Source organism: Aulonocara sp. 'chitande type north' Nkhata Bay, linkage group LG14 (genome assembly GCF_057382095.1).
Source record: "Aulonocara sp. 'chitande type north' Nkhata Bay isolate Kocher_YH1m ecotype deep benthic linkage group LG14, A_spYH_male_GT1.1, whole genome shotgun sequence".
NCBI lineage: Eukaryota > Metazoa > Chordata > Actinopteri > Cichliformes > Cichlidae > Aulonocara > Aulonocara sp. 'chitande type north' Nkhata Bay.
In genome coordinates this window covers 33956462-34100640 of record NC_141357.1, presented here as the reverse complement: position 1 = coordinate 34100640, position 144179 = coordinate 33956462, and the positions used below count along the sequence as shown (strand labels likewise).

At 41.0% G+C, this 144179-nt stretch overlaps 6 protein-coding genes across 9 annotated transcripts; 4 read left to right on the top strand and 2 right to left on the bottom strand.

The window, feature by feature from the left end:
* Positions 1–25447: 25447 nt before the first annotated feature.
* Positions 25448–60955, top strand: cdon (cell adhesion associated, oncogene regulated). 2 transcript variants are annotated; one of them, XM_086262205.1, is made up of 19 exons: positions 25448–25995; positions 38930–39068; positions 39648–39926; positions 40443–40589; positions 41301–41444; positions 41542–41829; positions 41911–42180; positions 44968–45242; positions 45575–45749; positions 47019–47135; positions 47735–47938; positions 48561–48742; positions 49984–50089; positions 52381–52503; positions 52773–52964; positions 54439–54749; positions 54867–54946; positions 55893–56155; positions 57016–60955. In XM_086262205.1, the coding sequence occupies exons 2-19, from the start codon at positions 38996–38998 to the stop codon at positions 57168–57170; spliced, it is 3384 nt and encodes a 1127-aa protein (XP_086118331.1). In that variant the 5' UTR covers positions 25448–25995; positions 38930–38995; the 3' UTR covers positions 57171–60955. The 2 variants fall into 2 exon arrangements, with proteins under 2 accessions (XP_086118331.1, XP_086118332.1); XM_086262206.1 differs by having other exon boundaries at positions 25450–25995; positions 54454–54749; positions 57016–60954.
* LOC147315028 (uncharacterized) lies at positions 60308–62212 on the bottom strand. The gene is made up of 2 exons (XM_086262207.1): positions 62053–62212; positions 60308–61688 (listed from the first exon to the last, which is right to left on the bottom strand). The coding sequence occupies exons 1-2, from the start codon at positions 62135–62137 to the stop codon at positions 61327–61329; spliced, it is 447 nt and encodes a 148-aa protein (XP_086118333.1). The 5' UTR covers positions 62138–62212; the 3' UTR covers positions 60308–61326.
* Positions 62213–77193: 14981 nt separating this feature from the next.
* On the top strand, positions 77194–105221 carry bcl9l (bcl9 like). Of its 2 annotated transcripts, none has more exons than XM_086262202.1 (9): positions 77194–77308; positions 93628–93701; positions 93806–94219; positions 99490–99612; positions 100016–100190; positions 100273–100357; positions 100890–103272; positions 103392–103646; positions 103926–105221. In XM_086262202.1, the coding sequence occupies exons 3-9, from the start codon at positions 93892–93894 to the stop codon at positions 105086–105088; spliced, it is 4512 nt and encodes a 1503-aa protein (XP_086118328.1). In that variant the 5' UTR covers positions 77194–77308; positions 93628–93701; positions 93806–93891; the 3' UTR covers positions 105089–105221. The 2 variants fall into 2 exon arrangements, with proteins under 2 accessions (XP_086118328.1, XP_086118327.1); XM_086262201.1 differs by lacking the exon at positions 77194–77308 and adding an exon at positions 78281–78628.
* Positions 105222–105674: 453 nt separating this feature from the next.
* Positions 105675–109027, bottom strand: cxcr5 (chemokine (C-X-C motif) receptor 5). 2 transcript variants are annotated; one of them, XM_086262203.1, is made up of 3 exons: positions 108879–109027; positions 108272–108449; positions 105675–106983 (listed from the first exon to the last, which is right to left on the bottom strand). In XM_086262203.1, exons 2-3 carry the CDS (start codon positions 108302–108304, stop codon positions 105874–105876), a joined length of 1143 nt encoding a protein of 380 aa, XP_086118329.1. In that variant the 5' UTR covers positions 108305–108449; positions 108879–109027; the 3' UTR covers positions 105675–105873. The 2 variants fall into 2 exon arrangements, with proteins under 2 accessions (XP_086118329.1, XP_086118330.1); XM_086262204.1 differs by lacking the exon at positions 108879–109027 and having other exon boundaries at positions 108272–108550.
* Positions 109028–117621: 8594 nt separating this feature from the next.
* On the top strand, positions 117622–129570 carry ddx6 (DEAD (Asp-Glu-Ala-Asp) box helicase 6). The gene is made up of 14 exons (XM_086262200.1): positions 117622–117775; positions 118486–119052; positions 119158–119221; positions 119424–119528; positions 120501–120630; positions 121551–121697; positions 122817–122911; positions 123033–123155; positions 123261–123389; positions 123497–123613; positions 124034–124097; positions 124345–124446; positions 124581–124760; positions 126449–129570. The coding sequence occupies exons 2-13, from the start codon at positions 118859–118861 to the stop codon at positions 124754–124756; spliced, it is 1446 nt and encodes a 481-aa protein (XP_086118326.1). The 5' UTR covers positions 117622–117775; positions 118486–118858; the 3' UTR covers positions 124757–124760; positions 126449–129570.
* Positions 129571–129704: 134 nt separating this feature from the next.
* On the top strand, positions 129705–137030 carry treh (trehalase (brush-border membrane glycoprotein)). The gene is made up of 15 exons (XM_086262199.1): positions 129705–129906; positions 130691–130791; positions 130878–131025; positions 131103–131190; positions 131420–131520; positions 131685–131777; positions 131963–132079; positions 132325–132447; positions 132552–132601; positions 133028–133228; positions 133319–133536; positions 134048–134159; positions 135639–135751; positions 135844–135897; positions 136227–137030. The coding sequence occupies exons 1-15, from the start codon at positions 129824–129826 to the stop codon at positions 136311–136313; spliced, it is 1689 nt and encodes a 562-aa protein (XP_086118325.1). The 5' UTR covers positions 129705–129823; the 3' UTR covers positions 136314–137030.
* The last annotated feature ends 7149 nt before the right edge of the window (positions 137031–144179 follow it).

The window sequence follows — 144179 nt, the reverse complement described above, 5'->3', positions numbered from 1 at the left end:
TTTATCAGTTTATCGGCTGTTAAACTCTGATTACTTTTGATGTCGTCAGCTTTGTTTATGGTGATATTGTCTCTATTAGGCTACGTATGATGACGTAAATAAAATGAAATATACAAAACAAGACAAGATGACATCACCATACATGAATTTAATACTGAAAATCTGCACTAATGCAAAGTAAAGGCAAAGCATGCTGACTGATAATCTAGTAAAAACGAGTAGACACAAAAAACTTGACATAATATAACAATGAGTTTCATGTTGCCATAAAGAGGAACCAAAGCTCTCTTCCTTGTCCTTTAACTGCGTGTTAACCCATCTGTTACGTTTATAAACTTTACAGTCCTGACCAGGAGTGTTTTACAAGCTCTTTTCCCTCTGGAACAACCGGTCAGTCTCGTGGTCTCGTGGTCTAGATCTAATGAGGCAGACATTATTGTTGGCTGGGAGACTCGAGCGTCAGTCTAAACCTTTGTGCCAAGATGCCATTCGGAATCCTCTGCTGCTGCTTTCCATTCGACTGCCAGTCTGGCTGCTGAACACCCCTGTGACGCCCACCTGTCCATCACTGTTTGTTTTCCTGTCTTCTGGGCTGTCCACTCTTGGGCTAAACCACACAACCATCTGCCCTCTCCCTGGCTCCCGTCCTCTGAGACACGGATCATGAAAATGTTATTCCAGTGTAACCTCAGTAGAGCTACTGGAACCCCGATGCTCTGGCACACTCCTGTATTGTCTCAGAGAAGTGTGGAGAGAAAGTATGAAGGGAACTTTACTGTAACAGAGCTTGCCTCCCCAGGATCCTGAAGCCTTCAGGGCGAGCAGGACGTCAGGTCAAAGGCCACCAATTCATCTGTTACAGAAACGCTGAGAACACATGGTCAGACACCAACACCTCCTGTTTCTTTGTCCATGTGTACTTGTTTTACTCCTTACTACAGTAGCACAGTCTTTCTATTTCTTCACCCGCATGTTTGATTTCTATTCCTCTTTTTTATCTAAGTATTTATAGACTGCATAAAATCCTCAGTTAATATCAGTCTTGTTTGCCTTTATAAATGCAAATGCAAATTTTTTTTGCTTATTACCACATTGTCAATGTAGAAGTTCCTGTGCTTTTTCATATTTATGATAACCAGCATGCTCTTAATTCAAGCAGGCCATGAAATCAAGCACAGCCACAATCAGATCAATCAGATCAGTTGATCTCAATGCCCACATCAGCTGATGGCTCAGCTGATACACATCCATGCGTTCAGTTGGAAAGTCTCTGCTGTTTAAGTTGTTTTAGCTCATATATAGATTCTGCACAAGTGATTGGAATTTTCAGTGTACATGTATCACTGGATGAAAAATGATGATCCAGCAGTATTCCTACAAATTTATAAACCTGTCATGTATCCATAACATTTATGGAGAAAATATGGGGAGATCTGATCTGTCGCAGATATTTATATGGGTCTTATCTGAATATGAATATCATGAAATATTTTGTAGAATGCAAGACAGATATATTCCAAAGATTTCAGATCTGGCAGAATGTCATCAAAGATTTTTCCAGGAAACTGGGTATATAGCGAAAGAAAATTTGATTACATTATTCTGACTTATCTCTAAAACTGACCGAAATACTCTTCTGAAATTATCAAGAGTCAGGCATCGATCCTTCCTTGAAGTGATTTCTTGTTTCACAGAAATGCTAACTTAACTCAGTTTATACCTGTAAACTCAATTCAACCCTTAAATCTTACCCGAAAAGGGAATAAATCTATATAATCCCCAAAAGATCAATTTTTATGCAATTTTTAATCATATAGGAGCAAATGGAATATCCACGACTCAGTGCATGTATTTCTTTGGACATTTTATTAGCCACTAAATATTGAAATACAACTAACCATTCTTATGCTGAAGAAAATATTTGAAAAATATTAATTATTTGTGGCAAGTTGTCTAAAAAATAAAAGTAATCAGTAAATATAATCGGTAAAATCTTTCTCTCTCTCAGGTGTAGCTGTGGGCTGGTTCCTGCTAGTTCACCTTCGGGCAGAGCTTCCCCACACTGGGTGTCCTTCCACATGTGTTCTGAATCATCTTGTCAAGCTTCTGGTATTCAAAGGCTGGATGGTGTTGTAGAAATCCGCCAGACTGTTAACGCCTGTATGGTGATAATCAGGCCCCTCCTTGATAACCTTTAGTTCTAGTGTTTTGCCTTCACTAACCCCGTTTCTCTGCTTGCCTCCTAGTTGCCCATTCTAAGCCTGCTCTTGTTTATTTGCACTCCTAAAGAGGACTTCAGCTCTCACCGCCAGCCAGCTACTCACCTGCCTGCCCACCACCAGTCACCTTGGATAACAGCCTTCCCATTTGTAACACTTCCCGTGGTTCAGTTGTGGGAACTGACAAGTAAGACTGTTCAGTCACATAACTCTAATCGCAAAATGAGTCTGAATTTACCTCGACTACTTCTGTCTTTGTCTCTTCTCTTTAACAGTGATACTGGTTGCGTTCTTGTTGCTAAATCTTTCCCCGAAGCTCCAAAGCTCTCTGTTCAATAAACACTGTAAAATTGCTGTTAGTGTGCTGAGTCTGTCTTAATCCATACTTGATGACGACAAGGTGCATCCAGTGTGTTTTCAGGGTCAGCAGTGAGCTGTTGGATTAAGCGCCTTGAGGCAACCGTTGTTGTGATTCAGCACTACATAAATAAAACTGAATTGACCTGAACTGAGTCACATTTTAACCTTAATCACTGTTATTTTTCTAAATCTTAAAAAAATGATTTTTGGTACTTTAACCTAAACAAACAGCTACTGAAAGTGAAAGAAAACATGTAAAAAATTAAACTAACCAGTGAGAGAAAAAAGTACACATTACCAGTCTTGTGAAAAACCACAACCACTCCATCTGCCTACTTACACATGCTTTAAGACAAACATCAGATGATTATTGCAATCCTTAATTACTGCTTTGTTGTTTATTACTGGTAAATATGTGAAGGTTAATGAACTATTTATTAGTGAAGATGATCAAGTATTACAAGAGGACCAAGTCTTTCTAATAACGCTAATCGGACAAAATAACTTTAAGACTCTCAGAGTGATTCGACTCTATAACAACAGCACTCACAGTAAAATTCAGTTCACTTCTATGAAGAACTTTTTGAACCATAAACCTCTCCATCACATCCCTTTCAAACTACCCATTTTTGCAGTGTCTGTGCTCTTCTCTCTTCTCTTGTCTTTGTTTGAAAACAGCTTTCAATTTCCTGGGTAGCTGCCTTCAAAGGGAACGGGAGGGGGTGAGAGGCCGAGCGGGATACCAGAGGCACAGTGACAGCTGGGAGGCAGGAGACTCTGAGACGAGATCAGAGGGTTTGAGTTTCTGACCGCCACAGACACGCTGTCATTCTTTGAGCTCCTGCCCCTGCTGCTTTCAGACACACACACGCATGTGACACATGCACAAGCAACCACAGGCGAAAAAGTTACCAAAACACTCGCATTTAAACACATGCAAATGCAGAAATAGTACGTTGAGAATTGTAAAAAAAACAAACAAACAAGGTGCATACCTATGCACTCCATAGCAAATATGCAGCATCAAAAAATGTGAGCAAAGACAGTTGTTTGTTGAAAGCTCACACATAGCAAACTTTCCCAGGAGCACCTGCCCTGACTCGACACCCTTCATCCCGCAGCCAGAGATCTTCTCAGGCTGCGGCACAAGTTGCAACATCAAGCTTTTATTCCCAGGTGATGATGTAAGCGCTGAGGGAAGAGCGAAAATAATCGTATTCAATTTGCATAATGTGTTGACTTTGGAACCGATACCTTTCTGCTGGAAGGAACACAGAACCTTTTCATTGGCAGCACTCTCACTCAGCACATTTTAGTGATTAATGCACTCAAACAGACTTGAAACATCTGTCCCACTTTCTCATCTAACTGTCTTTAGCTCCTGCATTTGGCTTGCCCGCTCGATATGGGTTTCAGCACGTCTGCTGTGTCGTGGCTTGGTTGGTTTTTCTTCAAAGCCGGCCAGGTAATGGCTTTTGTGATGCTGCCACCATCTCACAGCTATAAAGAGCTTTTGAAGGTTGTGGCGCCGCATTACAACAGTATCTCCACTGTATAATCAGACCTTTAAAGTGGCCCGGGGAGCTCACTGAGAAGAGAAACAAATTACATCCTGATAGCAGTGGGTAAAGTGATGCCAGCCTGTTTTGTTGCTGCCTGACATGTGGCCTGGCAACCCCGACCAACCCCTAGAGTAAAGTGACATCAGCAACCACAAAGCACCCATTTGCACACGAGCAGGGAGCGGGAATAAACAGAGGATCTGTTTGAAGAGGTTCACTGATGCTTTCCTAAGTCTCACCTCAAAAACCAGAGTGTTGACTGCTCTCATATTCCCAGTGCATCTCGCACTCAGAAGGAAAAATATGCATGCGTAGTGGAGGCGAGCCTGACACTGAGTATGAAAGGAAGAGTGGAAGAAAATGAGACAGTAGGGACTTGAGCTAGAAAGGGAGAAGACGAAAGAGAGGTGGGTGAGAGAGGGAGAGGCAGAGTGAGGGAGAAAGAGAAGGGGGGAATGGTCTTTGTTAATCCTTCCACATCTGGCTTCTATTAGGATGTGGGGGCCGCTAAAATAATGTTTTTCACCCTACAAGCCTTTCTGTGCTATAAATTACCCACCAGCCACTGTGCCTTCCTGACTGAAACTCCTTCAGTGGGCCAGTTTGCGTTTCTCAGGCAGTCCGCTCGACTCCTCCCCCTCCTCCTTCTTGCTGTAGTCTTCTCTGCTTTCTCCATTTCAAAACTCCCTCTTAACACTCCCGCAGTAAAATCAGGCCTTTCTTCCTGTCAGCCTTCCACACTTCCACACTGTCCTGGTCTTTATATCATTGTTGATGTCAGGTATTTAGATATTTCTATCCAGCAGGGCAGTGTTTTGCTCTCTCTGTGACCTTGTGAGCTATCCCAACCCAGTCCTTTAATTGTGCTGAAAAACCACATGGTTCTTTCTCCTTTTCTTGCGTATGACAGGTTGGAGCACTGCATATAGATTACAGCGTCCAAAGGTGTAAATTGTGAACCATTTTAGTTTAAAGATTCCTAGCCAGAGACATTTCACGTTTTGTCTAAGCTAGGTGATTACATTTTTTTCTCAAATGCATGTTTGTTCAGCATGTTGATGGTTCGGTCTTCCAACATAAATCTAGGAATCAGCACCGTATTCTGATTCTTTCTGTAGCTTATGAGGTCTGTAAGTAAGCTTTATTTGAGGAAACAGAGTACTGTGTATAACCACTTGGCTTATGGTGATATTTTTAAGTGTTATTTATGGTTAGAGATGCTCTTAAGGCAATGGAAACCAACCTCCCCAAACATCTGACCACACCTGCATATTAACTTTTCAAAACTGACAGTGCGATATTCAAAACCACTCCAAGCCCCCCCCCCCCTTTTTTTTTCTTAACTATTTCTGTCACTTTAAATGTTTGAAATCCAGTAAACACCAATAATATCTTCCTGGAAAGACCAGACCTGAAAACAAATGTGCTTATGCCCGTTTTTAAGACAGTGTCACATATATGGAAGCGAACCCATGTTTGTATTTCTGCATCCAGAAAACCTGCCACAAAGAAGAGAGCGTAAATATTGAATTTTAATGTGGGATTTGCCTTTGGTAGCATTTTATCAATCTTGGGGACGTCACTGTGATTTAAGAACTAAATTTGAGGATGTAATGTCCCTGAATTGTAGGAATTCGTGATTTCTTTTTCTTTGCCATGGTTTGCATTGTCAACTAAATGTCATAATGCACAGTCTTGAGTTCACTGACCGAGATAATCCTATCTCAGCTTTTTCAGCACGACTGACAAATCAAAGGCACATAACAGCCAGAATAGCTTATAGCTGATACCGTGAAATGTTCTCTGAATTCTCCCTTGCAAGTACTGAGAGTCACTAATCACTTTATTAGGCACTTAATTTGTAATTGTTCATGGCATGGATTCAACAAAGTGCTGGAGACATTCGCCAGAGATTTTAGCTCTAACAAGTATTAATATGATGCCAACACTTGGTTGATTTGTAGGCTGCAAATACATAATGTAAATCTCAAGGTGCTCTATTGGTTTAGATCTGGTCACTGTGCAAGCCATTTGAGTATAAGATTTGAGATTTCGATGTCATGTTTTTAGCAACAAGTCTGAGCTGATCTGAGCTTTGTGACACTGTATTGTCCTACCTGAAGCAGCCATTAGAAGATGGGTACTCTGTGCTCATAAAGGGGGACATGGTCAGCTTTGATCCTCCGCCAGACCGTGGCATTTAAACAATGCTAAGGGTACTAATGGGCTCAAAGTGTGCCAAGAGGATATCACCACCAACATAGACCGTTGATATAAAAATGGGATGAATCCATGCTTTCATGTTGTCCACACCAAAACATTACAATCTGAATGTTGCAACAGAGCTTGAGACTTATCAGACAAGATTTGTCCAATCTTCTTGCGTGCACTTTTGGTGAGCTTTTGGAAATTGCACCCTCAATTTCCTGTTGTTAGCTGACAGGAGAAGCAGCCGATACAGTCTTCTTCTGCTGTCACCCATCTGTTTTAAAGTTCAGTGTTTTGTGTGTTCGGAGATGCTCTTATTGTAGGTATAGTTGACCTTCTAACAGCTTGAAACAGTCTGAGAATTCTCTTCAGACCTATGGGATCATCAAGGTATTTTCATCCAGTGAATTGATGCCTTTCAAATCCACTTAAATCACCTTTCTTCCCCATTCTGATGCTTGGTTTGAACAAGTTTTCAAACTCGACTTCTTTGTTTCTCTTGGTCAGTATTATGAATCTACAGCACCCTTCAGTCTCTCAGCGATGAGACAGCCAGTTCTGATCTGTTAGGAGCGAAGCGCATCACTACCAGGGGTTAACCAGAGTTCAATGTGCAGAAGCGCATAAAATTAGCAGCGGGCCTGCACGTACGGAGTCGGAGACATGAGGTCTAAGGGCTGGGGAGAGGGCCAAGGCAGGGCCGTGTGGAGGAGGGAGAAAGGTTGCTGGAAGAGGTGAAGGGCGGCGGGTCAGTGCCTCTTCACCAGTAACACCAATTAGATAAATAAGAACTGACAGCAGAGAATAAAGGGGAGAGGACTGACTAATGTGCAAATTCAAAAAGCACAAGTGAACTGAGCGAACCTGATTTTTATAGCCATTAGACACCTGTTTCAGGAGGGCAGCTGGCTGAGGCTTCATCAGGTGGACCCCTATACCCAGGCACATCTGCTCTGAAACCAGAACCCAGCAGGCTCTGGCGGCCTTCCTCTTAATGAGCCCGATCACTGTTGAGATGCTTTTAGAGATCAAACCGAGTAAAGTAAACCACAGCCATTGTGCACTGCTGGTTACTGTTTGCTTTATGTACTTGATTGATAAAAGATCCTGTTATCTATCTGGTTTTTGGTTCACTGAAGAGTCATCACAAAAGAGCAACAATCCCCGCCTCACTCTCTAAAATCGCTGCTTCACATGTATTCTGTGAGCATCAGGAAGAGCCATTCAGGAACAGAGAAATGGAGGTATTGTATATCTGTTCAGCATGATTTATATGTTTCAATTCAGCAACTTTTGGCAGAAACAGCTCAACTTCTTACTGTTTGAAGTCATTCTGAGAAGCAGCAGCATCAAATGGAATATATGGCCAGATTTCAGCACAAGGTAATTCTAGCTGGTCACGGGCTATCACCGAGATGGAGTGAATGTCATCCCTGTGCGGGCATCCACTGTACCAACAGGCTCTTTGTTACATACACACATGCCCTCTGTCTCTTCATTCTCTCTCTCTCTGTTACAGTATCACATAATTACCTCGTGCACTTCTGCCAATTCCTCAGATGTTCAAAGGGAGTCACGTCTTTAGTCTGCTTAGATGGGCTGGCCAGAGGATAGACTGTCTGGATCCAGGCCGTCTGGTTCAGTCTTTGTGTCTGTTTTCACAAATAAAATGTAACACTGGCCTTAAAACCAGCTCAGGATCTTAAGGACTGTGATTTATTATGTGACTTGCATATCTGTTTATCTCATTTTGGAAAACTGCAGTTGCTTTGCCTATCGGCTTGCTTGACGCCTGCGTATCCTCAGGCTGTCAGAGTTTATCTCAGCTCAGAGCCAGAATGTCTAGATAAGAGATGAGCAATGAGATAGATAGTTTGAAAAGATGAGGGCAACAAACTCCAGCATGTCAATACCTCAATTTGTCCTATGAAAGCGAAGAAAAGAAAGGACTCGCACAAATGCACTGTATGTCACTCATGCTTAGGATACTTCAACTAACGTCATTTTTCTGTCATGACCCAGTGAAGTATTTGTGTGGACATGGGGTGTGTGAGAGAGTATGAACAGGGAAGGCTTTTCCTCCATGCAGGAGTCTAAAATATCAAAGCCAGAAGGCCGTGGGGAGGATGAAGAGGGTGGATACAGCAGGAGGGTTTTGAGGTGGCGGGGGTTGTCTTTTGTTCTGACCCCTCCACCAGGATCCCTTGAAAAGATCACCGAACAGGCCGATTTGTCTCGGCTCTGAGCTCTCCCCTCTGATTGGTTATGGTGGGCAAGCAGATGTTGGAGCTGCGGCAGGGGGTTTGGATGATTCCAGCTCCTCACTCTCACACCGCAGGACAGTCATACAGCACCAGCAGCTCTCAAACGCAACCTGCTGAAGCAGGGGCCCACAGGCTCACTACACACCACTCGCTTGGGTGACTCTCAAAGACAGACACACACCTACCACTGTTCACTTCTTCTTCCATGCATCAAAGATGAACATTAATGCTTCACCCTGAACTATGTTTGCTTCTGAAATTTATTATGGGCGTTAACTGACCGTGTATGAATCCACTTCAAGGTGCTCTGAAAAACTAAATATGTTGTCATGGGGTCATAGCTTAACTGCTCTTTGAGAGTAGATTACAACTGCATGTGGAGCTTCTGAAGTCTCTTAGTTAATTTTCAGAACTGTTAAGGAACCATCACACTCTGAAATTTAACAATCCGCACTAAAGCTATACAGCTAGATTGAACTGGATGCATCTTACTGTTCCTACAGAATTGCAGGCTACAACACGAAGCAGCAGTTACTGCACTATCTGTTTCATGCTAAAAGCTCCTCCATGTGGTCATAATAACAGCTGAAAGGCACATCACACAAATCAGCTTCTGCTGCTACAGCTGAAGTAAACTTTGAGTTTTTGTTACATTATTAAACATTTAGTTTTGCATTTATAGTCACATAGAATCCAAAATTTTTATTTTCAAGTACATCCTTCCCAGGAGTGGATGTCCTATCAAATTCTCCCCAAGATCAGACTGTGCAGTGCTCTGAGAAATTACAAATTACTCAAGGTCTGATTCTCATACTCTACAGGGCTCAGTTAGCATGTTAAGTATTAAAGTTCATGATAACATTCTTCCTCTTCTTCTTCTTTCATCTGCTCCTTTTAGGGGTTGCCACAGCAGATCCTGTCCATACCCTATCCATAACATCCTCTCCTCTCCCATCATCCCTCTATGTGTTCTTTTTTTATTACATCCATGAATAATCTTTGTGGTTTTCCTATTTTCCTCCCGCCTGGCAGCTCCACAGTCAACATCCTTTGTCTAATGTATCGACTATCCGTCCTCTGCAGATGTCTAAACAATCTCAGACAGTGACGATATAAAAAAGACTGGACAAGTCTTGAGAAAGCCTCTTCTCTCTAAAAAGAACATGGCAGCACAACGTGTTTGCAGAGACGAGCAATGAGCAAATCACAAGACTTCTGGAACAATGACCTTTGGAGAGATGAGACCAAAGCGTAGATATTTTTTCGTTAATGCACAGCAGCAAATTTTTGGTTAGGTTACCTAACAGCTAAAGATTTGCAGAAACAGGGTCATGCCGTAGGACAGTGATGCCAAGCAGAAGTTAATTTAACTCTATGATAATGATTCATCAGATGCTGCTGAAATCAGTAGCACTTATTAGCAATGTTAGCACCAGCAGTCTTCTTTCACTGGATGTTAATGTCCACATAGATGTTATGCATCGGTCCACTGGCATGATTACATGCCAGTTTACTCTGATACACCTTTGATTCAGCTGTTGACCAGTTAGTGGGTTGTCATCTGCCTGATTTTCCACCCCCTTATTTTAAACTTACCTTTACACAGAAAGAAGGGTTTTGCCATCTGCATCATGGCGGGTGGCTGAACTTGTTTTTTTAAGCTGAGGGTGGAGTCTAAAATATACCAACACCACTACGACTGGATAGGCATACCATTTGTGAATCATGCAGTGATTGAGCTTTGAAGTCCTGTTATATGTTCCACGATCTACTTGCTGCTTCTTCACTGTTTGGCCAATGAAGTGGGCTGGGCCTTGAATATTCATTATAAATCTCAATGTTAAAGATACATGAAGCTTTGTGAGCTGCCACAATTATAGAAGCTAATTGGTTGCCATATAAATTGTTCATTCTGCTTTAAAACTCTTGAAGTTTTTGTCTATTTCAAAATGTAGTTTTAGCACTAATCATATGACCTCCTATGAGCAAGCGCTTTGACAACAGTGAGAAGGAAAAAAACCCTTTTAACAGGAAGAAAGAGAGGGGGATTATTTTTTAATGGTAATTCATGTTTTAATAATCATTATCAGCTGTGTTCACATACTACTTGATTTTCTTTTCTTCTTCTTTTTTCCCCTCGCTAATAGAGCTAACTGCTAAAGATTAAACGAAAAGGATGCCTTAAGGCTAAAACTCTGACCGAGCCTGGCTTTGAGTGAACTAATTAGAGTGATTAGTGTAGAGATTACTTGTCTGTGTGTCATTTAAGCGATCCTGTTTCCCATCCTAGCAGTTCTGCAGCTCTTTATCCCTATCTTTGGCTTTTCTGCTACAGCAGATAAGAGTCCAGCATGTACATAGTGGTGATGCAGAGTCAAACTCAGCGTAAGGCTGAGCAGGCAATATCTTCTGCAATTTGGAGGGGGGGGGATAGTAATTGGTCTGCTTTGCATCAACAGACTGATGCTTGCTGAAGGCTTTGGGTCCCCTACAAACCCTTCATGGCAGAGTTAAAGAAGCAGATATGCTATCTGGAAAAATCAGCAGGCTGCTCGCTTTATACAGTTCCCATACTTGTCCCTCTTCTGCTTGGCTAAAGATGCAGAATAATTGCCCACTTACTTTGTCTTTTGCTTTCCCCTTTCTCTTCCTGACAATTTTTTTTCACACAAAAACACACAAACAAAGAATCATCATGAGGTAAAAACAAAGATGAAAATACTGGCAAATCAAAAAAGGGATAAGTGACCTGGAACTAGTTTAGAATAAAAAATAAACATCTGTAGGTTAAGTCAGGCTAAGTCTCTGCATGATATCTTTTATTTCTAATTTTTATTTTATAATAAAAGTATATATAGATTTAGTTTCTGGCTTTATGCTGTTTAAATGTGCAGTTAGAAGGTTAGCTGGGGTTCATAAAAGTCTGCATCTAAATGTGCGCCTAGTTTATACATCCAACAAATCAGAACATTTGGAAAGCCGGGGTGTTTGGTGATAATCATCCAAGATTTATGGGTCCATGGACTGTGTTGCTTTTTCTTACGTAGAAACAAAGCAGATGGAAGGCTATCACAATGGTTTTTATTGACAATATGGCCCAGCAAATGGAAAACCTTTCAGCCCAAGCCTTGACAGCTGGCATTGTATTCAGTATGAAGAGCAGAAGTGAAGTTTGGCAGAACATCTTTCACAGCTACAGGAGGAGTTTTATAACTATAATATATATACAAAAACATCTTCAAGGCCTCTGGTGCTTTTTGCTGATGTGTTTAAAGCTGATTTAAGATTCATCCATTGTTATTTTTCTCTACATGGCATATTTGCTGCTCAAATGTCTGTGTGTTTCCTCCATGTTGCTTTGCATGTTTTTGATTTTCCTGCAGCTTCAAATGATGCAGCTAATTCTCAGTGATCTAAAACAGGAAGGCGAACTCAGGAAGGAATTTCTGATTGATTGGAATAATGAACAGTTCAGTTTGTCAGAGTTAAAGCCAGAAGGTCAAAGGGCAATGCTTCCCGAAGAACAGACAGGAGTTGTCTTATCCGCTGAAAATCAGCCTGCTGTGGCTCTGATGTGTGTGCGAGTTTATTCTCTTTGAAGTGCACCGCTCCCGTAGGTGTAGCATGGCGTGACTCAAGAAGAAGAGGGTGAGGAGACCTATGAGGGGAGATGTTCTGGTTGTGGTTATCGGTGTGCTATGCTGGCATCCAGGCAGCACAGCATGTTGGAGAGATAACAAGCCTTTAGGGGGGAGAGTGGGGGGAGAAAGGGAGTCAGACCATCCAACTTTTAATACTATTTGACCAGGCCTCCATCCAGCTTGTGGACAATTGAAGTCTGAGCCAGTAATGCACATCTGTGCCTTGTTTTATTGCTGTTCCAATTTTGTCATGGTATGCGCAGAGGGCAACAAACAAAGCACAGTTTCACCTTGTTCCCATATCACTGACTGAAATTTTCCCCCTCCCTCCAGTCGCCTTCCTCCTCCCCCCATATGGAAACCCATTTGGACACACGTAGCCATGCATTGGGGTGAAAGTTACAGATCTTATATTGAAGCAGCATTCCACTGGAGCCCCCATGGGGTACATGACGGGGTTTTACTTAAAAGAAAAAAGGCAGGCAGGGGGAGACTTCAAGTCTGAAGAGGATATTAGAAAAATACATTGAAAAAAGTCCCCTCTGGCAATTTTTTTTTCACTTTCAGGAACAATTTGTACCTTTCCCTCAGAGGGAAAAGTGTGTTCACATGAGAGGGGGCGGGAAGAAGGGATGGATACTGTTTTTCTTTTTCTCTTTTTTTGAGTAGGTCTGAAATGCAGAAGATGTAATGAAAACCAACTGGCAGGCCGTCACTATCTATCTGTCCTGGTCAAGGAGTGCATTGACTTGGAGAGGAAAAACAGGCCCTCTCTAATCCAGTCAGGCCTGCACGTCTCTTTTTCTTCATTAGATTCCTTATTTTCCTTCTATTTTATTTTCAACATAGAAAACGGTGCTCATGTCTTTATTTTTGCAAAGCAAGAGAATGTCCTAGAAGAAGAAGAAGGCGACAGCTTCAGCTGAAATGAGCTAATTTGTAACTCGCTGAGGTTATACATTTTTATGTCAGCATCAACTAAACTTGATTCATTGTTTTTCCAAACATAAAGAGCAACACTATGATCATCTTCCCCTTTATTTTTCATCAACATGAGCACACATCATCCAGAAAGATGTCAGCTGTGCTTTGAAATATTAAATCTTGGCTATCTGGAAGGTAAACACATCAGACTACACTGGCTGACTCCTGAGTTATGTTGCATCCACCTGGCTGCACAGTGAAAGCCGTCTTTGGATTGATGCTGAATGGTGACCTGCAGCAGGGGGTTCAGTCTGCAAGGCGATACGAGAGCTCTTTCACAGGATGGTGCTTTCTAATCCACCCTGCACAAACCCAACCACCAAGCCCAATATTAGCTTTTCTGCAGCTGGCCAGTGCTGGTAATGAATATGAGCATGTTTGTCTGATTGTGTGTGTCTTGTTCCTGAGCTCCGGAAGGAATGTGGCTATGGATCACGTTCTGATGCAGTGCTGAGATTTTAAAAAATTATACTTTATACATATAAATATATTGGATATATTTATATATACAAAGTTGTGTTATCTGCTTTGTACCATGACTCATGAAAGTTGATTAGTTAAACATTTTTTTATTATTTTAAATAGGAAAAAGTCATAAATATGAGTCACTATAGTTTTGAGAGCCCAAGACTTTACACTTATTCTTTTGACGATTAATCCCAAACCTACAGGTATAAAGTTCATACTGATGTAATTTAGAAAACCACACCATTGAGAGAAGCTGGAAAATCCACAATTTTGGCACTTTTACTTTACTCTTACTTTATTAAAATGATGAATGATGACACTTTCTTAGTGAAGTTATCACTGACTCAAGTTGCAAAGTTGCAAAACTCTCCAAAGATATTAAGTGAGCTTCTTCCATGATTTTCAACGAGGACTCTTATTTTAAATGCAGTGATTACCTGATCAATGACTAGAGAGAATGAATTGTCATCTAAAAAAAGTCCTATCAAAACTACAAAAGCACTCATAAAGTGAGTGCCCCCCCAGGTATGCTATTTCACTTTTCTAAAAGAAGGCAATGACTTCCAACAGCCCCTTCCACCTTTACACCAACTTTCATGTGTTAGTTGGACTCTTGCTGATAAAAAGACGAGCTAAAATAGCGTTAAAACATTAACTTTCACTGACATTTAAAAGCATAGTGACACTATGTGATGCTAAAATCTGTTTGAGTCAAGCTGAATTGGATTAAACACTTCAGACAAGGCCCTTCTGTGGTGCCCATTTTAGCCGTGAAACATTTACGACTGCCAATCTGTAGTTAAATGTTTGTTAACACACCTTCCACTGTTTTCCTAATCATCAGTCATTAGTGACGTCTAACAGCCTCCCCTCATTAACTGTCCCAGGCTGACAGGTAGAGAGACCCTTTCATTCCCTCCATATTTATTATGGCCCATTTTAATGAGCACTTTGGACCATCACCTCCACGCTGTGATTCATAGCATTTCTAGCAGAGATCAGAGGGCCTGGCCTGTTTTGTGCCTGTGAAGCTGGCAGCCTTTCCTGAACACTGAGCCAGCTTGGACACTGAGGGGACACAGCTGGGCCCAACATGGCAAGAGGTGTGAACTCCCCGGGCTTAATGAGCTGATGGCTGGACGGGGGCCTCGGAGGTTGGCCCTTATATGCACAGAAGAGATAAACTCCATCAATATGTGATTCCACCATTCCTCACAATCAAAATGGCAATTCTGAATCAAGCTGGAAACTAATCTGTGTGCATTCACTACAGTGCAGTAGACATGCAGTGGATTTAGTTTACCCTCAAAATGAAAACTGGCCTGCCTTTGCCTCTTGTTGAAAGAGGTAAAAAAAAAAAAGAAAGGAAAAAAAGTCTTTAAAGGTTGATCCACCACAGCTAATATCCTCTGCAGCCAAAGAATTTCATTAAGAAAAAATCTAAAATCTCATTATCTCATAAATTTCCCTGACAGCCACATGCTGATAAACAGGCCATTCAGTGGCAAGCAAGTCCTTTATTAAAGCAAATATGTGTGTGCAAGCTCACCATGAGCAGTAAAGAAAATAAACACGACGAGGAGTTTGTGTAAGGCACCAAGTTTTAAAAACTATTAAATATAAAAAACAATTCCTTCAGATACAGTTCGAAAAGGGCAAAATTAGACGAAAAATAGTTGCTTAGGTGTGTTTTTTTCATTTAACCAGTCACACCTATTTACAAGTATGAGCTGCTAAGAGCATTAAGACATAGTTTCACATAGGTAAGATTTTTTTAACCCATTTTTAAATACACCGCAATACCCTTTAAAATGTAGTTAACATTGCTATATAATAAAACAAAAAAAAATTGGCATGAGCAAAACAAGAAATAACGAGGGTAATGTGGCTGAACACAACACCGAACAAAACAAAACATCCAGCATTCATCACTCTAAAAGACTACTCAATTCAATAATCCAAGAAGGTTAAAAAGAGAGCATCTGTGATGGTGTGGTGGTGCACTAGTGCACAAGAGTAACTTCATTAAAGCATCATTAAAGCCATATAACGCTTTCGAGCTACAAGGAGCATATTTTTCAGAGAAAAGTAACAGCCAGCAACTCCCCTGGCTGCACCATGGCATTTAAATTACTTACAAAAGCTCCTCATTGTTTTATCTACTTTTCACATATATTCATCATCATCATCATCATGAAATAAACAAAAGAAAAGAATCAAAGAATAACGTAAAAATGAGTCCTCTATGAGCTTGGTTGTAGCATTTATATAGTTTTTTTTTTTAAAACATTGTTAATCTTAGACATAGTCAAAGTCTTTTCATCTGAGACCTTACAAAACCTGACTTCAATCCACAGGAGAGTTTTGTTTTGTTTGTTTTTTTAAGTCAGAATACATTTCGTTTATTTTAGTTTATTTATTTATATAGCAACTTTTATTTACAACAGTGGTGTTAACTAAAGTGCTGTACAAACATACAAATTACACAATGAAATAACACACAATAAAATAGCAATATCAATTAACATCAATGCCAAATAGCAAATAACAAATAAGCAAATAACTCTCATGCAGTATTAAAAGCCAGTGAGTAGAGATGTGTTTTAAGATAAGATTTAAAAAGATTGAGGGTAGGAGCCTGTCTAATGTGGAGAGGCAAATAATTCCACAATTTCTGCACCACAACTGCAAACACACCTCTAAGAACCAGCCTCGACCTTGGTGCGGCCAAGAGCAAAAGATCACCGATCTAAGAGCTCTAGGGGGCATATAAGGCTGCAGTAGGCCTGACAGATACCCTGGGGCCTGTCCATTCAGCGCTTTATAGGTCACCAATAAAATTTTATAATTGATTCTAAAATGTACAGGGAGCCAATGAAGCGAGGCAAGCACCGTGGAGACATGTTCTCTTCATTCGATAATGTTAAATCAGAACAATAGTCAGCTGGGTGGAGGAGCTCAAGGCTGTTGATTTAACTACACGCAGTAACGTCAGCTGAAGCTTATTGTCACAGCCTTGCTGGAGAATATGATTCTCTGAGAGGTCAGGGTCATCTTGGCTGTGCTACTCTGTTGCCCTGACCCTGCAAGTATATCCAATCACAAGCACCTGGGATGAGTTAGTCATTATAAAACCATTTGAAAAAGTTGGTGTGATACTGCACCTGTAGCAGCAGTTGGTGGTCTGCTGAGTTCTTCTCCTCCTGATCCCAAACTGCCTAGCACTAATTGTGAAGTAAACTTGAGCTGCCTGACTGTTCCTAATCGTGTCCCTGAGAGCTTCAACCTGCCCTTTCTCTCTTTTAACCAATTTGTCCCGGATGCCTCATCTTGTCTTCTTTGTCATAATATTTGATCTGTTTAAACATCCGCATACACCTTTTCTTCGGGTGACTATGCGATTGCTTCTTGATTGCAATCACATAGCAAAGACCTAGAAAAAGAAGCACGCTCATGGTGCTGGAAGAAGGAGGTGCACGCAGTTTCACACCACCCCCCAATGGCATTATTCAGTGTGTCATTTACATCATCAGCCTGCAACTCAGCAGTGGCTTCAGTCCTTTAAGGCAAGGAGGCAAAATGAGGAAGGATGTCCAGCGGTCTCATGCTGCGCTCAGACATTAATCGTGGGAACACACACGCCATGAAGTATATGCCTCTTTAGAGAGAGGTTTTTAATACCTTTTAAAAGGCTGTAAACTGCCTTTCATTGCCCTGATCAAGAGACCACATGCACAGCTGCAAACTTGCTCGGCCATAACACAATGACTGTCACCATCTAGAGTGCAGACAAACCAAATGTGGTGGAGAAAATATAAATTCATTTAACTTTATGGTTGATGGACTTTTGTTCAGCATGCCTAACTCGAAGCTGGAGCCTTTTCAGACAGCTCTATCTGGCTCCCAGTTGTACTGTCTTTCCAGCGGTCCCCCGGGAACTGCAATTTATGGAGCAGGGAAGAGGGAAGAGAAGCCTGCAGCATGGAGCACATTGTTCACGGATCTAGCTTGTTTAACTGGCATGAGGGAGAGAGAAAGAAGGAGGTGGGCAAGCGTTGTAAAAAAATACAGATATCATTATGAAGACATCAGTGTCTTTACTCCACATCTGCCTGAGATTTCCCCACAGCCCATTCTGTTTTGTTTAAACGTCACAAAAACTCCTGTGTCGCTGATTAGATAGGGGTCATCACTGCAATGTGGTTGGAGAGACAGAACATGCATCTATACAGTTACATATATACACAAACACACTAAACAGATCTACAGTAAATCTGAAAACGGGCAGCTATGTACACATACTTTCTTTGTTTACGCTCGGTACGTTTTCCTGAGGCTCCACAGTGATTATCTGGTGATATTCTGCAGTGATTGTGCGCCTGGCCCCTGCTGTGGGCTGTGAAGCTCCACTTCTGCGAATGCAAACACATGGCAGATGGTATCTTCCTGGTTGGTGATGTTTGACCAGTGTGATGCACAAAATTTTTTTAATACTTCTCCTTAGATGAGGGCGCTGTTTTTATCAGAAGAGGCAAGCAAAGAAAAAAAAAACAAAACAATGAGGGCAGCGGACGCTCTATCACACCCTGGCATCCTGTTCTCAGCCTCCATTCTGTTTGTAAAACGCCAGGCTCTTTATCTCTGCTCATATCCTGAAAACAAACAAGCATGAAGGCATAGTAAAATATCCTCTAGAGAATACCACTCAAGGCTTCCAGTGATACCCAAGTGCTCTGTTTGTGGTTTATTTTAGCACCGGTGGGAATGCCGGTCCACTCCAAAGGCCACGATGAGGTAAGTTTAAATATCCAAATATTTTGGGCATGTGCTCCACTTAAAGTTGACAAATGTGCTCCACACTCAGGAATTCATGTTGACAGCTTGATGGATGGTTTCCTTCTTAACAATGCCACTTGGTAGATACTTGCATATTTGCACAGTGACATCTACAATATGCAGCTTACAGACAGGTGACAAGTTAAAGAGAAAAAAAAAGACCAACATGTTCCTTCAGAGCAGCTTAAATGTAGTTTGGCATTGATTCTTCAAGTCTTCAAGTAGTACACTGAAGGGATGAAGCAAAATTGTTCCAAAAGGTATTATTGTTTTAATGAGATGTAACAAAATCTCCCTTAGCAGGGCAAGTGGTTTGAAATGTGGAGGCTGCAAAGCACATCATAGCAAACAATTCACACATTTCATGCTTATCAGACAATTCAGTGACCACTCAGGTCATGTGGATAGGTCCATGAAAATATGAAAATTTGCTTTATTCATTATATGATATAGAAATATTCATTTCCACCTGTTTATGTATGTAGTATGTGGGACAAAGGTGCAGATTTCTTTTTATTTTTTTGATGATGATCAAGCCTCTAATGGAAAGCCTTGAACTACTAAACATTTATTTGGGGGCATTTAGCCTTTATTTTGGACAATAGAGTAGAGCAGACATGCAGGAAATGGCCTGTGGTAAAACTGAACTGAGGTCCTTGTAAAGCCTTTCTGCACACTGGCACCCAGTAATCCTTAAGAAGGCATGTTGTCAGTTATTAATCTTTAAGAACACACAAAGGAAACTTTCTGAACACTTGAATTCAAAATATCTTGTCAAATATTTTATGTAATATTAGATTTAAAATTAAGCAACTGCTATACTAGATAATTATCCTGGCCAGGTCACCTCCTTTCAAAAGGTGTCCTGGCAAGGATGGCAGTAATTTAACATCACACATTGTCAGGTGAACACATAAAACTATATTAAAAACAAGTCCAAGTCCATTCTTCTATGATAGTTTTATATTACACACACATAAACTTGTCCCTTTGTCTATGCTCCATATCAAGAAAATCATGAAAATAAGCCTAGTAGCATTTGCAGAGAGACAACAAGACAGAGGAACCAATAAAATACAAGGTTACCTGCACCAAGGTGGCAGGCCCTCTGCTGAGGTATTACTTAAGACAACAGTCTTGTAATCTAGGATTGTGAGTGACAGAAAAGCCTCACATTATATAACTGACAGGTATGTGGAACAAAATAAAAACTTGTATAAGAACAAAAAGACCTCATTGTCACTGTTGTCCTAAAGAACAAAAACAACATTTCTTTTTATCTAATTAACAATTTTTGTCTAAATTGTTTGATTCTTGGTTATTTCTCCAAAGAAATAACCTCAGATCATAACAGTTTATTGAACCCTTGCACCAGATGCACTCCTCACATAACAAAGCAATAGAGTTCTCATAGAAAAGTCAGCAAAGAAGTCACTTGGCAGAGAAAAAGCATGCTGAATGTGGAATTCAGGCTGAGAGTGTGTGCCTGATGGTTATATGACCAGGCGGGGTGTGAGTGAAAGAGAGTGTGGTGACCTGTAACAGCTCCATGACTCCAGTCTGGGGCTTTAAAATCCACACGCCAGGATCCCGGATTGAACCCACTGCAGACCCCACTACAGTAAAGACGAGGCAGCCCCAATGGGAAACTGATCGTTTATTTAACTGCTCTTATATGCAATAACTAGTGACAGGAAGTCCTTTAAACAGCAGCAGTTACTATTTATGTAGTCCCTTTTTGAAGTAAACACACTTGCTGCCCCTCCTCCTTGCTGTAGACACCCTGCCGTTGAGGAATGCACCCATTCACAAGCTGGTGGCCATCTTGGAAGCTTGCCTCTCACTTCCTGTTTCCATGGCTACACTAGAGCGCTATGGGAGATGATAAGCACTTGCAGGCTCAGGTCCTAATCCTCTTCATCTAGCTCATTTTCTACATCACTTCATGGCATTTGGAATGAGCTGGAAAAGCCAGTTACCCGCAACAAGCATTGCATTTTTACACGGACAGAAGCAAGAGAAGAAAATGCGGTTACCCTCTCTCTCTCTCTCTTTTTTTTTTGCTCTGATCTCAGCTTCTCTGATCTCAGTGCAGATCAAGATAACCAGTGACTACGTATGAGAGTTAAATGTGTCTGGATCTGGATCAGTCGTATTCTGATCCGCTCCTCCAGAACTGCATCATAAATCACAAGGTCACCATGAGCCTGTGGGACTGGAGGAAACTTTAACGTTAAACTGGGATGATATTTCACTTCAGCCTCTTCCTGCTGCACTATTCCCCAAATGCCCACTACCAAGTCAAGAATGCTTTATCATGACAACGGCACATCAGTGCTGATTTGAAAGCTGCGGATGAGACTGGAACATCCGTCTTTGGCTGACAGAGCTCAGTAGACGTGAGCGTAGGCATGGATGGAAGGAGGGATGCTTTAATGACTTTACATGGGTAGACACTGGATATCTTTTGCAGATGCTAATCATTTCACAGTGTGAGACGCTCATAAAACAATGTAAATAAATAAGTGCGAGTGGAACTATTTAGTCTCAAAAACTCTTTTTTTTCTACGGATAACCAAGAAACACTAGTGACAACTTTACAGACACACTGTTTGTAAAAATGTGTGGAAATCTGACCTTTTGTTTTTACATAAGAAAACTGACTGAACTTAGACACCAAGCGTATTTCATATACCTAATAGCAATTTTCAAAATGTGAGCTACGCCATGTAAATGTATTCTTTTTTTGTTGTTGTAATAATTAATGATGTAATCGCTACTATCAGCAATCACATTACACTAAGATATAAAAAACAGATTCTACAAAACTGATTGGACTGCACTTCACAGTGCAAATGGCCTAATGATCCAAAGCATACCGCAAAAGCAACTCCCGAACTTCTCGAGGCAAAAAGACCAAAAGACCAAGTCTGTCACTTGATGTCAACCCTATATCTTCTTTATTTGCTGAAGATAAAACTGAAGCAAAAAGACTCGCAAACATGCAGCAACCAAAGGAAACTGCAGCAAAGGCCCGGCAGAGCATCTCAGGGACGAAACACAGCATTTGGTGATGTTCATGGGTTCCAGACTTCAGGCAGTTATTAACTGCAAAGGGTTTACTTTGAAGCCTTAACAACAATTACTCAATTACTTTTGAGCCTCTGAAAATGGGGACTTTGTAAACACTTTGTAGACAGCTCATTCAAAATGTTCTGTTACTGTCATATCATATTTAAGTATAAAAATAACCTTTGTGTTTCTGCCATTTGTGTTTGGCAGTAGTCGTATTTATGTGGATGAATATATTTGATGGATTGTGGACAACTTAGACAAAACAGGGACAGCGTTACAACCTGGAGTCAGACATTTTTACGTCCCGTGTGCTTCTCACAGAGCCATGATATCAGACGGGAGAAAGCCGTAAAGGATGTGCAGGATCAGCGCAGTGTCAGGGGGGACTCTGGGTTTCTCTACTTGGTAAAGCCCAGAGAGATGTGTGAATAAGTGAGATGTTACAGACTGATGAAATTCCCAGAGAGCCCACGATGGATAATGTGATCCCACCACAGTGATGCAGAAAACAGATGGAGAGGGCTGCTTTCAAATTTCTCTTTCACCCTTGTCTTTTACACATCCACGAACACACACACACAACTGTAGCTCATACCCAAACCTTCTGAGAGACGCAGTGTACACATATATACGCTCATCGCACACACCTGTCAAAGACATGAGATATATGGCTCTCTGAGGGGAAATCCATTGAGTCTATCTTGTAAAATATTGTGATTTTTCTCACTCTCGTATATATTTCTTTACCCGGACAGTTTTCCCTGTCTCATAAAAAGTTTAAAATAAATGTCCTTATGCTCGCTGCTTAGGACAAACATTTCTGTCTTCTACTTAGAGCAACACAGGACTTTTCATAGGGTTGCACTCTAAATTCACAACATCTGTTTTAAAGTAAATTATGTAAATTGTGGTGTCAGATCTGAGGCCTAGCAATTAGGCTTTGGTATTTTGTCCCACTGACCAACCAATAAACCCTGACTGGCTCAAACAGGGGATGTTTCTTCTGTTATCTGAAAGTGCCTTTTAATAGCACTGGGCGACAGGCGTCCCTCAGGCCCCTGCTGATAGAGTCAACACAACACACTGCTGCTTTGCAGGTCATAAACACTCTGTTGACAGTGCTTGGAAGCTTATTATCCTCACAGCAAAGGACAACATGCTGAATGTACCAACTCCAAACAGTCCCAGCCTGGACTTTAGAGCTCAAAGCCTTTGTAAGACAGTCACGTGCCATTTCCCTACCTTTTCAACCTCGGTCAGGCTCGGGAAACTTGATTGCATAAAGTGTAAACTACAGTGGCTGTATGCTCATTAAAAAGTAATCGGAAATTGGCTAAATGTGTTGTAATCTATTGGTATTTGGAATAAACGCTGATGTGAGCCAGGAAACAAGCCGCATATCAGTTAAATGTGGGCCAGAGGTCAGAGCTGCTTTGTGTGCTTAATGTTTCTGCTGCTTCTGCGCTCAGTGAGCAGCTATCTGGAGCTGCTGTAGCTCAACAGCGTGGAGCTGGCAGCTCCGTACAGACAAGTGAGTGTATCCCCCAGGGGGCCAGAGACAGCCGAACCCTCAGTGCATGAGAAGTGTCTGTGCTGTCAGCTTTGGTTCCCAGCGTGGCCTCTCCTCCTTGGTTGCCCCACCCGCCCCCATCGAGGCCCTCCATGGCCCTTTGTGTGTGGACCGTGCTCCCTGTGGACTAGCCGCTCTCTGGCCTTTCACATGCGACTGTGTCCAATCACCCCGTTTCCCCCCCCTCAACATCAGGAGTCTCTGTCTCCATCTCCAACCAGTGGCTGACCCTGAGAGAGAGAGGCTGTCATTAGTGAGCTGAATACCTGCCTGAAGGAAAATTAATCATTTGTGGAAAAAAGATGAGGAAAAAAGAAAAGAAAAGCGGATAGCTCTAGCTAATAACATTGACTTCATAAAGGTTTATAAGGTTCAACAGATTATGGTTATTATTGGTTAATAAATTGTGTATAACTACTTCAAATCGCTATATAAGCAAATAAAGAAACAAGCTTTTGGCTGTAATAAACCCTAATGTGCTTTTGTGATAAACCCTTCTTCTGCCAATTGCATTTATTTAACGTTTAAAAGTGATCCAGCTAAAAAAGGTTCTGATGGTCTGAGGAGAGGAGTAGCAGTCTGTAGTCATCAGGATCTGGTTACGTTTAAGCCACTTTCATACATGTACTGCACCCCTGAAATCTTCTAGACATTGCCTGAAGGAGCTGCACATGAGATCACTTGGACCAGATATTACACAGACTTGTGAACGGAGCAGATAATTGTGCTGAGACTTTACAGCGAGCACATGTGTGCTGATGTGCATCATATCCTACATCCTGAATGCTCTATGTGGGCAAAACACCTTGCCTATCTACCAGCATTTCCAATAAGTGAGAATGTATCAGACACAGATAATGTCTTGTTGTATGCTACGTCTGTGAAAGGGCAGATTTAGGCAATTTCTGGAGAAATTTGTCATGATTTTAAAGGTAATTTGTGAAAATGACTTATGCTGGGCAAAAAAATTCCTTAACCAAAATTAGGACCTTGTAATGCCAAAATAAGCAATTTAAAGTCTGTTGGAATGTTTTTTAAATAAAGGTTAGGACTGTCCAACTCTTCTGAGCGAAAACAGAGGTGTGGCCTCTGTCCTTCATCAGACAGCTTCACCACCTCCTCCATGTTGTTTTCCCTCGCTCGCTGTGTCAGAGATTTGCTGGTTTGTTGGCTTTGGCCGTGGCCATCTAAAGCCCTGACTGGGTTGACCCAGCCTTGGGTGGACTGGCTCACACCTTCCATTAGAGTCAGCTGTCAGATGGTGAGCTGCACCTGCTGTCTAAAGCAGGGTGGGCCCGCCGTCGCTGCCTCCACCGCCCAGCCAACGCTGGAACACATAATTACTACCTCAAAGATGATTATGCTGTTTACTCATGCCCATACGCACAGCAGATGACTGTTTCACACTCACAGCTCGCTCTCCCCTGCCTCGCTGAGAAGGCGTCTCACCTAGTGATGAGGAAATTGTAGCAGCCAACCAACATTCAGACCATCCAACCAACAGGCCTGATGCCAAAGAATGACCCACAGCTATTAGCTGTTCAAACACCCTCCCTCCCTAATAACTTTGACTCAAGTCAATAGTTCCAGTGAGAGCTGGTTTAGTCTACAAGGAGCAGAGAAATCTGATGAAAGTAGTCCCTGAGACTGAAACACAAGATTAAGACAGACAGACAGAAATTAAATGAGCATTAAGCAGAAGCATGTTAAATATGTGTGGTTATAGCTTTACACTGTAGCTGTTCATTTTACTTTGACATACCAAACAAATACTTCTTACCTATAAATGTGTCTCCTCACCATCTAACACAGACGCAGACTCCTCTTTGTGCATAATTCAAACTGAATATTGGAGTTTCTGGAATTGTAAGTAGCATTACATGTGTAGTAGGTTTTCTTGTAGTAATTACCAAGCTGCAGGAGATCAGAGTTTATTGTGGACTATTGAATCCTCTCCCTGCTTTTCACTTTATTAAAAAAGGGCCCAACTTTTAGCCAACTTAGACCAGGCCAGTATTTCAAAATATCTGTGCTGTCATTTTGTAATTTTCGAGATTCATAAGTGACATAAAATCCATCAGTTTTTTTGAGAAGCATTGATTGTTTACAGTAAAAAGGTGATATCAGTGTGCATCATTAAGGTGGTATTAAATAGTGGGAGAATGTTGTGGTAACGTCCTGATAACGCTGTCCACGCGTGTGCGCAGACGAGGAAGGAGGAAGTTATTTTCTCGTTAGACTGTAAAACTTGTTAATGCACAGTCTATACAGGGCAACACCCCCCAAGCCCTCTGCTATTTCTCTCCCTCCCCTTTTCCAGGAGTCGTATTGAGCGTCGGGGCTGGGACATTCCTGGTTTGACGACCAGCTTCGCCGCTGCCATGATTTGCGGAGCAATTCGACACTGACTTCAAAGATGCGTGTGTGGAAGAGGCAGCGGTAGAGACGGAGACCGAGCACTGCAGAAAGTTACAATAAGACAGACATACAGAGGCAGAGAGAGAGCGCCAAGTCGGGACTTTTACTGAGAGAAACGGACTCCAGAGAAAACTCTCCACCACCGACGTAACGCGAGTTTCGACCAGGGGGGACTTGGCGCACCTTGGCCCCGACGCCTGCGCTGCTTTTACGGGTTTGAACTCTCTCTCTCCCCTTTTCAACCTCTCCGACTGCTTTCATGTTCCTCAAGCCGTCTCGCACTTTGAGCCCGTTTCTAATGGAGGGCCCGGTACGGATTTGCCAACAGAAGAATGCGTTTTGCTGCTAATTCACCGGACGTCTCGCAGCTTTTGCTCTCCTGCAACAGAGGTAAGACGGCACGGAGGGGAGGCAGAGAGGGGAGTCCCGGGCTGGCTGCCTGACCGGCTGGCTGGCTGGGAGAAGACCTGGGGTAGGATTCAATGTGGAAAGCTCGAGTTTTCAGGGAAAAACAAAAGAGATGCTAGGATAAAATAGGCAGAGAGCTCCACGGTGCCGATTTGATCCATGTTGTCTCGTTTTCTTAACTTTGAATTGTGGCGGAGAGACCAGCGGCGCGGAGTGGCACTGTGGCGAGCGGAGCGTGTGTACGTTTCCATGAATTAAGGGCCCGCACTATAAACCAAGTCTGCTATGACTTTAAATAATTATTGCCCATAATTGTACTGGCGGCACTGAGTATTGAGTCTGCATTGCTTTGCGTGAAGTATAAGAATATGATGTTATGGTCCTAAAAGAGCTTGAAATAATCTCTTTTAAATTCTAATGCTGAAATCAATTCATAAGACTCCTTTAAGCAATTCTTTTGCCTACAGCCATGGTTTGTATTTTGCTTGAACACGCACAGAAGCACTCAGATTAACGTTGCTATTCAGCAGTTCTCTTTATCCTTTATGTATCCTCTGATTTGAAGCAAAAGAAAATCCAAAATATTTGTTTGGTAAACAGTTCTGGCAGCTCCTTGAAGGCAGCTACGCTCGAGTTAACATCCCACAGTTGAAATCAGATGGCCTGCAGGCTCCATTTCTTCTTTGAAAGATGAAAGAACATTTTTAGAAAAAAGGCAAACATGTCACTCCTCTGACACATTGGATTCACCTTGGTAAAAGCTGAAAATGGACTGTCAACAAGTCATACTTTTATTATAGAGAAGATCCACAGAAAAACTGCTCGAGCTGCCACATTTACCACTGTGCAGAAACATGGTGGCTTGGACTAATATTTGAAGTAGTGTGTTTTTTTCCTACAAAAACAGAGAGCCTTTATTGTTTCAGATGAATCCCCAGAGGGTGTCATAAACGTTGGTTTGGTAAATCCATGTTACCATTGCTCAGACACTTGGCAAGTGCACAAATCACTGTGCAAAGCATGCAAAAGCGACTTTACCTGCCTGGCAGACAGAAGGTGTCATTATTTACTCAACCAGGGGCATGCTTTTGACAAAGAGTAAGAACATTAGAGACAAAGAGAAATCTTTGAGTATACTGAAGAAAAAATATGCAGGTGTGCAAATATATGGTCATGAAACAGCCTTCACGTTGCTCAATTCTCCTCGGTTTCATGTTCCTTCTCACTCTTCTAATCTTACAAATAAAAAAAACAAAACAAAAAAGTAGAAATAAAGACGGCGCTGCTTTGAGCTCAAGACTAGTTGTACAAGTGTGGGCATGAACTAATTTTATTCAGGCTATGCACTTCAGGAACTTAAAGATTTATGTTTTCACAGTCCTATGCTGATGTAACCCAGTTTTCTAAATCATTGTATTTATAAAACTTTCAGCTAAATGTGCATATGAAAATGTAGTATGCACCATAAATATTGTAAGTGATAATATGAGATTAAGACTGTTGCTCTGGGTGGAAACGTGGAAAGCGGCAGAGTAAAAGTGACGGTAACGTGGTGGCTGCTGATGCCAGATTCCTCAACTTCCTCTGTCTGCTGTTCATCCTTATCATCAGAGCTTCACAGCGACTATTGTTACATAGGGGTGACTCTCAGAAAGCTGAACACTTAAAAGTTATCAAGAACAAAGTCTTGAATCCCTCTCGAATGCATGACATCGAGTCAGTGGGACACACATGGCTGCACTCAGATAAAACACTTTCAAGTTCAAACAGTTGCTCACGCATTGTTACGTTGGTGGGGGACAAGAAGACACTTCCGATGGCTTTCAAATCCTTTCAGTGCTTCCCAATATTGGGTGAGCTTTTGACAAGGGCAGAGCGAGATTTGCTCTTTGTGTTCAGGGCGTTGATTTTGAAGGAGAAATCCTTCCTCAGGTTTGAGTCTGTTCCAAGAAATTTTTCTTTTTATAAATAAACAAAAAACTAAGGTGTAACTTTTTCTGCAGCCGCTTTCCCTCATTGTAACCTAATTGGCTCTATGATCCTTGCATTGCTTTCTACTCAGTCAGTCCTCTTGGACCGACTACTCCTTTATTCAGAAAGCTCAATTGCCAAACGTATCTTTGTTTTATGGCAGCAGAAATATGTGTTTACAGTCTTTATTTGCTCTGTTATTTTTTTTTTAAATACCGTCTATATGAGGCTCTCTTTTGTGTCCAAACTATATTGCTGTATGGTATAGTACAAGTTCCTGATTTTAAACTTTCCAGAATGACTTTAATGTATTTAGTACAATTGACTGTGTTTATCTATAGTAGCTTTGTATTGGGAATGTGACTGGATTGGAGGACAGAGCCTCAGACCCTTTTTGTGTGTGTGTGTGTGTGTGTTTGTTTTCCCTGCATGTATTTAGGGAAATTAATAAACCATTAGTGGCTCGGCGCTTATCAGACAGACCTGAACAAAGCACAACGATGCCATTAAGCGAGTTGGAATAATTTTTGAGCCATTAGGGTGCTCGTTAATGATAAACACATGTTGCTGTAGGAGAACTATGTTAAGTGGGCAATTTGGACATAAGCACGTGTAATGATACCAGCTCCGGCACTTATAATGGCTCTCTTGATTTTTCTGATGCAGTACTATATTCTCACAACCACTTGCACACCAGCAATGACAAATGACTGCTGAATGTGGTTTTGTTAATGATTAAACCAAAAAGTAAAGTCATATATACAGTGAAATCTTGCAGTTCCTGAGATTATAAAACATTTTTTAATACTCATATGATTAATTAATAAGTTGACTGACAATTAAAGTCATTAAAGAAAATGTAAAAAAAAAAATCTAATATCCTGAGATGCTTTTTTTTCCTCTTACTTCAGACTCTGGGAAAGTCCAGTGGCCCTTCTCATCATTTTCTCACCATTTTTAAAGTAATTCTGCTGTTAAAACTAATTGTGAATAAGCAGTTTAGTTGTAGATTTGTAGATGAAGGTTTGTCTGAGGTGAGTGTGGAGGAAGAGGGAGACTCGAGTATATTTTGGCCATCTCCCACATTCTCCCCTTTTCTAAGCCGAACAGATTTGAGGCCTGTCAGTAAACCTCAGTTCTGGCTCTAAAGTGAATGGAAGTGAGTTTAAAACCTAAATCACAATGTGGCTTGCTTGTTTATTTGGTTTCGCGCTCTGATCTGTCGTATTATTGCACCATTGGATTCAACCTTTGGCTGAGAAGAATGTTATGAGAGTCATAAAGCAGGAGAAAATTTAGTTTTTGGAGCGGTGACGTTAGTTTTCATCTCCTTCACAATATTTTGACTGCTGGAATTAAGACTCATTCATTTTCTAAATCTCTGATTACTAATCCATTTCAGCTTCTTAGTAATAATAATGTAGAATTTATGAAACTGTTTTATGGTTGACGTTAAAACGTACAAGTAACTATTCCCAAACCAAAACCTGGCTTGTTTTAAACTCTTGACATATAGCCCTCCTTTTACTCTCATTGCTCAGGGATTGAGTCATACTGCAGCATTTTTACCATTTTCTATTGCTGCCCTTTACTCTGAGAGCTTCAGCTCCCATTCGTCAAGGGTAGAGTCAGACCTCAGGCCCCATTAGATGGACAGAGGGGAGTTGTGGGCAGCATGCCAAAGAGCCCCCATGTTCAAGGAGCCATGGGGGGTGCTGATTGACAACACCCAGCAGCCATGGGCAGGGGGTCGCTGGGAAAGATGGGCAGGTCAGAGTAAGAGTTTGAGCTCTTGTGACTGCTGGGTTGGTGAGAGCGCCCTGCAGCTGCGGTGCTAACAAAAAAGGCTTTACTTTCCAACTTCAGTTTCCCTCTGTAAATATATTCTGTGGGCTGGCTGTGAGCGGAACTGGGTTGGAATTGAGGTAGCTGTAAGGTGTCGCTTGTGTTTATGTGAAGCAGACATAAGTAGCGCTTCTTATCTCCTATGAGCTCACACTGTCATTATTTTAACTATGCTACACACATTTCTCTCTGCGGGACCCCCACCTCCCCCACCCCTCCCTATTTCTTCTATTCCCCCGACTCTGACAGATGATCCAAACACAGCAGCACAGACTCGCCGTACTACGCAAACTTGTTTCTCCTGTAGGTTACAGATGAGCTGCGTGCTTCCTCTGGTACGACTCTTCCGAAATGTCAAAGGTGAGCTGACTGTAACTCAACGTATACACCAGCTCTCAACAGATCACCATATTGAGTTTCTAAAAATTCAGAACCTTGAAGGACCTGAAACTGGATAACGACTTTCAGGAGATTTGAGAAATAAAATGAGAAACATCAGGGCATAATTGTTAAGACAAACAAACAGTTTTTGGAGCAGCAGAAACAGATGTTCCAGCCAGCCACTGAAATGCAGCAGAATGAGGAGATAGGCAGGGTGAAGAGGTCTGCTTGTTCTCTGAAAAATGTTTGCATACTGTTAATGTAATGGAAATACAGGCCTTAGCTAAATATATATGTGTCCATGCTTTCAATATGATAAGGGAATGTAAGCCAATACCACACACGTAGCGCTTTAAAGCACAAACGCAGCGTCCAGGCGGCCGCGTAGATTCTGAGAATACCCCAAGGGCAGGTTGTGCGACACAGTGGGATGCACTTTTTACCACAGGAAAATATAGTTGGGTTAACTTTGATCCATAGCTTGGGGATGTGGGGGTTATATGGATAGAACAAAAGATGAAAATGGACTAGAATACTTTAATGATCTCGAGCCATGGTTTGAAGTACGTCGCTTTCTCTAGATGCCTTTATTTATGGGCTCATAATCATCTGAGGGAGTGCCTCTTGGCTTGTGCAGCTACAGTACATGTGTCTTTAGCATGATGCAGAGCACCACATGCACGACAGAGAACAAAATTTTCCCCGGGAAGGCCTAACGTGGCATTTGCGCGTGCAGATACCCGATGAAAGCCATCGTCCTGTGTTGTTAATCAGCCCCAGAGAAGATTTCAGGGAGTGAACTTATGAACTGGACTCCTCCTGCAGAGTATTTCAGAATATTTTTTTTCCCCTTTTCTTTCTGCATCCTCAGCGTCTTCCTGTTTGCAAGATTAATTTCTTTTCCCCTTCCTGTTAGCGACCCCACTAAATACGCCTGCATTAGTCCGTCACCTCGTCGCAGGCTCCAAGAGTTAGCCTTTTCTGCTTGAATCTGCGGAGCGACCGCAGCTTTCTATTTCAAATGTTGAACCAATAAGTCACATCTGACATGGGTTTTCTGCAAACCAGAATGTGTGTGCTGCTGAAAAGCCAGCACAAAGATCAGCAAGACTATATTAAGGCAAAACTAGCGGCTGGCACTCCCCTGCAGCTGACAAACAGGCTTCTTGTTTGAAGGGCTGTTTTCCTCCCAGATCAGAGTGTGAGGCAGTGTGGGTACTGCTGCTGCCTGCCTCTGGGCTTGTGGTTGTGGGTGCCATTTTGGGCCTTCCCTACTCTGAGATGTGAGCCTTTAGGGAACATTGGAACCCCCTATTTATAAAAGATATTCAAAGTGAGTGGAGGAATGTAAGTCAGAGGGATAAAACATAGGGTTGGTCCAGCCTTTTACATTGTTCGGAGAATATTTTAAGATGGGTGCAGACATTCTGCATCCTGCGGAGTATAGTTCTGCCTTGAGATGGATAGATAAAACTCTGTTTTGACTGACTTTAACAAAGTAAAGTAAATCACTGTCACCGTTTCGCGGCGCTTTCACACAGTAGCAAACACACGAACCCAGACAAGAAAAAACAGAGTTGCCGTAAGCCACAGTTTTTCTATTTCCGCTGTGTTTTGGTGTTGTCATTGAGGTTGCGTTTCTGTTGGCGCCGCTGCAGCACTACATCATCTCCCAAAAGCTTTTCTCACCTCCAGTGCTGCAGCAGTAAGCAGCGGGGACCCTAAACATTTCGGAGAGCTTTTTACAGTTTGACCAGGAGCCAGAAGTGGAAACTCGGATGATGTGAGTGTTGATGTATCGCCACCGAGTTTGTTTTGCGATCATTTGATGGCTGCGCAGCAAAAGAGGAGCGTTACAAGGAGAGACGGATAAACATTTAGACAAACTAAATAAAGCATTTACACACTCTGTTTGGGACTGTATATTTATCTTTGGGTCTTCGAGCTTGTACGTGTAAGGGGGGGTTGGGTTGGTTTGTTTGGGTTTTTGCAAGAGATTTGTGGAATCTGTGAAGAAGACTAATTATATTTTAACCTTTTTGCATGTCTTTGTTTTTGTTGTGCCGGTGGCTGGGGAGTTTTTAGCAGATGAGGCTTTCCTCACCCCGTCCACACACACACACACTCCTCTCCAGCATGAATATGTTGCCATTACTCTGTTATACTTACAAAGTGCATTTATCATTATGAAAAAATGAAAATGTCTGTGTGCACTTTCTTTCTCACGCCTCTCGAGTGACAAATGAAGAAGAGCTGCTGAGGCAGCCCAGTTCAGTTTTATTTCTGGCCGGTTTTAAATCCTGACTTTGTGAAACTGAGTTTCTTGTTAGTATCTATTTGGACACCTTGTCATTTTGTTTTCGTTGCACATGTTTGAAATTACATTATTTAATGTATGTTTCAGTCTGAAAGTGCTTTTGGTTGGCAGCCAGGGACCTATCAGGAGGAGACTGAACAGGAATTGTTTGTCTGCGTCTTTGCTGCTTGTTGCTGTAGAGACACGGGCAGTGATGGAATCCAGGAGAGCTGGGGAGGGACGGGAGACTGCGCTTAGTGGAGAAAGGGTGGGGGCAGCTGGATCGCTGTATGCCCATGGTTTATAGCCCACACAACAGCATTTAAAACACAGATAGCATCTTGACTCCCACAGCAGAGCTGGACATTTTCAAGTCTTTTGGCAAACTTGATCATTTTTCTCCTCCCCTGCATCAGCATGTTTTCCCATCATCTCTCTAATCAGGACTGATAGTGGGGAATGTAAATCTGTGGCCTCCTGCCCCCGGTGCCACGGCTGCACAAGCTCCCAGCTCCCCTCGCACTTGCCATGATGAATCAACGTCTTGGCACATGCTGGAGATCAGTGTTATAACGCACCCTGCGGGCAAGAAGGCCTTCTTCTGCATTCCTTCTTTCCATCAGAATTACCTTTTCGTCTGAGCAGACGTTCCCCTGTGGGCTGAAAGGCCTGTGAAATCAGTTGGAAGGGCCCAGAGAGCTTAGATAATGGGGTAGGGTTGTTAGTTACATGCGCTTTGCAAAAGGTCTCGAGGTGGCCTTGTATGGTGGCGATACCCAGGGATCTGTTTCCAATGTCCGAGGCTGCTATTGAGTTTCGCCCCTGTGGTTAATCCTGCTGTTCAGGACCTTGGGAAACAACCATACCTCCCTACTTTCCTGTCCCTCCCCCGCACAGATTCCCAGGAAAAACAAGACATTGCAGAACAATCGCCAATTAAGATGGGTCTTACATACTGTACCATTCAGTCTCTATCCCTTCTGTCTCAATCTTTTTACCCCCTCCCTCTTTCTATCCACTCTCAGCTCTCTGTTTGTTTCCTTGGCCAACAAGCCTGAGGGTAGAATTAGCACTGTCTCCCAGGTCCCGGCCCTGGCACTTTGGGAGGGTCGGACTCTGGTGAACGGAGGCGTTGTTGGGAGGAGGTGGGGGAACGGGGTGTGTGTCCTTGGTAAACAGGGCTTTGTGGGATGTGACTGTCTGATCCCCAGGGGCCTCTCCTTTCATTGCTCTTCTGTCCCGTACAACAGCACTGTAGTCAGGACCTTGGCGTCAAGATGCTCTGGGACCCGCTTGGCCTCGTCATCACCCTGCGCCTCCCGGACTGATGGTTGTCTGTCAGCTGCACACAGACATGAGAGAAACAAGTGTCTCAAAAGTAGCCTGTCCTTGAAGATGTCTGCTGTAGAAAACTCTGTTTAAATCTTTTATTGAGACACCTTCATTAACTTTCTCAGGCTCAGACAAGTGCAGTCGATTTGTCTCATGGATAGACTAAAACCTCCTTCTCATTGTAAAACAAAAAGGACCCTCCCTTTCTTTCCCTAATTCCCTCAGTTCATTCCAAATCATGTCTGTCTTTTTCTCCCTTACTTTAGCTCACCCCCTTCTGTCTAAGACAGTCCCACTTTTAATAAGATCTCAGTCTTCAATCAGACAGAGTAAGGCCATACCAGAGGCCCAGTGTTTCCACTCATTAGTTTTTCTCGGTGGCCCCGGGCTGCCTCGGTGGACTCACCCAGACCAATACAAGAAGCCCATAATGGTCCCTTAGAGTCTGTTCTATGAGTCGGGTCTTCCAAAGTTTCTGGGCTGAGCTGAATGTAGCTCGGCTGAATCATCAGTCAGTTTTGGCAGTTTTGGATGTCTTTATCTGTACGCTTCTATCTCCGAGCCAAATAAAGGAGGAGAAAGAAGTTTGGGCTTGGCCACTTTTCACCTCCTATTGAATGTTTCACCTTTTTAAATCCTACACATCTCCTTTTACTTCTCTTCCAGGGAGCCTTTCTTTTTATTTTTCTGTTATAGCTTTTTTACCCCATTGCCTCTCATCATTCAGAATTTATCTCCCATCTCTTGTGTGTATGTGTGTGTGTGTGTGTGTGTGTGTGTGTGTGTGTCTTTCTCTGTCTTTTTCTGTGTGTCTGTCATGCTCTCTCTTTGTGGAACTGAGGAATGTGTGTGCTGCAGATCCTCTGTCAGTGAGATGTGGGGCGAGTGCAGACAGGTTTGGGGTATAGCATGTGAATCCGCTTCGGCACACAGGTCAGATTAGACCATCATACCAGAAAAGACTTGCCCTTTCTCTTACACCCCACTGATCATTTACCCTTGACATCTTTATCTCTAAGCTTCAATTGGTTCTGGTCACCTGTAACAGTTTGCTCTTTCTTAAACTAAACCTTTTGATTTAATGAATTTGTGCTCTTCTACTATTCATTATTAGTCATTTATGATAAAAACATGATATAAAATTAGTGCATTAATGTTGGAGGGCTGCATCATGGTGTCTGTGTTTCTCTGTGAAGCAGAGAAGCCAGGCCCCTGTCTCAGTCAGCAGCACCAGTTGTGACCTGTTCTTCCTCTGCCCTCCAGGTCTTTGATGCTTCGCTGCATTGCTTTTGTCCCTGTTTACCCAATATGACAGGGATATGGGCCAGTCCCACATGGGGGCAGATGGGGCTTTAAGTAGTTCCTGCAGAGAGGGGGCCAAAAAAGAGGTGCAGGTGCTAATCGCCCTAGAACTCAAATCCCTTTCTTTTCCCTGAGGGCAGCCTGTCAGTGTGTTTATTTTCTCCTGTGTCATCACCAGGGATCCTGCTTGTCCTGTGAGGGGGTAGATGGTTTTATTCCTCTGTTTGAATGTCTCCCTTGATAGAAAAATAAAGGTGGTGCCTCTCAATCATATATCTGTACTGTGGAGTTGTCCGGAAGGGAGTATGACAGATGAAGTAAAAAAACAACACAGAAAACAGAGTTACAAAGTCTCAGGAGATTGATGTTTTTCTTGCAGTTGCACCGTTAAGCCAAGTGTCAGTCAAAGATTTGCCAAACACACATGGGTCAACCCCCCACACCCAAAAAAATAGGAACGTTTCCACTTGAACTCGCTGACACATCCACCTAATTTTTTATTTTAATAAACTCTTTTTCGGTGTATCATCTTTCAACGGTGCACAGTTGATTTTTATGCAGGATGTCACTTCGATTTATAGCTGCTCGATCCTGCCTTGAGAAGGGCCATGCATCCACACCGTGAGTGCAAAAACAGACAGTATCATAAGATCAGATTTTCGGGAAGGAGAGAAAGAAAACGGGAATACCACATATTTTCCTTTTAGGTGGTAAAATGTGGAGGAGTGAGATCAACACTCCACCATTAACACTGGAAAAGAAAAAAAGAGTCTCAGGCTGATCCGGCTCCAGTTGACAGGGACTTCCCCTTTGTAAAAGGACCACTCCAACTTTTGTCTGGGTGTCTGGAAATAGGAAATTGGACTTGCCTTTCCATGCAGCCAGTGTTGCCAGCATTAGGACTAGTCTCTGATGAAAGATAAGAGATATCCTCACAGTGTCTGTCTCCACTGAGGAGGCTTCATGGTGGCGGATGTCAGGGGAAAGCCAAAAAGATAAGAAACAGGAATGATGCCCTTGTGTTTCCTCGTTGTGCCAGATCAATAGGGCAGATAGGCAGCTGTGTGTGTGTTTACACAAGGGCATCCATTCAGAACTTTAGTGCCCAACTGGCCCTCCTGATGGGAGGACTGAACAGGTTAAAATAAGAGAGCGAAGGAAAGGTAGCCAGAGGGAAAAAAGCTCCGGTTTCTCACCGTACTGTGTGCCAGTGTGCCCATGCTTGGTTGTTCATTGTTTTAGCACTGTTGTTATTATTGTAATTATATATCATTATTCCGGCAGAGAGAGAAAGATAGTTTCCACTGATGACATGGGGGTAGTGTGCAGGGCCTGTTGCAACTTGTGGGCTGGAGAAACGCCAGCCTGCAAAGATGTAAGTTTGATCTGTGTGAAGTAGCATGGACACAGTTAATATGGAGCCTAAAATGCAAAGAATACACCATATGCATCATGGCATGTTCCTGAAACTCGGCAGTTGTAAACTAGCTTACAGGCTAGAGGGTTCACAAAGAATTCATTTTTAAATATTAATTCTTAAGCACTTTATTCTTGTTTTGCTTTAAATATTTAGTTGTGTGTGTGTCAGTGTGTGTAATTGAAACGGAGACAGCTGGAGGTAACCTCTGGGAGCTGTCCCAGAGCCACCAGACACCCGCTGGTTCATCCTCTCGCTCTTTTGCTACTCCTCCATAACCTTTGACCTCTGGGTGATCAGGGGCGTGAGCCTAGAGCTGGAAGAGTTTATTATTTCCTGCCTCTTCTATCCTTCTCCTCTCAGTATGCCCTCTGAGAGAATGAGAGAGAGCAAGATGAAGAGAGTGGGTATGAATACATCAAGTGAAGGCAGCAAAAGCCCCAGCATTCAGAATGACCTTAAAAAATGCACAGTGTTAACTAATTAGCAATGCATATACATAGCGTTGGCACAATAAATCATTTGACTTGCCATTTGTGGCTTTTATAAGAATTTATGAACCTTTCACCACCATAAAGCTAGAAAGCATCTTCTGATTATATCGAGCCCCACTAGATTGCATATAAAATATAGACAGAGGTGCAGGGGTGTCACCTATTGGTCTTAAATGCTGCATTTTGAAGCTTCAAAAGGACCACTTTACCTGCTTGGTTGTATAATACAACTTGTCGATGTCACAAACTTGATGGAGAGGTCCAGTTCAGTGGGTCGATTTAGTGGAAGTTTGGCCTGCCTGCTAGAGTACCTTGTGTTGTTCTGTCCATTAAAGTAGTCACTCTCTTGATGTCTTTAAATGAGCAAATTATATGTAAAAAAGCAAAACATTCACACCCCCTTGTGTAGTTGTCTCGAAAGGCCACACTATCCATGACAGTAACCAAATTCAGAGACTGCTGTTTTGACTGAACCCTTCATAGAAAATGTTTTCACCCCAGTTAATCATATTTATATACTATACACCAAATACAGTAGATGAAAATTTAAAGAAGGTCTGAGGAGGGCGTGAAGTGAGAGTGGGATGGACTCCAGCGCTATTTACTCGTGGGTTAGACCACACCTATCATCAGACTTGACCTTCACTTTCATCCCAACTACACTGCTCTTCATGGCAATAACTTTCAGAGTTGCTATTGGGTGTTTAACATGACAAGGTAAAATTGTATTAGTTAATCTTCTTACAAAGAAAGCTTCATTGGTTTTAGTTTGGTACAATAGGCCTGTCTCATTGTGGGAGGCTCTGAACCTTTACAGTATAAGCTTGAGACATTAATTACAGTTTGCACATTACTAATTGTGCTCCTAATACACACAGCATTACTGTAATTACATGTAAGCACTTCACATCCTTGTGTTTATTTTTTGGCAAAGTAATTAGCAGATTAATTGACGACAGAAATAAATATTCATTGTAGCCCCACGCCAACAGGTCTTTTTCAAGCCCTACTGCACCCTCGAGAGGAGGCTAACCAAATTGACCTGCTTGATTGTCGGGCGGACGAAACAATGTTTTAGTTAGAGAATGAGGGTTAGAAACCTGTTGAGCCTCGCCGCTCCCACCCAGGCATCATGCTTTTAATTTGACCCACCCTTCAGCCTCGGTTGGCCCTTCCGCTAATGTCTGCGAGCCACGAAGCACCAGTGTGAATATCACAGCTGGACAACCATTGTCCCGCCAGCCTCAGGCTCAAACCCTGGTTAGCAACCAGGAACCTGGGATCAAAGCTTGCCCGGATTACTCTTAGAAAAAGGAGGAGGCGTTGCATTCGGAGGGGGGTCTGGTTGAAAAGGATAGAGGAATGCTCCTAATTACGTGCCCTCCACTTCTTTTCTGTCTCTCTCTTTGGCTCTTCTCTTGTCTTACCGTGTGTGTCTGGCCTGCACTTCAGGCTACATTGAACCTATGAGGAAGCAACACAGTGTGACAAGAGAGTGATATTAAGAGTGAGGCGACGGTCTCTCCACAGATACTCCATTATCAGGAGATCTCAGCGGTCTTGTGGGAAGAGAAGGAAGCAGAGAGGCTGGACATTCCAGCCTCCACACAGACACTGAAGTGGGTGAGAAGAGGGGTCAGAAGAGAGGGTGGGAGGTGTAGATCAAGGAGTGTGTAAAGAGGATGTGTCGTGAAGATTAGAGGGATTGTCGTTCAGGATTCAACGGGAACTTAATTGATTTTTTTCCCCCACCTCTGGTTTCCTCTTCCTTGCTTTGCTGTTTGTTTACATGTCGTCTCTTGCGCTCGCGTACATGACGCCATGTTTCTCTGCAGAGCTGCGGCCTGATATGTTTTTCTACTCATCTGTGTGTTGCAGGTTTGCTGAACAGACGTGGACGTACTTACTGGACAACACGGCCTCTGGCAGGGGTCAAAGTGCACCATGGACAGTGGCCTAAGGGTCCTCCTGTCCACTGTGCTGTGTCTCAGCCAGTCTTTGCTGATCACCTGCTCATGTAAGTTGTTGTACAGCTCTATTTACTTTTATTAGCAAAGAATAATTTTTTTTAAATGGAAGAAGATCAGCTTCAAAGCTGACAAACACAGTGGATGCTGTCCACAAATGAGGACACACAGATAGTTAATAATAAAGGCAAATATTTTCAGTGTCAGGTGGATGATTTAGAGGCGTGTTCCTGATTCAGCTCCTGATTGGCCATAAATTAACTTGTGCAACTCAAAGTAAATATTTTGGACCTTTTAATTACACATTTTGGTCTTCCCTAGCAAAAAACAAATTAATACTGGAAATTATTGGTGTAAAAGCAGTTCTGTTGAAAAAAGGGAAATTGTTGACAGGCTGTTGGATTATACTCTTTCTAAATTATCGCAAGCATCTTTCTGCCTTTTACTTTAAGAAATGTATTGGCAAATACTGCACAGTAATTTGTCAGTCAGTCTCTATTGTGTAAGTTTATTAAAACAGCTTTAACAACAATGCGACAGTTATAATTTGATTTATAATTTGAGCAAGCCTGCCGTTTATTAATTCACATGTCTGAACCTGTTTTTCTCTGCTCTCGTCTTCTCATCAGCTCAATATCCATCTTTCCACTCTGAGCCCGCCTCCTTGGTTCAGAGTCAAGGCTCTGTTGTCCATCTGCAGTGCTCTGTAAGTCCTCCATCAGCGGTGGTCTCCTGGCGCTTCCGAGGCCTTCCCCTGGACCGGGACACTCTGCCTGGTGTGGAGCTTGGCAGTGGCTCCCTCACAATCTCCTCCCTTATGCCCAGTCATGCTGGTGTCTATCAGTGTGTGGCACGCTTAGACCACGGGCCCGCCATCGCCAGCCGCTACGCGCGTGTTGCCATAGCAGGTACGGATGCAGAGAATTAGAGTCCTGTGCATGCTCCCGCTCACTTCAAAGCGCAGTGATGAAGAAAGAGAGGAAATGGCCTTGAGAAAAGGAAGGCTATTTCGTGATTGCTGAACACTTAGAAAGAATGCCTATCCTCAGCTGCCTGCTGCTGAGTGGCGGAGGGGAAGGAAGCAGTAGGAGCTTTTACTCGGGCATCGTTCCAGATGCCTCTTGACCGGTATCCTTAATGAGCTTTGGGCTTTCCTGTGTGCAGCATGTTCCTGCTGGGATGCTTCTTGCTCTTGGACAGTATGCTAAGAGGCTGACCTTGCTTTGGAACTGTATCAGGCATGAGTCGAATCACTCACTGCAACAATAAACAAGCCAAGTGGTCCAACACAAACAGCTCAGCTCAAGTAGTGCTGATCATCTTTGTCACTGACTGTGCAGATGCTCAGAAGATATTAAATGTCTGATATTCTGGACTCAAGGAAAGTTGAACTAAGGCAATTGTGTTTATTTCTATCCATGCAGAAATATCAAAATACGAAGATGGCCAACGGCGGTCATTATCAGTGCAGGAAGGGAGCACTGCTCTTATAGAGTGTCCTCTACCACGTAGCATTCCTCCAGCTATTCCTAGACTGAGGATACAGGGGGGCTGGGTGGAAGCTTCAAAAGGTATGTTTGAAACTCAGATAAATGTGTAGTTTTTCTAACTGTATATGCTGTTCTCTGAAAAAGTCAAAAAGTGTTCAATTGTAAAAATACCACTTATGTCAGTTTTCTTTATTTATTCATGAGCTCTAAATAGACTGTAGAATATTTAAAAAGTGCAACACTGCACTACGCTAAATATTATTTATATATACTATCACTTATCAAAGGGAGATAAAGGTGGCTCTCATTTATGAGGCCTTTTGAGTATTTTTGAGCTTTATGAAAATTTTTCATTACATGTAAATTTTCCATGTGATTTTGTGATATAAGTGCAAGGCAGAGTTTTAGATTTAATGGAATCTGGTCAAATGAATTTTCCTTGATTGGTACATATTCCTTCTATAGTATTCTTGTTTTAATAAATAAACATTTGATTTTCTATATTTCATTTTTATTGCTTTGTTTTTATTGATTTTAAAAATAATTTGTTCCAGTGTAGAGACTCTGATAAGAAGTGAAGACTACTTTGAGGGAGTTAAGTAAAGTTTGGTGAAGCCATCTGTGAATATGATTTCCTCAAAACAGACACTTCCATTTGGTCATTCATTTTGAAAATTTATGAAGGAATCCATGCATTTGTCCCCTTTTGTTCATCTGCTTGTGGTGTGATGCATGCTGGCTGTATACTGTGGAGGCCTTCCTATTACTTTAATCCTTTCCTTCTCTTTTCAGATGACTATTTAATACTTCCATCTGGCAACCTCCAGATTATCTCTGTTTCAGCCCAGCACCAGGGCATGTATAAATGTGGTGCAGTGAACCCTGTTACCAAGGAGACCGTCATACAGTCTCATGGCACTAAGCTGTCCGTCAAATGTAAGTTAGATGATGTTAAATCAAGGAGAAGCGTTTATATGTCTGCTCTGTTATGTCAGACCAACGAACGTCTTTGTCTTTTTTTTGGTTTGTTTAGATTCAGACCCCTCCTCCTCAGTGCAGATCGTTTATCCCAAAACCCCAAAGACTGTTTCGATTGAGAAGTCGCAGCCGCTGACCTTGGAGTGTGTTGTGTCTGGTAGTCCTGCACCTGCAGCTAAGTGGTTTAAGAATGGCAAGGTCATACCGGGGCCTTCTCACCAACGACAGCACAACAATCTGGCCTTTGTTGGGGCGATGAGAAGCGATGAAGGCAGTTACACCTGCGCTGTTGAGACGGAGCAGGGGACTCTCGTCAGCGCTAACTATACTGTGAAGGTTCTCGGTAAGAAAAACACAATGAGAGAGGAGTGTGAGTGGTGACTGTTTGATGCAGATGTTTAACATTTCACGCTCACCTTCACAGAGCCTGTTTCCATCATCGAGGGACCGGGGAACCAGCTCGCCTCTCTCGGCTCCTCTGCTCGTTTTATCTGTGTAGCCCAAGGAAATCCATCTCCAAACATCACCTGGCTGTTCAACGCAGAGCCCATCACCCCTTCACATCGCTTTCAGATCTCTGGATCCTCACTTGTTGTTTCAGATGTGACACGACAGGATGAGGGAGTTTATCAGTGTCTGCTGGACAATGGCTTTAGCTCAGCGCAGTCCTTTGGAATGCTCACAACTCAAGGAGGTATGTATGATCAGTTATCTCTATCAAACAACAAAAGCTGTACCGGATTGCCTTGTTGATTCCTAGGTTGGGAACAACTAAAGGTTGTTTTCTTCTCTTAGGTTTAATTCATCCCAAAACCAAACATATTTATTTTTCATTCAGCCTTTAGTGACATTCGTGCCGCTAGATTGTTTCGGTGTCTGGTTTTGGAGATTTCTTCAGTAACTGGGTTATGATTTCACTGCTGATATTTTTTTCTTTTATCACTTTGCGCACCACAAGACAAGTGCCATCTGGTCCCATTATGTTCAAGAGAGTGCAGAGATCTGACAGCCAGTATATCCAAAACTTACTTAGACTTTTCCCTGCATTTGCATCACAAATGGAGGAGTCTTAGATTGAAGATGTTCCACACACCGAAAGTTAGAAGTTCCAAGAAATACACTGCATTGCAAATGTTACAAAAAATTTAGGGTATTGTTAGAAAGGGTTAAGGCATCTTACCAGATGGGATCTCTGTGGGGCCTGTGCATACAGTATCTGCAGGGAGCCCTCGCTTTGTGAGTGTGAATGTACGTGTTTCTCTAAGGACTGGCAGGGGAGGCTTGGCCAAGGCCGCCCTCCTCCTGAGCCTTGAACTGAGCTTGAGCGTGAGAGTGAGCTTTGTGCGCACCGTCGGGGATAAGCCCCCGGACGCTGGAATGTAAGGAGTAGCCGTGGAGGGTTATGACGAGGACCAGACCACCCAGCTGTCAACATCATACACAACTGCCTTTTATTTATTAATACATCACAACCATCCCCCTCCTCCTCCTCCTCCTCCTGCAGTCTCCCCCAAGCTTTCCTTCTACTCCAAGGCCCCATTCCTGAGCTCTCCTTGCTATCTTCAGAATGATTAATGCGGCTACATGCAGAACATAGGGAGTACAAGTCACCATCAGGTGGGTTCACTGCAAAACGTTTGCTTCCCTCCACAAACTGCAGGAATGAATATTTTTTGCTGCAGACCACTTTTATACACAAAACAAGCTGATAATTCAGTTTGTTATCAGGTACCAGGCACCGGAGCTTATCAAATGCTATTACATTCAAATTAAACAGTATTATTGATTTATGTAGCCTGTGATAGTAATTCATCAAAGAAAGAAATTTGGTTTGACAGCACCCTGTATTTACCTGCTGATGTGCGTTATTCTATCATGCTGTGGTCTGGATTTCTTTGACCTTTTATGAATTAACATGCAAACTAATCACAAAGTTATCCACTAAAGTCATTATTTGTTGGTTATCAGTGACAGAAGATCATTAAGTGCAAGACTTGGCCTTTTTACTGCCTGAAACTTGTGAAACAAGAGGAGTCAAAACACTTTACTCTTTACTGGATCCGTCTTCACAGGAAGGAGGTATCCACAGGTCCTCCAGCAGGCTCTTTCCAGGCTCCTGTCTCTGTCCTTAATCCTTCATGATTTACCACCACATTCACTCCCAGGTGCTCTCCTCTAATGCCATGACCTTTTTCTGGGAAGAACCTGGCAATGTATCTTTTTCTTGGTTTACTAGCACTTGTAATGTACCACTCCTTCCCATCAGAATAGTGAGGTCGCTGTGTCCTTAATCGCCTCCTCCTCTCTCATTGTGTCAGAGTAGGAGCCCTGGCTGTGGTTGAGCTATGAGTCAGAGCTGTGGAGAGGTGAGAGTGTTGCAGGGCTGAACGAACAGGAACGTGTGGAGGGCTGGATGTAGCGCTGAGGTCTGATTCTCTCCGGTATTTTAATGGTTGGTGTGTGGAATGTGTGGCAGCTGGCCACAGTCCCAGGATCAGGTCTAGTGTTACCAGCTCTAGGCCTGTTTGTTTTACAAAGTGAACCGGTCCCACATACACCAAAAACAGCCTGAAACTGGACCCAGGACCCTGCAGTGTGTGTGTGTGCCTCTGCGGTGTTTACCTCCTTACTCACTTGTTTTGTTTTTTAATATTCAGCTGTGACTCTGTTTGACCTCTGAGATGTGGCTCAAAGTTGAGCAGTCCCAGGTTTTGTGGCTTCTAAATGTCTGTGAAAAAAACCCAACAGTTCACCTGAACTTTGCCAAGCTAATGTCAGCCATAATAAGACTCCCAGCTCGCATGATTTGCCCAGGTGGACCACTCTGGCTCTGACAAGGATTTAATAAAAAAAGCAAAGTGTGATTTGATGTAGCACTGTACACATATTTGTTCCAAATGTAAAACTTTCCAGCAAGTTGCCCTTTGTGCACAGGCGGGGCCACTGTGTTAGTCAGCTTTTCTTGGTGCTTTCTCCTCCTCCATGCTGTACAAAACTGAACAAAGATCCACAATTGTATTGGAAAAAGTGAACATACACAACACAAAAATGAGATCAACAAATATAGTACTGTTAACGGTTATTTATGGCATTTGTTTGCCTAATGCCATGAAAAGCATGACTTTCCAAAATCTTATTTTCTGCCAAAAGTATGAGCAAAGATAGGCGTTTCCATCTACAGTCATTTGTATTTAATGGTATGACTCAGGAAAGTTGCACTAAGACCCCCTACACAGAACAAAGCAGGCATCACTGACGGTAGACTTGACGTTGATTAAGTCTGCACTGAAAAGATGAGTCACCTGTGGAGGTGGGTTGAAAAGCAGCTTGCAGATTGCATGTGTAAAAGGGTATCAGCTGAGACTTGAGCTGATGTGGCCTGGTGATCATAAGTTAACAAAGTCTGTTGTGAATCTGACTGATCTTTGATGCGACTGTATCACATCTCACTTTAATCATCTCTGATCTTCCTCACTGACAGATTCACAGTCGGGTTCCACTGTTGGTGCGCTGCCTGAAGCTTCACCGTCACTCCACCCGATACAGGGCGACGAGGGCCACGAGCGTCTCCTCACAGAAAACGAAGGAGATCCGATTAACCTCCCGGCTGATAGGAGCGGCAACCGTCCTACCCCAGAGGCACCCATCATCATCAGCCCACCTCAGACTCACAAGCCTGATGTGTATGATCTGGAGTGGAAGGCGGGGCGCGATGGAGGCAATCCCATCAACGCCTATTTTGTTAAATACCGTAAGGTAGGGAAAAATCTTTTTCTTTAGTTTTTCTGAAATATTTTGCTCATATTTTACCCTGAAAATATGAATATGAATAAAAGGCTGTTCACTTTCCTTCTAAAATATTTGCTTCAGAAATCGTCTCACTCTGACTATAAAACTGCTAGTTAAACTTTGTTGGCAGGAATCGGTTTTGCTGGAGTTGGAAAATGTGACTGTGGAGCACCTGTGTAAATCACAGCCTTTGTTAGTGATGCTGCTCAGGCTTCTAAACTAAACTGAGACTAAATACGAAGGATTATTAACTATCACTGTCATTTTTAGTCATGCTGTTGTATGTGTCTGTGTGTCAGGTTGATGAAATGGGAACGGTGGTGGGAAGCTGGCACACGGTCCGTGTGCCTGGCAGTGAGAAGACCCTGCGGCTGTCAGAGCTGGAGTCCTTAAGTCTCTATGAGGTGCTGATGGTGGCTCGAAATTCAGCAGGCGAGGGTCAGCCGGCCATGCTCACCTTCCGCACGGGCAAAGGTCAGCCCAGTCACTGGCTTATAATGAAGAAAACTCTCAAACACTATTTAATCAGTATCTGCTAATATTCCTGGGAATTGCTAAATGCTGTAAGAAAAAAACTTTACTCTCATTTCCACCAAAGCTACAAAGATTGAACAATAAATTAAGGGCCATGCTGAGTTAAGGAGGGTCTGGTTGTTTTTGGACATTTTGCACTAACATTGAGCAGACGCTAGAGAATACATTTGTCGGAGAAGAAACAGAAGCATGTTCTCCGCTGATAGCAGTCTCCGGAGGACAGAAAAATGAGCAAAGCACAATGAATTTTTCGTTTAGGGTTGCAAGAAGATTTACTGTAGTTTTTGCGCAATTATATTAATTTGAGGGATTTAGCTTGATATTTGTGATTTGTGTAAGGCCAAACAAAGTGCCTTCAACTTTTGGCTTTTGGCACAGAATGAAGAAAAAATGATAAAATCTTATGCAGATCAATGAAGACAGTTATTGAAATTTTATTATTATATGCAGCCATTTACTCAGTGTAATCGTAGATTATTACCTTACCTGTTCAGGTATTCCAGCAGGTCGTCCAGTCACCATTGTGAACACAATCATAATGACCGGTGTCAGTCATCGTAGACAAGCGTGAACATGCTTTTTGTCTGTTTAGAGACAAATAAAAGAAGAATGACCGCAAGTATTCCAACACAATAACAATTGTGCTTTACCACAGCAGGGTTACAAAATATTCCCTGGTCAGAAATATGCAAAGCCAGGGATACTGCCAAAAATCACAGATATGATTATATCTTCGGGGTGGTTCATTTACAAAATAGTCCAGGACCATCAAAATGCCAACCTCTGGGCTCCTGCGTCCAGCCAAACTCTACCAGAACAAGAAGAAGAGTAACGTGCATTTTTATGTGTCTTCTGTTTACCTCTTCCTGCTTTTAGGAATCCAATTCTGGTAGAGAAATACTAAATCCATAAACTTTTATGCTTCCACGAAGTCTATAAAAATATACAGTCCTTTACAACCATTACAAGTCACCAAATAGATACAAAGAACTCAAATACCCACAAACAATTTCAAAGGCCTGCCGTAAACTAAGAAATTTGCAGGTTTTATACGCCCATTTTGTTTAAAACACGTCCTAGTGTGCAATTTAAAACACAGATCTTTATGCAGCCGTAAGCAGATTTTTACAAAACTGATGTTTGAAGTGTGTCCTCTGGTGGCAGTGCTGATGTTTTTCTTACCTCCAGCTTTTCTTCTTCCTCTCTCAGAGAAGAGCACCTCCCCCAACAAGAATCCCTCCAAGCCTCCCGTCATCTCCGTGCCACCCAAAGCTCCAGAGGACAAAACCCCCAACACGCACTTTGGAGTTGTCATACATGACAGAGGTTGGTGCCGACACAATCGCAGACTGTCTGAAAGGCCCTGCGTTGTTGCTGCAGCTGCTGGACTCTGTGCAGACAATGATTGTGGGATGTTTCTGGGGAAAATTATGGGGCTTTCTGTCATGTAGCTAGTTACTGTGGAGTTCATGACCAGACTGTGTTAAACAGATCGCAGAGCTTAATGTTTAGATGTGGTCTGCTTTGTTTCTTTGTGCCTCAGAGTACAAACAGTCAGATGATAGTTGACACCCCGTAATGACTCTTTGGGAGAGAGATGCTGTGAGATTACACACAGCTTTAGGGTCAGAAATGAGTGTGTGTATCTGTGTGCGTGCATTTGACTTACTCGCGTCACAAGCAGGCCCTACTTTGCTGAGACTCACATTAATCTTTTCACTAACCCTCTTTTCTTTCTGTCTTACTCGCTCCTGCCTTCTCTAACTCTGTGACTAAGGGGCCAGGCAGTAAGTATACATCCCTCTGTGGCTTCCCTGTGATGTGCGTGCTTTACTTTTTTTTCTTTTTCCGTAATCACGTTTGCATGAATTCAGATGCAGTAATGACAGGTACGAGTTTAATTCCTATTTGCTTTTTTTCACCAGTTCCAGAGGCTCCCGATCGCCCGACCATCTCCATGGCGACTGAAAGTTCAGCATACGTCACCTGGATCCCGAGAGCCAATGGCGGCTCTCCGATCACAGCTTTCCGCGTGGAGTACAGACGCGGCCGCAGTGCCGAGTGGGTTGTGGCTGCAGATAACATCTCACCTCTGAAGCTGTCTGTGGAGGTTCGCAATCTGGAGCCTGGTGAGTTTACACATCGTTCACAACTTCTCTCTACAGTCCAGTGATGCAGAAAATGATTGATCTGCCCAGAGGAGAATTTCCTTTTTTAAGGAGATTTGAAAAATAGCACAATTCTTATAAATAACTTTATGCTGCCGTTCGGCTCGCAAAAACTTTACCCCATCACTGACAATGAAATCAACAATTGATAAACAGCAATTAGTTGTTGTTATTATTTCTTGGTCTATGTTGATTTGTAGTTGTCACTGGTCTGCAAAAATGCTGATGTGAAAATAAGAGAAAAAGTAATAGTGAGAATAAAATAAAATACCCAGGGACAATTATTAATAAGGGAAAATAAAAGTTTTATGGTCAAAGCATTGAGGGCTTCTCAAACTTTATAAACCAGATAAAACAGATCATATCATACATCAGCAAATAGTATATATATTATAAATAATATAAAGTTTCAACTATTAACAAGATTTCAGATGCTGTGCCATCAGCTGTTTTTCCCCTTTCAGTTCCAATACACCAACTAACAGCATCATATGAGTGTTGCCTGCTTAAGAAATCCAACATTAGCTTTTGCTTAGCAACACTGTACTGTAACACTGCTGCTCCTGTTGTATTTCTCACTCAGGATCCACCTATAAGTTTCGGGTGGCAGCCATGAACATGTACGGTGAGAGCCCCCACAGCATTCCCTCGAAGCCGTACCAAGTGCCGCAAACAAGCCCTCCTAAGACAGACCGTCCAGTGGTTGGGCCTCATATTTCATCCACGGATGCTATCAGCGACACACAGATCATGCTGCGCTGGACTGTGAGTAGTACATCATGGAAGTAGTAGTGGCATTCAAACAAGCGCATTTAGTAGTGAAAACAAAGATAAACTGTCAAAAATTATCAGTGAGTTTTACACAAAACTGCTGTATTTACAGTAATTGTGTCCACGCAGTATTCTAGTGCATTGACCAAAATTAGCATTTAAAAGGTTTTTCAGTCGTGTTTGATTATCTGGCTACTTTTGTTTCCTTGTGGATTTCCTTTCTGTGGATACTGTGAAACAGTGATGTCACAGCTACAGATATGAAATACTGTTGAAATGGAAGCAAGAAAGTATAAAAATGAAATACTAACGCGTTTACATTCTAGTGGCAACTGTTAGGACTCAGCACCTTTATGGCAGTGGCTCTGTTCGGTTGCTTGGGCTGGAATTTTAAAGTGAATGAGTAGAGAGCCAAAACGTTTCTTTCAGTGGTCACCGGAACTTAAGTCAGATCTGATTAAACCGTGCTTAAAAAGTCTGTTGACTTGTGCAAAATGCCATGCCATTGTGGATTTATTTACGCCTAAATACAGGGTGCCGACATGATCAGCATCTCCGGTTCAACCCACTGGAGCGCTGAACAATTGCTGTGGAAATTCATGTTATGTTAGCCAAGAAAAACAGCGCGTGCCCTTACCTACATGTGTTCTCCGATAATGAGTGGAGAATTATGCCAGCCGCAACATGGTTGATAATGTTTTCCGCTTTTACTGATGATTCCTGTTCAGGCTCCTATAAGAGCTGCATCGCTTGTAATTGTCTCCAAAGTTAAGTGCGCATTCATCAAAATGATCTGAACAACTTCCTGTCCCTGCATAACAGTGGAAAAGTTTGGCTGATGAAGTGACTTTTCCAGGTGGCTCACCTGTGTTTGAACTGATCGTGGTTCTTTTGCAGCCAATCAGACTGTACTGATAGGAGCTCTGCTCCAACAGCAAGAAAGGGAGGCCCTGTCCCTCTGGGTTTTGATTCTTCTGTCTTCAAAGCTGTTTCTGCCTTACAACAGTTTTGGTTGCAGATGGATGTAGATAGTTCCCCACATTTACTTAACCTCAGACAGCCTCATTATTTCCTCAACTTCAGACAGACAGTGCAATCACAATCTAGCTTGCAGTCTTGTACATCTGCTGATAACAGGGCCCGCTATTAGGTGCTGGAAAATTTCCTCTCTTTGTATGATAATTGCTTACCAGATTGCTGTAGTCCAACATAATCTTTTTTCCATCCCCATCCAGTATAGTCCCTCGACTAACAACAACACTCCGATCCAAGGCTTCTACATTTACTACCGGCCCACGGACAGTGACAATGACAGCGACTACAAAAGGGACGTGGTTGAAGGTAAGTGGAGCTACATGTTTTACCGCGTGTATGTTTTTCCACTGCATACCGAGTGAGTAACGGTGTAGAGTGTTTGTCGACAGCTTCCCCCAGTCCTGTTGTAGACGTAAGCTCGTGCTTTACAGATAAACTTGGAAGTGTAATGGATACTGTGTCGAGAGTGGTGTGCATTTTGGCGCGTTGATTTATAGAGAGTGCACTGCTTTCTGAAATCTGTTTTTAATAAATGGTTGCCAGCTAATAGGCCGGAGATGTAATATGAGCCCGACCAGACGAGAGCAGCTCAGGTTGCTGGGTGGAATGCTAACAGTTGAGCTGGGTGCAGGAAGGGAGGGAGGGGCATCCATTCACTTTGCCCATCTCTCCAGCATCTGAGTATGTGACTTTCCACACCGCCAGGGACAAATGTCTGTTTGGTCTTTGTCCCCAGCGAGCAGCTTGTTATTACACCGAAGTTACAAATTCCAAAAATTCAGTCATTAAAGAGAGAAATTTTAAGATGTGGATAGCTGCGTTGCTATAACATTTAAAAATTAGTAGATTTAAACAGGAACCTCTGACCAGCTTACACTTAATGTCAGATTTTAAGAGCTGAAAAAATGGTAATACCCATCAAAGCCCAGTGTTATAGTGTTATGGTATGCTCATAAAATTACAGTTTGGCAAATAAAGTATCAAATCAGACTGAGCACAAGATTTGGACTAAAGAAGAATTTGTTTTATTTTTTGCACTAAAATGTTGCCAGTTTCAGAAGAGTGGCAGAAGAGAGAATGGCACTTGAATCAATTGTCTGGTGATTAAATTGATTTTTTTCACATTTGCATGTAGCTGAGGCCAACCAACTGGTGACCATGAGGTTTAACTTGCAGTACCCAAAAAACTGACCAATTTTGAACCCAAGGCACAGTCGCTGCAGTCAGTCTCAGACAGGCTGGCAAAGGTTTGAAGATAACTGCCGACAATTAACAACCAATCTTATTTAGACTGTGCTGAGTTGAACATTTTGGATTTCTGTTCAATGTGATTTTCTGTGTATTTAGATGGGAACAGATTTGCAGCAGACAATAACAGATTTGGAATTTTTGCTGTTTTATCACAGTTAGTAATCGTGTTAGTCACAAACAGATTGCGTGCAACTGCCAGCTTAACGCCATTCAATTGCAAACCGTTAGCAGACTGATAGCCATCTAAATGCCCTTTTATTGCTGTCTTGATGCACTGAAGTTGCTTTGAGGACGGCAACTGACTGCCTCCATCTTTGAAGCAATGATATCAAAGGCAATTACGTAGTCTGTTTATTGCACATGGTGCAATAATGTTGGTTGTGCCACTGTCTCCATTCATTGTTTTCCTTAGTGTGACTGTAATATTATCCTGGTAACGGGAAATTGCCGACAGGTTTCTGACTGATCTCTTGTCCTGTGTGACTGAGGCCACAGTTGGAAAAATAAAAAGCTGATAAAATTGGACGTAGTGACCATAACATCACCTATTGACGTGTTAAGTCCCATTTTTTAGTCTTAAGCTAAAGGTTTTGGCCTTTTATTTCTTTTGAAACTACACTTGACGAGGGAAGGATGGGTCAGATTTAGAATACACTCATGCCATCGCTGCTTGCCGATCACAAAGGAGACCTGTCCCATAGCATACCCAGCCTTATCCTTATTTTCTAGAAGAGACCTTTTCTTGCAACAGTTTCTAAGTCGCTCACTTGCCTAGAGGCATTTTTGTTACGGTGATACTGACATTAAATACTGAGATTCAGTGTATGCTTCCTCTCTAAAAACGTGTTCCCACTAAAATTACCTCGGGACATAGGTAGTACATGTGCAGCGATTTATTATACTTGTTATGAAATGAAACATGACAAGTACAGCAGCTTATTTCAGCCTCATTTGTAGGAAATGTGGCATTTCCATGTTGGAGACTGTAGCTGTCTCATCTGTGATTTCAAAGCACGTAGTAGTGTGATAGTGTGTAGTAGTGCAGCAGTGGCGTGAGTGTGGAGTGGGAATACTGGAGGCAAGCCAGGACAAACATGAAGCTGCCATATATGGAGCTTGTCTCGAATAAGGCAACTGTCTGGGTCCTGGTGAGACTGTCAGAGAAGGAGACAAGGTTTGGGTGTGAAGCAGAGAGAGAGGGAAAGAACATGACCTGAGTGAGAAGCCTGAAGCGAAGGACAATAGGAAGCGAAAAACTGGCTGTGAGTTTAAACAAGTTGTGTCAACACTGACTTGTAGAGGAAGTGATTTCTCACCTTTGTCCCCCTTTTTTCCTGCCTTCCCAGGTATAAAAAACTGGCACATGATTGGACATCTCCAACCTGAGACCTCCTACGATATCAAAATGCAGTGCTTTAATGACGGGGGAGAGAGTGAATACAGTAACGTCATGATCTGTGAGACCAGAGGTAAGGAAACACAACGCTGTAATGCAGAAGAAATGACTCACACTTTAACCAAACCTCTAGTTTATCAGAAGTCCAGGCATGTTTCTGCAAAGGCTGTAACTTTAATGACGGGTATGATCACCAAAATTACACAACATAAATGTACTGGGTTTTATGAGCTCAACAACAATGGCTTGCATTTTATGGTTTGGTGCTGTACCTTGTTATTTTCCTTAACGCAAATGGGTAAAAAGTTGTTCCTCATGTCCCCTTCTTCCTCTCTTCTGCAGCACGCCAGTCTCCAGGATCACCCAGCCAGCACCCTATTACCCCATCTGACCCCCATCCTGTGGATACCCCAAGCCCTCCTGGAGGACTGCTCTACGTGATTGTGGGCTCTGTTTTAACGGTGATGGTGTTCATCCTGGTGTCCTTTATTATCATCTGTCTGTGGAGGAATCGTCAACAGAACAACATGCACAGTGAGTTTAATATCAAAGTAGACTAGACTAAAAATCAATACCCAAACATTGCTCAGGGTATGAAAAGCAAACTTTTTCTCGTAGCATGCTCTATCTTACACTGCTGTTCACTGCAAGATGAACAGCAAGCATGCAAGAGTTAACTCATTTTTGAGAATAGCTGGCCCCAAGACAGCTTGTGAAACATATTCCAAGTGTTCATTCCAAGTGCATATACAGATCCCACAGTGCCTGCAAAAGAGTTGGCCATTGTTAGATGAGCTCTTTATCAGACCCGCTGGATCTGTAAATAGCTGAAATTTTGTAGCTTAAAGATTTCGTAGACTGGGTCACTGGTTTCCACCTTTTATGTAAGTATGAGGGTCGCATATGATTCATCGCAGTTCATCAACATCTTAGTTGATCAAACAGTTGGGCACATGATACCTGTTACAATATGATATTTGAATTATGTCACCAGTGCTGAAATGCTTGTTTGGTTGCTTGTCTGGGGGGCTGTAAACATCATCAAAACTGGCAAAGCCACGCATACAACCCCAATTCCAAGAAAGCTGGGATACTCAGTAAAATGTAAATAAAAGCAGTGATTTTCGGGTCTTGCAAACCTATATTTAATTCACAATAGAACACAGAAAACATGTTTAAACTGAGACATATTAGTATGTCATGAAAAATATGAGCTCATCGAGAATTTGACGGCAGCAACACATCTCGAAAATGTTGGGACATGGGCAACAAAAGGGAGAACATTTTGAAACTAATTGTTACTTAGCAACAGGTCAGTAATGTGATTGGGTATAAAAAGAGCATCTTAGAATAAAATAGAATAGAATAATCCTTTAATTGTCCCACAAGGGGAAATTTGGTTGTAACAGCAGCCAGAAAGACACATATACAACAAACAGTACACAGGACACAGAACAGAAACATACACAATTTTTTTTCTTACATATTTACATCAAGGACAATGGTTACTATAAACAGAGTACTGTACAGTTATTAAATTAAATAAAATTAGAAGAGGCAGATAGGCAGAGATTCACCAAGTTGCGTCTACAATTTTTAACATTGTCAGAATAATATAAAATTATGAAGACTACGTTAAATAACCTATACTAAATAATATAATCAAAAGACTCTTGATGCCTGTGACTTTCAAGCTCACAGATGGAGCTGTATTGAAAACTAGAAATCACTACGTGGGCTCAGGAACGCTTCCAGAAATCATTGTCTTTGCCATCCACCAAAAATGCCACCATCACCAAGTGGAAAACTCTACTGCGGTCAGAGCAATCAAAGATTTTTAAATCATTTTATTTTGCTGTTATTTACAGCTTTCTTGGAATTGTAGTTTTACAGTTTTTTTTGTCTATTTAAGCAATATCCAAAACTATTCCAGCTGATGCCCTAAATAATTTTTCAAGCTAAAGTTACTCCAGAGCTGAAACTGGTCTTGTTCCTATCTTGATTGTAGCCTCTCTTGCTGCAGAGTTTGATGCTCCCGGCTACCTGTACCAGTCACCAGAGTTGAACGGCCATGTGCTCGACTACACCACGCTGCCTGGCAACAGTCGCATTAATGGGGGTATCCACAGTGGCTATGGACACAGTGGCCAGATGTTACCCCAAGGATGCCATCACCTCCACCACAAACTCCCGAATGGCTTGGCACTGCTCAACGGCTCTGGGAATCTGTACACACCAGGTCCCCCGCATGGCCACAACGGCACCTTGCCGCACAGCACGCGGGACTGCGAGCACTCACACCCTCACCACCATCATAACGTGAGTGCTGAGGTCGTGGTGTCCATGTCCATGATGTTTTAAATTGTGGTATTTTACATGCACAGGTACAAATTCCATTCAGTGTGGCTTAATCTGGTGTTTGTGTCTCCCTGTCAGGGTGGAGGCATGTACACAGCTCTTCCCCAAACAGAGTCTTCTGATTGTATGAGCTGTCAAAACCTCTGCAACAACAACAGGTGAGATAGCATAATCTAACTCTTAAGCAAGGTGTTTGTATGGGTTTTTGATCTATTTTACACTTGGCAGGTGAACTGAAACGGGACTTTTCTTAATGGGCTTTGTAATACCAGTTGTATATCCTTTTTCTTATATAGTTATGTCCCTGTACAGTTTTCTTACATCTTCTCTTTTTTTCTCCAATGAAAATATGACATCCCCTTTTTAAGATTATTTACTTTCAATTGCAGTGATCAGTGTGGAAAATCAAATGAAATAACAAGCAAACAAGTGAAAAAAATCTGGAAATGGAAATTATTGGGATTTCAAATTAACGTTGTTTACTTCAAATTGGGCCTAAAAATACAGATCGGTCATATTTCTACTAAGATATCGCTGAGAAGTGCTCAAGAGCCCCTTTTGAGATCCAAACACACACACGGACACATTTGCCTTCCTTTTAGTCCTGTTTATGTATTTAAGGGTTCCCAGCATCACAGTTTACCCTGTGTGCACCCAGCCAGCAGACCTAATGAGTCCTGTGTTTATTTACCTCCGTCTGCTGGGAAAAGAGGGGGGTGAGGTCACAATCCAATCGTGTCCCGATTGAGGGAAGCTGAGTTCGGAAAAACAGGGACAACTTTGCTGCGTGCAACTCTCTGCTTTTTGGAACTTCACTGAAGAGCAAAACCACAATGTGTCACAGTTACTTAGAGGCTGTGTGGCCTGTAATCTCTGATGAAAACAGTTTTTGAAGCACGATGAGAGCGCTCCAGTTGTGTTAGAGCTGTCATTGTTTTGTGGACTAGTAATATTAATTCAGAGTTTTTCTGTGTCTGGTGGCAAACCTTCAGAGAGAAAGAATGAGCATGTAAAGCACTGCTACGAGTTGTCAGAGAGTGAACACTCAGCAACGCACGGGCATTAATGAATGTTTCCCTTCCATCTCTGTTTGTCTCTGACCAGATGTTACAACAAGACCAATGGCACTTTCTCCAGTGGCACGCTCCCTCTAATGCATCGCGTGGCGCCGTGCCAGCAGGACGGGCTGGAGATGGTGCCTCTGGGCCAGGTTTCATCACAGTGCCGCGGCCACGACAGCCACACGCATTCTGTGGACCAGGAGGCCAACGCAGGATACCGATCAGATGAGCACAAAGAGTCCTCGCCCTCACAGCATTCCTGCTGTCTGATCAGCAACAATGAAACCTATCTAGCAGACAACACTGGTGAGACACGTTTTTCCAGAAAAAAAAGTTCTTTCCATGTATTTTGTCTTCCATTTCTGCATCTTCTCACTGCACCTATTATGCAATTAAATTCCCAAGTTATATCCAAGCTTCTCACATGATTACAGATCATTTAATTAAATTTGCTATCAGTCGAATAATGAGGCTATAGAACAAGACTTAGGCGGGGACAACCTTGTCGCCTTAACGTTATGTAGCTGTTATGATATCCCGGTCTCATTATTGCCCTTGATCATAACTCAAGAAGTGGGTGAAAGAGTGAGTCACTATTGCAAAGTGGAAGAGTTGAAGGAACCACGTCAACTCGACCACAAAGTTTTAGACCATGTAAGAGCCGCTGCAGTGTGGGGTCGCTGAGTGCTGAGGCACTTAGAGTGTAAAAGTCACCAGCAATCTGCTGACTCAATAACTGCAGAGCTCCAAAGCTTCTCTGCCCATCAGTGCAAAAACTGTGCAGCAGAAAGTTCGTGGCATTGATTTTCATGGCCAAGTGGGTGCAATGTGAAGGTGACCCAGTACTTACAGTGCTGGTAGGCTGATGTTTTCTACACATTTCCTAGTGGGAAAAAGATCCCATATGTAGCTTTTAACAAGTTGCTTTAAGAAATTAGCGCATTAATTTAAAACATTTACTTCTAGATGCTCACGGTTCAGCACTGTTGCATTGCTAGTAGATTTTTATATCACTGCCAATCCTGATGTTGTATGCAGACAAACTATGCGGCGTCACCACAAATTACACTGTGGGCCTCTCCAGAATCTCTGCTTGTCTTTTTTAATACAAATAGTAAACCAAGGCCTCTCGCTCTCTCTCACTCTCTCTCTCGCTCTGTGTGCAGCTGGGGAGGAGCCGGAGTGTGTGGACATGGAGGGGCCTGTGGTGCGCTGGGAGAGTCTTGGCCTGCCAGACTTGGACTGTGACGAAAAGCCTGGGTGGATCTCCAGCAGCAGCCTGGCGGGAGAGCTTATCCAGCCTGGCCCGCAGGAGGCCTGAACATAGCCCACACACAAGCACACTCTCCCACAGTTTGGAAGTTTAGAGAAAACAGACAGAGAGGCTGAACGAGAGCTGTGGAAGTATCAAGAGTGGAAAAAAGGAAGACCAGCGAGCGGTGGGATAGTCAGAGACACTGCATGTTATGGTGACGAGGACACTAAAGTGTTGATTGGACTGAGCTGAGATGAGCAACGTGGGGGAAAAAGAGGGACTACAAGAGACTGAGAGCGCAGTCAGACGGAGAGAAGCGAAAAGACACTATATCCCACTGGCGGGAAGCGTCTCATAAAAGATCAAAAACTCTTTAGATGACTTATTTATTTTTTTGTAGTAGTAAAATATTATTTCATATGAATGTATCTGTTTTAAAGAAAAAAGTTTGTCTTTTATATTATTTATGCCTTTTGAATGAGAAATACTTTTTATTTTTTGTTGTGTTGTGTCTCTATGTGTTCCACTCAAGTGTGGAGATTAGCAGTTGTCTGTGTAAAGTTTTGTAATAATATAAAAAAAAAAAGATGTGGGAGAGTCAACAACAACCTTTTTCAATGTCTTTCCTGACCTCCTTCATGTGCAGCACCCGATGAATGATTGCCGTAGTGAATTTCCCCGCCTCGATCCAAACCCATCGATATTTCTGGCAGGCCTTTGATGTGGCTGTGTGATGGGCTGTTCCACTGCAGTGACCCCTGAATGGGGTGAACGCTCCCTGCACTGTTCAGATTAAGGCTGATGCGCTTTGCTTCACTGACTGTTTGATAAGTCATCACTTTACACAAAATCCAGTTAACTTTGAGAGCTCTGATGACCTGCTGACCGCAATCTATTAGAGAAATTGAGTAGTTACATTAAGACAGAGATGTTAAGTGTGAGCAGCCTAGATAACTTTGCAATGCATCAGTGCAAATGCTCGGCCACAAGCAGAATGTTTCTACGAACAGCAGGAAATACTATGTGCAAAGAAATCTTAAATCCTCTCGTCAGTGTGGCATCACTAGTTCTAAAAACGAAACGTCAACCACTTTACAAAGAAAACAGTTTTTAATGTCTTATTTTGCAGGGAAAATGGCCATAACAACACAGTGTTATTAAGTCTGTAACACTATTGTGTTATTCTGCAGAAATGTCTCAAAGATGAAAGAATGAAATGAAACTCACTGCGTGGCCAGGTATCATAAAGGGCTAATTAGGAGAATGTAGCCAGTTTTCTTTAAACCGAAACTCTCAAGACATCACCTGACAGAGTTACCTGTGAGACACAGTCAACAGCTGGTCCATGTGACATCAGATTAAAAGTTCGGTGTAGTTATTTGCTAGAAGTAGCAAAGATTCTAATGCTTCTCATGCTTGAAAGTGCATTTTGTGTCACCAGTGAACTGAAGCTTTTAGTGGCTTTTGTCGAGTACCAGAATCTACTGCTGCAGTTTTACAATTTCTGTGAGGAAAAAACCAGAGTGAGAAAAACGTGACGGGCAGTGAGAAAAGCACCAAATAGAGGAAACCAGCAAATCAGTTGTGAAAAGTTGCTGTGTGATGTTCCTGCTGTGCAGATAACTCATTCATAAAACACTTGTACAATATTCTTCTCAAGTTTCAGCCTGTGTTGCCCATTTTCTAAAGGCGTAAAACCTCTATTGGTTTTAAAAATAATCTTCATGGTGTGTTGGCTGATTGAAGTTGATAGGGTTGCAGCAGGCGGATGACGGGGCTGGCTGTGCTTCACTGAGGATGACTGCGGTGCAGGCTTTCCATGCTTGGTGCCTGTCTGCCTGTGATTTTTGCCAGAGTTGGCTGCCAGTCCTCAGGCCCTGGCTCGCATGGCATTTCTCCTCCCACTGATGGTATACGGGATATTCCTGGCTCCTGGATTTGCTCGCCTACTGCTGAGGCGTGGCGCAGCATCTTCCGGCTGTTATTTTTATTTTTGATGGAGGTTGTTGTGCCATTAAGGCAGCCAGAGTCCATTAAGCTGACTTGAATTGTTTCCCAAGAAGAGTCTGTAGAAGTGTTGGCAGCCCTGAAACTCTAGTTATTTAAATTTACACTGATTTGATTGTGAGAAAGAGAAAAAAGTACCTATTGGCTCCAAACTCGGCATTACAGAAGCAGACTCAAGTTTCCTCTTAGCATTTATTTTATGTCCATACAGTGTCTATTGTTGCTGTTTGGAAAGAAAAAAGAGAACAAAACAATGGATAGGAAATGAAGCTGGAAATGAAGGAGAAATTATCCGGGGAGGGAGAGGGGATGCTGACAGAAGCAGCCTGGGATGATGAGGAAAAGATAAGGACAGGGTTGTCTCTAAATGAGCTGCTTCTCCATCTCCCACGTCTGTCAGTCGGCACTCTCTCCCAGCCCTGCCCTGCACCCTCTACCCACACAGCTACACCCCTTCATTAAGGAGCCCATGGGAACAAGAAAGCTTATTGTCCGCCCTGGAATTTTTGCCCCTTGCTGCAGAGCGGACCTGTTAACGCCAGTCTCTCTTCCCTCCGCCCACCATTCTTCCTCTCTCCCCTCTTCAGCACACCCTGAATGAATGCAATTCTTATGAATCGGGCAGTGTGCTGTTAACTCGGTTGATTCAGCCACGGGCGGTTTTATCCTTGAGATGTCACAAACCACAAGTGAAGCGTGTTGTTGTTGGATGAAGTCCAGCGGTGTTCCAACGGGCCCCTGCAAAGGATGAGCTCATGTGCAGAATGCTTTAAGACTAATAATCAAAGTCTCCCTCGAGGATATCTGGTCTTTATTTGCAGTCAGCCTTTGTAGCACACAAAAATGCTGCAACGTTTTCATTTTTGTACTTTCATGCTGTTGGAGCAGCTGGCTGATTATGAGCTGACTGCACCTGTTGGATATAATTAGGGGGAAAAATACTCTTAATCTTTATTTAACCTCCATTCCCTTAACTGCCCCGTTTTTCCTGGTAAATTTGCAATTTCTTTGATCGGACTGATCAGGATCCATAATGAATATACTGATGATACCTTGTGTTGACATGAGCTAATCTTCAGAGTCAACAGTATTAACAAGTAAGAAAAAATTCACCCTAGATGAAAAATAAATGAGGGTACCAGCGCAGGAAGATAAGTAGCGATATGTTTCTTTTACAAATTAATTATTTAGGAGAAAACTTGTTTTATGTGCAAGCGTTTCTGTCATTGCTAAAAGGCTAAAACGTTTATTCAGTTTGCAGCCTGGAGCGATGTGCTTTAAAATGATGAAGTGTGTCAGTCTGCTCTGCCGCCGTCTCTCAGTCTGTTGATAGCAACAACACACAGAGGTTATCTAACGATCGTTCTGTACTTAAGGAAGGAATAACAACGCAGGATGGTGGTTATTGGAGTTCAACTGAAGATTTCACGAACAGTATATGTCACTGAAGAAAAGAACAAGTAAAATGAGTCATGTCCAGTGCACAAAAAAATCCAGATGGCTTTAATAATCAAGAAAATGCAAGAGTGGAGAAACACTGAAATGAAAACCACAACCTCAGGTCTACATGGTGTCACGCGTTGTAAGTTTATATGGCTACAAAGATTGCAGGAGGCAACAGTGCGGTCTTTCACTGATCAAAGTGTTTGAGTGTCCTTCAGCCCAAACTGGTGTTTTCCCTGTATTGGAAGATGGAGTAAGTCGGTTAGTCTGGATTATATACACAGCAAAGTTTCTTTATTAAAAATACACAAAGATATTTATCTCGATTCACCAGGACGTCATTTATAAACAGGAATAATAAAGATGATGTTTATAAAGGGAACGCATTTTGAGGTACATTTTGTTCAAAATATGAATCAAACTTCTACAAACCATAACAAGTTTCAAACTTCACACCTTCAGCGTAGATTTCTGGAAAAGCACTTGCAATCTTTAAGGCCAAGCTTTCTCAGGTTTTCTCATATATGACAAAGTAAAAGTATATATTTGGAAATTGTTGTAGTTGTGTAGAATTGCTGTAGGCTCCCTTTAACTGTGAAATTGTCTTCACCTGTATTTAAGAGCAAAACTCCTCTCTAACAACGTAAACTCTGAGACAAATTACATCAAAACTATTTGCGTTATTAAATGTTAGGGAACTTATTTGAGGGGGGGGGGATTTGCATGAACCGCTTCTTTAGAGCAGATATATGTGAAGACATACACAACAAAATCAGCTGTCCTCTACATCCAGTCCAGTGAAGTAAAACGTTATCCTGGCCCCTTCCTCTGTATCGTACAAAGCCTGGCAGGTGTACGTCCCGGCTGCTTCACTCTGAAGCTCCTCTATGACTAAAGCGGAGGTGTTCACGGGCACGTGCATGCGACCCAAGTCGCTGGACTGAGACTGAACCTTCGGGCCTTGCCCGTAGTTATAAGCCAAAGCTATATTATTATCGCTTCCTGGTTTGGTGAAGCCCCAGATGAAGATGGTCGGCATAATGGAGCCACAGTCCAAGGTGACCGAGCCTCCCACAGTTGCGTTGGTATGGGAACGGATGTATTCCACCTCCTCGGGGTCAAATATCTCCAGACCTGCAACACAAGACAGGCAGAGTCAGTTACCTGCCTGTGACTGTGTGCAAAGAAAAGCTCTTTTTTTCTCAAGTAGACCAAAGCAACATTATTGACAGATTTATGCATTAATTGGTGTCCTTGGAAAACTTTTTTAAGACCTCACAGTTTGTTGCAAAGGAATCGTGTCAGCATAAACAACACATAATTAAACACTTACAGCTTAACGCCTCTGGCCACTTGATAGATCACATTTTATGATATCTCCGCCTGAGCTTAGCAATTTGACAAAATAATGATACCGGTGTGTGATAAAGAGAAATTCTCCTTGCCTCAACTCGCCTCCACCTGAACATTTTAAGGTTAAAGTACAATGAGCCTTTACCGTGTAGCGGAAGAGCCATCCAGCAGAGGAGAATGCAGAGATAAGGAATCATCCTCAGTCTCTCTGCGGTGCCACAAAGTTTCATCTGGAAATCTCAAGCCAGGGGGCTATTTAAAGCCTATCACAGTGCTGATAGTGTGTCCCTCTCCACTCTACACTGCTGTACACACTGAGAGTGACTGAGCGAGGCAGGGGGACTGACAGGGAGATTTCTTTCAAACTACACTGGATTCCCTTTAAATTATTCATCAATGCTTCCACCTCCCCAGTGTTGCTCCATTTTGCCTGTCTCTCCAGCTCTCCACTCATGACTGGGCTAATGGCTGGACCTGAGAGTAAAAGGTGTAGGATGTCACGGTGATGCCATCTCTTCATATATTATTAAATAAACCGGTGCAGATAGCCTTTTCAGAAATTCCATCACTTCCAGCGTGAAATGGAAACGAGGGTCTAGCAAGGTCAGAAAATCGCTAGCTCCTATCACAACGAGTTATTATTTACCCTATGAGAAGCACGCAACCTGAATAAATCCCTACACATTCACACAATCTTCCTAATGCATTGTGTCATCCAGTCTTTGACTCATGGAAGCAGTATACCCTTAAAAATGCATGTCTTTGCATTATTCATGTATGGATATTAGTCCAAAAATCCTTAGACTGCTTGTTCAAGTTGGACATTCATTCACTTATCTTTGTTGTTACAAAAATAGTCTGTGTTTGGACTAGATTTGGGGGGAGACAAACGTGAATATCATTAGCAGAGCCACCCAGCAGCTTCCAGTAAAAGCAAACTGTGTTTCTCAGAGCATCTGGCTAATGTTTGGGCCTGCAAGCTGCAGCAGTAGAGGCTGAAGCTGCACTCCATAAAACTGCTCTAACTGTGCACAGCTCCAGACTAGGCTGTGGAGCAAGCTCTAATTACTAAGGGCTTCATCTTTAACTCTTTTTTAGAGGGGAAAGGGGGACTAAATTTAGAAAGTGTCTGGAAAACAAACACATATAAAACAAACACATTTTGTGAGGACTTTAACCCCTTAATTCCATGTGTATCTTATTTGATACATGCAGTTTTTTGAGATATCTCCATCACAAAAGTTTGTAATGAGTTCACTGTCTTGGAAACCTTTTAACATGGAGCTACCTTTTAGAAGGAGGTGTTAGCATATTTTCTTACATACCACTTCTATTTAAATATTATTATTATATCATATTAACCTCTTATAACTGGCCCAAAATCACAGGATAAAAGAGCAATTTCCAGTCACTGAAGAGGAAAGGGTGATAGGGCTGAAAGCTCTGGGAACAACTTAGTAAGTCAAACTTCTAAAAAATGGGGGTAATTTATATTGTATCTGATCATCATAAAATAGACTTCAGATAAGAAATGAACCAGCTGCACTGGCCTGTGCCAGTGCAGCTCCGGTCACACCACTACCCTGCAGCTGCTATGAGCTGTATGTCCAAGTTATGACAAAAGACAGAAGAAGCGTGAGTTGTCATTAATGAGACTAGAAAGTCCTGTTTCGCTGGCGAAAGAGCTGACCAAATTCTTTACTGGTGAAGCACATCCTTTCGAAGCACTGTAGTCCTGCATACAAGGAGCTGCCACATCTGCTGGCTGCCTGCCTGATTTGCTGCCTGGCTGCTTGCAAATTTTTTGAAAAATGGATAAGAAAAAGACCAGGCGACTGGAAAATGTGAGTCATTTTAAAAGCAAAATGTTTTTTGGAAGGTGGTTGTTGTGGGGGGTGGCCTTGGTGGGGAGTTAGTGATGAAGGCTTCTTATCTGGACCCTCTTAGCCCTGTAAAAGCTTTCAGGTGCAGTGCCCCATTGAGCAGATCCGGCCAGGCCGAGCTCTTGCAGCTTTTTTTTTTGTTCTTGGCAGAAGATGAGAGAAGAAAATCAGACTCAGATAACTGAGACTATAGAGGGGTCTGTGTAACACTTTACTGCCACCCTAACATGTCCCACCCTCCCAGACTGTGAGATCTTGGCAATAATGCACTTTATGAGACAGCAGAGCTAGCAAAACAGGTGGGTTCCTTGAGTGTGCCCTATGATTAGATCAGTCATTACCACTGGCATTGTTGAAATCAAAGATAACCTCTCATTGTAGAGGACCACCTGTATTGGAATGTGTTACTAAAGCTAAACAGAAGATGATTCAGTCGCTGGATGAGAAAAAAGGTCTGGCCTGGCTTACAGTAAGGAGTGTGTGTTTTCACTTATTTAATGATTCCTTTATTTTCCCATTTGATAAAAAACTGCAGTGCAACCACTGTGTTTATTTTTTCAGAGCGTTACCCAGTTTTTATTAATGTGAACTTCCTCCTATTTGTGTCTTCCGTTGTGTCTTCCTTTCCTCATTGTCCTCAGACTTGAGTCTCACGCTGGCTGCAGCTGGCAGGTTTCCTCTTCCCCGCTTTTTCTTCTCTTGACGGTTGGGTCATGGACCACACATTGAGGAGGTGGAGCGAGACTGTTGTATTACTCTAGTAGACAGGCTAACATATATTAGCCACCCTACCATATATGTCTTCTCTATCATCATCTATCTGCCAGGCAAGCAGAGTGAAGAGGTAAGCCAAGTTTTGCAGAGGTTTGCGCTCGTAAAACACAGAAGCCCATCCCTCATGACCTCTATTTCCCTCCTGGCTGGCTTCTCATTTGTCTAGTCTTAGACTTCACCATTTCTCTGCAGAGGGCTCCCTGTTGGGCCTTCACCTGAATCACTGAGCAGAGCACAGCACAGCTGACTGGCCTTGGAACAAGGGCAGCAGGAAGGGTCCTCTCCACAACTGAGCCCCAAGAGTGCACAAACACAAAATGTCATCTTAAATCTGCAGTTCTGCAGTTATCCATTTGTTTCCATGCTGCTATCCAAGTTAAACTTGGTAAGTAGCAAAACAGATCACTAAGATTCAAATACACAAGAATACGGAAATGATCAAATATTACAACCAATTAAAATGAGTACAAGGTAGAGAATAAACCACATCCATAAAACAGCTGTTCACTGTAGTTAAAAAAAAGCTTAATTGCTTCCTTGCTGAGAGGTCGATGAGAAGATTGATACCTCTGTGTACAGCTGTTTCCAGGAGCTGATTAGTTAATCACCAAGTCTTGAAGTGCAAATTTAGGGAGCTACCATATAATTAAGGGCTGCACAAAAACAAACAAACAAACAAAACTGTTCTAGTGAGTCTTTGCAATGTGTCTTTTAGGAGCTTGCTTTCACTTTCATACTTTTTTGAAGTCTTAGTAAGAGCTTATTTCTAGACCCCAGCGTTATTTGTCACCATTAGAGAAGTTTGTTTTGAATACTGGAGCAGAACAGTTGAAACCGAAGAAGAATGGTCTTGTTTTGATTACAGTTTCAAGTGAATGAGGATGTCTACAGATGTACACTTTCCTTGTGGGATGCATAAAATATTGAATGTCACAAGCTCGCTAATACATTTCTCCTTGACAGCACCGTGGCTTTATGTTAAGTTACCAGTCTGTAGCTCTCGACCCAAGTAAATAGTCTTCCAAACACAAAAATGCATGTAAATGTTTAACCAGCATTTTAAAGCTGCACAAATTAAAATAACAAGGCTCAGAGGTGCGTAAGTACATTTGACTTTGAACCAAGTGAGATATTTTGCGTGTCTGAAATGATTCATCTTTTAATCAGTCCCATAACTGCTGGGTGGATAGATAAAGCTGAATGAGTAACCCAGAAACTTCTTTTTATTTTTGAAACATGCAAAGACTGATGTCATGGCGAGACATTGTTAGACAGATTGAAGGTTAGCTGTAAATAACACAAATGTTAACTGATGAAAACAAAGACACTAAATCTGACTTTAGCCAAGACTAACAAATTCAAAAGAAAATTTTCAGTCATTTTTATGTTAAGGCCTGTATTTTATGGTGGACTCTTCCGAAGCATACCTGGATGGCCCTAACACTTGCTGGAGCAGAAGAGACTGGCTCCATGTAGTCTGGAAATGAATTTGAACAATCTGAAGCTACAAACTAATGCACGGCACTCAGGCATAATGCATAATCCTTTTTCTCAGTTCTGGGATTGTGTTGTCAAGCATTACTCACTGTACACTTCTACATTTGCACACACACAATTCCAGAAATGATGTCAACTAACACTAGAGCAATACTTTACCTTGTGGTAGAGCCACATTTGCCCATTTTGTTAATGTGTGCCAGTAACTTTGTAAGACTATCAGTAATGCCTCCCAAGTATAGAACAAAGTAAGCATCAATGATAACAGATATGACATTGAGGGGTGCTCCTAAATGTAGAAGTTGTAGAGTAAGCGGAAACTGCAGGCAGGCTAAAACAACAAGTATGATGCACTAAATAGCTGAACATCACTGATGTGGGCTGGCATTCAGATCAACTGCCATCTATTGATTTTGTAGCCTGCGATTAATTCTTTTAAACAAATGTTATTTGGGTGGCCTTCAAGTAGACTGAAGTATTAAGATTGCAAAACAACATAACTTGTGTAAACGATTGACTTGAAACAAGTGTTGTTCTCTTGAGACTAGTGGAAAGATCTGCTTATTCTGCCTCATTTCAAAATGTTTACACACACACTGAGTCCTGTAACATGAGGACCAACTCTGGATCGAACACAAGTAGTTTCATTCCACTGACAGAAGAAACCAGACTCAGCCAAATGCTAAAAACTGTCTGGCTGAGGCCATTTTTTACAGTGTGCTGGTCTGAGTGGTGCTTGAAAGGTGCTAAGTTGGGTATGAAAATCGCAGAACTACAGAGATCCATGTCTTTGGTCCATGTCAGGGAACGTGCAAAGTCCTCGACTAGTTGACCTGGAAAGAACCAGATGGGGATTGGGATTTAGGGACCATAGAGGCCTTCTGCAAACAACATGTGGAAAGGCTTTGGTGGCTAATGTAGCGTGGAGTATTTATGTACTGAGCAAAGACTTGACCACTGTCCATCAGGATACAAGGAGCAGATATGCCACATTCATCCGTGACCTCAGCAACCATTTCCACAAGACCCCCTCATCCAGACCAGCTTCCCTCCACCACCCCTTCTCCTGCCTTTCTCCCCACAGGAAACTCATGCTGCTCCTGGTTCAACTGTTTATTGTACAGTAGCTCAAACCCACAATCCTCTCTGAGCAGGTGGTCTGCCATAGGCCTCTTTGTTTTCCAGAGTCTCCCATGGCAGCTGAGGCCATAGAATAGAAGACACGTGCAATAATCTAGATCTATGGGATTTAAAAAAATGTTTGGTTTAATTGATTTAGTTTGAATGTCATCATAGATGAGATGAGTGAGGCCGACACAGTGCTTTGCTCAGTGAGTATTCTTTTTTTGTGGTTTGACAAAGCTACTTTATTTTGTAATGCCTATAGAGTAATACTGGAGGCAGTAGTGAAGCAGCAAGGTCAGTTTAAATGCTGCCACAACAAATATTAAATGCATTTATTGTAAAATAGACAACAAAATTATTTAATCACGGATAATGTTATATGTTACTAATATTTTTAAACACAGTCTTCAAGAATAACCTGCCAGAGATGAAATTTAAGACATTTGGAAGGTCGATTTTTAAAAAAAGGATCAAAATAAGAGAAACAAAATAATTTTCACAAGATGCTAAACTATCAGATGACTTAGTGATTTAAATGATTACCTTCCCCTTTTTTTATTTTCTTTACCTTTTCCCATATTTAACATATTTGTGCTAAACTGGAACTGGCATGACTACAAATGATTATTTGTAAACTCTAATGATTTAATGCACATTTGATGAAAAATACTGAGATTTGTTGGAAGATGACATCTTAAAAAATGTGCTTATTTGCCTTATCATAAAGAGTTCAGTAAGGAGCGTGAAACCTCTGAATTACCAATACCAGGAAACCATTAATTTCTGCATAAAGTCAAGAAATAAGCCAGCACATAGCATCTTATAGTACAGGGTAGTGCAGAGGATACTTATCCCATCTCCAGCAATAATGTTAAAGGCTTCACTATCTGCTAAAGGAATACAGTCCTATTTATAATAACTATCACATATATTTTACCCAGTGATGGTTTAACTAGAAGTATAAACCATTTGGACATTTTCACTGTTTATAAAGAAGCTGAATCAATCTGAAAGTTGGTAAGAACACGGTTCTAAACCCACAAACTGTCGCATGCTTTCCAAAATAATTTGCAGTAATTATAAGATGCAATGAGATGTTCCGTGGCTTTGGGCAGAACTTCCTTTTTCTTCAGAGACAGATGACATACATCACTGTTATTCCCTTGTTCAAACTGATTATACTGCAGCATTTGGGGATCTGTTTGTATCATTATCCAATTTTTCAACAGATGCACAACAGTAAATTATCAGTTTCTTTCAGCAGAATGTGAAACAGCAATATGGCATGTTAATGTGTCCACTGAGCCAAAAATTAACTTAAAACTGCTTTGAACATAACAGTGAAATTGCTATTTTGTTTGCAGTGGGGTAATGAAGTTGTCAAAAGTTGTTTAACTCCATGGTTTTTCAGCAAAAATATACCCTGTGTAATTTACGAGCACGCCACTAATTTGGGCAAATAGGGGTGTGAACGTGCATGATGGTGGTTGGCACGATGCTAGCTTATTCAACACTGGCAGAACTCACAGCTGGAAAGGAAGTCTGATAGTTCCTCCGTGTTGGTCAGGCTCCCATATGAGGTCAATTAGTATTCACACTGAATTATTTTCTTCTACTTATTTGAGATGTAAATGTATCCACGCATGCACCTAAAACTAACTTTGTTCATCACACTTAAAAGTAGAAAATGTATTGTTTTCCTAAATTTCACTGGTAGTTTTACTCAAGCTCAGCACACAATTTTTATTTTTTTTACATGGACATGTTAAAGTCCACCAACAAAAAGGCTTCTTGTCCTATTCTTGTACCTTCAGTTGTTTTACAAACTTCATAAATGGATATTTGCTCATTTTTAAGTGGGGCCTGCCGTTTATATGGAAGCAGTCGCTAAAGGCTTTTAGGTGGGCAGTGGCCATGCGGGATTTGCCTGTACCTTTTACCCCTGTCTCTCTCTCCTTATTTGGATCAGTAATTTTAAGTATGAGGTGTCCAAGTTTGACATCCACACTGAAGGACAGACCAAGTACAGAACAGCTTTCAGACATAACCACATCTTGTTTGTTTGTCAAGTATGTCCTAGAAGAACAGAAGGAAGTCAGAGCAAACGTCTGATATGAAGCCGTGCTCTGTTTTTCCACAAGCTGTTTTTCCACAGCTTTAAACCACAGACAGTGTCACCAGTGTACAAAGCTTTCATTCATGCACAGATTGGCAACAAAAACAAACATCAACAAAGGTTTAAAAAATCCACAGAGCAGCCTTTTCCAGTTTGAGAGAGTGATGCATATCTCCTAAAAGTTGTGTCTCGCTCATGTAGGTTTCTCCACTAACTGCATGCTTTTTGTAAGGTAAAGACATTAAAGCATTACGCTTTTTTTCAAAAACAAACTTGAACCCTGGAGTGCCTTTGCCATCTGGAAGCATTAGAGTGCTTGTCTTAAAGATAAAAATGATATGAATTGCTGCTGGCAACTCAAATGTCCAGTCTGGGATCAATTACATAGACAGGATCCAGGGAAAAACGAGGGAGCACAGATTCTATATCATGGCTGGGCCCAGCATAGGCATGTAACCCACATACACCCACATGCAAACACACACATGCTTAAAAAAAACTGCTGTGTGACCCGCAGCTTGTGCGCACAGTTCCCTGTGCCTGGTTGTGGATTGGCTGAGACCGCATGCTGCCACATTCCCGCCCCACTCGCACACTGCATTTAACAAGCGACTTGCAGTTCCAGATGAGGCCACTCTAGGCCAGCTGCTCTGTCATGTGGGCCGGGGCAAAGATTTCTTCAAGGATCAATAGAATAAACTTGTCTCTTTCACTGCCCTGTGTAGTTTCATACTGTGGATCAAACTCAAACAAACAACAAATTATTCAATTTTAAGCATTATTTTCCAACTTTATGTTCACTGCCCAGATTTCTCTAACATGTATCCAAAATTCAGCACCACAAACACATCTGCCCAGCAGTCTCAGCGAAATGCATTGTGGGATTTTTAACACAGTGGAAGGGAGGAGGGTTGTAATGGAATGAATATGAACAGCACAAAGTAAAAACAGGCCAACCAGGAGGGGAGAATGGGAGAAAGACAAAAGGATTTAATAGGATCCAGACTGGTTTGAGTTTGCACTGTTTCAAAGGAACACGCTGCCATGTGTACATATACACATGCCGTGATTCTTTAAGGCCTGAGCAGACAGGACCAGGCGTTCACAGCTTTACAGAAGGTCACGGCAACACGTCCAGTCCCCATAACCCTTTTTAGGGTCAAGCTTCAATTCACACAGAGTGAAGGGCCTCACCTCATGTGGCCCCTTTAAACTTCATAGGCACAGCCTGCTCTGTGTCTCCCAATAAATGGTAAATGGCCTGTATTTGTATAGCGCTTTACACAACCTGTCATCCACCCATCCACACACTGGTGATGGCAAGCTACATTGTAGCCACAGCCACCCTGGGGCGCACTGACAGAGGCGAGGCTGCCGGACACTGGCGCCACCGGGCCCTCTGACCACCACCAGTAGGCAACTTCACCTACCGGTAGGTGAAGTTGCCCAAGGACACAACGACCGAGACTGTCCAAGCCGGGGCTCGAACCGGCAACCTTCCGATTACAAGGCGAACTCCCAATCGAGACCCTCACAAATTTACCCTCACAAATTTAAATACACTCAACTGCAACTACAGTCAATTTTTACACATTATTGTACAGTGATGGATTTGTAGGTCTCTTCTGGATACAATCTTCATTCAGATTGTTTGGAATTGATTCAATATATTGTATTTATTACTTTAAACATATAAAAAGACAATTCCTAATTATTTCCCGCAATGATTTTTTTTCCTGTCCCATCACACTGAAAGGATGGATCCTTCTATAATTGTATTCCAAGTTTTAATAACAAGTATTTGTTTCTTTAATACTTTTAATTCTACCTATTCTACATAGATTATTCATAAATAAAGAGGTAATTAATGTTTGGGAATGAATGCTTACAATTAAATACATAAATAATGCTCTAACTGAAGATCAGATCATTTTGTGCACTTTGCATTACAGATGTAATTCCACATGCAGTGAAAAACAAAAATATACATATTTAAATAGCCTTTTAAAAAAAATGCCTGGAACCTAACTTCTTATTATGTTTTCTTTCTTTACTTTATCTTTTCAATGAACCATACAATACTTGTGTAGGCTGAATGGTGTCACTGCAGGAAGAGAATGGTGAATGAAATGGTGATTAAAATTCATCAGAGTAACTTTACTGCCATCTACTGTTGGATCTTTGTCCCCCACAGTGAAAGTTAGTCTGCAAATTTTGTCTGCTTTCATGTTGAAACCTGAGCCGTGAAGCATCGCTCTGGTCACCAGTGTGAAAACTTAGAAAAGGGCCTATTTTTACAATCTGTTAGAAATTTTGTTACTCGCAGCTTGTTGCAAAAACACATATTTTGCCCCCAATTTCTTTAGCTCAAGCTCTGAAAAATGCCAGGCAAAAAATAGTAATTTTGAACCAACAAGGTGGTTTTTAGCTCAAAAATGGACATATCTTGGTCAAAATAAGAGAAAGAGAATAGAAATGGTAGGACTAAAAACCATTTACAGCACATAAACAGTATATGAAAGTTATGCCCTTAAGAACTACGGGGGGAGAAAAGATCTGACACAGGTCCTGAGAGGTGCATCTGGCACTTCAGCTGATTCAACTACTGTTCACTAAAGCCTCATTAGAAATCATTTCAGTACAGTACAAGGGTGAGAGTCAACCATTTTTAAGGAAAGGAAACAGAGAGAAAAGGCTGAGGTAAGACAAATTACAGAAGAAAATCAGTGGCAATGGGTCATAAAGAGGGATGGAAGCAACTTTTAAATTTTCAGTTTATTAGTCAGTGTGTTCAGAGAACATCAGGAGAAAAGTATAACACTCAATATCTACAGCCACCTGTGAAACAAGCTGGAGCCTCTGTAATGGTTTAGGGCTGCATTTCAGTCAGTGGTGTTGGGGATCTTGTCAAAACTTGAAATGATGCAGAAATGTGGATGCAGAAAATTACTGTTCAATTTTAATTCACCATCTGATAACATCTGGAAAGCATATAACTGACAGCGGTTTTTAACAATGACAAACACGCAGTCATGGACTGGCCTCCCCAGAGCTCAGACCTCAACATTAGTGAAGCTTTGTGGGATCTTCTTTACAGAGAACAGGACAAAAGTCAGCCAACATCCAAAGAATTTATATATTAATGATATCTGTGACATATCAAAAAGGTTACATTTTATTTTATTTGCAGATGACACAAATTTTTATTGCTCTGGAGAGAATTTGAAAGATTTGGTTGATATTATGATTTCTGAGATGTTAAGATTAAAAAAATGGTTTGATGTAAAAAAAATTATCTTTGAATCTGACAAAAAGGAAATTCATGATATTTGGCAATCGTGTACAGGAGGAAGAAGGTGTGTGTATGGTTGTGTGTGTGTGACAAATAAAATTTGAATTTGAGAATTGATTGAAAGAGTTACTGAATTTCGCTTTTTGGGTGTAATAGTAGATGAAAATTTGACGTGAAAATCACATATTGAGTATATTAGAAAGAAGATGGTTAAAAACATTTATATTTTGGGAAATGTAAGAGATTTATTAGACTACAAAACAATGCGCATTTTATATTTTTCATTGTTTTTCTCATACTTTAGTTACTGTGGTGAAGTTTGAGGGAATACATATGAGAATACTATAAAACCTCTAAACTTATTACAGAAGAAAGTGATACGAATGATTCATAATGTTAAATATAGAGAACATACAAATAAATTATTTATAAAATCAAAATTATTAAAATTGGGAGATTTAGTGAAACTACGGACATTATTAATTATGTTTAAGGCTAAAAATAATATTTTGCCTTTTAAGTTACAAAGAGTATTTTTAATGTGTTCGGGGGGAGAAGACAGCAGAAGGAAATTTTATTTGAAGCATCAGCTAGCTAGGACTACACAAAGATTAATGGGTCCAACGGTTAGAGGTATATGACTGTGGGACTCTCTTCATTATAATCTAAAGAATTGCATAAATTTACATTGTTTTAAAAAGTGTTACATGTCTAAAACGATAACTCAATATGAAGAATGTGAATGAAATTGGAGTTAATTGAAAAAGGATCCATTATTTTTTTTGCCTCATTTATTTTATTTATTCATCTTTTCTCCTTGTTACTATGTGGAGTGGTATATTCTGATTGTAAATTTGTTGTTTGGTTTGAGTTGAGAGTGTTAATATTAGTTTGTTCCTTGATTTTTGGTGCCCACTTGCAATATAAGTTGGATTGTAGATAGGGGGCAGGGTTTAATAAGAATATTTTCTTCTTCGTGCTCCTTTTCACACATGGTTGCAGTGCTTTACTGATAGAAAGTGTGGTTGGTTTGTCTGAAAGAACTAACTGTGGAAACTGTTGTACCAAGTGTGTGAAATAAATAAAAAAATGAAAGAAGAGCTTTGGAATGTCCTTCAAGGGGAATGATATCGGAAGATTACTCAAAGAAATGAGAATAAAGCTGGTATAAAGAGAGTTCAGTTGACGAATAAAGGTGGTCAAACCAAACATTGATGCTCAAGATTGTTAGAATTGTATAAACTCTTTTTTTTAAAAAAAAATCTTATATACTTTTTTCCCATTTGTGTTTGCACTTATTTCAGTAAATCACTGCACCTGTTTCCCATTCTGGCACTGCTGCCACTGAGCATTTCCAGCTCATCATTTCCAGCTCAGCCTATATGCAAAGAAACATGGGTATATGGCACTCTTAAGTTGTTCAATGAGCTTCAGGAGCCCCTTCAGAAACATATTCTCCTTCAGTTTTTTAGGTGACTCTAAACAATCTAGGTATGAGCTGTTCACAGCTGAACATTAGAAAGTCTTGTCTTTTTTTGAGAGTAAGATATCAAATAACCAAAAGGTTATGTGTTTGCAATTTAGTTTTGCTTATACTTTCTCATTTATAGTACCTGTGTTTGTTTAAAACCCCCTTATTCAATCTAGTCCCAAGAAGGAGACATTTGTCCGTCAGTATGCTTAACAAACATTACTTACTAAACATCACCTTGGTCCTTCCTGGGCTTAATCCAAAAGCTGCAGAAAAGTACCCACATGAGTATTTAGGTGTACCAACAACCTTGATCATAATACAAACAAGATTTTGGAGATTAGAGGTCTTTGACAAAAACTCAAATGCCCATTTCCCCCTGGTAATAAACCACAATCCCTTGCACTCACAAGGGAGTCAATTATATACATCCGATCCCTAGAGAATAGATGAATAAAAACATTTCCAAAACAGAAAGCTCAACACGTCCCAGTTTCCAGCATAGGACCTATAACTGCTTAATTTAGCTCTCTATATATATATCGTTTCTCCTTTTCCTGTCATTTCTGTCTTCTGGCTGCCCTCCACCAAAAAACTGCAGGATTTTTTTTAGAACAGAATAGAGTTTATTTATTTTGAACATGTAAATATAAATTTAAAGTAAAAGAGAGATGAAAACATGATTGTTGCTGACTTTGCCCATCTGGGAATCCACCTGTTTGAGATACCAGTGCTGTGCATCAGTTGCTGCGCCAGCCGCCATGGCAACCACTTACAGCCCCAATTACATTTACACTCCAGCCAAAATACACACACACCACTGTCAGACTGTTAGAGAGAGTGAACACAAAAACAAATCTGTGTATGGCTGCTGACTATTATTCAAGCTGTTTCCCAGTGTCAGCCACTGATGCAAAACTCCGCTGTGGGCTTCACTGCATTTTCAAATAGAACCTTATCTGTTAGAAATATTTAAAATGAAGATCAATGTATGGCAGGAGGCAAATGCCAAAACAGCTGCAGTTTTTTCATCCATGCATCCCAAAATTTTATGCTACACAACCCTCCTGACACAACTGTCCCCATTTATCCAGGTTTAGGACTGGAACTAGGAGTGCACTGGCTTGTTGTTCCCCGTGGTGAGGGTTACCCCTCTCCCTCAGATACACTAATAAGGGCTCATTTGAATCATTGTTTGACCTATCATGCATGTCTTTGGGATCTTGGAGGAAACAGGAACACCTGGAGGAAATCCATGCGAACACAGGGAGAAAAGCATCAAACCCCAAATCTTTCATTGTGAGGTCTCAGCACTAACCACAGCACCACAGTTTCACTTTCAGCCATGTTTTTGAGAAATTTGTTTTGAGAAGGGTAGTGTGTTTTTTTTCTGGCAGGTTTATTAAAAGTGATGAGTTATGCATGCACAACACAGGAAACAGCAAAATTCATTAAGATGTGTGTATACATTTCAACATACGTACTTTGTGCAAGAACATTTATTGCATAAACAATAGTTCCATTTATGTGAATTTGTTACAAAAGACAACCTGTATGATATTTTTGGTGAAGAGCCCACGGATCAAATAGAAGTTCATTCTGTTGAATACCTGGTGTTCACAGATGTGCTCTGTTTTACCTCTGAAAGCATCAGCACAGACCGTAGGTGAGGGACACGACTCCTTACATTGCTACACACAATGGCAGGGGCAGCGTTTTGTCACCACAGAAACCATTAGTTTCTTGGCAACATTTCGATCCTCTCTAGCTGAGTTTAAAATCAAATCTAATGACGGCATTTCAGCACTTGAGTGAAATAAGAATGTTGGCGAGCAAAGTGCTGGTAATGGCTTTGGCAGCATATAAAAAGATATACTGTATGTGTGAAGGGGAAAAATGATATTGCACAGAAAACTTTGGCTTTTTAGGTCTCAAATAATAATAATGGAAAAGAAAAAGAAATGCAGCGCTTTCTAGCAGCTGCTCATTTGTGTTTCGCAACTAGACCTTTAGGCTCGAGACCTGTCATCTGTAATGGTCTCGGATGATAAGCGTTAAAAGGATAGCATGCATCATCACCATCATAAATGTCAACCTATTAAAGTAAAGCAACATTCCTGGCGTGCAGCAGCAGTCGAGCCACTAGTTGTTTACCCATATTAGTAATTCACCCACTCAGACTGACCTCTGCACCTCCCAAACTGATGCCATTTTTAATTAGTCATTATTAAGCAACTGCTCAGCCTAAGGAAATGCAGAGGGATCTTCTCGACTGCTATATGCTTTAAGCAGCTCTATGTAAAGATCCTCGTTTTGTCATCATTATCACTGTTATTTTTGTTTCAAGATCCTTTATTTGTAATATAATGTTATGGAAGGTTCCCCCTTAAATACATCTCCCTGCTTATTTTTCTCTGTAGCGCCATCACATTCCCTAAGGGTAAACCAATTTACATTCTTGTTTTGCTCTTCAGATCCATGCCAGTTTCCATGACAACATAGTTTCACTTTTTCATCCTCTCTGTCTTACTCCCTCAGTCTCTCTCTCTCTCTCTCTCATTTCCCACTGCTCCTTTCTTATGTTCTCTTGACCTTCCTCCAATGTTTTTTTTTCTTTCTCTCTAAATACCAGCACCCAAATTCCTCCTCTCCTCTCGCTTGCTCACCTAATTGAGCTCATTCCTCTGCTTGCCATATACAAGCAGAGAATAATGGACTCAGATAAAACATGTCTCATGGGGGGAGGGGGATGAATTCAGAGCATCTTTTTTACATTTTCATCATAATATACAAACGCAGCAAGCTCTGCCTGAAGGCTATTAAACATCTTTGGGCTGGTGGTGCCTGGAGATTAAAATGAACTGAATTAAAAACAATGTGCAGCCGAGGTTTTTCTTTTTTCGCTGATTAATAAATTACACCTGCTTGACTCAAAGAGAATAGGAAGGAAAGAATGATGCCACTATCAAATGACTCTAAATTACTTCATTTCATTACAAATCTACTTTTTTATTTGTAATAGAATGAAAAAAAATGTGGAATTTACCAAGTGGCATAATCAAAAACCTCCAACTATTTGATTTCTCAGTGCTGACAACAGGTGTGACGGTACTTCTTCGTCTGATTAATGCCAGACCTTTCTGTTTTGTCTGGAAAGAGAAGGTCAAGCAGAAGATGGTGAGCCTCTAGCACACCAGTGTGCCACCTTTCACTCCTCGTCTGCCGGTGCGGGAGTCACAACAGGTCAATTTCTCTTTTTTTAATTTGTGATTATTTTCTTCATCTCAATTCTGATTCCACTCCACTGCCAATCTGTTTTAGTCCACTTAGTCTTGGTTAGTCCTTCCTCTGGGATTTTTTTAGTGTCCCCTTTCTTAACATTCAACTAGTTGTCTTTTAAAACCAAGGTAGGATTTCTTACTCACCCTCAGAAAATTCTTGCATTGCTAGTTGCTCAAAAAAGAGGCAACTGTCAATGATGCAGTTTCAGTGAATGCAGTACATCTGGACAAGGAAATTGTGTGATGTGCTCTGCTCCTGAACAATGTCTCTTGATTGTGCCACTTAGTTCGGGTGAGGTTTGGAGCAACCATCACGGGGAAATTGTGGATGCCTTTGCTACTCCTGGATATAACCCCCTATTTTCTTGATGAAAGTACCCGAAGTCCAATCTCAGTTTAGCAACGCTTTCGGGAAGAAATGCCTCGAAGTTCACCTGAGGCAGTTTTACCAAGCCTACTTCTGCTACCCAAACCACTAGAGGGAGCATTCAACTGAAAAAAGATGAAGGGTTTAACAGTGCAACAACTGGATCCTCACTCTGAGCAACTTTATAATGGTTCTCCCAAACATTCAGTTACTAAACATCTCTTTCTAACTGTTTTATGCAGTGGGTGGATGAAATCAGAGTTTTCTACTGCACGATGGTGTCCATTAGGAAAGTGGTGTGGGAGCTGAGATGGAAATGGTGATTTCCAAGACGGCATAGGTCTTATCAAATGGAAATAAAACACTTAACTGATTGAGTGATTCTTGGATTTCATCGCTTGGTGCACTTGAAATCTGTAAATCAAAATTTTATTTCAGGGATCTTACATCAGTATCATCTCGAATTAATATAAATATTCAGATAATCTGAAGAGAAAGGGAAGCAATCCACCCTCGGACAGCACAGAAGTCCAGCATGACATATCAGCATAGTGACATACGGATGCCCGTGTGGCCACACTAATTATTGTCAGCGACTGGGAGTGATATGGACTCGAAGAGAAATGCAACGTCCTGCCCTTCTACATCTTGAATAGTGGGAGTCATGAACCGCTGCAAGGTGACGCGTCCTCTGATTTCCACCGAAACTTCAACCTAGACACGGCGTGTTATTAATCATCACCCGAAACGCCGTCAAACTGCACCAGCTCCTTTTCCTATCAAACAGCAGGATCGGGACCATCTTGCGCAGTGTTACGGCGGACGGAGCAAGCGGTGGCGGCCACTCCGGGGAATGTCGATTGGCCGTCAGTCCTGACATCGGCCTCTTCTGATCTCAGACAGCAGCCAAATGGGGTAGAGTACACAGCATTTCAAAACACTGCCACTGCCGAGACATGCTAGCTGTTCGCACATATTTCGGAGCTGTCTTCGTAACGTGTGGACCCGCATAACTTTCCCTTCCTTTTAGGAAGTCTTCGGGTCGCTAGCAAGCCAATAACAAAGTTCAAATCCCATTAGCTAGCACTGGTTCGCTTGCAGATGTGTGCTACGGCAACGTCAGCTTACGAGCAAGTAGCCTAGCGAAGACATGAATTAGCATGCTAAGTTAGCCCGTGGACCTGGCTGGCGCACCAAGTCTCCACTCAGGAGCTCTGGCTGGGGTTCACATCAGGGCATGTGTCCTTAAATTCTCCTAACAAGAATGCGGTGCTTGGCCAACTTTATGTTTCACTGGTCCCCGTGTGCCGATGGGGACACTTTAATGCAGATGTGTAAATTTGACCGCTAGCTAATCTGAGAGTCTAAGCCAAAGCTGCATTTGAATGGTTTTTGTGCTAAACAGCTAAACCGTGTTCAGTGGGTGACAGGCTGCGTAACGATACCTGTCACTTAAACACAGGCTCAGCGGGGGCATGTAGAGCACGACATGCCGCTAATATCCCCGCTGCTCAACTATTACTGTCTGTCACTTTACTGTTACCCCATTCAGCGTTATTTTAATTTAGGAAAATGACCATTGTTTTAAAATGTTTTTACTTTAATAGGCACGCTTGCTGCGCTGTGATTCAGTTACACAACGGCTACAGAAGCGTGTTATAACAAGATTTGTATATTAATACAATTACAACAGGCGTGACATGGTAAAAACACAACGGCAATTCTAGTTTTATAGCTAATTGCGTTGACGAGGGTGCCAAGTGTTTGCATAATTGTTTAGGGACACACTCTTTGCCCCTCACCTGTTTATCTTCACCACTCTCTCTCTTTCTCTCTGTATGTCCGCATATGTCATATATATTTCTGTATGCATGTGTGCTTGATCTCAAGTATAAAACTTATAGCATCCCATGGTCCTGCCAGTTCAGCCTGTTGAATATGGGGTGACAGTAAAGCAGTTACTTCATACTAAGGCTTTTCTCTTTTTGGTACATAGCCTCTGCTCATGTGTGCACTGGCACTTCATGCTGTGTGTGTATCTACAATATCCTGGTGAGCTATATATAGCACCTAACAGAGTTTGCAACTTGATCCGAATTGTCTTTCAGGGCTTCAGTACCCTCTGTGTTTCTTTCCATTGGAAGTGAAACATCTCTCAGCATCTTTTCTTTTCCTTTTTAAAAAAAAATGCTATATATGTCTTTACCTGAAGATTAGTCCACAGCCTACCTGTAGACCTTCATTGACTGAAGCCTGTTTTTTTTTTTTTTTTTAAATGTGTTTTGTCCTTTGGGGCTGTCTAAATGAGGCTGTAGTGGATAATGATGGAAATCTTGTGCAAGGCAATTAATCCACTATGTAAGGGCATAATGAACGAAATATTATTGGTGTTGTTTTTCACTACATGCGCAGCGCTTGACAAAATACATGGACGTTTTGGTACTCGGGCACACTTAGAAGCACACGCATAAAACAAGTGACAGCGCCAGTGATGATTTGGCAGTCTTTCTGTAACAGTAGAAAGGAAAGAAAGCATAAGTAAGCATGTATGCATTCATTGATTATATTCTAGGCATGAATGAAAAGTCTATTTCCTGTCTCCCTTTTAGTCCAGAGTTGATTTGAATGAATGCGTTCAAGCAGACACAGATTTGGTGAGCTGCTGACAAAGTGTTTCTTATCTGGTTAGGTGATCTGAGAACTTTGGGGTGAGTTACAGGGAGCGCTGCGAAGGTGAGCTATGAAAGAATAATGTGACATTGAGAACATTTCCACACCATTGAATATACTAAGACACTTTAGTACCAGAATCTATAGACTAGTAGGGGAAAAACTGGGCAAATCCTTAGTCTAAATGAAAGTGCACTACGACTCAGGTGTGTAGTTCACGTTAATGTCACAGAGCTGTTGTTTCTGTGCCTTTTCTCTGTGCTTATCTTTTGCATGTTTTGCATACAGTCCTGTCAGTGGATCATACTGACCAGTGTGCGCTGGTTCTCAAAGCTCTCAAATGACATCAATACCCCTTGCTCACACCAGGCACATTCAGAGCTGTGCATTCAGGCTCTTTAACTTTAGTTTGTCCGGTCAGGTGAAAACAATGCCATTTGAACTCTGCACAGCATAACAACAGTGAGTGTGAAGGTGTTAGTCCTTTCCTGGGATGCCGCTTAGACGTGACAGGGGAATTTGAAGCAACTACAGGTTAGATGATTTAAACTGTATCGTTGCATTGATGCAGAAACATAGTTTATAAGGCCAGTGATATTCTGGATGATTTAAAGAGGAAGATATTTTTTTAATCAAACTAAATATTTGTGATACAAAACCAATTGCAGAAGTGCTCCCACGCTTCATCATTGCTGAGCTTACATGCTTCCTTTTCCAATCACTCTTGAACTTTAGCCAGATCTAACATTTACTATAATTTAGACAGCAAAAGCCAGACATGTGCAAAAGCTTAGATGATCTGGAGGTAATTTCCCACCTTGAGTCCAGTATTTACACATCAGCTTGTTTAATCCAGGTGGACTTTCCTCTGGGTTTTCTTTCTTCTCTGGACAGTCACCTTTCTGCTTCTACCTCTGACCAGCTAAAGGTTGTAGTGATAAGATTTTTTAAAGTTTCTCATTCTAGAACTTCTGTGTACTAATTTAGTTAAAGGGTAAATTGTTAAGGTCTTGTTTTGTTTAGTGTATACTTTTGGTTCACTGCTTTTTTGGGGAATAAATCTTCTAATGGTCTCCAGAGGGACACCAGTTGGCTTTGCATTCTGTTACCATCCATTTTCTGTTGTTTATCTAAGTTTGGCTTTTTGGGGGCAGTAGTCTAAACAAAGATGCCCAGGCCTCCCTCTCCTAGGCCACCTCTCTTTCTGCTTTTCTGGGAGGACATCAAGACTGTTGCAGCAGAGAGACTCAATCAATCCAGGGTGTCCTGGGTTTGTCCCGAGTCTTCTCCTTCTCTTCTAATAGGTGACCAGGGGCCATTCTACTCAGATTTCCAAAACACCTCAACCGTCTCCTTTCAGTGTAGATGAGTACCAGTCTACTACCTGCCTGCCTTTCTTCTGAATGACTGAACTCTTCTTTGGGTAAATCTTACCATCAAGATGGTGAGTTTAAGAGTTGTGTGGACCTCCACGCGACTGCTCTGACTTATCCACCGAGACTTTATCTTACGATGCACCACCTGCTTACCAGGTGGCGGAGGTCAAAGAAGTATATCAGGAATGACATGACTGACTCCATCAGTCTTTGTCTGCCACAGAGTGCAATCCTTCAGACACCCTTAAAAGGAATTCAACAGATCTAAAAAGTTAGATGTTATTGTATACTGCATGATATTTGTTGCATAAAACTTATTTTCATTTAGATCGTCTTTGACCTGCATGGACAAACATTGTGTCTGGTTGCACAGAGTGGCCATCCTCTCCTGTGCAGACTGGGAAATGTGTGTTCAGCTAGACACTGAATGGCTTCTGTCCCTCAGTCTTCCATTTCCAGCTGCTTCTGTGCTGTAATGCCTGCCTTCTGTCTATACTGAGGCTGCAGTTCAGCCTTTTTCTTTGCTCCAGTTGGCTTTCTTCCCAGAATGTGCTGGAAAGGATACAACCCTTGACCCTCTGTACAAAATGAGCCCAGAATTTCCTTATCCGTGAGCTGAGGAAAAACTGCAAATTGAAAACCATGAAAAGATTTCCAAACTGTGAAGGTCTTTGTCTGATCTACGTGTGAAATGTTTACATTTCCAGGCATTAGCAGCTCAGACTACACGTGAATCAAGCATGTGAAATATCCACCCTGTCTCTGGCACATGAACTCAGGTCATCCTTCCTGTTGTCACTGTTCAGTTAGGCCTGTTATATCAAAAGGCAGCAATGCAGCATAGCAGGGGATTGCTAACAAATACTCCACCTACCTCAAAATTATCACCAGCCAATCCATGAAATTAATCTTTCTACAACTGCAATACACAAAACAGTTCTGAGTTCACAGATTGAGAAAATGAAACTTGATCTTTATTTTACAAACTAACCAAAAGCTTAAAATAGCAGAGACTACCTTCTCTTATCTCTACATGAATTTAGCTTTCTTCAAAGCATTAACCAAATGTTTTAGAGTTTTACAAGTTACTTGTACACAGTAGGCTGTTATTTGAACGCATCTATCATCCAGTAACTTGGTTTTCCATTGACTACTCAGATGATGCCTGTTAATGTTCTTTAGATGGTCTAATCCATTAACTGCTAAACTATTCAAACTCTAAAGCTTTGTTTTGGGGTTTTTCAATTTTAGTGCTGCAGAAATCCTTCGGTGTGTGTATAATAACTGGATTCTTATACATTTGCACATGTGTATCTGTACACATAAGGGAGACAAGTTAAAGGAAAGACTTGAACTCTTGCATTCCTTTTATTGATAGGGATGGTTGCTCTATTATTCTGTAGAATAATTGTCCTTGTAGAAAGTGGTTCTGCAAAGCAATACAACATGTTCAGAGTATTCACCTTTACCCTATGATGAAACATTCCTATCCTGATGGGAGTGGCTTTTTCCTGGATGACATTACCCTCCTTCAGAGAGCATCATGTTCATGGGTTTAGCATTGAAAATTATGTGAATCATATCATTTGGCCTTTGCATTCAGCAGACCTCAGTCCAATTGAATGCTTTTGGAAGATCTTTGTATTACCACTGCTATCATCAAGAGGGAAGACGTATCTTTTGGAAGAATTGTCTTGCATCACTGCAGTAGAGTTCCAGAGACTTTAAGAATCAACGTCAATATGCACCGGAGCTCTTTTTGCAGCATGTGGTGGCTAAACATCTTATTTAAAATCCATATGATTTTTGCCCCATATAATTCGTTACTTGTTACATCACGGTAAGTTAGAATACAAAAGAGGAAGTGTTTGTCTTCAGACAACTTCCGTTGAAGTGAACAGTTGTTTTTTTTGTAGCCTTTGCACTATTGCAGGACCTTTGCTCTGCACATGGTTAGTCTATATTTATACTGTGCTGTGACATGTTTTGTTTCCATGGCAATCTGCCACAACAGTGCCTGTCACCTGTGCGCTGTCCCACAATGCACTGCAGTTTACTGCTAGAAGTACTATAAGCAGAGTGACAGTTGAGAATGCAGCACTGAATAGCACAGAGTTAAAATCTGTGGATAAACTTTTTCCACATGTAAACACGTCTATTTTTTTCCCCCTTTTAATCAAAGGTTAGACAAGCAGTATCCTCTTTTTTTTTTTTTTTTAACAGGAGATAAGGGCAGGAGGAGGAATGGAAAGACTTTTGCAGCAAAGACTATAAACCGAAAGAAACACATACCAATATCATTGAATATGGTCAGTAATTCATAAATGGGGAGTTTATGAATTATTGGGGAGAGCTCTAAACAGAAATTCCAAAAATGCAGTGTTCATTTATCCCTGTTTCCTCCAGGCAAACTTCTGAATAAGTTCTGTTTGTTCCTTTTTTGCATGCATTGCCATATGGCAAAAATATGTTGTCCTTCAAAAATGGGAAATCTGACTTTCTCTGTGCAGAACACACACAAACCAGCGACATCACCACTACATTTTTTTTTTAACTTTTTGAACATTATCAGTAGTTTCTTTGATGATATGCTGCCATTTTTTTTTTTCATCATCAGATATGGATAGTGATTTCCAATTAAATAACCTTTTAATGTTTGAGACCCAAGTGGGTAATATGTATATGAACACATTTTTAAATTGGTTTGTATTGCAGCAGAAGCTTGCAAAATTGGAAATGTCATTCACTAGAGAAAGTTTAAAGGCTGAGATTTAACATGTACTGATCGCTGTCACTCAAAAGTAGTTTGACATTACTGGTCACATTTGGTTTTTTCTTTAGTGAAAATTGGCAGGAACTTGATGGCTGATTCAACATATTTAAGCCTAAGAGAGCACTTATCATCATCCCTGTTAATTTTCTAAAGTTGCATGGCTTGCAGATCAATTTGGCTGCTGGAGGCTGACAAAGCAATGTTGTATTTGCCTTTCAGCTTTGTGTCGTCCCTTTGATTGTTTTTTTTTTTTTCTTTCTTTTTGCATTTAATTGTCCAACATTTAATTGGAGTATCAGTTGTGATAGGTGGAACATGACTCCAAAAGGCATCAAGTAAAAAAGGAGTTATACTTTGCAAAATTTTAGAGAAGCCTTTCTTTTAATTTTTTTTTTTATTGTGCACAGTCTTGAATGGGTACCCCTTTCACTGTCACTCTGTGACAGTGTTTACAAAGATTTCCATTCTTACATGCTTTGTTAAAGCTATGGCTTTTTCACAGTTGCCATTAGTGAAGGCCAATGTTATAAATATAATGACTTCTCAAATTATTCCAGGAATCAGCACCTTAGGCTCCCTTAAGTAGTTGTCCAAACACTGAAGAAGAAAAAAACTCTCCACAAACCAGGAGAAAGCAGTAAGAAGATTTCAATTCAATTTTATTTATGTAGCGCCAAATCACAACAAAAGTCACCTCAAGGTGCTTCATAGGTACAGAGAAAAACCCAACAATCATGACCCCCTATGAGCAAGCACTTTGGCAACAGTGGGAAGGAAAAACTCCCTTTTAACAGGAAGAAACCTCCGGCAGAACCAGGCTCAGGGAGGGGCGGGGTCATCTGCTGCGACCGGTTGGGGTGAGAGAAGGAAGACAGGATAAAGATAGCTTGGTGGATTCTTTGTGTCGTCCAGAATGGATTCTTGCTGCCAAAGGGGATGTTAACAGGCCATTTGGCACACTGTTACAATGGCGAGTGCCCATATTAAACTATTTATTATAACCAAAGTTTAATATAATGAAGTCATCATATGTAGAAGTAATTCTATGAGCCAAAAGCTTGGATTTCAGACTTCTCCAAATACTCCATATATTGCTTCTTCATTGGTTTTTCTTCTACTATTGGAAGTGTATGATATCAAAGAGAGTAAATATCATGAAAAGGTCACCTAATGCTGAACGCGATAGTCCTACCCATCTGCTGTTCAAACCTTCCATTTTTGAGAGGTAGCCAATCAAACGTTTAATGAGAATTAAAATTGCAGCTTGGTTGAGAGCTTAGACGAATTGAGGACCTGCAGAGCAGGATAAATAAATAGTACTTTTGATGTGTGAATAATGCAAAGCTATTCTAGTAACTTAATCTTATGCATTTTGGAAATCCTATACTTTGCTATCCACAGTAACACTTTATATATTATCTGTATCTGCAATATTTTTTTCCTCTTTTTATATCAATTTCACTATTTCAAACATCATCACAGTATGTCCCAGTCAAACTGTTCCTGCACCCCCCTCCTTCACTGTAATGATTGGGTGTCATAGTTATTTACACATTCTCAATTAAATGCCTTCAAGGCTGTCTGGGTTATGTCACTTTTAATAAAAATTTTCACGGCCCGTTATAGAGCTCACCGGTAGATTCACCAATAGAAATCTTCTGAAAGAGACACCGTGTCTAACTCTGGGGAAAGCGGTTAGTGGTGATAAGGGTGACAATTTGGGGCTTGTTTACAACCTTTGTGTATGGAGTTGTGCATGTTGGAGCCACATTAACCCACATTTGTGACACACATTTAACTTAACAACATACAAAAAAACCATATTAGAAAATACTTTAAATCCAGTTATTGTAAAGGAATATGGACAGATGATTAGATTTAGTCTATGTATTTTGGTGGGAATTTATTTGAAGAGAGAATCTATCATTAGGAGAAGCCACAGTAATCATTTCCACTTCCAAAAGAGTTACTGACATGATCCTTACAACTTGCATTTATACTTTCTAACCTCCCCTTTTTCTAGACCTTTGCAAGGTTTTAAGTTGAATTAGTCCTTCACAGAAGCGATGTTATGTGAAGTCACACAGGTTGTGTTAGCCGTGACCTTGCTGTAAGGTGGAGCACAGAGCGGCAAATCACATTAAACTTGGTTTCCTTCTCTTAGACTACATTTTGACTGGCGCCAAGTGCAAATGCAGTTTGTTAAACAGCTAATGTCTAAAAAGTCAGTTTAACTGTATGTGCTCTTGCCTCACACACATTATTCATTCATTAGTACTGTTAAACACTTTGGCCTCTGTTTACTGCTGGTGATCAACAGAGCAGCACTGTGTATTCGTATTTAGTTCTCTCCGTGACCTTGCAGGGCTGCACATGGGTAAAGATTGCATTGAGGCTTTCTGCCAGACTCTCCAAGAAATGGCTAACGTTATTGAAAGGGTTGTATTTTAACCCAGTCATCTTTTCCCAAGCCCAACCTTGTGTTTTTATTGCCTAATCTGGAATAAACTGAAACTGAAAATCAGCTGGAGCAGAAGTTTGTAGAATTTGCAGAACCGTGGCAACAGTGTCTTTTGTGGCCGTTTGCAGTGGTGTGTTAAATCTTCTGGGCACGTGAACACAACAGGTGAAAAGTAGTAATACAGCGGCTCAACTGCTGATACAGCAAACACAAGGATCTAAATAAAAACCAGAATTTATACTGTCTGCAATAAATGGGCAACTCGGTGTAACAGAAACTAGTGTTGCCATCTGTTTTACTGAACTGATAACATAAACCTTTTGACACACAGCTAAACCTCTGATGCAATGAGATGACTTGTCTTAGGAGCAAAAAGTACTAAGCTGACAGCTAACAACCAAACATGAAGCAAGACACAGCAGTTTGACTGTAAAATATTTCACTGATGCTAAAATGTTAAACTATGCTGAGCTCATAGAGTAAAGCCAAGTTTAAGCTTTTTTTTATTTTATTTATAATTTTAGACATTGCAGAGCTAATTGATTGTACAGTGATCAAAAGTAGTTAGCAGCTAGAAAGACTTGTGACCCACACTAGCTTTAGTTATATACACAATACATTACCTCTGATTGCTGTATACTCAGAAAAACTCGTGTTATGGTGAAATTTAGCGTGGAAGTACAGCAAAGAGCATCTGAAAAAAGAATAAATAAAAAAAAAATGCTGAAAAATAGAATATAGCAAGCATCTTCTACACTCACAGTCAAATTCCTTTTGGCAAATATATTCAAAACACTCAGCAAACCTCGAGCCTTAACTGAGAGAAATGATGTTTGTTTCCCTCAATTTCTGAAAGAATGTAAGAGCATATGTGTGAGTGTGATGGCCTGCGTTATGTGCATTTATCTTGCATATATTGGCTTTACATGTAAACATCATGTGTTGTGGATTTTAAAACTCATTGAATTATTCCCCTTGCTTGTTTGGAGCACAAATTGGACGCAGCTGGACAAGATCCAATTTTCAAACTGAATTTGCTTCTCAAACAAGTTGTGCAAATGTCAAATGGGGAACATTTTCCTTACCACATTAGACCTCGCTTTTGCATAAGCACGTGTCCAGCTGACACTTGCCTTTAAAAGCAATGGAAAAATGTTGGTTTGTGCACAAGACAAACTTTTATGAACTGGCTCCTGAGGATTAAGTTTTAATGTGGGCTAGAATGAGCAGCTGCTCTAACTTAGTAACTGGTAGTGAATGTGCTCATAATACAAAACTACGCCGAGAGATTTACAGTGTATGACTGAGGTTGATACTGTACATCATTGGATGTTATTTTACATTTTGTATTTGGAAAATTGAATCATCTCCATTTAATCAACAGTTACCAATTGAACTTGTTTGTCTTAAGTAGATACTTCAAGTTAACTCAGTAAATATTGTGCACATGAGTATAAATCCTTTAATTGTACACACCCTGCTCTGCTTGGCGCAAGACAATAACTTCTGTTCTCGCAACCAAAGGCAACAGTCTTTACAGTAAAGTTATCATCTCATCTGTCTTGCTCGGAAACAGTGGCATGCAATGTCATAGGCTGCAGTATGCATCGCATGACTTCATGGATATCTGTAACTTTAAACAAGAGATGCCATTTATGAAGTACTACCCCCCCTGGCTGCTGGCATGTACATTTCCTATGCTGGGGATAACATAAGAGCTGTTTATAATATTTTACTCAATCTATTTGCATACACAAGCATTTGCTAAATATTATGAAAACATTACTTTGATGCAAATCAACACTATAAATGACTTCCTCTATTAGCTACAGTACGAGGACAGGTTAAACAAAAGCTGAAATTTATAGCTTTTATGAAGGTAGGCTGGTTGGCAGTATTGCAGTATAACAGAGTGCATTAGTTGAAACTAAGCTGGGATCTTCAGAGTCTTGGAACACTGGCATATTTGAAAAGAGGCAGTTCAAATATAGACACACTTCCTGTCAGTCTCCATCAGTCCACTGAGTGAGCATTTCATTTAAATAGCTGCCTAGACAGACTTAGTTGTTGACATTCTTGGATGACTGAGCAGAATTGTTTATGAATAGCAGAATTTCAAAGTTGGGTGAATGATTTGGATATTTAGATGCTGAAAGAATTTATTTGATTGTGTACCAAAGTGTTCTTTTCTCTTTAATTACTGTTGTATTTTATGGAAAGTGTAAAATGAGTACTATTATGCCTTTTTAGTTTTGGGTTTTTAAATTTTTTTCCCCCCCACAACATTAGAAAGGAAAGTGCATGTACTTGTGTGTAATCTTGAGTCGTTGAGGAGCAACTACCAAGCTGAAACCCAGTGCACGGTCACCGCATTAGCGTTTGCATGTGCTAACTATGAAGTTGGCAGGGCCCTGTAACTATTTATACCGCCATGCGACAGAGTCATTTTTAACATATGTTGCAGCATCTCTCTCAATATAATCAGGGAATCTCTGAGCTGATGCCTGCTTATGCTTAATTTTGTGTCACCACCCAAAATCCCCATTTTGAACCAAGAAATATACATTTAGTTCTCTGTATTAATTCTTTCTTTGACAGCTTGACTGTTGCATCACAAAAACAAACTACATCATGATGACGTGTCCTGTTTTACTGTATGCAAACAGTGCGTACTATAAAACTGTGTGTGACTTTTCAAAAGGCTGAGCATACTTTTTGCAGTCAGCCAATGAAGTACTCAGGCCTGTAACCCCCCTCCCCACCTCCAACCACCACCACTATGCACCTTATGCTTGCATTTGTGCTGTGTGCTAGCAGTGTAGTGTGTTGTCATTTACTGAGGCACATGTATCTGAATTGCTACATAGAGTGTATCAATTTGTGCAGCTTTTGAAGTTACTTCTGCATTAGTTTCTTATTTTTGGGGGGCTATGTAATTGGTCAGTACGGCTGATTTATTAGTTTGGTAATGTGCAATTTATAAAGAAGCACTCCCCAGTTACATAACGAGCTAGAGGCTAGAGTATATTGGTCTATATACATTTCCAGAGTGTGTCAGCATGTTCTTTAGCACACTTAAGACTTGAATCTTAATTGAATGTATAATGAAACTCCATCATCTCTGCTCTTACCCATTATGGGAGGCTGAGTCTTATCCAATTTCAACTTGGGTGTAAAATTTATCAACATCTTTCATTAAAGGGCCAATATTTTAGAATTTGAGATGCATATGACAACACCATATTTGAAAACACCAGAAATAACTGTAGGAGACCGTATTTGATCAGGAAAGCCACAGTCTGTGTGACCAGATGGAGAGCTATAATCTTGTCAACATGAACAGAAAAGCTAGACGGCTAGATAGAATTTTCAAACCTGACAGAAATTAAATGAATAGGGATTTGATTTTTACTTTATTTCATTAATTGCACAGATGTCAGGTTGATCTGATTTATTGTACTTTTCAAATGTCACCATAATTAAGTACTTTATCATATCTCAAGCTTGACTTTTAAAAATATTATGCTTGTGTGGTGAGGTCACCATGTAATCAATGCAGATGACACCAAATAAAGTCAGTATTTGACCCCTGTTGCTTTCTAGAATAAACAAGTTGCTGGAAATATTTCTCTTGAGAATGTTTTGGTTCTTTTGGTCTATTTTAATTGTTTGGCTGCACATCCATGATGTGAATCTCTTGTACCTCCACATCCTGAAGATGCCCTATTGTATTAGCATGTGATGACTATAGAGTCCATTTGAATACAGTTAACTTGTTGCCATGTCATTTCATGAAGTCAAGAAGCAAGTTTGAGATTATTTAAGCCTTGGCAAATGGTTTGTATCCTGGTGGAAGCAGGAAGATTGGTACACTGTGGTCATAAAGGGATGGACATTGTCAGCAACAATACTCAGGTAGGCTATAGAATTTACACAATGCTCAGTTGGTGTTCCAAGAAGAGATCCCCCACACCATTACACCACCACTACCAGTCTGAACAAGTTATACATGGCAGAAAGGATCCTTGCTTTCATTCCATCTAGAAATTCTAATCCCACCTTTTGAATGTTACAGCAGAATTCAACACTTGTTTTATTACACAATGTTTTTCCAGTCTTCTATTGACCAGTTTTGGTGAGCCCAAGCTCACATTGCAGTCTCATTTCCTATTCATAGCTGACAGGAGTGGCAACTGGTGTAGTCCTTCCAGATCTGAGGCATGTTCAGAGATGCTGTTCTGCATACCTTGGTTGTAACGAGTGGTTATTTGAGTTACTGTTGCCTTCCTGTTGACTAGAAGCAATCTGGCCCTTCCCCTCTGACCTCTGGTATCAACAAGGCATTTAATTTCAGAGAACTGTCGCCCTCTGAATAGTTTCCTCTTCTTCTGACCCTTCTTTATGAACTCTGAAGACAGGTGTGTGTTTAAATCCCAGTAGATGAGCATTTTCCAAAACAATCAGGCCAACCAAAACTCACTGCAGTTAACTACAGTCAGTATAATTCTATACTGTCTGATTCTATATAATTCTATGCACAGGAATGTAAAGCCACACATGTATACACTGAATCCTTAACAATATATAAAATTGCAAGGCTTTTTTTTTTTTGCTTCAGTCCAAATAGCTTTCTGAGATTTGCTAAAACATGCACCTTGTGTATATTTAAAAAAAGAAAAAAAGAAAAAAGGTGGGTCCTGGCAGGTCAAAAAAACAAACAAACAAAAAAACACAGCAGCCACAAGGGTTACCACCATAGTAGGAAGCTTTAATTGCTCTTGCAGTAATATAAGACCACATTAATAACATTGATTTTTACTTCACCTATGTTGCTTTGCTTTTTTGTGTGTTTTGGAGAGGAGATGCATGCCAATCTCCTGCATAAAACGGAGAACAAACGAGAGACACAAATAGCAGTACAGAGTGTGTACTGCCACTGTGATGTAAATCCTTGGTTTGTAAAGTCCCATTTTGAAGATTCGAGTTGAGCGTTTCCACCATCGCTATCTTTGTTGCAAAAAACCAAAAACAAATGTGATGTATATTAAACATGCAAATGTAATATAAACTCAGTTCTCTCCATTCACTCTGAGACAGGCTTCATTTTCAAGCAGCCACTCACAAAGAACATTACAGTAGACATCCATACATGTTGCAAGAAGTGGTGGATAATGGCAGCATGAGGCTGAACTGTTTATAGTGTTCAAGTGAAACACAAGATTTACTTCGGTGACTCTTCAATTCTTCCACTTTTTCCAATTTAAGCTGCACCCTTATTGCCTTGATTCCCCTCAACATGCCAACAGTAGCATAAATGACAGAGTTGGCTTGATAACCACTAGACAGGTATTCATTTTAGCCGGCTCTTTCTTCTCATAAGTGTCCACTTGAAGGTCAGCCTGTCACCATATGATTAGTCTGCCTCCCCTTTGTGTTGCACAAAGCAGTGAGTCATACTTTGTCAACAGTTGCAACGTCTGACTGTCCCTGTTTGAGTTAATGAATGATGAAATCCTCAGCCAGTGAACAAGGCACCCTCCTGTGCTGACTTGAGCCAGTGTTGGTTAATGACTAATGGGAGCATTGTGTTTACCATTACCTGTGAAGGTGAGTGAGTGCTACAGATGGTTCTTTTGGAGCAGAACAGCTGACCTGATTGACTAGGATTGTGTCATCAGTCAGAAGTGTTTACACGCGATCTGCCTGATGTCAGCCAAAGATCTGGCCTAGATATTTATTTTAAACAGGGTTTTTTTTTTTTTTTTTTTTTTTGACCAGCTAATCTTGAAACCTGCAAATATTGAAGAACTAATGTTTTCTGCACAGGTATCTTTTATGGGATGAACTCAGTCTGCTTGTTTAGAGCTAGTTGTTAGAATGCATAAAATATTTTTCACCAAAATCAGCTCACTGCAGTAGCAGATATTAAAAACATAAACTTGAGGTTATGGACATAGGCAGGTGGTGGTGTCAAAAGAGTGCCAGCTTGCAGCAGCAGATTTGATTTGAAGTCCTCCATTACTAATATTTAGCTTCATTCTTGCTTGGGAAAAGTCTGTTGTTATACCTTAACCTTTTCTGTAAAGAAAATAATTGAAAGTCTATGATTAGGGCCTCATTACCTGGGATCTTTGGTCACTCTAAATTACATTAAAGCAAAGGTAGATAGTTCTGATGATGTCTTGAGATTTGGTTGCGTGTCTAAATAGTCCAAAAATAAAATCTGTTAGTATCGAGTAGTTTTATCTGTTTTGTGCTACAAGTGTGAAACAGGAATGAGTGTGTCTAAGTGAGGGAAACAGGATTTTTGCTAAACAGCATTGTATGTGGTGGAGTTTTTGCGGTTTGCAAAGTGTTTAGAAGAGGGCGGTACCTTAAACACTGCTACTGAGCTACTTCTGAGTTTCGGGTCCCTCCCCCAGCTCAAACTCAGTTTTGCACTCTTTGCCTTAAAGAGACAGTTACCTCGGTGTGTTTTTGGCCTTACTCTGTTATCAGTCTTTGGCTTTTTCTCTCTCTTCTGTCTCATGACGTTGACTTTGACCCACAGGTTGAGGACACATGACTAACAGTGTTAGCTGTAAAGGTCGCCGTCTGCCTCTGCTAATGATATTCCTCTGTTACTGTCCCCTAGGTCTATGTGTGGTCAGTGAAGCATCCTGGAAACCAGCATGGCGATGTGTCAGCTGAGTGTCTAGGTGAGATGAGGTGAGTGAACACGGCTTAAGTTTGGTTTAAACACCTAACCTAGAACCAGCCTTTAAAATACTGATCACTGATTTATTTTTTTTTTTTTTTCTTTTCTCCATCAGTGTCGCCTGTAAGCAATGTGACTCCACTGACTAACAGCCCAGCAGTTCTCCTTACCAGACCTTCACCTCAATCACCAGCCTTTCAAATGCACCCAGACAATAAACTGGCCAGTCATGGCAAGCAGGTCACCGGTGACAGCCGATCCCAAATACCCAGCGTAAATCAGCAGGCGCAGCAGCAGCAGCCAGGATCTGCTACCCACCTGGGTTCAAAGGGCATTGGTTCTGGCAACCATGGAGTCAAAACCAGCCAGTTGTCTCTGAGCAACCCTGGGCTCAAAGTTGGCAGCCAATCAGTGAGTGGCACTGGAGGGATGCTGAAAACCAAAACCAAGCGGGATCGGAGCGTCTCCATTGACTCTGGTGAATTAAGAAATGCTGTTCCTCCAGTCCTGGAGACAGATGCCAAAGGGGGTAAGACATGTATCGATATATAGAGGGTGCTCTGTAGTGAGTTCTTTTTTTTTTCTTCTAATTATGCATAAGTTCATTTCCTTTACCTCCCTATCAGCCAGATCTTTACCCGAAATACCAGATTACGTGCATTCACCTCCTCCACAGCAGGAAGTGAATACAAGGACTGCGAGGACAGAAGAACTTGTTTTCTCTCATGCTGAAATGCCCTGACCTTTCACTGAAGCATCAGAATTTCCCCCTGGCTTTTGATTGTTTTCGCCATGCCTTCACAGCAGTGACGTGTCTCAGATGAAAAAACATCTGGGGTTTCTGTAGTGCTCTGAGAGCAAGAAAGCTAATGTGGTTGTGACAACTTAGTAATGCTAGAGAGGATACTATTAAAACAGGAGGTGATGAGTGTAAATATTTTTGTTCATGTGGTTCAGTACAAAGTGCTTGATTTGCATTTGTTTGCTAGTGCTATTTTAAGAGTTCATCATGTGTTTTGTGAAACTCATCTGAGCTTCCTGTGCATTACTCGAACCTTGCACACGCACACATACACAAACACCACACACACATGCACAGAACAGAAATTGTCTTATCAAAGTTAATGATTTGCATTATGGGAACTTGCTTTTTGACCCCAAAAAGGGTGGAGAGTCCCCACAGTATGAATATGCAAACACAGTAATGTATCAATACATTAATAATTAACACAAACACACATAAAAACACTCAGGGATGAGGTGTGGTCCCAGCACATAGAGCAGCAGAGGCTAAGAGGAAAGAATGAAAGATTGGGTGGATTGATTCAGACCCACAGTATTGATCCATAGCACTACTGCAATATTATTCTTTGACAATTTGACAGTTTATCAAGTGATGTTTTTTTATAAGAGAAGAGTTTCCTAACCATAGTAGCTGTATTTTGATTACTTTGATAGCTACTTCACATGGGATATGCCATGCCTTGAGAATTATTAAGATGCATCTATGTGGGACAGATTAGTTTTAAGAGGTGAGCACGGTGTAATTAGATGCTATATCTTGTTTCAGTTTTGGGTATAACTTTAACTAATTTCTGCTGCTTTCTGACGTAGCAGGTATGGAATAAACTTAATCTTTCTAGAGATTAGCTCGGCTGGTGTTAGACTGTGAAGTTAGAAGCGTGAGCCTCAAGCCGAACTATACACTCATGTTCTCTTAAACTGTGATGTTTATTGTTGAGCAACTTAAGATGCATAACACACACATGATCATAATCTTGTGCGAGTCTTCCAGTTAATTTAGCGGCATGGGTTTAGACTTGCACCATTCTGAAAGTGGTACATGAAGATTGTGGAAAATTGCAGTTGTGATTCTTAAAGAAAAGTGGCCGACCTAATGGTGATGAAACTGACTCTTGTGCGCTATCAGGTTATCAGAGAGGAGTCCATGTCTGCACAGGGACTTTAGTAAGGTATTGTGCCAATGTGTGCCACTAGAGCGGCTTAATTCAGCTTTGGCATTGATTCTTTGCGATTCTGCTATAGGAGTAAAACAGTGCTATGGTGGTGAACAGAACTAATACTAACATTTAAGTTTCCCTTTAATTTGTCATCATTTATCCATTCACACAAACACAAATGTTCAGATCCATTTGGTTATCCTACATGTGTTATATTAGCCAGACCTTGAAATATGCAGTGAAAAACTGCCTCAGTAACTGTTTTTCTTAGATAAATCTGTAACTACTACTTTGAAAAAAGGTACCAGTCCTCCCTCTGCTGTTGGGTTGTCTGTACTGTCATTTCAATTTCCTTTTTCACTTTAACTTTATAGGTTGGGAGTGTGGTTACCCAAACTCATGCTTATTTGGAAGTAGTTTTACGCTGAAGACAAAAAGATGATCAATGAATTGTCATAAAGCTTATCTGGAAGCATGTGCAGTCAGTAATCAGAGAGATCAGAGTGTGCTGATCTTTTCTTTAACCCCTAGAGATTTATTCATCTTTTGAATTTGCTGTCCATTTTTGGTTCTCTGTTCTTTGTGGAAATCTTAGGCCAGCCACAGCAGTTTGGACCGACTGAACCACAGTAGCTCGTGTTCTCACAAAATCGTAACTGTGTTTTTTGGCTCAATGTTTTTATAAGCAACACTTACAGTAGTGTGAAAAGTGTTTGACCCCTTCCTGATTTCCTATTTTTGGTTTGTATGTTTATCACACTTAAATGTTTCAGATCATCAAACAAATTTAAATATTACACAGAGATGGCACAAGTAAACACAAAATGTGGTTTCTAAATGAAAATTTAGAACCTTCATGGTCCTGTGTGAAAAAGTGATTGCCCCTTAACCATATAACTGATTGGGCCACCTTTAGCAGCAACAGCTGCACTGAAATGTTTGTGATAACTGGCAGGGAGTCTTTTACAGTGTTGTGGAGGAATTTTTGCTCACTTATTTTTGCAGAATTGTTGTAATTCAGCCACATCGGTGGGTTTCTGCATGAACCACCTTTTTAATGTCATGCCACAGCATCTCAATCAGATTCTAGCCAGGACTAAACTACTCAAAACTGTATATTTTGTTTTTCTTAAGCTGTTGAGACAGAGGTTGGGGAACTCCAGGCCTCAAGGGCCGGTGTCCTGGAGGTTTTAGATGTGTTCTTGATCCAACACAGCTGACTTAAATGGATAAATTACCTCCTCGACATGTCTTGAAGTTCTCCAGAGGCCTGGTAATGAACTAATCATCTGAATCAGGTGTGTTGACCCAGGGTGAGATCTAAAACCAGGACACTGGCCCTTGAGGCCTGGAGTTCCCCACCCCTGCATTAACAGGTGGACATGCTGGTGTGTTTTGGATCATTGTCCTGCTGTAGAACCCAAGTGTGCTTCAGCTTGAGGTCATAAACAGATGCTGGACATTATCCTTCGAGATGTTTTGTTGGTATGATGTTCCTTTTCTGAAATGCTGTGTTAATTTTACACCAGATGTAGTGGGACTCAAACCTTCATCAGTCCACAGAATATTTTCAGAAGTCACGGGGATCATGCAGATGCTTTCATGCAGATGTGAGATGAGCCTTGTGGGGTTTTTTTTGGTCTGTAGAGGTTTTCTCCTTGAACTCTCCCATGGATGCCATTTCTGCCTAGTCTCTTTCTTACTGTTGAACCATGAACGCTGATATTAACAGAGACATGTTCTGGGTTCTTTTGTGACCTCTTGGTTGAGTTGTTGATGTGCTCTTGTAATAATGTTGGTAGGCCAGACACTCCTGGGAAGGTTCACCACTGTTCCAAGTTTTCTCCCTTTGTGTATAATGGCTGGAGTCCCAAAGCCTTAGAAATGGCTTTGTAACCCTTTCCTGATGGATAGATGTCAGTTACTTTGTTTATCAGGTGTTTCTTTAGTGACATGATGTGCAGCGTTTTGAGATCTTTTAGTGTACTTTATTTTGTCAGACAGGTTCTATTTATGTGATTTCCTGATTCAACAGGTGTGCCTGTAATCAGGCCTGAATGTGTTTAGTGAAACTGAACTCAACTTTCCAAAAAATGTAGATAATCACAGTTTGTCTGTGAAGGTTCTCAGTCATCCAGGCCATCGTAGTCTAAGGAGCTTGGAAAGAAAAGCGTTTGGACTTCTTTAGGTTGCTTGAAGATGTTTCACCTCTCATCCGAGAAGCTTCTTCAGTTAATCACAGTTAATTCAGGATTTACTTTTTCAAAGAGAACCAGGTAGGTTTGGATGAGTTTTCTCCCTTAATCAATGAAATCATCACTTAAAAACCACATTCTATATTTACTCCGGTTATCTTCGTCTAATATTAAAATGTGTTTGATGATCTGAAACATAAGTGTGACACATATGCAAAGTGCTAGGAAATCAGGAGGGGGGGCAAACACTTTTTCAAACCACTGTAGATGAGATGAATAAAGTTGGCACACAGTTACATAAAAAATGACGTACATACAGCTAAAATGCCAGTGAAATGTTTACCTGCAAGTTATTTTGATAAGCCAACTCTGTAATATTTTTTTTATTGATTTATTTTTTTTATATCGAGTCATTGGCGCAGAATCCGGTGCCACTAATTCAGATGTGGATTGTGAAAGTATCAGTCAAAGGAAAGCAGGGAATATAATCCAGTGTATTTTCAGTATCTTGTGTTCTTGTTCCAGATGGACATGCCTGGAATACCTTGTGAGGTGTTCGGGTGCTGTTCCTATCAGATCCCAGAACCACCACATAGTTCAGTATTTACAACATTTTAAATTTTGCACAAGCAGAAAGACTTCATATGCTGCTTATGATATTTTTTTCATCTTAGAAAATGAATGGGAGTGAACAGGTATGTGCACCTTCTGGCAAGAGCAGCTGAAGCATTTCTGCAGAAATGATTTAACCTTCTGGGGTCGACAATTGTGCCGGCGCAAATCACATGACTGTTTTAAGATGACATAGCAGCAATACGCAGCCATTTCAACTTGGGTGGAAAGCTCAGACTTCAACCTTTATACATTTTTTTTTTTTTCAATCCTAGCAATCCATTTATGTGGATTTTATTGACAGTTTGATGTATATAAGACCTACACCACAAAAATGAATTAAAGCCACCAAAATAATCGTGCTTATGTTCATGTTGTGGATACATTTTAATGTAAATAATATACAAGAGTTTGAGATGGTTTAACAGCATCATTGTCACATCTTAAAATATGTAAAATGCTGGATACGAAAGCAAAAATAATCTACATCACATTTAGTGCTATATTTTAAATCTCAAAGTATATATTTGGGATTCGGGTATTTGTCTTTGTTTAATATTGCAAAGCAACATTTACTAGCAATGGTTGGTGCTGCTCTCCCAAAGGATTGGATTTAGGGTTGGCACATATGGTTACTTTAACCTCACAGGATTAAACATGGTCAAATTAATTCATGATTCACCAGTTTTTACTAAAACGTACCTTGCAGATGCATACCATAGCTCTAGTTAAAAATAATCCCTAATTGACATGTCCTACATTTTACTCACAACTTCATTGTGCAGCCAATTTACCATTTTTATGACCATATTATGATTTTAAAGTGAGTCTGCCATTAGAGATGCTGTTCTGAGCTGTAAGTTGGAGCCCTGTGAACTTTCAGCAAGTAAAGCACATTGCATGTGAACAGACAAAGTTAGTTAATTAACTTGTGATTCTGGAAAATACAGTTGTACGTTAGTTGTAACAGTAAAGAGGAAATTGTATAACAGATGCATGAATGTGGATGTGTCTGTCTGTCTGTCCTCTAGAGGGTGTTATGCGCAGCAAGCGGCGGTGTGTTCTGGAAAAGAAACAGCCGTACAGTGGAGATGAATGGTGCTCTGGACCTGACACAGAGGAAGATGAAGACAAGCCACACACTACAGCCCACCGTGAGTGTGAATACCTCAACACAGTGGTGAAACACACTGTCATTTGCTTTTGTCTAAATATGGAAATAGTGTTACTGTGACCACAACAGTCGACCCCCCCCGCGCGCTCCATCCAGCACGTCTGTTTTATTTTCTCTGAGGTTCAGTTGATAAATTATCTTTTGCTGTTGGAGTTCCTGCACACACAAAACACTAAGAAATAGAGATGTCTGCTTAGAATGCCTTACTATCCCCTCCACTGATGGGACTATGTTTTTTTTAGCGCACTCTGGTGTTGATTTCTTGTAGCCACATGAATTTGCTGGTATTTAAATAAAAATCCAAGCTATTTTAGAGAAATGAAACCACTGTGGGGCTTTTTAATTATTTATGTATTTTTTGTTTTATTGTTGTTGTTTCTAAGGGGAGCGAGGGCTGGCTGGTCCTATCCAGGGACGCTCTGATCGCTTGACTTCGGGATCCATGCCCGAATCTGGAGGTCCAGCAATGGGATGTGGGGTGGGACCAGGGCTAAAAGCAGATCCCCCTCAGGCTTCACAGCAAGTGGTCTATGTTTTCACAACCAACCTTGCCAACAGGTGAAAAATATTTGCAGGTCAATGATTCATATGGAGATTAAGAGTATCAGCTTCTAAAAGTGGCCATTTTATTTTTTGACAGTGCTGCAGAGGCAGTAATAAAAGGGCAGGCTGATTCCATCCTTCTGTTTCACCAGCAAAACGTTCCACATTCAAAGTTGGAGCAGGTCAGTCATCTCTTTTTCTTTTTTTCTCCTAAACTGATTAAACCACATGGGAGTAAAAGTGTTTTCCACATTAAAGACCACAGGTGCAAACTATGTGTGAAGGGTTTTTGTATTTGTTTAGTTATTTTAATCTCGGATGCCTCTCTGTTCCTGTTTCTGTCTGTCTGTCACTTCTTTGGACTGCTGTAAAAAAAAAAAAAAAAAAACACTTAGAAGGGTATGTAGTGCTATTAATTGTCTGGTACCAACAAACAGCAAAACTGCAGGTGCAGCGATGAATACTAGTGATGTGTCTATCTCTAGAAGACAGACACACTAGTAGTAGTTACCCATTTAATACATGAAGGCTAGATAATGTAGGCTACACGAGCAGAAGACAATCACATCAAAGTGACAAAGTTCACATATAGAAAATAATTTAGCCTGATAAATGATCACACTACTAATGAAAATATATGAAAAGCAATTGCGACTGCAGGAATAACATTTTAAAAGTTCAGCCTTGTGTTCTTTGTCCTTTTTTCTGCCACAGGGCCACCCATCAGGGAAGCTTTCTAATTTATCTGAGAAGCTAAATACCAGTAGCTCACCACCTACAGGCACCCCGAAATCCCAAAGTGGAACTCCACGGCCAGCCTCTGCAGGTGTTGGGGGTCCGATGCATACTGCAGGGACACCGTCATCAGCAGGGCACTCTGATAACGAATCCCCTCAGACCAGACCTGGCGGAGCTTCCAGCAATAACAGTATTGTCACTCATAGGTCAGAGGGAGGAAGCGTGGTAGCACTTGCTGGCGCAGACCCAGGAACTGGAAATGGGAAAGGCACAGGGGGTATGCCTCTTCCTGTTTCTAGTGTCTCTCCCTCGGGAAGTCCCTCCATCCTAGCTACACACCTACAGAGTGATACAGTACAGAGGGGTGGCCAAGGAAACACAGATGGTCTTTCCAAAGAGCAACTGGAACACAGGGAGCGCTCTCTGCAGACGTTGAGAGACATAGAGAGGCTGCTTCTGCGCAGTGGATCAGGTGGAGGCTCTGGAGACCCTGCAAGCTCTAACAACAATGCTCTTAATAACTCATCCAATCCAAATAATAATAATACTGATAGGGGTGGCATTCTGGAGGAAGGTAACAGTGGTACTAATAACTCTGGAAATTGTGGTAGTGGTAATATGTTATCATCAGCCTTGGCTCCAATGGGCGATATGAAGAAATATGAAGAACCCTTGCAGTCAATAATTTCTCATACACAATCCATTGGTGGACCTGCCCTTGACAGCCCTCAAATGGACTCTCATCATAACCTGCCACAACCTCCACATCACCATCTGTCACCTGGGGATGACATGGGTCCTTTACTTGGACAAGAAGGACTGACCCAAGAGCAAGTGGCCTGGAGGAAACTTCAAGAAGAATTCTACCAGGAGAAGAGGCGACAACAGGAGATGCACCCTTCTCCGCATCCCCAAAACTTTAGAATCATGAGTGACATGGGCATGCCTATGATGATGAGAGGACCCCCTCCTCCATACCACAGCAAGCCTGGAGATCAGCAATGGGGTCCTGCCAATATGATGGGAGGTGGAATGGGTGGAAATGGACGAATGATAGAAATGCAAGAGGGACCCCGTGGCCCAAGGTTTCTTGGACCGAGAGGGCCGCCTGGAGGGGGCTTCCCTGGTAGTCCAGGAGGAGTTTTATCAATGGAAGGTCTAGGACCCCACAGGCCCTCACGCCCAGGCATGATTTGGCTAGATGATATGCCTAACAATATAAGTGGTGGAAGTCCCTTCCATGGATGCTACCCTGGTGGGCCGCCACAACACTTGCAAGGTGACTCAGAGCATCTGCTAACACGCGAGGAACTGTTTCGCATCATGGACAAACGGCACATGCAGGGTGCTTCCAGGTTTGAACTTGATAGATTGGCTAAACAGCAACAGCATGGCAACATGGGCTCAAGAATTATGGATAATCTTGGGGGCCCAGATCTTCCCAATTTAGGAATGGGCCGTGGTCAACCCTCCGGTCGAGGTGATCCCATGGACTTTCCTGGTTCACGTGATATTATGGGTTCTCCTGGAGGGGGTCCTCCAATGAGAGACTTAGTAGACTCTCCTCTGGGGAGCCACATGGCAATGAACATGAACCCACAAATTCATGTTCAGCAGCAACAGCAGATGATGTCTCAGAAGCTCAGAGGAGGCCATGGAGGAGGACCTCTAGTGGAGATGTTTGGCACTGGAGAGATTTCACGAATCAGGGCTTCTCAAAATGGAAGAGGAGGAAATAAAGGAATGATCCCTGGACCTGAAGGCCCTTATCAGTTTCCAAACCAAGGTCATTTTTCTGGAGGTCAGTTGGAAGTACCGTATCTTCAACAAAGTGGCCCAGAGATGTTTGGGCCTGATCATCAAGGACCTAATCAAATGGGAAGTACATCACGTCTTAGTCATATGCCGATGGGCGGAGGCCTTAGGGGTGCAGACCTTGGTTCTAGGCAAACCTCTGACCTGTCAGTAAATGTTAACCCTCTGACATCTCCTTCAGTGCCTCCTCCTCATCAGCTAAAGTCTCCATCCCTCAATCAAGAGCCATCTCCTCTTATACCTTCCCCCTCTGCTCCAGGGCTGAAGTCACCATCACAGGTTTCTTCTGCTGGGCATCATCCCCCTCTTCCACCTGCATCTGGTGCTGGGACTCCTTCGTCTTCTTCCATGAAGTCTCCCCAAGTAATGGGATCTTCTAGCCTTGGGATGCACTCTCCGTCTGCCTCCCCTGCACGACTGAAGTCCCCCGCCCTGGCTTCAAACTCTCCAGGGTGGACGTCTCCTAAACCACCACTTCCAAGTCCGGGTGGTCCAGCCAGTGGAAAGATGGTGGGCAATGGAGGATGTGGTTCTACTGAAACAGGTAGACTCCAATCCAAGCTCAAAACAAACATCAGAGATGCCGTATTGGCTTCTCTGAGGTTTATGATATTCCTTGTCTTGCTGTGAGATTACTAATTTTTTTCATTGTTCTTTTTGCAGGCCAATCACTTCCCCCTAGGAGTTCAAGCTCTACCCCTATTTCCCAGCCAGGCTCAATGAATCCTAGTATGCCATTTACGTCCTCTCCCGATGTCCCAACATCTCAGAATCCATTATCTCTTATCATGTCTCAAATGTCCAAGTACGCAATTCCCAGTTCAACTCCTCTCTACCATGATGCAATCAAAACAATCGCTACTTCTGATGATGAGATGCTACCAGATCGTCCTCTTCTATCTGGTGTCAGCATCGGAGGTATGAAAATAGGGATATCATTACAGACAGAAAATACCTTTTACAGTGGTTAAACGGAGGATTTGCTTAAATTGTGCTGATGTAAGGCAATTTGTCTATGCCATTACAGGAAAAAACATGACAAAAAGAAAGTTTAAGTATTTATATTAAAGTAGTGAGTTTTTTGAATAAAAATAATGCTCCAGTTAATACTTTGTAATTTTAACGAGTTAAGAAAACATTTGTTTATTAACTGTTATAATATGGGTTTTTCATGTATTCATCTTGTTTTATCACCAGGAAATATGGGTAATCCCCAGACGTCACAGATTGGTCCTCACAGTGATCCCCAAAGCCCGATGGGTATTGTAAACCAAGGTCAGCAGCACCTGTCCCACGATTCCTCAGCACCTGTCCTTTCTTCCCCAAACCAAATGGGCATGCCTGCCATGAATTCTGCCATGATGGGAGGAGCACCTGAGGGAATGGGGCCCTGCAATGTGTCGCCTATACCCCAGACGGCAGGGTTTCCCCGCATGCAGCCACCACCACATGGGCCCATGCACTCACCTATTGGAGGCATGTCACAGAATTTCGCTCAGTCTAATGAAGATATTCTGCCACATCAGCAGTTACATCTTCTTAACAAAGGTCATCCTCACCAACGCCCCCCTCACCCACCAGACTCTTTTCCCTCACTTCCCATAGGTGAAGGACCTGATCTAAGTGAAGTCATACGCCCCACTCACACAGGGATTCCTGAGTTTGATCTCTCCCGCATCATTCCTTCCGATAAGCCGAGTAGCACTCTTCAGTATTTCCCTAAGAGTGAGCCACATCAGAATCCACATCAAGGGATGCCATCCCAGCAGCCACAGCAGCTCCTTAAACAGCTGTCTTCTTCTGGGCCTCCGCATAGCAGTGGCCCTTCGTCTAACCCCCACTTGGCAAGCCTACAGAATATGATGGCTGAACAGCAGCTGCCACCTCACCCCTCACATGGTGGAATACGCCAGAGCATGGTCATTCCTCAGGGGGTCTCCAGGGGTATGGTTTCTACTGGGGGCATGGGCCCCATGTGTTGTCCCCCTGGTCATATGATGGGAAGGACAGGGTTGATGCCCCAACAGCAACTCCAGCAACAACAAGCCATGATGGCCAACAGCCTTCTCCACCATCCCTCCAATGCATATGGACCTGGCATGATGCCTTCTCAGCAGCACCAACAGAATCTGATGGCACAGCAGAATATTATGATGATGCAGGCTAAGCAGCGAAGCATGTCAATTGCAGGGGAACCCTTTGGACCCCAGGGCCCACTAATGTCCCCTCAGGGTCCCATGATGGCCCCACCTCATCCACAGTCTGGTATGATGGGCCCACAGTCTCTCAGACAGCGGGGAATGTCTCTGGACAGTTCCATTGGCTATGGTCCTGGAGGTATGACCAATATGCCATTCTGATCCAGCTCAATAAACAGTTCTTTAATAAAAAAATGCGTTCACTGGGTTACCCTCCCATTGTGTCCAGAATTTTTCATTGTTATTCTTGTAGTGGTTTTGAAAAGGAGGAATTAAAAAAAAAAGAAAAAAAAAAGAGAGAGCAAAAAAGGATTACAACTGATTAAAAATGAAATCACTATAACACTGTTCAATAACAAGTTTGAAGCCATTTTATATAAACTGTAAAATGTGTATATTTCAGAAATGTGTGTATTTGTTGTGGGAACAGCGCAGCAGTCAGGAGAGGAGTGCCTCAAATTTCTATTTGTTTTAATATCATTGATTTATTTTCTCCAACTACCAAACTGTTGTGCAAAGGAATTATATATATATATTATAATATATATACTTGCTGTATATAAGATGCAATTTGTGATTGTTTGCAGTTGTTCTGTATAACTGTGTTTTAATAGGAGTTTAAAAAAGAATAATAAGGATCTCTAACATGGTTTTGTTTTGGTTCTTGTGTTGTCAATTCATGTAATCTGATAACACTCACAAGGGAACACGGGTGTCGTATAATATATAAAATAAAATCTTTATTGGATTAGCAGTAGCTACAAAACAACACAAGGCTGATATTTGGCCAGCTTTACAACTTTTTTTTTTTTTTTTTTTTGACTGGACAATTTAAAAAAAAAAAAAAAAAAAAATACAGTAAAAGTAGAAATGAGTATTGTATTATAAGATCACTGTACAGAGGAGGGGTATTTTCAGGGCATGTACACATGGACTAGAGGACTTTATTACATGAGCACTGTGCTGTTGGTGGTTGCTCCATCAGAAATTGATACCCGACTGTGGCCATGGACTCTGAGGAAAGGCAGGCAGATTCGTCTGCAGCCCAGTTTACAAAGCAGATGTATCATCTCATTGCGAAAGCGCACTCCAACAAATGCATACAAGAAAGGGTTCAGGCAACAGTGCAAGATACCCAGGCTCTTTGTCACTTCAAACACTTGCAGCATTATTTCTCTTGATTTACAGTCGTCATCCACGATCACATTCTGTTGTCGCAGGGTATATATGATCAAACTGACATTATATGGCAGCCAACAGAAGCAAAACACAAGTGTGACAAGCAGTGATATTCGAATGGCTCCTTTTTTTGCTTCACTTTTCTGGCTGTTGCACAGAGTAATTACTAGTGCTGCGTAGCAGTAGCTCATGATAACCAGAGATAAGAAAAAACACAAATGATGAAAGACACTGTTGGTCAAAACCCAGTTGCTTGCGTGTGCACCATAACTGTAGTGGTAACAGGCCAGGAAAGGTATGCCTGACGTTGAATTTTTCTGTGTCACTGAGGCAAATACGGCGTTCGGTAATGCCAAAAACAAACAGATGAGCCACATTATCATACAAGTTAGGTGCACTGTTCTTGGAAGGCGACTTTGCATACTGGGAATTGCATGAACAATTGCCAAATACCGATCAAATCCAATGCAAGCTAAAAGGACGCTGCCACAAAGGAGGTTCAGATTCTTCAAGAACTCATTCAGTTTGCACATAAAATCTCCAAAAATCCAGCCGGTGGCGCTGTCGGCTACATCGAAGGGAATTGTAAACAAAAGCATGAGATCAGCCAGGGCAAGATGCAGTAGGTAGATCTCTGTGATGCGGAGCTGGCGCCATCGTGTCACCAGGACTGTTATCATCAGGCCATTCCCTGCCACACCCAGGAGAAAAATCACAGTGTACAGCACAGGCAGGAACTGGCCATAAAAACTCTGCAGGACCACATCATCACACGGGTAGACAATGGGGAAGTTGCAGTAGTCATCGGTGCAGTTGCAGTAGTCATCGGTGAAGTTGCAGGAGTCATAGGTCAAGTTATTAAGTTCTTCAGGTGTCAACTTGAAAACACATACAAGAGAGCATTACTTTTAATCATCAAATCTCAAATGAAGATTCCCTGTTGTATGCAGCATATGTGATAGTGATCAGACTAATAGTTTTGTTTCATGATGAAGTGAAATAAGATTCATTACAGGAGTGTGAACAGACTCATTTATGTAATGATCAAATACTTCTTTTTTTCCACTGCAGTTTTCTCAGTCTAATGTTTAGGCAGGAAACACTGAATAGACCAGATTGTTTTCACTTCCCTCTCATGATGACTCAGAAGGCATTTCAAGCTAAATTTGACAAATGTGATTCAACCGTGGCTAATCATATTTAAAAAAAAAAAAAAAAAAAATAGTAGCTGGTACAAACACAACTTAAATAACTAGCTGAAAGCCTTGTAGAGTGTGCCGTTTCTCGGTGTTTAATCAAATGTTACTAAATATGGAAAGAAGTCTGCGGGAAAAATATCTGCAGAAAAATCATTAGAAATGCAAAATATGTGTAATAATCATAACACCGTTACACCAAAAGCAGCAACCTATTCAAATGTAATGTTAACTGTACTGCTGGACTTCTGTGGAAAAAAAAGTCACGTACAAATATTTTTATGATATATTACAGATGTGATTCTCCCTTTTGATGAAATATCATATTTTCATAAAGAAATCTTCTCTATGGTATTTGATTACACATCTATTTTCTATTGCGAGTAATGTAGACTGATAAAAGGATTATGATTATAATAAGAAATAACATAACAACCATACAGGTTTTATTTTAACTTCAATTTCCTTTTCCCTCCAAATCTGTGTGTCATCAAATGTGTATTAATAGAAAAAATTACATCATTCATTCTCTTTTCATATAGGAAGAATGTAAAACTCCCAGCTGAGCCGTAGTCACAGGCAGCAGCTACATGTTGCTCATTCCATTTAAAATCTCTTGTTTTAAACTAAAACCTCAGTTTAAAACTGAGGCTGAGGTTTGGAAAATGAAGGTACAGAATTATGTTAATGTCTTATATGAGACTTTCAGCTTCATAACGATTAACGAGGAGTTACAGAATATGTGACCGGATAGGAAATAACAATAGAGCTTACGTATTCCTTTATGGTTGTGTATAAAAAAACAAAACAAAAAAACAATAAAACAAATAAAAAGTTCTAAATTAAAATATTTAGACAGAATTTCCCATTATACGTGCTACTACAACAAAACTCTGCTGAAGAGTGCTGTCATACAGAATATTTGCACTAACTTTCCATTCATCTCACCATTTCTTATTTTAAGTCTTACCTCAAATGCTATAAGAGTCATTGTTGAAGCCATGCAGATAAATCTTGGCCCCTTGAATGCATGTGTCACACTGCAGTACTGAAATATGCTTGCACTTCCTCCCAGTGCTGGCTGGCTCTATTCGCTATGCTAATGTCTTTCTTTTTTTTTTTCTTTTTTTTTGGGTTCATGGGCGTCTCTGGAAGGAAAGACACAAAAACAAATCAAAGCTTTAGTGTTATCTATCTACAATGTTATCTATATTAATCACACAAGAGCAGTAATGCAATTCCAAGTAACTGCACTCCTGTATTCTAGCTTTTGACCAGCACGTTGCAACTGCACTAAACTGAACAGAATTATTTCAGCACATTTATATACATCCTTCCTCTAAATTTTTTAATGACCGTTTGGAAAGATCATCCAGCTCGGTCATTAGTACCAGATTTATGTTTTTACTGACAACTGACAACACAATATAAAGCCCCTTGAATTGTGATTTGGTGCTATATAAATAAAATTTAATTGAATTGAACATTTTTATGTTCACGGTCCAGTTTAAGGTTAATATTAACAAGCAGGATGGTGACCGCAAAGGTTGAAACACCTTGCCATAAAAGTTACTTACAGCTTCAGCATCACCTTAACCACAAATATCAACAGGAAATGTGATTGGGTTTTTTTTTTTTAAATTTAAAGTAGCCACAATCTCACACTTGAGACAGGGTTTTACAAGCAAAGCTCACTGACAGAAGCATACGAGGCAGACTGCACACTCAGTTCAAAGCAGCAGCCCCTGAATGAATGTGCTTCAGCCTTTTTAAGACACAGGTGTGCCCAATCAGTTGCTGATTGGTCTGGGATCCCTCAGCTGGTCTTATAGATTTTCCCTGGAGGTCTGCTTGAAGGAAGGCTGGCTCACTTCTTCCAAGGCCAGGAGCCATAACAAGCAGGATGGTGACTGCACAGATTGAAAGACCTTGCCATAAAAGCTACTTACAGCTTCAGCATCACCTTAACCACAAATATCAACAGGAAATGTGATTGGTTTCATTTTTTAAATCAAATTTAAATTAAAAAAATAAAAATAAAACGTGGGTTAATCAAATAAGGCTATTTCATTAAGGGTATTTAACGATGTAAACATAAAATACTATAAAAGAAAACAAATAGTAAACCATATATCTTTGATAGAGACACATATTGTTCTTAGAAAGATAACAAACCCTGTTTAATCTACTTCAGTCATCTTTTAGTTTAGACTCTACACAACATTATTATTCAAATTTTATCCTCTCTTTTGATAGAAAGGAAGTGGGGGTGGGGGCCACGGACATGGTTTCTGTGGTAAATCCGAATGTGGAAGTACAGTGCATACATGCCTAACAGCTGACAGGATGCTTCTCCACACAAGTGATCAAAGTCAGGATGATTAAAATGACTTATTTGTGATTTCCGTTCATGTCTGCTTAGCTACAGATGCAGAATTTCTCCAAAACAGGAAAGTACATTCTTGCTGCAAAAACAAGAACGACGAGACTCTGCATGACAAAAACAACTAGTGTGGGCTGTAGCCAGCAGCAACACTGCAAATCTGTGCCCTTTACAGTTTGTGCTCTGAACCAGCCTTGCATTTTAGCTCTCTTTACACAACAAACATCCCTTTTAGCTCTCCACCAAACTAAGGAGCCATTCAGTTTTTCTGGGGTTCTCTTGCATAAGTTTTATATTCTTTGTAAACCATATAAACAGTAAGTGTTTTGGTCCAATCAGTTATAATATACTGCCAATGTCCCCACTTGGACTGATTAAATTGAACTAGACCAAATAAATAATTAAATAAATAATTAAAATATGAAATAATAAATAGCATGGTGTCCACAGTGAAGTCTGCTATCCAAAAGTTTCAGTCCAGTTCTTGTGTAATTTGGCAAACCTCAGCTTTTTCTCCATGTTTCCTTTCCTTAAAATGGTCACTTCACAGCCGCTCCTATACTGAGACCATTTTTGATAATGCCCCAGTGAACAGTAGATGGATCAGCAGGAGGGACAGACGCATCTCTCAAGTTCTATGACGGGACTTTATCTTTTTTCAGATGCTGTTCATCCACCTTAGTTGTTGTTTTTTGTTTTAGGCCTGCTGCCTCTTCTTTTGTCCTCCACTTTTATCAATTTTTTAGAACATACTGCACACCATGCCATCTATTAGCTCTGTGGGAATCACATTATTGGGGCAAAATTATGTGCAGAAATGTGTTATGTTTGGCATTTTTCATATATTCAGCCAATGACTGTAGAAAACATTTTATACAGTCATTGTATTCAACTAAAGAAACTGCAACAAATGTTAATGCGTTTATTCATTGTTGTTTTTTTAAAGGGCTGCTAATAATGAAGTGCCAGAAGATACAATTTCAAACTGGTTCTTTTTTAAAGTTCTCTGTGATGTGTAGACACAACCCTGGTTCATCCCTCGAGTTATTTGTTGCTTGAATGATTCATAGATCAGTGTTAAGTGAACAAATGAAATTCCTCTGAAAACAGGACTTCAGAAAGCCTGGAGAACTGTTGCTCAAGACTGCTTTAAAAATGCCAGACTTAATCTATGGCTGTTGGAGGTTAATAGTGTGGATATGGACATGAAGTGAATGATCTTGGAAAAAATAAGTCTGGTTTCAACACTGAATTTATTTTCCCAAAAGAATCCTATCGATCAGAACACTGATTATTTAGGAGACAGGTACCTACCAATCTAAAGCAGACAGAATCACTGCTGAAATTTCAATTGATGAAGACCTTGGGATGGAGAGCAGGTGAGACCAACCTATGCACACTATGCAACAACTTCACTAAATGCCCAGGGAGATAAAACCTTTCTGAGATATACACTTTTGTTCAACAGAAAAATAAGTCAAACCTAATGGAAATATGTCCAAAGCACAGTTGCTTAGACCACCCAACAGCTAGTTGGAGAGATGCCCCCCAAAATCACAAACTGGGAAGTTCACCTGTGAGATCGCTTTGTGAAAGGCCCTGAAGTCCAAAAACAAACACTCTGTGCAAAGGGATTTGGGAAGGTGGTCAAACGTTGAGAAATTTGCCATACATGGAGAGAAATGGCAAAAAGAAAAGACTGAGAAAATTAACAAGAAAACAAAACTGAAGCAAAAAGTCCGGATACAACAGCTGATAATGCACAAGACACAAGCATGCACTACTGTGGACATGGAAGAGGAAAGGATGTGAAGGCAGCAATAACAATGGCTGTTTTCTGTATGTGGCTGAAAATGCCTAAAATGTTGCTGTATGAAGCAAAAATCAGCGAGAGACAGTTAAGTTGGGTTAAGGATTATCTTGAAAAACAGGAAACTGGGGGTATATGACTTTGGGTGGGTGATGAGAAGGGGAAGGAGGGGGATGTGAAAATGACACATGCACGTGCAATGAATGCAGGCGTGTCAACACAGCCATCTCTCACATTGCTGCTAAAATGGAAAAAGCTGAGGGGCATATTACGGCCAAAGACTGAATTCATCTGGTGTTTACAAACCCTCGCTACAATGAATTATCTGGGTTGCAGGACAACATGTTAACATTTTAGTAAACCCGTGAACAGACTAAGTGGTAGAGCCATAAAATCTGCAGGACCAGGAGACTTTCCAATGACTGAACAACGCAAAAGAGATTTCCGAAGACAATGAACGAATCTTTCAAACATGCATTTCTGCCGTCACCATGTTGTCCTGTCAACTTGCAGGGCTGTGTCCACTTAATACTACACTATATAACTTTATAACACTTATTAATAAAAAAGCATATCATTATTGAGGCACTGCAAATTATTTAATCCCAACAACATGTAAACTTGTTGACTGTCATTGTGTCAGGGAAAAATAGCTTGATTATGACATGAGTGAGTAAAATGTAGCGATTGTTAAATACAACTTGAATTTGCTTTCACATTGGAGTGGAAACTCCTACAGACTGCTGTGCTTGCATTTCATGATAAACAGGTGAAGTTTCCACAACAGCGTACACACACACACAATACAAGTGACAGCACATGTGTCTGAGAGAGCTGACCAAAAACAAAAAAAACCCAAATGTGCAGTCAGAGTGATTTTCACTAATAAATGTCAAGGTTTTTACAGTATCCATGATACCAGTACACATCCTTCTCTTTCAAAAGCTGAACAAGATATTCAAAATGATGCTCAACAGTGCAGTGGAAAAAAAATAAAATTAAAATCTCTCTATTTAATCTCTCCAGAGGGGCTGACACTGTGACAATATGCTGATGATTTAATGATGTGTTTTCCTTCTAAGCAGGGCTGCGAGACCGACTGTTGAAATTCCTCACTGAGAACGGTCACAAGGTGATGGGCTTCAGAGAAAGTCACCTATGCGGAGGCACGTCCCTCTCTCCCAAAAAACCACAAGCAAATGTGGCGGCGCGAAGGAGGAAGAGCCCATTCCTCTCCTGGGGAGGAAAGTTACACCCCAGGAGAGATTACAATAGCCAGTGCAAACATTTTAACAGTTACAAAAGGCACACAGGCTTGTTATTAACAAGCAGAGGTGAAGCAGGTCAATTTCATAAAACAAGGTTTCAGACAATAACTGCAAATACAGTCCTGCAGAAAGGAAACTTCTAAGGTAGCAGGGCTGGCAATACAGAACTGTCAATCAAGACACTTTATTAACAAACGAACAAGGTTCGCTGCAACGATGCTGCCCTAGTTAAAATAGCACATCAGTAAAATAATTAAACAAAATGGTGGAGACCGGCCACTTGGGGAGGCAACCTACAGGGAGAAGTGCCCAAGGGTGCCACCAATTACTCACCCGTGGACTCTCTGCAATTCTCAATGCCACTTAAATGATGCATTATACCTCTTCTCCAGTGTGTACACTAGCATGCATCAGAGGGAATTCCACCACACATGCCTAGCCCCCACAATAAGTGGTGGCAAACAAACAAACTATAAATTAAGAGATAAAGAACAAAACTCAGTAAATGAGATAGAAAAGAAACAGGAACCAACACGCACAAAACCAAAGAACCAGTCAATGCCAGTCAGTAAACGACAGCAAAGCAACAACAAGGCTGCAACAACACAGCAGCAGCAGTGCGTAGGCCTGTAACACAAGAAAGAACACAGTCATCCAGGCTCCACCCTGCTATAAGCCAAATTACCCATGAGGATCCAACTTACCACCCTTTAACGGTTACACAGATTAAGCAGTTGCGAGGGGAAATAAATCCGATCTGCAATACTTAAAAACAGACTGTGATCTTTGCCACCTTGAACAGGAACGAATAGCTTTCACTGACTTAATACTGCAGACCTCCATTACTTTACGATTATGAAATCCCGACAAACTGCAGACAAAAAGGGTGGATGCATGACCTCTGTTTTGCTAAAGCCGCATAGAGAAAGACAAAGACCAATAGCATTTTTTTCATTCTCGCTGGAATTACTAGCAGCAGATCTTCCTCTATATATGGAACAGCTCAAAAAGGTAGTACTGACTTGACATGACCATGCGGGTTACTCAGAATTAATGCTTTTAGTACTAACTGTGTCACTGAGAAAAACAAAATACACATTTATCAGCTGCTTGTTGGTCAAGGTAAGTAAAAAAAAAAAAGAATTCTGTTGTAAATTACAACAAAAATGCTAAGACCTTTAACAAGAAGGTAACCAACAGCAATGTACACACTATATTACTGGAAATCCCAAATGTCAGGGTTAAAAGTGGCCCTGTATTAAACTCAGCTTCACTTCTCACCACAGATGCAGATGGCGAACCACACAATTACAGAGAAGTTGTTTCTAAAACTAACCTGACAAGCAGTGGTCACAGAACATGACATCTTAGCATCAGGCACAGGACCGTCTCACTCTTCAGATCAAGCTGCTGAACTCGTGGGACTAACATGAGCGTGTGAAATCGCTAAGGGTCAAGGAGTCACCATTTCTATCAATTAAAGCCATGCATTTGGGGTGGTGCATGATTTCAGCACTTTATGGAAACAGTGACAGCGTATAACAGTCTCTGGGGAGTGGATTGCACATACTGAGCTTGTAGCTGCATTGCTGGATGCCCTATTGTTCCCCAAGATTATAGTTGTTTGTACATGTGAAACTCACACTTACTCAAAAGACTCCCTATCCCCAGCCAGCTCTAGGGCAGATGTGGCAGCGAAGACAGCAGCTAAACAGACTGTGAAACCAGACCACAGCATTAACATCAAAACCACACAAACTCCATCTCTTAACACGAATTTACAGGCTACCATGCATATCGATACTCTGTTTCACCCACGAGGAATCAACGATGGCATGCATGCAGCACCTGTTTGAACAACCAGGTTGTTAAATGTGCTGAAAAGTTCAGCATGTTTTTTTTTTTTTTTAATTAATATAGAAGCTGTTGGTGTGACATTTCTCATCCATGCTACACACGGTAAACATCCAGATGACTCACCAACGTCCCAAACATAAGAAATGTTTGTTTTTCAGTCATTCAAGGTGATCCTGAAGAGCAGGCTATTTGCTAGAAACGTGTGTGGGATTTTTGGCGTTGCACATGTACATTCATTCCTAACAATACTGCAGCTGGTTCTTTTACAAAAGAAATGACTACATTTGAAAAGCTGATCAATTTAAAGAGAAAGTTCTATGACTGAGCATTTGCTAGAGTTTTTGAAAAATGGAAATCATAGCAGGAGTGTTGGTAGCACTGGCTCTCTTAAAACTGTGTGAACAACTGAATAATAGCATTTCATGAATGAGCTGGATACTTTCCTACCACAATTGTGAAAAAATAATGTAAAAAAAATTAAAGTATTGTAAAAAACAAAACAAAACTGAAATACTTGTAAAATTTTAAATCACGAGGATGTCGGACTCATCAGCTAAGGCTGTCTCACTTTCTGTTTCACACTGTCTTGACTGAAACCTACCGGAATGCAAGCACTACTATTTTTGAAAGTTGTTTTTATTATTATTATGTTTTATATACAGATATAATGTTAGAAGTGATTAAATATAATGAAAAAAGTGGAATTGTAGTTGTAAATTTGTTGAAAAGTGTTCAAATTATGTATCTTCTATCCACGGTTAGTACAGTGTGTGATTGTAACCTTCATGGACAAAGACATACCTATAAGCTGTGTTTGAGGTCAGGAGGCACTTTAATGCTTTAATACGTGTGGCATTCCCAAGACGTTGTTCTATAAATCTGTGGTCTTTTTGTGATCACATAAGAAAGATGAAAAAGATATTGTTTCGGTATTTCTCCCAAAGTCCTCAACAAAAGTTTGGGACATTTACATCTTCACATCCAGATCTCTGCAGATCAAAAAGTAGCAGTCTGTTGGCTTTCAGGTAGCCTTTGCTTGAAAGAAGAAGAATTTCCCATTCTGATGGTTAATTAATCCCATCTAGCCATCACAGTCTCTTGAATAGAGTTGGATTTTGTTGCAGTAAAATTCAAATAATTTAAGAACAATAATATGTGTGAAAAAATGTAAGACCACTCATCTCACTCTTACACCTGTCGGTTTGAGGAAGAATAATAACTATAATTGTAAAGAATTTAGCCGACAACAACACACTGAGTTTGTTTGCTTTGCACCAAATATGATTACATGCTGCAAGACTGTGCAGGTATCAGAATAACCATTTGGGTAATTAAGTAAAGCACTGTTAACTTTATAAGGTCTGCACTGCTTTATCCTTTAACAGTTTCCAACTCTTTTAAAGAGCCGCATCTTAACAGGACTAACACCATGTAAAACAAAACAAAAAAACTTATATGAAGTAATAACACAACACATGAAAATCAGCCTTTTGGAGTCTGTCTTAGAAGTCTTAGAAGGCAGTATATAAGATGTAACTGTTACAGCTTGCTAGTCAAAAGCATGTTCTCCAAAACCCCACACTGCCACCCTTTGGCATATACCTAAAATATTGTCCCACAGCAAAATGATGTCACAAATATTAATTTACACTCGTTATGAGTCACAGTGTTCTCCGCACACAAAATAAACTGAGCATCAAAAAAGTTTACATCATCTAATGCGGCATTAGTTTTATGTGTGGCACACAAGAAAAGAAAGACAAAGAGTGTAGAACAGAGACCTCTGGTTGGTAAACTTTAATGTTCTCCCTAACCAACACATTATTACAGGATACCTTCAGTGTCTGTACAACAGGTGGCAGTGATGCACCAAAACACATGGATGACGCTACATCCACACCTATCCCTTACTGTACAGACAAATATCTATCATTAAAAAAATATTTATTTGATTTCTGTATGATCTTTTCTCCCTGACCATAACAACCACAACACTGTCTGTCTGTAACAGGTGGGCGATTTAAGGCCCAACTTTAAGGTAGAAAGGATGTGTGTTTATCTTGAGAGGGGCCTGATAACTAAATGCTCTGCATCCCATTCTGCTTTTTCACTATGAACAAAAAAATGTCTACACTCTGAGATCAGAGTACTCTGATAGTGTATTGAGATCATATTGGTATGCTGGGATTGTGTTAAGAATGGCATCTAGCATAAAAATCTGTCAAATCAAATATCTGGGGCTGTGGCAACTTGTGACTAGGGGAGCAGTTAAAAGTAACTCCATCTTTGTTGTTTGTGATAGAATGGTGCCTGAAGATCTGCGATGATGTTTGTGAGAAGCATTTTACATTCAGTTATATATAAAAAAGGGATCCAAAGAGGAGATGCTAATATGTGAAACTATGATCTCTCTTTTTAATCTTTGTTTGTACTCTCTCTGTAACATTTTAGATCAACTGAAGGCTTTTCAGAAAGCTTTTAGGCCAGCCTGGTGACACTGAATCACAACAGTGCAGCCTAAAAGTTACAAATAGATGGGTTTTAGAGCACTCTGAGAAATGATGAGACATTCTGTTCAAATCACATTAAAATTCACATTAAAAATAATTTAAAACAAACAAACAAAAAGAACTCACAAAATAAACTGAGCAACAACAACAACAACAATACACAGCTGCTGATGCCGCATTAATTAAGCGAGAATCAACAACCACACAGGAATCACTGAGAGTGTATTGAAACCTTGCTCTCCACATGACACCCAGGAGAGCAGCTTCGTTTTATACAATTTTTGAAGAGCAATAACATTCACAACCCAACTCACAACACAGCTGCAGTGTTTGCATGTGCATGAACATGAGGCGCAGAGAGCACGGATGGTAAACACTATCAACAGAGACGATGTGGCTGCACCGGCCGCGTTGGTACCATCGCAGATAGATAAAATATTTAAATGTTAGAGAGGATTATTTTAGGAGGAGACCTCACAGCTCCTTGATTTGAAATGAAATCAGCTGATTCGTTGGATGGGGGCGGGTTCAAATACGGGTGGAAGCCATCTTGGACGTTTGCTTGACTCTGACGAGACTCGTTGGTAGTTAGCTAAAGATTGCTCACAAATACCGCTTACGGCACCGGCTATTTCAATAGCTCAAGGTAAACGTCCTTATAATGAATCTGCTTCAATTCACGAATAGATCATTGCTTTAGGTTCAGCTGATATTTCTTGTAGATAACACTAGGCTTTAGTGTTTATTATTTTACCGTCGCTAGCCTTGCTAGCAGACCTAGCACGGCAATCTCATTGCAGCTAAAGTTAATGCTGGTTGATGGCGGATAGCCAGTCAGTCTTGTTATTGGGCTGACATTTAAAATGGTCAGATGACTTAATCGTGTAATATTGGCTGGAATAAATGTATATGAATTCGGTATTGTCGTGTTGATTAACGTGAAAAGCTTGAAATTAATGTACCAGAAAGTCATGTCTGTAACTAGCCTACCTACTCTTCCTTCGAGGGTAGATTTTTTTTTTTTATTAAACGAGTACACTAATCACCGTTGAACCATTAAAGTATGCATCCAGTAGAAATCACATGCAGCACATTCTTATCCAACTGTACACTTAATTTGCCAATGCTCTTAATTTATCAAGGCCGCTTATTCATTGTTTGCGAAGCTAAATAACATTCGCTGTCAGCGCTGTGTCGGCTAACTTTTGACATTAGGCCAGCCGTCAAGTGTTTCTGCTGTCCGTTGGCAAAATGGTGACTTTAAGTCTCACCAAACCCGAGGACTGCATGCTGGGGAGCTGTTATTCCACCGATGTTTCTATTTTGCCATTTCTAACGCTGTCTTGTGTGTTTTAGGTTTGGACAGCCCCGAGGAAGGACACAGCGGCCCAGTTTAGCTAATCAAGATGGCTAGCTGAACTGTCGGCCAATGCTTGAACGCTTGCGAAGCTCTCTTGGAGTATTCCAGATAATGTTGACAAAATTTATCTATGCTAAGCCCTAATTTAATTTCCATGCATAGAAGTCTTATAAAAAACGAGAAGAGGAATTTGTTTCTGGACACTTGATATCACAAAAGACATTGTTGAAGAGTAAATGATTTAGTATTTACCTTTAGTTGATTAAGATTTAAAAAGGCAAGGGCAATTTTTATGTTTGAGTGGACTCACTTCACCTGGAAACTGTTAAAGGTTTCATTGCTGTTGGAATAAAGTTGAGCCAAGTCAACATGAGCACCGCCAGAACGGAGAACCCAGTGATTCTGGGCTTGCCCAACCAGAATGGACAGCTCAGAGGCTCAGTGAAGCCTGCTGGAGCACCAGGTGGAGGTGGAGGAGGGCCGCAGCAGCAGCTTAACCAGATGAAAGGCACAATCAACAATGGAAACTCCCAGCCAGCCCCTACAACAAATGCTGTCATCAAGTAAGTTATTTAATACTAAAATTAAACTATTTTGACTTCTCATTACAACTACTGCTGTCAGTTAAATGTGATACTGCTTGTTAATAATAATTCTGGCCTCCACAGGCCTGGAGATGACTGGAAGAAAAATTTGAAATTGCCCCCAAAGGACATGAGGATGAAAACTTCGGTTGGTAACATGTTTCTTTTGACCTGGAAGCTTATATATCCTATTACTCATTTGTTTTTTTTTTTGGGCTGTGAATAAAAATATTCAGTGCTGTGTTTAATAAGTCATTTTTATACAAGCCTACAATCACTGTTATATTAATGTGTTCCACACAAGCTGTCAGTACTCTTCTTCATATACAATCATTCTGTGACAATTACAGGATGTGACTGCAACTAAAGGCAATGAGTTTGAAGATTATTGCCTAAAGAGGGAGCTGCTTATGGGAATCTTTGAGATGGGCTGGGAAAAGCCATCTCCAATCCAGGTATGTTAAGACTGCTTTGATTTGACGGCTGAACAAGAAGGCATGTTTGTGCATAAGGAAGTGCATACTTTGGCACTTACAGAATAGATTGTAGTGCATAAAAGGACAGACGAGTTCTTTGACATTGACACGTGATCAGTGTTAAATGTAGTCAACAGTTTTTAGTTGACTATTAAAGGTTAAATGTAACAGTTAATTCTTCAAACCTGTGAAAATTGCTATTCCTGCAGTATGGCTCAGGAGCATTGTAGTACCTATTAGGTTGTTTAGGTAGTGCCTGTTAGCATGTGTCCTAAAAACTCTGGTGAAACCTCTTGGACATACCGTGATATTTCTTATTACTTAGTGGGTGGACTGACACACAATGTTTGTACATTTGTTGTACCCAGGTTATGCATTTCAGCTTTGATTTCATCAGTTATCTTTAAAAAAAAAAAAAAAAAAGATTGCCTTGTTTGTTTTTTGTTTTTTCTGTGTCATTTTTGCCTTTATTGGAAAGTGAAACAATGACAATGGTAAGGAAAGGAAAGTGGGGAGAGACTTGAACCCAGGGACTTTCACTTGGCTATGTGACATGTGGCGCCCATCTCCTCAGTTGTCTTTCTGCACTTTCATGAGTTTAACATCTTTAGTAGCTTGTTTGGCAAATTTGGTTTATTACACTTCATTTATAAGCTTTAGAATCACTCTCGGCTGCACAGAATAAGTTTCAGTTTCTCAGCACTTATCCATCGGAAGGAACGATGTAAACAAAGTATGCTAATGAGTGGTGGCCTATTTCAGAAAGGCAAACTGCAGGGTGGGTGGATGTGTGTATGGGCTGTTAGTAGACAAAGTAAATGGAACTTGAAAAATTAACGTTTTACCTTCCACTCAGAACAATTGTATTACATGTTTGCACTAGAATAAATTAAGTAGATGTGTGATGTGACTGAAGCAAAAAGTATTCTTTGTATTTCTCTTTGTCTGCAGGAGGAGAGCATCCCCATTGCACTGTCAGGAAGAGATATTTTGGCCAGAGCCAAGAATGGCACGGGAAAGAGTGGAGCCTACCTCATTCCCTTACTTGAACGCATTGACCTGAAGAAGGATTGCATACAAGGTGAGAGAGCTCATTTTCAATAAGATTTATTTTTTTATTATAAATGTTGAATTTTAGCTTGCCTCATTTGAAAGTCATTAAGTGAGTTGTTAAAAAAAGAGGGGGGTGAAAATGAAATCAGTATGCCTTTGATAAACCTCGACACATAATGAGCCTTTACTGATGATTTGGTCAAATCAATGATACCAAAAAACAACTGCTTTAGTATTGAAATTTAACTAGAAATGCAAAAGTCATCAACATTTACATTTTTTTTTTCTAATGCCAATTTTAATATTACTTACTTAGGATAACAGGAGAAACAAACTGTAGTTGTATAAACAGTTGATATATTTTGACATTTGCTGTTCAGTGTTTCCAAAATAAAATGGCAACTATATATACACACTGTAAATTCTGCACAACGGTGCTGCTGAAATGGTTTACAACATACTCACGTTTAACCAAAAACATTATAAATTGCAAATCACGTGTTACACAATCGTGCTACACATGCGATCCCTAAATGTCAGCTTCTCTTCTAGAGTTTTCTGCTTCAAGAGCACAAAATCAGATCCTCATCCAAATGCATTATTTTGCTCGAGGCTAGGTTTCCTGTTATTGATGGTCTAGTTTGTTTTGCTCCATTTAACATGCAACTACATTTTTATTCTCTTTTCTGAAGACTGTTTTTGACTATGTTATGAATACAACAGTGTCTGATAAAGACATGTAAACATCTTTTTTTGTTGATTCATTGTGTCCTCATAAAAATGAAAGTGGTGGGACAAGGTCTGAGACATGTTACTGATCGGAGCATGTTTTATTTTAATTTGTTTTTGATGCTTGAAAATGTAGTAGTACCATTGCATTTGATCCTATTCTTAATTACTTGCAAATGTTTAATAAAATGATAATAAATAAGTCTTCTCTTTTTCCAGCTTTGGTCATAGTGCCCACCAGAGAACTGGCTCTGCAAGTAAGCCAAATATGTATCCAGGTCAGCAAACACATGGGTGGTGTGAAGGTCATGGCAACCACAGGTGGAACCAATCTCCGTGATGACATCATGAGACTCGATGAAACGGGTAACCTTTCACACGTAACATCACTTATTACAGTCTTATATTTTATAACACTGCCTATCTTTTATTTATTTTTATTGGTTTCAGTGTTATTATATGGAAGGTATTTTCCAGGAGTAAGATTTAGGAAAACTGGAAATTAATCTAACAATACAACAGTTAGTGAAGACAGTTGACTTGCATTAATGTAATGCGTCCCCCTCCCAGTAAACAACAAATCTTTGAGTTGTACTGGCAAATTTTAACAAACCAACTAAAACTGAAACTCAATCTGTATTAACAAAATTTTGATTTGCAAATTTACAGTTTAGCTTATTTTTTCCATTTAACTAAGGTTTTTTTCCCCTCCTCCCTCAGCTACTCTTCTTCTAAGTTTAGCTTTAGTTAATGCTAAATACTCTTGGTGGGAGTCAACATGATTATTTCACGCTGAAGTCTGTGCAATCTCCTGCATGGATTTCCTCATACAGTCTGAAATCAGGGGCGATCTGAATCGTCTGCTTTACTGTCTGTCTCAGTGACGATTTTTTTTTTTTTTTTTTTTTTTAAGAAGATGTAAATTGAAATATTCCTGGATCTTTGGTACATCTCTAGTTGAATCCTAAATGTTGCTATTGTATACTATATGATTGCTACCAAAGCTCATTTGATTGGAGTGAATGAAAATCTTCATCTATACTTAAACAAACAAACATGAGTGCATCAAAGGAAGGCATTATAAGCTGCACTGAGATCTGCAAAGGAGAAAAGATGATAAGCACAGTCTGGCTTAATTTTCAAGTTTTTGCCTGATCTTATCTGTAGCCAGTACAAAAAATAGACCCCCGTAAACACACACACACATTTCGCAGGCAGTCAATGCTGATGTCTGAAATGTTAACTAATGAAAACACATGTATTGATCTGATTACTGTCAAATGCATATTGATTTTTTTGTTAAAGTTGTCAATATAGCTTTTGTTGAACATTCCTCAGCGGCTGAATATCAGCAATATGATAATCGTGATCATTTACCATCATTCCTCCACTGAAATGTGGACACGTAAATTTTGATAACGCTGCCATTCTCAGAAAATGTGGTAGACCTTAATTATTGTTACCTTTTTGCTTTTTATTTTTCAGTACATGTGGTCATTGCCACACCTGGAAGGATTTTAGACCTCATCAAGAAAGGAGTGGCCAAAGTTGGTCAAGTGCAGATGATCGTTCTAGATGAAGTGAGTGAAGCTGTTTACTTTTATTAGACCTTTTTTTCTAAATAAGTGCATTTAGATAATTTGGGTCAGTCAGGTAATGGAGCTAAATGTCCCCCCCCCCCCCCCATCTCCTGTTCAAAAGGCTGACAAGCTCCTGTCTCAGGACTTTGTGGTCATGATGGAGGAGATCCTGGGCTTTTTGCCCAAGCAGAGGCAGATTTTGCTTTATTCTGCAACCTTCCCTCTCAGCGTGCAGAAGTTCATGGTACATTTTGGTTCCTTATTCATGAACTTGTGATTTAAAATAAGCTTTACAATGCTACAACTTGCATTTCAACCTGTATATAATCATTTCTATGTATTTTTGTAGAATTCACACTTGCAGAAACCCTATGAAATCAACCTAATGGAGGAGCTTACACTGAAGGGTGTGACTCAGTATTATGCTTATGTAACTGAAAGGCAAAAAGTCCATTGCCTCAACACCTTGTTTTCCAGGGTGAGTTTTGCCTCTCTGCACGTGTAAATAATAAAAAAATGTATAAATAGGAAGAGTCTGATGAACATGCAATTGTTTACATATTTATTTGCATCATTTATTTTTAGCTCCAGATCAACCAATCCATAATCTTCTGCAACTCGTCTCAGAGAGTGGAGCTCCTTGCCAAGAAGATCTCCCAGCTTGGATATTCATGTTTCTACATTCATGCAAAGATGAGACAGGTCAGCTTAAAGTACTGCCCCAGAAAAGCTTGTTCACCAAAATGCACAATTGATTTTTGCAAGAACTGCTGTTCACTCCAACATCCTGTTTATGGAGAGTTGGCACTGCCAGTCCCCAGACTGACTACATGATAAAAAAATAGAACTGTTAACACTTGGGTTGCTGCACAAACAGATTTTCCACTGCTTTACTTGTCATTTGTTTTTGCATGTTATGAATACCTGAGATGACAGCTTAGTTACTGACTCAGCATATGTGCTTATACCTCACCTAACATGGTTTACATCAGTTGTGGACAAGTGTTATGAGAGTAAAAAGGCATGCATTATCTCTATGTAATTTATCCTTATGTAATTAAATGATGCTCTGAAGTGAATAAATCTGCTTCTAAATGCATTTTTAAAAAAATCGTTTTCCAGGAACATCGTAACCGTGTATTCCACGACTTCAGAAATGGCCTGTGCCGGAATCTAGTCTGCACTGGTAAGTGAAAGAAACGTGTGTACAACTGCCGCATTTTACCAGTAGGAGTTGAAAGAAACTGAGAGAGGATTTTTATTACTGCTATTATTAGTAGTAGTAGTTTTTGATGGTGAAACTGAGCTGTTCTATTGTGTACATCTCTAGTTTGTTTTTGCTTTTGTTTTTTTGTAGTGACTGATTTGCGCAAGCCTATTTTCTTTAATGTTCTATCCTGCGTGGTTTGATCTTTATTACTTTCCCCCTCTAGACCTCTTCACAAGAGGAATCGACATTCAAGCTGTGAATGTTGTGATCAATTTTGATTTTCCTAAGCTGGGAGAAACGTACCTTCATCGCATCGGTAGATCTGGTAAGGGCCGTGACTCGGACTGTTTTCATCCTTTTTGCTTTAACTGTTTCACTCTTGTCTGCAATATAAATGCATTTTATGCAGCAAAAAATGCTAAAGCAATTATTTAAGCTCTTGACTACCATAATTTCCAGGCCGCTTCGGACACCTGGGTCTAGCTATCAACCTCATCACGTATGACGATCGCTTCAACCTGAAAGGGATTGAGGAACAGCTTGGAACAGAAATAAAGCCCATCCCTGGCATCATTGACAAGAGCCTATACGTGGCAGAGTACCACAGTGAGAGTGGCGAAGAAGTCAAGCCATGAGCCAGTGAGTACACAGATATGCAACCAGCTGGTTTATAGATGGTCGGAAGATAATTTATCTCCTGTGATTTAATCTTTTTCATCCTGCCGGTTCGAATAAGTTTTACAAACGAGCTGATGGATATGAGCTGTTGCAGAGCTAGTGCTTTGCTGCTTGGTATGCTGGATACTTCGGCACCTTGCTGACACAACTAAATACAATTTAGCCATGATTACTGTCATTACCTGGACTGTGCTTTTCTTGCTGCTCTTAGTGAACATATATCCAGTGAGGCAAGTGTGTTTTATTTTTAAAGATGGCAAAAGAAATCTACAAAGGTTTTTCAATGTAATATAGTGTGTATATTTGCAGTGTGAAAAATGGTGTGTATTCAAATGGTCAATTTTGCTACGTCACTGCTGTTATGCAGAGTATCAGCGTGTTGGCCATAATCGCAGTCGAATTCTCTAAATACTAAAAAGATACTTCAGTGCTTCCTTTATCACCTCCTTCAGCAGAGGACACATTGAAACGATCACTGAAACAGCAGAGCAGATCATGTGAGTGTTCAGAAGTGTTTTCTGTTTGCTGCTGCTTCAACAGGCGGTTAAAGCCACATGTGAACTATGAACATTAATATTGCTGTAATAAAAGCCTATCGAGCTGATGCCATGATTTTTTTTTTGTTTTTTTTAAATGCACCAAAGAATTACATTACAGCCGTTGTTTCATTGCCAACATTTTAGGGTTTTTTCCCCCTTGGTCAGCTGGGACAAGTTACATTGAACATTCAGATAGGAATATATTGGTTAGGAATGAGATGCACGTCTTAGTCCCAAGTTTATGTGCTGTTGTCTTAATTCCTTATAAATTCTGCTTCAAACCTTGCTATGATCTTACAAAGTTTCTGAGATCAAGGAAAAATAGCTAGGAAAAAGGACAAGGAGGCTTTTTTTTTTTTTTTTTTTTCCCCTCCCCCCATCCATCCATCCATCTTCATCCGCTTTATCCGAGGCCGGGTCGCGGGGGCAGCAGCCTAAGCAAAGAGGCCCAGACCTCCCTCTCCCCAGCCACCTCCTCCAGCTTATCCGGGGGAACACCAAGGCGTTCCCAGGCCAGCCGAGAGATATAATCTCTCCAGCGTGTCCTGGGTCTGCCCCGGGACCACCTCCCGGTGGGACATGCCTGGAACACCTCACCCAGGAGGCGCCCAGGGGGCATCCTTGTCAGATGCCCGAACTACCTCAGCTGGCTCCTTTCGATGTGGAGCAGCAGCTGCTCTACTCTGAGCCCCTCCCGGATGGCCGAACTTCTCACCCTATCGCTAAGGGAGAGGCCAGCCACCCTTCGGAGGAAGCTCATTTCTGCTGCTTGTATCCGCGATCTCGTTCTTTCGGTCACTACCCACAGCTCGTGGCCATTTATTTTTTATTTTTTTATTTATTTATTTTTTTGGTACAGTGTTTCCAGGTAACAGAAGATGAAATGTCTTTACCATCCTTAATATATCCTTGTAGAAGTTTGATATCTGCTAATGACCCCTGAGTTGATACATTTATACAGGTTGCTTCCAGCAAATCTGTCTTGATTTTGATGATAAGAATTATTTAGGCATTTCAATCATGGTGTCAGGAATGTCCTCGTGCATGTACAGAGTTGTTGAACAGTCTGGTCTAATGTGATATTTTTTTTTTCCCTTCTCCTTTTTCTAGAGACCAATCCATCCTCCACTCCCCTCTGTATTCTACTTCATCCCCCACATCTTTGGATTTTTTTTTTTTTAAATGTACAGTTGCTGTATGTCTTCCTTTTTTGGATGCCACCATTAGGAATGCGTGCTTTGATGGATGTGTTATTGGAAGAACTCATCTGCCTTTTCAAGGCTCTTTGCTGCACCACCACACCCTGAAGACATGGGCACCACGAGGAAAGAATGGGACCAAGTCAGAAAAGTTATCAGTGCACATTGTGATGATTCATATCCACCACTGACACAAAGCCAGCACCAACAGAGAGCGATAGGACACCCTCCATTCTCCACTTTTAAGTTCGGAAGTTTTATCCAATTAATATCAAGTGCCTTAAACAGTTCAGCTTGTTCTAAAGTAATAACCCCTCATTATCGGTCATCTCTCTCCACTCCACGCTACATATTTCTGTTCACCTAATTGAAAATTTGTTACACTAATTTAATGTCTGACAAAATAGGTGAATTCATACCCGTCTTTGGTTGGGTCATCCATTCACAGCAACTGGAGATGATTGGAGGCAGACTGGTCTGAATTATCTTCTTGCTGGCTAAGCTGAACTTGAGTCTGGCTGATAAATGAGGACAAACTTGGATTTCCATGGACAGAGATGCTGGATTTTTTTTGTTTTTGTTTTTTCCCTTTCTCCAAGATGCAGCCAGACTGTCAGTCATTGGTGAAAAAAAACTTGTGCTTCTGAGAGACCCAAACTCTTTCCTCTGTCTTCAGCATCAGAACACTAAAAATAATTAAGCAGCCTTGCAACGCCATGAGTCATGAGGATTCCTATTTTGGTGGAGTTTATTTGGAGCGAATGCCTGACGCGTATTTTTATTTTTTCTCCCTCATTTCTTCTTCGGTCTGTCTTTTGTCGTCCTGTGTTTCACCTTCCTGTGGGTGGCCATACTTAATTCTGTGAGACGTGCAGCCAGCGTTTGGGGTGCACCTTACACTTTGTGTATATACCTTCATTTTAAGATTGTTTTAAACAAGTTAAAAAGGCTGCCTGACAAACTGAAAAGCCATCCGCCCCTTCCCTCTTGTTAGCACTGGAGATGGTTTCCCGAACTGCCAGTTTGTTTGATCTGCAATATTGGCCTGTGAATTTATTTATAATTTTAGAAATTGCAGAATTTACCGGAATCTAAAACATTTAAATGGCGTAGTTCATGAAATGTTTTTAGAGACAGTTATTGCTGAAAATCTTTTTAGCCCATGCATATTTGTTGGAATGTTTCTTCAAAGATGCACTTAACTGTTTAAATTGTTGCCCTTGTTCTTTTGCTTCCAGTGTTAACAAGTGCGAGTCTTGACAGATGGCTTTCTGAAGCTTGTGCATTTGAGTAATGAAGTCTTTGTCACCAGCCTTGACTTGTGAAACTCTTGAAACACTCTTAAGATCTCTTATACTGAGTGCTGGTGTTGGAAAAGAAAATATTCTATTACTTACTACTCGCTGCAGTGCAGCTGAATTGGCAGATAATTTGTTTTGTGGCGACGGTATTAGCTGTTACGTTGATTTATGCCCTGTTTAAGCACAGCTACATTACTTCCTAATATTGAGGGAGGGGCAGGAAGTCCCCCTCCTTCTGCAGAATGTTGGCCGACTGCATCAAAACGAACCATCTGAAATCCATCTAAAATGTAGCAGGAACAAATTCTGTGCTTTGCAAGTTGGCTGGCTTTTGTGAAACCAGCTAACAAAAGATACTTTAAAAACAAACATGAGCAAGTTGATCAGCACTTAAAACACAGATGGTTCATGCAGCTACACTTACTGCACTACTTTTTACACACTAGATACCCACTTGGGAGTAAAGTGCATGCTAGTGCAGGGAGGGGGAATGAACAAGATGGGTTAGAAAATTACTTTATGTCAGACTGCTTGTTTAAGACATAACTTGGGCATCCCAGCCTGCTGAGTTCATGGCTAATTTCTCTGCCCTTTATTGCTTTATGTTTTGGGTTTTGGGGCTTTACCTCTGCATTTTATATGCAATGTGACAACCTTACATTTGCATTGAGGTCCTCTGATCACTTTGTTCAGCTGAAACCTTTTTGTAACTGAGGTGTTCCCTTTAATATGGCGAGATGCTCTCTTAACTGTTTTAACCAATGGGAAGTATTGCTCATTTAATTTAAGCTCATTTCAAAAGACAAGTGTAGCAGAGATGATTAGTTACCCGTGTATTTCTCATTGGTTAGACTCTGATCCCTGTTCTCACACTTCTGCTGTTGTCCCAGAAATACTTGCACATCTAAACTGATAATTAGGCTGTTTGTTTTTTGGGGGGGTGGGGGGAATTTTTCTCGTTTAAAGTCAAAATTAAATTTGAGCATTAGTGGAGTCGACAGGGATCTGTTTGTGCAGGCACTTGGCAGCTGTCTGTTTCTTATCAGCCCACTGGCAGTAATTGACGCAGCAAAATGCTTTGAGGCTAAAATTGACGACCCTTCGAGGTTCAGCGTATGGCTGCCTTCATGTGGGAGCTAGTTTTACTGCTAGTGGCTGTCATGGAGAACCTTAACGACTGAGACAAGAGCATCTTTCCCCAGATTGGGCATCTAATTGGTTAATAAAATTGTCTCTTTTGTTAAGGTCTTTTTTTTTTTCTTTTTTAAATTTGGGAGGAGGTTGAATTGGTGCGCCTGCTGCCCTGATGCATAAGTTCGTCCTCTTGATTGTTGTGACACATTAATAACACAACTTTTGTGTACAATTTGGCCGTCCCATCTCTCAACTGTCAAGAGACGATAGGAGTCCTTTTTAGGATTTCTTTCTGAATTTATGCATCAGTAAAATATGTGGGGTGGGGCCTGTGGGTACTTCAGAAACAGGATATCTAAAGATCCAAAGTTTAGGTAATGGGTACGAAAAGGTTTGAGTTACCCCGCTTTTTTCTTTTCAAAATGAAATGTTCAATGGAGTACACGTTTCATGAAAAAGGCTCCAAATTTAAGTGAAATTTTCTTTATTTTGAATTTGGTTGCTTAATTGGCAGATTTTTCAGTGATGCAAGATGTCATAAATATTACTGGATTGGATTAAAAGTTGTGTTCAATAAAGCTCACTGAAATTTATTGTCTGAAGTGGTTTTTTTTTTAAAATATATATTCTTTGTTTTTTTTCCTCCAAATATATTGCAAATTGAACTTGGACACTGCTGCTCGCCTGACTAATGAGTCTTTCAAAGCTTGGCGCCACTAATGTAGCAGGCAGCTGTCCTCTTCAGATCTTGTGTCTTTATATAAACTTTGACCTGGAGGCATTTCTCTTATGACAGTTCTCTTATAGCACTCTTGCTTGTACTTTGGCGTCACTTGACTTTACAGCTGAACATGAGCAACTTGAAAGCGTTGTGCTTCTTGTCTTTGGCTCTCTTTGCTAGCGTAAAGGGAGATGTTCCTCCACCATGTGACAGGTATGGATTATATTAATATATACTTTTAAATAAAACTTCTGTGGTGGTGTTTGTTTTGTTTTTTTGGGGTGGGGGGGGGGTCTTGTGTGTAAGGGGACATGAAAGTCTCCATGATACAAGAGATTTGTCATTTCCTGGTCTAGGAAAAGAACTAGAGGAACCTTGGGTCAATCCTAAATCGACAAATTTGATTTAAAATGCCAAATTACTGCAGTGATTGAAATCTAAACTACTGAAAGGTCTCTGCTTAATGGCTTGCTGCGTTTCATCTGGGCAGTGATGACACGACTACAGACTAGGGTTGCAAACTGTCCCGTTTTAGCCGACGTGTCCTCTGTAATTTAAAAAAAAAAAAAAAAAAAAAAAAAAAAAATTGGTTTGGCCCGTTACTCTACCTTAAGCGTTACATATATTGACTATTACCTGCAATGTTGCATACGGTGCATCTTTACGCTATGCCCAGTCGGTTGTGCATTGTCCTTCCGCCAGAACGTCGCTTATTTGATAGGTTGCCAACTTTTTAACTTGCTACAGATGGCTGTTTGACAGGTTTAAAGTGTTGGGGTTTTTTTTTTTTTTGTTTGTTTGTTTGTTTTTTGGAAGGGGGGGGGGGGGGGGTGCAACCACACTAAGCTGTAGGCTTACCTTTCCCCTCTCCATGATATATTTATATTTTATTGATTTACTGCTTCCCTGCAGGACTTTGATAGCAACTGAGTGTATTGCTCTAATACAGACATGACCTTCATGATACAGTTAATAATTTATACCCCTTTTATTTCAGTGAAATATACTGCACCGGGCCCATCTTGCACCAGGTCCAAGAAGCAAAACTGTTTGACGATGATAAGCATTTTGTTGACATGAAGCTGAGGTCGGCTCCTGGTAAGTCGGTCTGGTTTTAAAATAAATAAAAAAAATTCAAGGCTCTGAATCATGTGCTTTCCTGCGTTGCTTCTCTCTCCCTGCAGATGATGTTTTGTCGGCCTTTCGCAATCTTTCAAGCAAGTTTCCAAATACAACCATCCCGCCTGTGAAACTGGAGGAGTTTCTCAATACAAGCTTTGATCAACCAGGGACAGAGTTTGAGTCATGGGCTCCGCCGGACTGGCATGAGAAGTGAGATCCAGTGTTTGTTTGCTGCTGAGATTATACTGTGTTTTTAACTGTACCCACATGACATGACTGATTTGCAGGCCAAACTTCCTGAGTGGGATAGCAGATGATAAACTACGCGAGTGGGCAGAAAAGATCCATGGTCTGTGGAAATCTCTTGGCAGAAAGGTGATGAGTAGCAAACTAACACAACTTTAATATCCAACCAACCTTCCTCACAAATTTTATGCTTTTGTTTTATCCGTGTTTTTTTTTTTTTTTTTTTTTTTTTCAGTTTCTTCTTGAGTTTTAGGAAATATTGATGCACTATTTCCTCTAGTTTTGTTTTGCTGTTGGATCCACCACTAACCTACGCTTCAGTCCAAACATTTTAAATTAAATATGATTTCCCATCCAGATCCATTCTGATGTTAAAGATCACCCAGAGCTCTACTCTCAGATTTACACCCCACATCCCGTTGTTGTGCCAGGGGGGCGCTTCAGAGAGCTCTACTATTGGTGAGTGAACAATGAAGCCTTTCACCAAGCTGTCTGACAGCTGTGGTAGAGTATCACAAGGTCAGAGAGAAAAGAGATCACAGGAAGTCCCAGACAGGGGTCTATGCTGATAGCCCACCTACGTGCCATACCCAGAAAGTGATGCGAGTCTCTGTGTCCAACAGGGACTCCTACTGGGTCATCAACGGGCTCCTGCTGTCAGAGATGACAGATACAGCCCATGGAATGATCCAAAACTTCCTCTACCTTGTCAACAGGTAAGCCTTTAAAACGTCTTTCATCATTCAGAGCACTTAAAAACATGTCCACCTCGCTGCAGGTAGTGTACCGTGCAAATTTTCAATAATAAGTCATTTAGTAACCCAAGTTGTGCACTTTGGAAATGGAGCTCTCAGGGGATATTCAAGATTTGTGGAATAAAAGATTTTTTTCCCTCCTACAGATATGGCTTTGTTCCAAATGGTGGGCGGATTTACTATGAAAGGCGCAGTCAGCCTCCATTCCTCACTCTAATGGTGGAGAGCTACTATCAAGCAACCAAGGATAAAGAGTTCCTCAGGTGATATTTAGCCCCAGCTGACGTCCTGCCAGACACATTATCATTCTTTAGCTGCCTTCTGCCTCTTTCAGCATATTAAACATCAGCACCTCCGTGCTCGTGCCTCTCTGTGCCTCCGGTGTTTTGTTGTTCCTACCATACTTAATTAGAATGTGACACTTTAAGTTTTGTGTTTAAGGATATTAAGCAATGTGAAAGTACTGTGAATTAAAAAGCACCTCCTGCTGTCTTTACAATCGGTTTAGAGCGGCTTTACCAGTTCTGGAGGTGGAGTACCAATTCTGGATGGAGAACCGTTCTGTGGATCTAGAATTAAATGGGAAGCAGCATGTACTGAACCGGTATTATGTAGAGGTGGGCTTGCCCAGGTATGTTTAAAGGAAGTTTACCTGGTATAAATAACAAATGGATATTTAGGTTGTGGGACTATACTCCATGTCCTCACCTACAACAACCATGTCTGTCTTTCTAGGCCTGAATCTTATTTGGACGATCTGGAATTAGCTGAGGGACTCACTGATGGTAATGGCCTATTAGTGTTCATGGGATGTATTGCACTCTGATGGTCATTTTATTCCAGTTGAGAAAGTGGGAAAAGGGATAATATTATATTCCCAGAGACTCGAGGATCATCTGTGCAAAACAAATTTGCTCTGAAAGTACCCGAGTAATGAATATTTAATGTTAAAACCCATTCATTCACTGAACAACTTTACCACACTTAAAAGAGAACCTGTTTGAAGGGAAAATACTGGAGCTGTATATTTAAGTTGCTTTCTCCTCCTTTGACAAGTTTTTTTTTTTTTTTTTTAATCACCAAAGCTTCTGACAAAAGTGCTAGAAAACAAACATGGCTCAACATGAGGCTGCATATTTAACGAGTAAGTACCACAGTTTAGATGCTGATTTGTTGTGGCTCTACTAGTGTTTTCTTTTTCTTTCCCTCAGGCAAGAAAGAGCAGCTGTGGATGGATCTGAAAACGGGTGCAGAGTCTGGTTGGGACTTTACTTCCCGCTGGTATATAGCTGATGGCAGCGACAACAGTGGCACCCTGAGAGACACGCGCACCAGTCAGATCCTGCCCGCTGACCTCAACGCTTTGCTGTGCCGCAATGAGAAAACTCTTGCGTCATTTCATCGGCTGCTCGGTGAGCCTTTTTAACCTTGAAACTAACTTGTGCGTGGCTTTTTAATTCCTAACTGGTGTTACATAACGGTGATGTGTTACTTCCTGACAGGTGATAGTGACTCAGCTGCAGTATACGACCAGGCTGCAGCGAGGAGGCTGGAGGCGATAGAGTCTGTGCTTTGGGATGCTGAGAGGGGAGCCTGGTTTGACTACAACCTGATGACGCACTCCAAAAACTTTGAGTTTTATCCCTCCAACCTGGGACCAATTTGGGCACAGTGCTATTCTCAGCCTGAGATGGGAGAGAAGGCGGTACAGTATCTGAAGGTTGGTTGATATTTTCCTGGAAGAATAGATCATTTTGCCTGTTTTGTTCATCAAAACTAGAAAAGATACACATTTACCTCAAATTAGTTTCCACAAGAAACTGAAACTATTAGCCCTTGAATAATTTTGTTGTTGCTGTTATCAAAGAACTGACATATAAAACCAGAAAGAATTGTTTTTATATGACCCCATCATGCCATTTGTGTGAAAGACCCCTTTAAAATATATTTATCCCATTACATTTGTAAAAATGTCAAGCAGATGTCCAACATGACTAGTCCCCTCCTCTGATGGCAAACTGAGCATTTAAATACTCGGCTCATGAGCTTCTTGACAGTCGCTGAGGGAGCAGAGACATTTAGATTTTTAGCCATGAACTCTTTTTCAGAAGCCAACTCCCAGCAGGATGCAACGTGCTTTTATAAATCATGCTCAGCCACACCAGCAGATGGCACAAACGCACTACAGAGCTTTCATCTATGCACACTCTTGCTTTGTAATGTCTGTGCAGGGGAGTGGAGCTCTCCAGTTTCCCAATGGAGTTCCAACATCACTGAAAGAGTCTGGGCAGCAGTGGGACTATCCTAATGCGTGGCCACCTCTGCAGCACATGCTTATCGATGGTAGGTACCATGAACTTCACCTGCCAACCCACAGTGATGATTCAGCACTTAACAGAACATCCTGTTCTATTGTCAGTGGGTAATTCTTTCTTAAAATGAACAGCAAATTCTAAACATAGGCTCAGCTCTGCACAGTGGATTTCTACAATACAGTTTCTAGGACTATTGATTATCTGTAACCGATAAAACATTCTCATCAGGTCTGCTCAGCGGCTCATCTGTAGCTTTGGATTATAAGTGTCCTCAGCTGATTTAGGCAATTTTCAGTAAACAGTTGAACACATGGCAAAGGTGTGCCATCCAAATGGTCCAATTAGACCTGGAGGATGACCTTGGAAAGTGTGCAAACTGCAGTATAGGGTGGCTTGGGTTTTTTTTTTTTTCCTGTTTTTTGGAGGGGATGGGGAGGAAGACACATTGTGCTAAAAGTGGTTAAAAATGATTCATGTCATTAGAGGTGTCTGTGCTGTTAAAATCATCCAAGCTAGAGGTCTGAGTCATCCTTAGTTTTACCGTCTTCTTGCCTTCCATACCACACTGAAGCGAGATGGCTGAACTGAGATGCCTGACCCGTGTCTGATTTATGATAGCGGCGTTTCTTTGTGAAGACTGAATTTGGAAAAACTGAGATCTGTTGTTAAAATTACACCTATTTTTCTTAAGACCAGTTTCATAATGTACTAGTATTTCTTAGACAAGGAGGAAAAAAATTGAGGTGTTTGTTTTTTTTATGACTTATTGTGCAGTGGCTTTAGTGATCGAGCCTCCTTGAGAACAAACGGTGTTGGTAATAGAAATAATAATGGCTGCTTGTAGCCTGTTGACTAAATTCAGTGCAATAAACGTTTGGTTATAATTGAGTGTTTTTATGCACATCAGACACGGTGTGCAAAATGTCCTTCCTTTGGGTCTCTCTCTGTCATTCATATATGTATTTATATGTGTATATATACGTCTTCATCACCTGAAATGCTTTCTCGGCAGCATTGAAATCAGGTGTCTGATGGGACCGGTAAAGACAGCTGCACTACTGGGTTATAAACCTTTCCTTGGTTTGTCTACTCCCTTTAATTGTTGGCATTACTGTTGAATTACCTCAGTGCATTAATTAAACAAAAACAAAGCCATGTATAACCAATCATCAAGGGGGATAATGGTATAAAAGTGACACTGTATTTTACTTTCCCCTGCTAATTCTAGTAAAAATCCCACCTGAGATGCAAACAATGTCCAAAAGATGGTACTAAAGTCAACACATCCCATGTGGCTTAATCATAAAAAGGCTCATTTAGAAGTGAGGCCTGATTCATAGTATCGAATCTGAATATGCTGTTTACCTCCAGAATATTAGTGTGCATGTAAATGTAGCTATCGTTTAATTCGACATTAGCTGGCAACATAAAGATGAAACATTACAAACATTTAACAGATTTCTGCTTTGAGCAGCTTAAATAGTTTTTAAATGTTTTAAAAACCCAGGTTTTTCCAAGCTACCTTCAGAGGATGCTAAAAAACTCGCATTCGATTTGGCCCAGCGCTGGATCAAGACAAACTGGCTGGCATACATTAAGTATGAAGCCATGTTTGAAAAGGTGAGTTTTTGAAGGCTTCAGCACTTTGGAGCTCGTGTTGCAGTGTGATAACACAGCTGGCTCAGAATGTGCAATTTTCTTCCTCCTGACAGTACGATGTGAACGGAGATGGAAAACCTGGTGGTGGAGGAGAATATGAAGTTCAGGTATTTCCCTTTCATGTGTTGACAGTGTAAAACTAATGTGCTTATAGTCACGCAAGTCTTTCTAATTCCATGCAAAGCCCAGAAAATTCCTCTTCTCTCCTGTTTAACTTGAACACATTTACATGCTCATGCACACACTCTCACTCCTCCTCTTCTTTGTAACATTGTTTTGATAGAAAATCGTTGTCATCCAGTTTTACTTTAGTTTATGAGATGGGAATACTAAGAAAACCAATGGCTACATTTCCTGTATTTATTCTGTTGTAGTTTGCTGGTTTAGTGAATATATAAATACCCCTCATGCTGTGCTGTGTTGCCCTGTTCTGCAGCTGGGGTTTGGTTGGACCAATGGCGTGGCGCTGCAGCTCCTAGACCAATATGGGGCGACTCTCACCTCAGGAGGGAGACGTGTCTGATCTGGCCTCCTGCTGCCCCTGGTCATCTTAGCTAGGATCATGCTTGAGTGAGTCGGAGGTGTCAGAAGGACCCGTTGGATTTTTATTATTCCTGGTTTCACTCCTGCTACTGACAGACTTTAAACGCAAATTGACAATGAGACTTAAGCGCATATTGCACGCCTTCTAGACATTTTACAATCCTGATAACTTGCAAGGAACCAGCTATGATTTATTGTAACTAAGGATTACGTTGCTGAATATTTTAGTATGTAACCTCAGAGCTAAGTGATGCATGGTGTTATCAGAAGCCGCAGAACATTTTGGCATTTCTGGCCTCTCTCCAGCGATGCAGGCTGTTGCTCGCTGCTGCTTAGATTACAACATTAACTTGTCCTAGATATTGAACTGACATTACAAACGGCTTTTTCACCTAATTCAGTTATAGAGTTTATTGCTGTACTGTAGCTCAACTCCCACAGAGCTCCTTTATTTGCATGTAAACTGAAGTTGGAATGGAAATGAGTCCATGTGAGAAATAAAATGTGGTCTGCTTGCACTAAATATTTTTAAACCATCACAATGCTTTAATTCATTTTTTTCTTTTTTTCTTTTTTTTTATATACAAGGCACCCGATAAATGTTAGATGACAGTTTTAATATATGAAATTATAAATGCATGATTGGGGGGCTAAATGTTGGGGTTTTTTTGTTTTAATAGATGTGTTATTAAAGTGTGGGGGAATACATTTTCCTACACATCTACCAGCTGTGCATTAGAAAAATAACTGAATGTTAGAATGACCTTTGCTCCTTTTTGAATATGCACAGTAAAAGTGAATATGCCAACAAAGCAAGACAACAAAACAGAAAGCAGTGGAATTACATACATGCATTGTATTCAGTGTATCCCTGGTGCATTTAAAAGGCTATTTAAATCCACCATGGGAACACGAGAATGCATCGCTAACAATGCGAGCTACTATTTAGAGAACTAATTAAATGTCTCTTGCAGTGGGGAAAAAACCCAATGGTCTGTTAATTGTTTCTTTAATATGACAATCTAAAAGAATGCACTTTTCCTTTGTTTTTGGAACTGTTTTGCTGTATTTTGCCAGAAGAACCACAGTACTGTTAAATATTTTACATTAAAATCATTTAGTCATCATGGGTTATGAGGCTTTAAATTTGGCCTCGTTTAGACAATAAAAAAATCTTAAACCCTGCAGAGGCATTGTACTCTGCTGAATATAACTTCAAACAAAAACTGTCAATAATTGAAGAAGAAACAAAGACAAATCAACCCTTTTTTCCTAGGTCTGATTGTACAAAGGAACTCTTTCTGTTTTTGCCATTTATGCCTACATCTATGGTGATATCCTGGTCAAGCATGAAATTAAGTCTATATAGATATTCAAATGGTTGTCAAAAAAGTAATGAGAAATTTGCCTTTTTAAAGAAGAAATTGCATCCTCCTCTGGTGTGAAGATGTGAGCCCTAAGCAGGGATTTCACTGCATCCCTCTCTTTAGCATGAGTGAACACAACAGATTGACTGCAATTTAAATAGGCAAAAGGCTAATAGGTGCAGTAGTCTGTGCAACCCCAAAGATCACCCTGTAGTAATGTCCTATTGTGAGTCTCAATCTACAAGGCATATAGCTGGCAGCTTCTTTTTTTTATTTTATTTTTTATATACATATAACTCATACAGTGGCAGCCTTGTGTGCTGTGTTTAGAGATGTTTAAGCAGCAGGCAGCAGTCATTGTGTTTTCAGCATTTGCTGACAGCAGTAACTCAAGTAGAACCTGCTCTATTTGACAACTCCCACATTATCATGCTGTTTTAGCAGAAATGGGTTGTGCTCAGTTAATGAGATCGAGCTCTAAAGTGTGAAAAAAGTCGTCCGGCAGTTAAGCGGCAATGAGGTGACAAGGCGGTGCGTTTGTGTGCACACAAGCATGTGCATTTAATTACAAGTACCTGAGGACATTATTTTAAGAAGCCCACTCGTTGGGTGGTGCATGAATTGTAAAGTACTGGTGACAACTGGATTACATGTTGTTTTGGAAGCAAAGGTCAGAGTGTTTTCTTGTCAGCAGTCATCCAGTAACAACCCCTGTGTACAAAAGCAGCATACTAACTTTGCTTAAAGTTCACATTTTTCTATTATTTTTTTATCAATCTGATACATTTTTGTGATGTTTTTACCTGATGCAGAAAAGGTGCACTTAAAGCCATGTGATGGATTTGGGGATTATTTTATTTTATTTTATTTTAAATTCCACATGTAATCCCATTAATCTTCTCTACTGTGTGCACCTCTGGCCTTGGATATGTTAATAGTACTAGTGGCACAGAAGCAGCCCCCGATTTCCATAATGAGAATAAGATGCAGGGTGATATGCAAAAATGTGTGAAATCTTATCAAATGGCAGCGAAGGTGGGGGGGATAAAATAGGTAGGCATGGCAGACAATAGAGGTAGATGTGTCTGCGTGGCTTTGAATGGAAGCCGATGCTTCAGTGCTGCCTCCTGGCTCAGCTTTCACTAGCCTCTACAGCACACATCACAGACTGCATGTTATCCACAGAGTCCTCATGGTGCCACTCTGTGCTGCAGAACCCTGCTTTGCTCTGCCAGGATAATCCCCACCCTACCTACTTACATCCCTGCAATCTGTGAAGACCCACAGTGGAGATGTGCTGGGAGGGAGGCTGTCTGTCCTCTGATGGTGAATCAAAGAGCCAGACGTGGTTCCTTGGCCACCACTGACTCCTATTCAACATGCTCTAATCAATCACTAATTTGAGGGATCACGCCTGTCTTTCTGTGTAATATTACCTTAATTATGACTGCGGCCTCCACAAGAAATGTTGTCTCCAGCTTGGTAGCTAAACTGTTTATAGAAGAAAGCAACTCCTTGACCTCTAAACTGGAAAGATTGGCTAAATTGGAGGCATTATACAGATAGAGAAGGGACAGCTTAGTAATATTGATTCTGTACTGTCCGGCTATCTGACTCTTTATAATCAATAACTCTTGAAGAATCGTTTCTATAGAATTTCTCCTACATGAGATTTTAAAATTCAGTCTAACAGTCGAAGCGCTTCTAGTGGGAGACTTTAACGTCTTGGCTCATCTGCAGCGTTCAATCTAGTGAGAAATCTTTCAACAAGTGAGAGCTCAAAATAATTTGACCTTCCTTGTGAATTCCATAAATTTTTAATAAAAGGCTTCTTGTTGGCTCTCACACACATTTGTTGTTAGTGCAGCTGCAGATATATTCTGGTTTACTTACAACCGGTTACGTTTACGGCCACATCTAACTACAGCCAACTGGCCAACATTTTATAGGCTGTTTAAAAACTTTATTTTAAAGTGTCGAATTAATATCTAAACTAAATATGCCCAAATAACTTACTGGTATAAAAAAAATATTCAGCGATGTCTCCAGTGTTGTGTGGGTGTGGTTAGAATGGATTTAATCAGCAAAGCTGGCAACACAAGCAAACAGCTCCACATCTGTCACTGCATGTTGATCCAGATGTAGCTAAAGAGATGGGCGTACAGAAGCACGTAACTGAGTTTCGCATATTTAAAATGGGTAAGAAAATCCTGCTTGAATTTAAAGAGAAGTCAGTAAAAAAAATCTTATGAATTTGGAAAATTTGGTTATAAAATAGAACTGTACACAAACAGATTTTTGATAAATTCGTGGAAGGACTTGGTGAACTCTTAAAGCACAGCTTGTGTTTGTGCTTTAACTGCTTCCTTTTTCCAGTAACTTTCTAGACATCTCAGAAGGATAAATGAATTTCTTTTCTGTTGGATACCCCCTCCCTCCCTCCCTCCTTCTCTCCTATCCAAAACACTTAGGACCTTTGTCCCAATGTGCCACTGTGAGGTAGTAGAGCTCTTTGCTGTAGTGGATGCCTTGTTTACTCAGCTATGCCCTTTGATTCTGGTAGCCATACAATCAATATGGACCCCACAATAGCTTCTCAGTATTTGTAGAGTGGCACAGAGTCCTTACCTCCTAACTGACCATTTTTATCCGGAACTTATAGTAGGAAAAAAATATCTAATCCCACACTCCATAAGCATATAGAATCTTTTTCCATCATGCTCATTTTTCCATCACCCAGCTGAGTGAGGTGTCAGTGTGATTACTGGCTCAGATCAATAGTCTGCTGTCGTTGAGGACTTGAATTGTTCGATTTGGACTGCATGCTCTTCACTCTGAGAGGGAGACGCTTTTGTTTTGATGGAGTTGAGAGTGATCGTGCATTTTGTACGTGGTAAGGGTGTAAGGTCATCACATTTCTGCTTTCAGAATACTTTCACCTGGAGATGAAAGCAGTGTTGCGCTAACTGGGGCTGCGTGACTGCAGAAGGTACTGTGTGACAACACAAGCTGAGTCTTTTTTTTGTACACAGTGGGTTTGACTGCATGGTAGCGCCATCGCGGGATGCAAACAAGTCAATCAAACAGCCAAGCAGGGGAGCCATGCCTGGAGAGGGGGGTGAGCCAGAATCAGGAGGGAATGGAAATCAAGGGAGTGAAAGAGAGCACATGAGGAGCTCTGCTTATTACAGCTGCACAGATGGTGCAGCAGATGAGATGGGAGGGATAGATGAGGAATGAAAGTAAGACAGGGAAAGGGAGAAATGGCAGCAAAGCTCGTGCTTGACAGTGTACATAAGGAGCTCCCAATTGGAAGACTTCCAAGGGAAATACTTAAATATTTATTGTGCTGTGGCCAGTTGGAAACTTTCTTTCTACCTCCAATTCGTCAGCAAGAAAAATGGCTGAGGAAACGCCGGTGAAATATTAATTTCATTGCAGCACTAAAGGTAGAAGGTATAGAGTGGCATACGGTGTAACATCCTGAGGGGGAGGGGGATGCCAGGGTTCAAACTCCACAGACGAGGAAGGGTCGAAGTAGTGCGGACACATGGGCAGTGGAGGAAGAGAAGGAAGGAAATTAAATTATTGGGAGGAGGATTTAGTGAAGCCCATGAGTCTGCAACTGCAGGGGAGACATATTTGAATAGCCCAGATTTTGTGCTTTGCAAGCTATTATTCCACACGCAGTCAATATTCACCCTGTCTGTCTCCCAGAGATAAATGCCAAAGTAATAAGAGCAAAAAGACATTTCACACGTGTATTTAAAAAGACGTATTAAACCAGCAATAAAGCTTCACACTACTCTACTTTCCCGTTTTTGATTGATTTTATACATTGAAATTTAGACCGAGCACAGTCTGGATAAGTGTTATTAAAGAAGATTTGATTCTAAATTATATGTCAATCAGCAATGAATAATGATAAGTGATTGTGCTTCTTTTAAAGCATATACAGTATGCGTTTCAGTAATCAGAGAATGCTCACAATTCATGATCTCAGCTCAGTGGAAGTGGAGGAAAAACTGAGCTTCTGGCACCTACTGTGTTACTTCCGATTCCCTTATGTTTTTTCTTAGCACCAAGTGTTCCTTCAGCATACATATGCTCACTGGAGTATTACTGAACGTATATCTGGTATATAGCACTTGCAAGCATGCATAAATTCACAGTAGACACTCCAGTAATTAAACTACAAACATGACACTTCCAAATGAATCTGTGTGGCAAAATTAGAATACTACATGTATATTTTAAGCACAAAGTATGTTATGATTATTGAGGTGAACTGGTCCTACTTAAAAAATATCAACAAAATTTACAAAGCCCACTGCACCTGAGCTACCAGTTAGACATTATCGTCAGGGTTTAAGCAGTGGTTTTTCTTCAATTGCCTGTTATTAATTATCACATGCAGTTGAGTTATTATCAAAGCCCTTGCTAATAAAAGTGAAACCACTGTACAGTTTATAACTAATTACCACCAAAATGGATTAATTAAAGTAAGATGCACCTTCATAAGACTTGCACATCCTGGGAAATCATTTGAACACTAATGCCCACTTCATAAAGTTACCAAATGAAGAGGTTTATTATTAAACTATATAACATATGGGTTATTAGATGAGATATTCCCACTCAGTGCCCCAGGCAATTTTTTTTTTTTGACCATTTTGTGTCAAGTTCTGTATGTGGAATTGATGCTCTTAAATGGGAAAACAAAAGGAATCACTGTTTCTTTTAGGGAATGACATTAATGCATTTCTTTTAAAAGCATAAGCATCTGTGAGACGCTGCTGTAGCTCACCTGGTTGAGCACGTGACCTACAGGTCACAGCAGGAGTCTGAGTCTGCACTCTGCCCCTGACCATTTGATTATACTCTCAAATAAATAAGCATTAAACATACAGCAGCAGACATGGGCGAAGGCTCTGTTAACTAGAATCATTTTCAAACATAAGATTTAGGGCTTGATGATAGTCAGGGATAGATTATACTTAATGCATTGTTATTCCATTTTTAGCAGTCTGCAGTAATAGTCTGGATCCTTTTAAAACGTTTGAACTGAGATGTTTAGATTCAGTAAATAAAGTTGATAGAACAGCAAATACTTCAAATTTGCAGCTGAACTTTGAAGAGAGACAGTTTTGACTGACTGACTGATGTTTACACTTTCAAGCTACAACCTGAAAATAACATTCTGTTGAAATTAATTCATCTGAAATCATGCTGACAATGTTGATTAAACACGTCAATTTACACCATGAATAATAGTAATCTTCACATTCTGACACAGCATATGTTCAAATCTAGTTTCTACAGGTCCTGACTCACAACTAAGTGATTCATTTTTATTTACTGATACATGACACGCACATTATTTCTACGTTACATAAAAACAGTTTCTTGGAGATTGTGAAAGTGAGATAATGGGATCAGAGGTTCTGCCAGGTTCTCCCAAACATGGTCATTACTATTCACCTAATTGATGACTGACTTTTTCACTTGGAAGTTCTCTAATCTGGAACTTCATCATTGATAATAACAATAGTATACCATTAATTGGCCTTCCATTGAATTTATGTTGTAGGAAGGAGCCTCCTTGTCATTTTCATCACTTACCAAAAAACTGAAAATTTCCCAAAAGCTGGAGTAGGGTGAGATGCACCATCAACACACTACGGAACCAAGAACTAAAGTTTTTATAGTCTGTTGAACTGAAAAAGTGCACCTTTAATGAGACAACAGTGGATAAAAACAGCAGGAAGAGTGGAAACGGAAGAAAAAAATAAGTGTCAGAACAAATTCAGAAACTCAGCATGTCTTCCTGTGCAGCAGCAAGTATTTTGTCGCTGATAAGTCAAATATGCAAATGTCAGTTTTAGGTTACTATGTTGTTTTTTTTTTTTTTGGAAGTCAAATGGAACCATTTTGAAAGTATGAAACTTGTGCCAAAGTTGAATACGGATTATTAAGAAAGCTTTAAGTTTGCAGTCACATGCACTGAAGGAATATTCATTTTAAAACATGCAGAAAAATACTAAAAACACAATCGTGTGTGTAGAATTTCCTATTAAATTAAAACTCATGTGCGAGTGTGGTGTGGGATAACTGAAATGACCCTTTGGTGACCTAAGACGATCCTCGTAGTGGTGGTGTTCTTTTCACGAGGGTCGGATGGACCCAGAGCAAAACCTCCTGAGAGGCATGCTGAGCAGCTCCTGGAGCTCAATTCCACTTTGGCTCATTATGAGCACAGGAGGTGGTGGATGTGAGTCACAGAACTGCAGCGTAGATCTGTCAGAGAAAAATCGGAACGGGGAGAGCAAACAGGACCAATTATTTGCACAGATTTTTATGTCTAAACATGCAAATCAAAAGTGGTCCTTCTGATTTAGTCTGGATTGCTACCATCTGATTTATGATTCCAACACATGAGCATACAGCATACCGGTGTACACATCCCTTATTTTTTGTCT

Bases quoted from the DNA above. Each gene is read 5' to 3' on its own strand.
- cdon (XM_086262205.1), top strand. From the start codon at position 38,996: ATGGACAGTGGCCTAAGGGTCCTCCTGTCCACTGTGCTGTGTCTCAGC. The intron at 47,939-48,560 runs GTGAGTTTACAC...TTTCTCACTCAG, and splicing joins GGTTCGCAATCTGGAGCCTG to GATCCACCTATAAGTTTCGG. The intron at 54,947-55,892 runs GTGAGATAGCAT...GTCTCTGACCAG, and splicing joins AACCTCTGCAACAACAACAG to ATGTTACAACAAGACCAATG.
- LOC147315028 (XM_086262207.1), bottom strand. From the start codon at position 62,137: ATGAAACTTTGTGGCACCGCAGAGAGACTGAGGATGATTCCTTATCTC. The intron at 61,689-62,052 runs GTAAAGGCTCAT...CTTGTGTTGCAG, and splicing joins GATGGCTCTTCCGCTACACG to GTCTGGAGATATTTGACCCC.
- bcl9l (XM_086262202.1), top strand. From the start codon at position 93,892: ATGCACCCAGACAATAAACTGGCCAGTCATGGCAAGCAGGTCACCGGT. The intron at 94,220-99,489 runs GTAAGACATGTA...TCTGTCCTCTAG, and splicing joins GGAGACAGATGCCAAAGGGG to AGGGTGTTATGCGCAGCAAG. The intron at 100,358-100,889 runs GTCAGTCATCTC...TTTCTGCCACAG, and splicing joins CACATTCAAAGTTGGAGCAG to GGCCACCCATCAGGGAAGCT.
- cxcr5 (XM_086262203.1), bottom strand. From the start codon at position 108,304: ATGGCTTCAACAATGACTCTTATAGCATTTGAG. The intron at 106,984-108,271 runs GTAAGACTTAAA...TGTGTTTTCAAG, and splicing joins TGACTCTTATAGCATTTGAG to TTGACACCTGAAGAACTTAA.
- ddx6 (XM_086262200.1), top strand. From the start codon at position 118,859: ATGAGCACCGCCAGAACGGAGAACCCAGTGATTCTGGGCTTGCCCAAC. The intron at 119,053-119,157 runs GTAAGTTATTTA...TGGCCTCCACAG, and splicing joins ACAACAAATGCTGTCATCAA to GCCTGGAGATGACTGGAAGA. The intron at 119,222-119,423 runs GTTGGTAACATG...TGACAATTACAG, and splicing joins ACATGAGGATGAAAACTTCG to GATGTGACTGCAACTAAAGG.
- treh (XM_086262199.1), top strand. From the start codon at position 129,824: ATGAGCAACTTGAAAGCGTTGTGCTTCTTGTCTTTGGCTCTCTTTGCT. The intron at 131,191-131,419 runs GTGATGAGTAGC...TTTCCCATCCAG, and splicing joins GGAAATCTCTTGGCAGAAAG to ATCCATTCTGATGTTAAAGA. The intron at 132,080-132,324 runs GTGATATTTAGC...CAATCGGTTTAG, and splicing joins AAGGATAAAGAGTTCCTCAG to AGCGGCTTTACCAGTTCTGG.